At 38.2% G+C, this 121,596-nt stretch overlaps 2 protein-coding genes across 2 annotated transcripts; both read right to left on the bottom strand.

The window, feature by feature from the left end:
- Positions 1 to 964: 964 nt before the first annotated feature.
- plppr3a (phospholipid phosphatase related 3a) lies at positions 965 to 16,963 on the bottom strand. Its single transcript, XM_065276353.1, has 8 exons — positions 16,463 to 16,963; positions 14,317 to 14,420; positions 10,764 to 10,949; positions 10,397 to 10,526; positions 7,270 to 7,465; positions 6,214 to 6,271; positions 5,561 to 5,734; positions 965 to 4,018 (listed from the first exon to the last, which is right to left on the bottom strand). The coding sequence occupies exons 1-8, from the start codon at positions 16,488 to 16,490 to the stop codon at positions 2,708 to 2,710; spliced, it is 2,187 nt and encodes a 728-aa protein (XP_065132425.1). The 5' UTR covers positions 16,491 to 16,963; the 3' UTR covers positions 965 to 2,707.
- Positions 16,964 to 25,744: 8,781 nt separating this feature from the next.
- grin3ba (glutamate receptor, ionotropic, N-methyl-D-aspartate 3Ba) lies at positions 25,745 to 96,469 on the bottom strand. Its single transcript, XM_065276351.2, has 9 exons — positions 94,930 to 96,469; positions 71,634 to 72,295; positions 54,843 to 55,935; positions 54,572 to 54,717; positions 44,475 to 44,590; positions 34,656 to 34,807; positions 31,372 to 31,536; positions 30,237 to 30,307; positions 25,745 to 26,862 (listed from the first exon to the last, which is right to left on the bottom strand). The coding sequence occupies exons 1-9, from the start codon at positions 95,380 to 95,382 to the stop codon at positions 26,301 to 26,303; spliced, it is 3,420 nt and encodes a 1,139-aa protein (XP_065132423.1). The 5' UTR covers positions 95,383 to 96,469; the 3' UTR covers positions 25,745 to 26,300.
- Positions 96,470 to 121,596: the final 25,127 nt, after the last annotated feature.

Here is a 121,596-nt window from a genome sequence, read left to right as displayed (position 1 = left end):
ACTTTAAACTTCCCTTGTAAGTACTTGGACCAACAGTAGCAGTCACATGGCGGAGTTTTTACCAAAAAGCTTGCATGTACTTTAGAGGGTTTTGCTGTGAAAGACAGTCAACTTTGTTAAATACCAATTGTGAAAATAAGGCATTTCAGTTACTGAGTAATAACCATTACATTGCCATTAAAGTGACATGACAGAACCTAAACCTAAGAGCCTGATAAAAAAAATGCTAATTTACAAGAAAACATGTCAGATGCACTTAAAGGGTTTTGCCCTTTAATATGCTCTTCATACAGTATGTTTGAAAAATGTTTAATGTATATACTGCACTTCCCATTGTTAGTTGAAGACATGAGTGCACACAATGATTCTGTTTACAAACTTTGTAATGATTACAAAATTGCAAACCTAAATTATTGAATACTGTGTATGATAGTCCATTTATCAAAATTTACAGAAAATATATTATATAAGGCGAGGAGGAAAACAAGCACATACAATGCATAAATGTCGCATGGTTTTTAAGCAATCATAGGGGAATTATGAAAGCAGTATTTGTTACTTACTGTCTGGGTTATTTTAGCACCTAGTTCTCTAAAGGAATTATGCAAATCAAGGAAAGACACGGATGCACCCACAAAATCTGGACTTAAAGCAATTTTCATGCTGTAGTTCTGATCTTTTGCTTGGATATGAAGGATGCAACGTGATAAACGTCCATGATCTGGGATACTTTGCAGGGAATGCACAGCATTTGCCTCTGCAATATAGGTACGGGAACTGAACTGGCTATGTCAAAATTGTCACTAAATATCTAGATTTGTGCCTTGTTGGAATGCTTTTCTTTTTAATCCTTAATAATTGTATTAATATAACTGCTGTATAATGTGGCAGAGTAAACATAAATGGAGGCCTTCCAACTTAAATCAATTACTACAATATACTAGAATCACTGACTAACAATGGATAGTATTATTACAATTTTATTTTTCAAAGTTTGTTACAAAAACCTCAACACTGGGCAGCAAAATAAAAGAGGCCGCCCCTTCTGGCATGTAACAGTCCATTCAAGGTTTAAAAGACACATAAATAAACACACATGCAATACACACAAACAAGCAAAGAGTACTTCATATTTTAGTATAAAAAGGAGAAAGTGACTAGGCCTACATAAAACCAATAGCATTCATTAAGAACGCACATAAAAGTGGTGTGCTTACCTGTCCATATTTCCAGACCACAATAATAAAGCTCTGTTCTGTTCTTTATCCGCTTGAGACATTTGAAAACATCATAACATCATTTCCTCTTGTACAATACAATGTAATTCCAAGCGTATAGTAAACCCCAAAATAAAAAAAATCTGAAATATGGTTCACCATTAGTTGAATTTTAGTCTGTAGAATCAAAGACTAAGTTTACATGCACCCTCGTAATGCGATTGGAAATATTGTGCACTTACGAAAATAAACAATGGTTTTACTACAGTTAAAAAAACATGGTTATTGTAATCCATGGTTACCACAAAATAACCAAGATTTTGACAACCATGGTTACTACACTTTTACCTCAAATAATAGTCTTCATAATGGCACTGAATAGGGCAATACATCCATATGAACACGTTTGTCATTTAACATAAATAATATAAAACAGTGGACAGTAACACACCTATATGTAAGTTCATCGTTTGTGGTGTGCTTTGTGCATAATAACCACAATTAAAGGGAAAAATCAGAAAATAAAAACTGCATGTAAACAGGAATGAAGAGGATGTAAACAACTTACAGCAATTAAAGGAAAACACCACCGTTTTTTAATATTTTACTATGTTCTTACCTCAACTTAGACAAATTAATACATACCTATCTTTTTTTAATGCGTACAATTAATCTTTGTACAGTGTGTCGTGAATGTGTTAGCATTAAGCCTAGCCCCATTCATTCCTTAGGATCCAAACAGGGATGAATTTAGAAGCCACCAAACACTTCCATGTTTTCCATATTTAAAGACTTTTACATGAGTAGTTACAAGAGTAAGTATGGTGGCACAAAACAAATTATTATTTTATTATTATTATAGCGATTTTTTTTGTTGAGAAAAATGAGAACTATATTGCATTGCGTAAGAGCACTTAGTTTGCCTCACTTGGACCTCGGCGCTAAGTAAGTGCTCTTCTGCCATATAGTTCTAATTTTTTATCCGCTTAAAAAAACTTTTATTTTGTGCCACCATACTTACAGTCCTTAAATAGGTAAAGATGTAAGTGTTTGATGGCTTCTAAATTCATACCTGTTTGGATCCTAAGAAATGAATGGGGCTAGGCTAAATGCTAACACAGTGCACACACTGAAAAAATATAGGTATGTTTTATCTAAATTGTGGTAAGAACATAATAAAATATTGAAAAAAGGTGATGTTTTCCTTTAAATCCTTACTCTGATTGTTGGATAAAAATACATTATTGGTGTACATGTAAACCCAGTCTGTGACAATTTATGATGTAGTCTTATCAGATTTGTGGGTCTGCTTTTATTCACACATACTCACAATTCCCCCCTCAAGTCTGTGTGAGCCTTCTGGTGCTTCACGGCACTAATCCACCCCAGATGCTCAATGTGAGATAACCAAAAAGTCTGCCTTCTCACACCAGCCATCAAAAAATATTCACATTGGATTTCTCCTAAAAGAAGTCTGAAGAGTCCCTGCATTATTCCTTAAATGGTCTGTTTGCTTGCAAGTTCTTAAAGAAGTGGTCAGGTTCTGGGTGAGGCTGTCCCGGGTCCCAGTCTTTAGCTGAGATGGAGGAGTTGCGATGGAGGGACGAATCTAGGCTGAGGCTGCTGTCCAAGAGCAAGTCGGGGTGTGGTGGGGGAGGCAGGAACCCTGTATCATGCTCGGTGGAGGAAGAGCACAAGGACTCTGTTTTGATTGGACGATACTCCTGCCTGGGCAGTGTTCGGCTGGTCTCCTGAACCTCAGTTTTGGCACCAGTGGTGCTCCTCCAATCCCAGGTATTCCCGTTGCCTGAAGAAAGACGCACTACTGGGTGGTGAGGGGCGTGAGCGTCTACTGTAACAATGCTGGCGCTGTCTCGGTCAGAGGGGATACGGTAGTAGGGAGACTCTGATCCTGTGCTGGAAGTGCCACAAGATGAGGCGGTCTCAGAAGACTTGGGTGTGGTAACAGTAACCGGACCGTGTTGCTTAGACATGGCAATGACCTGCATAACCCGCGGCTGGTTGGGCAGACGTGGCAGTTCCGGAGTGGCGGCTGGTACCGGACCACCTTTCTCTGTCATAGAGAGCCACTTTGCACGCGTTATGGCACTTTTAGGTGACACTGGTGGAGGTCGAGTGGCTTCTTCAGGGATGTGAACTAACTGTGGTGCACCAGGCCTCTGAGGGATTATCACCCTGGTGCTCCCTCCTGCCGTCGTCGCTGTTGCTCCCCTATTGGCTTGCACCGTAGGATAAAGAGAGGTCTGCATGCCCAGCTCATCGTTACCTTCCACCTCAATTCCGTCAACTCCCTCCGCAGCGGCCCCCTCCTCCTCATCGTCCCTCAGGCTAAGACTGCGCATCTCCATAGACTTCTGTTTCCATTCAGACACCAGCTGTTTAGAGCGCTGAGAGTCCATTGGCACATGGAAGGTCATGTGACGTTGAGCAGGTTCCTCCATAGCATTGGTATTGGCACGGGGCAGAGTGTTACTGAAAGTCACCATGGTCTCCTTTCCCATCGGACTGCGAGGAGCCAGGAGCTCAACGTCTGCACTGGCTCTCTTTAGGCTGCCCATAGAGGCCTTCTCTCGACGCACCTTACGGTTCAGGCCGGCAACATGCGGCGGGGCAGACAGTTCGTCATTGCTCTCAGAAGCATGACCCTTCTGGTACACCGAGTCATGGCCACGTTGTGTCAGTTCTCTCAGAGGATCTTTTTGTGTTGGTTGATGGGTCTGCTTTAGTGGTTTGGGGGAGGTCTCTTCATTTGATGCAAAGTTCCCCACTGCGTATAATGCCTGAAGTGTGAAAGAAATGGGGTTAATATTAGGTTAGTGAGATAATTAATCTGCCATTTGTACCATTTAAAGAAAACTGAATTACGTTGTACATACACTACATGAAAGTACATTGACATTCATGTCTATATTTGCTTGTTTAACATTACATTTTAGCTGATCTAAAAGCTTGAACTCTTCTGGGAAAGCTTTCCATTAGCTGTTCGACTACACAAGAACATAAGTGAGGTCTGAAACTGAAGTTGGGAGCCTGTCTCATAGACCTCAAAGATGTTCAATAGGGTCCATGTCTGGAATTTAAAGGTCAAATTTACTCAGGGTTCCCACACCTTAGTTAACTTTAAATTCAATGACCTTTCAAGGACTTTCCAGGTCCAATACCTCTTAAATTCAAGGACTAAATGTGGGGACACATTTCAAGTGAGAGCAAAGTTACATTGTGTAAGCTTTTAAGATACATTGTTACAGTTCCCTTACAAGGGAACTTGCGCTGCGTCACTGTGGTGACACCTCCAGGGGTAAGTGTGTCTGAATGTGTATATCAAATTCAACCAATGGTGAGGCTTAACGACAAAGACAGGGTGACGCGGGAGCCAGGAAGTATATCGCTTTCTGAAATATTGCCAAAGACGGCATTACAGGGACGCAGGAAGTATTGGAAGGGAGACGCAGCGTCTTGTTCCTTTCTCAGGGAACAACAGTTACATACGTAACCGGAGACGTTTTTATGGGTCAAACACAATTACGCAAAAAAGCATTTTGGTATGAATCAACATTCGCATACAGAAGATATAAGCATTTAAAGCGAAAAGTTTAGCACGTGTGCTTAAAAAGTCTAGAATTTTTATGATATTATCCTACACTACACAGGGAATAATATGGATTTTTTTCCCCAGAAAACTTCTTGCATAAAATAGATTCAAGCACTTTCATTGACCTGTCTCTATGTATGTAGATTTTCAAAAACTTCCCAGGGCGTTGATTTCCCCCCCAGACTCACAAACTTTCAAGGATTTCAAGGACCCGTGGGAACCCTGTTTACTCAATAAGCCATAATTTCTTTATTACCTGCACTTTGCACAAGCCCATTGTTTTGCTGGAACAGAAAATGTATGGCCCACTTTAATAAACTGTTTGTCTAAGAAGACTCCATGATGGTATGAATTTTATTGACCTAATTTTAATAGAAGTACTCCATAAACTTTATCCTCACACTGTCCATCAATGCTACTGAGCTTTTTTCTATTATTTCATTTTTCTTTCACTTATTTTCTCTTTGAAATGACGTTTTCTGAAATGATCCTCAAATGGTTAGAGAGATTAGCGCAGAAGCATATCAGAGAGAAGAGACGTGGCTAAAAATGACAGAAAGAGTGAAAAAAAAAGAAAAATCCTAGAGGATTTCTTCTTAAATTAAAATAAAGTCCTAAATATAGAGCGTGCCAGGACAGATTAGAAAATGGTGAGAGTCTGGGACCTTCTGCAAAATCCTTATTAAAGCAGTCACAGCAAACATTTATCAGAGAGGAAAACTTGACTCACTAGATAAACAGCAATGCCAGCTCCAATCACCAAACCCACGTAGACGTCGATGGGATGGCTTCGATACTGGGTGATCTGGGTCAAGCTGGCCAGGGCTGCTGCTATGGCAAATGCAAACACCAGCACAGGCTTCAACAGCTTGGTGCTGTCTGAGATTGTGGCATTGAAGTACATCTAATAGCACAGAAGACAGACACATGTAGAAATCACATCTGCCTGGGTAAAACCCCACAAAATGACCTTTGAGACCTAATATTAATTTCTAATTAGAATCAACTGTATTTGCTGTAAATGCAGTTACAGCAGCTCGCCTGTCTCTTTTTTCACAGTCCAAAGAGAAAGACGTCATTAAGCGTGGGAACCCCACATTGAAGTCAACGAGGCATAGCTAACATAATACAACTAATGGGTATCTGGAGCTATACAGCTGGGAGACACCAAGCTGGTTGTGGTCTATGTACTCCATTCTGCACTTATTAGGTACTCAGCAGTGGTTACTTAGCAGTTGATATTGTTTTACGACGATGGATCCCTCTAACAGCAGTGCTTGCTCTAGGATCACAGCGAGAGCTTTTTAAATTACTAATATTTGTGTCAGAACATATTCAGATCACAAGTTCCCTGTGGTTAAAGAAGTAAAGGAAGATGCTTACGGATATGTAGACGGCTGCAAAGCCAGACAAAGTGGCATGCTGTGAAGGGAAAGTTTTCCTGATAACATACAGAGAGGAAAAGAGACAAGTGTGAGGGACTTCAGTAACACATCACATGAATAATCAAAAAGCAAAGCCAAGAGTTGCAGCATGTGAGAAAGAAATGTAAATCAGCCGAGACGCAGAAAGAACAGATCACGCTTCAGCGAGCGAAACACAATTATATCTGTGTAATAGCATGGGTGTTTCGTGTCGACTGACAGGGATTTGGGATCAAGGTGAGGTCAAATCTATTCGTAATCCTTGTTAGGAAACATTGTTATGGTATTAGCAACTAAAACCACTGAATGTCTGAAATATAAGTTTAAAAGCATGGTTTAAAGGGCACGTATTATGCAAAATCCACTTTTACAGTGTGTAAACCCAAAAATCCTACAAGGAAAAAAAATCCACCCACATTCCTTCTTTTTAATCCCCATAACATGCTGTTTTGATTCTCTTGTTATTGTGATGACACACTAACAAAGCCCCGCCCACAGCCACTTACTGCTTTTCTAAATGTGTTTGTTAGCATGCTGTGACATAGTCTGACCAATTTCCGTAGCTTCCTAAAAAACATATAAATCATGTTTTATTCCTGGATCATGGCAATTCATCAAATGATGATGGAGAATAGCAATATGTGACTCTGTCTGTGAAATCGAGGCTAAAGTCTCAATCTAAATATGAGATTATGAGCATCAAAGTTTGATTTTACTCACTGATTTCAATCTTTGACATGGCTTTACTCAGTTGATATTAAAGATAGGCACTTTTAGGTATTTTAATAGTCAATAAGATGCCTAGACCATGCCAGATCATGGTGATGTGTAGCATCAGAAACAGACTGTAAGATGGGGAATGTATTTGCACTGTTACGTGAATTACACAATCCTGCAGGTGCTAACACAATGTAGACAATATGCAAAAAACAACACTATCAGTGTGAACAAAAACATTGAATAATTTTGGGAAGACACTATAACGCTTTGTGTAACAGAGAGCTGTAATATTCACCTGGCTGACAAAATAGCATACTGGTCTCGGCCAGAGCAGATGTCCTGGGTTATGTATGGGTTTTTATCACAGGCCACACCGGGCAGAGTGTAGTTGGGTTTGCAGACGGTCAGGAAGAAGGGTGCATGATAGCCAGTGGCCAGCTGGATAACATCAGTCACCAGTGCGGTGGCACATAGCCCGAACACATGAACACCTGTGAGAAAAGAAGAAACTGTCAGTAAAACTGTGCTAACAGTGCCAGACTGTTTTGTGTGTGTGTGTGTGTGTGCGCGTGTGTGTTACGTGGCCAACACTCGACCATATGCTCCGTCAAAAATAGAAAAACCTTTAAAAGTGCCCGAATGCTCTTGAGCGTCTGAATAATGAATGTCATTCAGTTCCCAAGTATTAAAACTAAGGATCCTGAACATTGGACAAGTGGAGCATCCAAATTTCCTTTAAGCAGCTCAGTAACTACTCAAAGCCATGTTTTTGCCATTTTAATAACCAGTAAGAAAGTCAGCAAAAATAAGATGGAAAAAGTACAATGGTCATGTCTGTTTGATCAACCTGATCTCACGAATTTACGTGTTATAGTCACAAATTATTTTGCTCATTTATCCGTGTAATTGTCACGGATCTTTGCATTTTTTTTTGTCTGTACCACAGACTTTCTTTTCTGTGTCAGATTGGTTACTCAATTGCTTTTCCTATTTTCTTACCATTTTCGTGTGGGTTTGGGGTTAGAATGACTTTCTTTAACATAAAATGACATCCTAACCCAAACCCAACTCTAACCCTAACACCAGGCGAAAATTGTTTAAAAGCCCGGAAAAAAATAATATACACCAATAGTTAAAGTGGCATCCTAACCCAAACCAGAGGCGTCATGCCCATTCAAACTGAGGGGGCACCTGCCCCCTTGGTTTTTTTGAGCCAATGGATTTTGCATCCAACCTCAAAATCAAATAAGCGTCCATTAATCTGTTATTTGACTTTTAATCTGTTAATATGCACAATATTATACATTCTGTGCTGCATCCTTGTCACTTTTCAGAGATTTTAGCCGTTTTGATCGTGTTTTGATCATGTTACATTACTTTTATTCTGGCGGCAGCTGGCGCTGCAGTCAGAGCGCAGTCGCAGACGTCATCAGTGTCTGGGCGCGCTCACGAGCTCTCTGCTGTTGCTGGCTTGCTGCTGCATTTGGCTATCTGAGGAATTAAAACGTGTTAGAAACGCTCACAACATTTCCAAACCCCAGTACGGTAATGTGCAGTTAACCTTCTCTGTGTAGAAAATGTATGGTTTGAAATGTGACCGTCTCAACGTTATATTAGCAGAGATTCATCTTCTTGGCACAACGCCAAAGTTCGCCAAAGTTCACGCGGGCGCGGAATCTCACATGCTCACATAAGGTAAAATTTAATGCAAAAATCCGTTCCTCTAATAATTTTATCTAAACATATTTTTTAAAATCATTATTGAACATTAAAATCAATCACGTGGCTATAGCTTATGTCATTTTCGTTGTTTATATACTTTATGGATTTAAAATTACATTAATTTTATATGATAATGTAGTTGTTGTGCAAAATGCATTAATGACACAATTAAACAAGCCATTAAGACTTAAATAAAACATGCCGTTTCAGATGTGAATATGATGCAAATGTGTCATTATTCCGATTGAATAGTATTTGATATGAAAGTTAGTCATCACTTTTATTTTGGAGGTTTTTGCATGAAAGCAGGGGTTTTCAGATTGTTAGAAATGTAAGTGCCATGGAAAAGACTGAAAGCTCTATAATATTTCGTTTGATGTCTGTGTATGCACAAATTTCTGTGAGCTGTTGACACTGTGCCCCCTTAAAAAAAATTGGTGCATGACGCCCCTGTCCCAAACCCCAAATCTTACCCCAAACCCACGTGAAAATGTTTTAAAAATAGGAAAAACAAAAAAGAGTAACCAATACGTGAAACTGACACGGAAAAGAAAGTCTATGGTACAAAATGTGGAGATCCGTGACAATGACACAGATAAATGAGCAAAATATTTCGTGACTAAACCATGGAACTTTGTGAGAACATGTTGATTTGAGCTCAGATGCAAAAGCCTTAAAGCACCCCTTCTGTCAAAAATGAGATAATTATATTAGCCGAATGCTATCGTATGTAGTGTTCTTTCATTAAATACCTCAAATTTGCTTAATCTTAGCCTCAGGTTATTCAAAAAAGAATTGGAATTTTTTTTAGAAGTGGAGGTTTTTGCCAAAAATCTAATTTTTTAGATACTAATGAAATGACCAACATGCTTTCACAAAGTTCCGTAGGATAGTCACAGAATTTTTTTCAAATTTTTCCGTGGCATTCTCACGGATCTCCGCATTTTTCCGTGGCCCTACCAGGAACTTTCTTTTCTGTGGCATTCTCACAAATTGGTTACTCAACTGCTTTTTCCTATTTTTAAACCATTGTCGCTTTGGTTTAGGGTTAGATTTGGTGTTTGCGTTAGTATGTCACTTTAAGTATTGGTTTATAAAAAAAATTCTGATTTCTTCTTTTATATTTGCTAAACTTTAAACAATTGTCGCCTGACATTGGGGTTAGAGTTGGGTTTGGGTAAGGATGTCATTTTATGTAAATCTAACCCTAAACCGAAGTGACAATTGTAAGAAAATAGGACAAAACAGTTGAGTAACCAATCCGTGAGAATGCCACGGAAAAGAAAGTCTGTGGTAGGGCCACGGAAAAATGTGGAGATCCGTGAGAATGCCATGGTAAAATGAGCAAAAAAAGTCAGTGACTATCCCATGGAAATTTGTGAGATCAGGTTGAAAATGACAAAAGTGACATTTGTGAAAATAATAAGTTTCATTACTGACTAATAACCTTTTTTAATGCCATTAAAGTGAAATTACTGAACCAAAACACAATAGCCGGATTAAAAAATGCTACTTTACAAGAAAACATGCACTTAGAGGGTTTTGCATCTTCTGAACTCCTCATTAAGTCAAAGTCAACACAAATTGCTTAAATCATGATATTGTATAAGAAACAATGTTGGCTGGGATTTCGAAAATAGGATCCATTTTATATGTTTGTGGATATAGCAATGCACTGTATCTCTGTGAAATAAACATACCCACAAATCGGACTGTCCTGCGTAAGAAAGAGTTGAAATTACAACCTCCTGCGTTTATACTCCCTTCAGAACCAGAGGGAATCTTCAATTTGGACTGCATGCAGTACATTAAGGCCTCCCCGAGCATGATCTAAGCCAAAAACACACAGAAGACCAAAAGTGCCTAAAGCAACATTTGAGAAATCCAATTTGCTTAGTAATTACTTATGCTTTATACAAAATGCTCATTCTTTTAATGCACTGACCATGCAGCATCATATGCAATATCAACTGGGTGAATAAGGTAATGGGATACTGTGTATTTTTCATAGTAGATACACTGAGATAAATGAGTTAGGGCGTTTATGAATAGACTATGTATACTCACAGACGCTGCAGGGCCAGCAAAGGCCAGGCTGAGCAGCATGAGCAGAGGAATGAGCTCGTCTCCTGTTTCCACATAGGGCATGCTCAGTGTGCGATCATGGCAACGGAAACCTACTTTGGCTGGCTGCAAAACGTCTGTCAGCTCCAAGAAATAAAGGGAGATCATGGAGGATGCAACTATTGGCAGCTGAGAGAAAAGAGGAAAGTGGCTGGGTTATGTGAAAGGTGGCACAAGAGGATTACGGTGGGAGGAATTTATGGCTTTGATACATTCATGAATTATTCACACACACATTAGGCTTGAGTGCCCCCAAAAAGTATACTGGGGACACATGAAAATATATATATGTCACTGCACTAGCTAATAAAAATATCAAAGCAACTGGCATTTATTTTATAGAAAGATTTGCATAAGATTTCACGACAAATAAGTGGCATCATCAAACGTATTTAAAACTGTGCTTCATGTTGTAAAAACGTGCTTTGTCTAGGAGAAATAAAATTGTGAGAAGTTCTTCTATTATGGAAGATCCAGGGCTGGAAATTCACTGGGGGCCTCTAGTTTGGGAAGGCGGGAATTTAGAGGACTTCTTAGATAGGTTTAAAATAATATAATATTTTATGTTTCCTCCTAAGTATGTTTTCTTGAGCTCACACCAACCTTTAACAATTTACCAATATATTTGTCCTCACTCAGGATAAATACAACTTTTCTAGAGTGTGATAATTTGGATATTCAGTTAATGGACATTTTAAGTAATAGGAAATATCTTAAATAAGAACCGATACATCAGTCATACAGTGTCATTGATGTGGCTTTGAAGTGTCATGATGATGCATTATAAAATAAGAGTTAATGGGGAAAACACTCTTAATGTGAAAAAAACTCATAATGGGAGTCATTTTTAAAAGCTATTAAGTTCAATATAATTCCTTTTCTATTTCACCATTTCAAAAATTCTAGTTTGAGGACTCAATCCACTCTCCGTACTCCGTCCGGCCGCATTCCCCCCCATTTCCAGCCCTGGGAAGATCCGATTTATATTTACAGACCTGTACGAACTGAAACCAACTGAAATGAACTTTTAAACAACCAATTCATTTGTACCAGACATAACGGAATGACAGGATAATCAGCCAATCACAGTCAAGTAAAGGCTTTGTCTGTAATTTGTAGCTCTCCCTTATTCAGCAGTGCAGTTGGTTTTAAGTGATGCAAGAGATAAGCATTAGTGGTCGACCGATATGGGTTTTTTAGGGACAATATTAAGAAAGCTGTGCGGCCGATTGGCTAATATGAGGCCGAAATAACACAAATGCAATTACAGTTAATAAGAGACAAATAGAAAATTGGTGAAAGTGAAAATACATTTGTAACATTTATAAATATAGACCGTTTCATCGGACACACGTGCGCTGAAGCGATACACGTCTGGATCCAAACTTTACTTCCGGTTTATTTATTTTTTTAATGGTCTGACTAGTCACTAAACTGATCTCTTGAACAAATGTTTTGTTTTCCTAGGTAATCTATGTGTTGTTTTTTTGCTTGTTATATAAATTTTTTTTATATAGTTTTCCGGAAGTTACGTGCGGACCACTTGTTTATGTTGTTACTGCTGAAACTGTCTATACCAACATATCCTCCAACTTATACGATTGCTTTGGTCGTTTGTCCATTTCACCAAATATGACCAATAGATGCATTTACTAAATAAGCGCCTCTACCGGCAGCAGGTGAAACTTAATATATTAGTGTATAAAATTATATTTTTGGGTATAATTTTGCTATGATAACATGTACAGGGATAACATTTTCAATTTAAACCGCCAGGATTAATTGTATTTTATTACACATTACACTATTCAGGCATTTAGGACAAATAATGTACCCATTTATTTATTATATGATATAAACACAGAATACAAAATATTCACAACCGAGGTCAAACGATCGATTTATTTGAAGAAAAGATGCAAAAGTGATGACAATTGGCTGTAAATATCAGATCCGGAGGTAAACTGATTAAAAACTGCCACCTGAAGAAGCGATGATGCGTCATTTATGATTGAAAAAAGGCATTGGCTCTCATGTGTCTCGTGACCGATCGTATAATTACATCAGCTAAGAATGTGAAGCGCTATTGGCTCTTGTGACCGACTACGTCATGCTGGTTTATGTTTGAATGAGATCTGACTGTGTGTTTTGATCACAGAGTTCTTCATATAAAGTAATCGTATGGCTTCAGTTCGCAAGGTTTGCAACGCCAATGGTTTAATACTTTTATACAGTTTAAAGCAATAAATACCTGACTGTCGTTTTACTTGCGTGTTGTGTTTTATATGGTTGAGAAGTGGTTGGGTTTAGGGTAAGGTTGAGGGTGGGGTTAGATGCTCCAAAATATCTTTAAAACCATAAATGTTTATGAAACCGTTTCTACATTTACAAATTCATAAAAGTAAATGTCTAATCTGATGTATAAGGCAAAAAACTTAAAACGTAAGGTTGTATTTATAAGTTACTGCCGCTAGAGGACACTAATGCCTTAATACGTCACTTTACGTCATAATAAGGTGCCTGCACAAATGGCCAATTTAAAAAATGTATTGACTGATAATAAAAAAGGCCAAATATCAGCCAATATATCGACATCTGCAATATATTGTCCTATCACTAATATGCATACACTGTAGTGTTGTTGTTTAGGCAGTGTTATGAGTACTTTATACAGTTTAATTTGACATTTAATTTGATATGACCTCACAATGCTATACTGATATTCTCACTTTCAGTTGATAGTTTAAGTTAATATAAAAATATTATTTCATATAAATATTGTTGGGCAATTTGACCAACCCCAGAGCAAATCCAATGTATCTGAAAAGGAAAGTAACTGAATTTAGATATTGAAATGTCCAAATTACTTTATGACCTGTTGGTATAAATAATAGGAAAGAAATCTGTTTAAGTTTGAGGTCTATAATAGATCTAGCACTTTTGCTTTGCATTTTTTAGTGATTTTTTTTGTTATAATTTTCTTTCATATATCACAATAGGGTTTAATTTCTAGAAAGATGTTTTGTTCAACATTATCTTATTAAATAACGATGCAGCAATTTAAGCCTACATAATCCTAGCTACAATCCTGTTGAAACCTCTTAACCGTGTCTAAAACATATACAGTACTTGACATCAATTTAACAGGTTAAGCAATCCTTCAGCTTAGGTTAAATAAACTGGTCTAAAGTACTACTAATGTCATTTCTATGACAACTTTACACTTGTAATGCATAGCCTGTCATTTATTCTTGCTAAGAGGCACATTTCATTATACAGGCTCGCTTTCACAACACCATAATAATGTAACTTGAAATGCTCTTAAATAGCGTACACTGCAGATGACTCTCCTTGATAAGTCACAGGTTTATAGCATGCGGATAGATTGCACAATGATAGTAAGGCAGTTTAAGTGCAAGATGAAGGAGGTTCAAACAGAGGATGTCAAAGCTTAATCACTACAGCAGTTTGAATACAGTGATATATCTGAACATACCTCCACAAAGTAGAAGCAGGGCAGCAATGTTATGCTGTCTTTAGGAGGTTTTTTCTTAGGCTTGTCTTTTGGAGACATCATTTTGGGGTTTGGTCGAGTATAATCTGAAAGTAAAAACATTCAAGATTAATAGAAAACACATCAGTTAACCGCTGCTGATAAGATAAGTAGGATACACAGATAATTAATTCAAATAAAGGACACTAGATTCTCACTCTGATAAATGGATCACTGGGCTTGTTTGTAGGTTGCTTAGCTAAGCATGTGGCTAGTCAGTGCATACATCGTGTAATACATAAAATTCAAGGTCCTTTTTCTTGTTTATCAGTATGAAAGCAATCAAACCATGATCGAAAGCTCATTAAAATGTTTACATGCTTGTAATTAAAGAGTCGTTATTCCTTTGGGCTGAAGATGAAGACGAGAATTCTAAAGGATGTGGCTTTATGCTCCATGACACAGCAAACTAAGGTTTGTGATACTTAAAAGTACAGGTTTCATACGTTTCAAAACACATAACTCATCCTGGACACAGTAATGCAATGCAACCTAAAAATATTCTGTATCATTCTGAACGTATTTGCAGAGTGCCTTGTCAGACGACAGAGGATTCAATGCCACTTCTGAGTATCAGATTAAAAAGAGTGCAGCAACTATAAATGAATAACCTTGCAAATCCCCTCACAAAACATCAGTGACTTTGGCCCTCAGATTTAGGCAGACCTTTTTGTAGTTACTTTTTGGACTTTCGTATTGACACACAGCATGCAAACGCCTTGTCTCTCTCCAAGCATACAGCTAATGAAGGTTGGATGACACACGATGACCGTATCGGTTTCTACGCCTCACACTGCACAAACAAAGCAAGCTCTTTTGAGGGGAGAGGCGACTATTTATCCTGCACAACTTTGTTTGTCTCTCTGGAGAGAGAGGGGGGTACGGAGAGAGCTGGGAATGAACAGACTCAAGTCTGTGCTGTCAAGGAGTCTATTGGCTGGCAAATAAAAGAGCTTAGCAGTAAAGCAGCAATAAACTCTGTCTGTGAACCTCTTCAGCAATATGTCAGAACGGGTGGGAAGTTGGTGCTGAATAAATTTACACGAAGTGAGAAGTGAATGGGAAAGAGCATTTAAACCTTGCCTGTGTTCTGCTACGAATAATTGAAGTACTTCAAATAGAGTTTGGAAATCTTAGGCCAAGATCTAAGACAATGATTTTTAATCGGTTGTGAGATAAGGCATTTTAAAGTTTACAGCAGTTGTGCATGTAAAAAAAATCACACTTTGAGATATATGCATTGGAAAATGCTTAATCCAAAGCCATTTACAGTGCATTACAAGGTACATTATATGCGCTCCCTGAGATCAAACCCATGACCTTTTTGTTCCTAACCCAATGCGTTACCAAGTGGGCAGCCAGAAGTGAATGTAAAGCTAATCTTATGCTATTTTGATAAGAATACACTGTAAAAAATATACATTACTCAAAACAACATGTTCCTACATTAATTTATCAAAAAACAAATGTTAACCAATTTCTACTTTAATTTTTGAGTTACAGGAACTTATCACTGGTCAAGATTTAAAATAGTAACATAAACCTTAAAAATGTAAGGCATGTCTGATGTGCTTTTACTTTCACTAGAAGCTGATCTGAGGTCGGACTCTGATTTACAGTACCAGCTGCGCTGTCCACTATATGGTACTGAAACAGCTTTGAGTGCGGGACCGAGCAGCCCTCTCTCTCTCACACGCACGCACGCACGCACAGACACACAGCTGTTTCTTGTGATGATAAAGATGGTCATTAATGTTACATACGCTACACCACGGGACAGTTTTATTATTGATCCTTATCCTCACACAACACACACCATTAAAGTAGCTGTTACATTACCGACACATTTCGAGAATTTCAAGATGTCCTCGTGGTCAGTTACCTCACACTACACACCTCTTTCTCCTCTCTTGAAATGGTGTCATGCATTATTTTGTATGTCGTACAGGACACCCGGCGCCAAAGCTAGACATTTACTTTAAATTTTATATGCATTCAGAAAAAGAAAAAGAAGCAAATCAGTCTCGAGATCTCGATTCAACATGCTCCCCAGAAGAGGCTCGTGCACCATACAAGACTGATGTCTCACCTCTTTCTCGTTGATGTTGGAAATTCATGGACTCCCTCCGAGCCCTTCTCCGTCGCTTGGTTCGTCTGTGGTGCTCCAGCTTTCCTCGATGGGATTTAATCCATTTCACGCGTTTACAATTTATCTTTGAGTCCACTTCCCTCCTTTATCCTTAGAGGTAAGTGAACGTGTGAAAGTATGAACGGTATTTCCTCAACCCGAAGTCTCAGAAGTAGATGCGAGTGATTTCCACACAATTGTGATACTTTCTTTCAATACAGACCTCTTGAATGAGTCAATACTGAGGGAAACAGGAATGCAGTCGATGTGTAGGGCACCGTGAACACAAAAGGAGAGTGGAAAAGGGGGGTTTCTTGAGGGAGGGGACTGTGGAAATGAGGGAAGAGGCGGGTCACTTTTTAACACCAACACACTCACGCGCACAAACCCGTCTCCATTAACCATCGCTTATTTTCACTGATCAACCAGTAATGTGTAACAAAAGAGATGTGGGCACTCCAGTGATCCGTTCGTGACCGCAAGGGTTAAAACGGTCCTGCCTTTGTCCCATCCTGCCGACACGGACGTCGCATATCCAAATGCTGAGGGTAAATGAGGAGGACCAGTGTGAAGCTTGTGGTCATTGCTTATTTGGGGTGGGGCTGTTTTTTTACCATGATGCGCCCGCTTTGTGTCTAGGTATGTTTCTTGAATACAGCAGCACATGGCGAGGCGCGGCGCGCGCCTCCTGTGAGAAAAATGTCAGCGCGTCATCTTGCGCGTGCTCCTCGCATGAGTGAACAGCATCCTTCTTCCGAAATCCAATCCATGCCTGTTTCAAGATTACCTTGTATTTTCTGCAATCATTGATTTTAATATGTTAAACATTCCACAACCCACAGTTTTTTAAACTATTGTACAAAATCAGAAGCCACGAGGTTTAATAAAACGAATGTAAAATATAACTTAAAATACTAAAGCAATATTTACATTTATGTATTTAGTTTGTTTTTCCTACATTAAATAATGCTATAGTATATACTATAGTAGCCTAGTAAACTGTTGTTAAAATTCCTAGATAAAAATGTAAAACCTTATAGTAAATACTAAAGTAATTTTAGTAAACTGTAGTATAAATATTATAATATACTACTACATTTTACTATAACAAATACTATGGTATCTATTTTTTACTGTGGGCTGGGAATTGAACCCTTGACTAACTAGCTAACACAATGTTCCACCAGCTCCAGAAACATAAGCAAATATATGACAAAAACAAATAGATTTTAAAAACAAATAGAGTCCCTATACCCCCATTTCACATTTTAATGAGCTAGAATATAAACATATAGTGCAAAATTCCTATGTAAAGTATCCTGCTGCAAATGCAGCATATAGCAGAGAACTAAAATGAAGTGGAAAATATAAAAAGCCCCTCCTCCTATCCCCCCTCTCCCACACTAAAAGAACAGGGGGGTCTTTTCTAAGCAGTGGGCTTACCACATGGTTTCCCAGGAGACAGTAAAAGGCCTCTTGGGCAGTTCTCCTATACCTCAGGATTGGATCCAGCTGCAGAGAGTTAATAAAATCATCACTCAGCCATTCAGCCTCAATTCTCATGTCCTCTCTGGCCAATTAGTCGCACACTCCATGAGGATCAGTTGCTTTCAAAACACGTTTCACGCTCCCATCAATTTCATATACACTCATTACAGACTCAAAATGGAGGATCAGGTGTTGCTAGACCTTGCAGTTTCCTCTACCTTCACCTTGTCACGGTTATTGTGTCCTGTTTTGCAGCTCTGGGTCCTCCCAAGTCTGTTTTTTAAGGAACTAACTGACTGATTGCATCATGATTGATTTTTGCCCAGCTCGCATGTCAAAACAATATCTCATACAACCCTGTAGTTTAATAAATAAGAAATATGTGTGAATGTGTGGTGTGCAGCACTAAGGGACCAAGTCATATATTGGGGTACATAAGCAGTGGCATTTCCATTTCCTGGTATGAGTGTGTTTTATGTATTGTTTTCTCATTGTTTTTCCTGGTTTTTACCATTGTCGCTTGGGGTTGGGGTTAGAATGACTTTTTGTTACATTTCAGACATCCTAACCCAAATTCCAACCCCAAGCGAAAATAGTTTTAAAATTGGAAGAAAAACATGTAGAAACCAATACATAAAATTACATCCTAACCCAAATCTAACCCCAAGCGACAATGATTTAAAAATAGGAAAAACAATGAGGAAAACAATACATAAAATGACGAAAAAGAAAGTCGTGCCATGAACACGAAAAACTATTTATGGAAATTCGTGTTGAATGACACAAAAAATCGTGTCCATGAACTTGAATAAATTGATCAAATATTTTGTGACTATAACACGACTTGCCGGGAGATTGTGTTGCATATTAAGAATTAACATGTGTGTATACAGTATTTTTTGATGGGTAAATTCAGTAAATTCTACAAAAGGTGTCACTGGAATGATTCCCCTTTAAAAAATTGCACCTTTGTACTTAAAGTGTTCATATTAGTACCTTATAGGAACGTTTTGGTACATCAAAAGTTTACAAAAAAAATTCTGGGTTATTTTCAACTCAGTGTTGGATCAAAAAGGAATGAGCCCAGCCGGTTGGTTTGTAATTTAACCTACAGTATGCTGGGTTGTTTCAACCCAAAATGCTGAGTTGTTTTAACCCATTGTTGGGTCAAATATAAAATTTTCCTAGGTTAATTTAACCCAACAGCTGGGCTCGTCCCTTTTTGTACACTTAAAAATGTCCTAATATGTACCATTTGTATACAGATTTGTATACATTTGGTACTAATATAGACCTTTAAGGTACCCTACTATGCACCCTTTAGGTAGAAAGGTGTATTTTTGGACCGCAGTGAGTGCTTTTGCATTTTTTCTGAGGGTGTGTATACCAAAGGGAGAAATCATACAATTTGCAGAAAATGGCATTTCATTTACAAGCTCTTATTCATTTAGATAAACCTACACTGCTATTGTGATAAGAGTAGCTCAGGAGACCTCTTGTGGCGGAAGCCTGCCATCACAGCAGTCTTGGGCAGAATTATGTTTGGTACATTTAGATTTTTTGTTTTTGCCAAATGCATTAGAGATCGATTTAGATGTAAATAGAGGCAACGGTTCTGTCAATGTGATTGAGAATCCAACAAAAATTCCATTAAGTTTTCAGATGGTTCTAAGAGCACCAAGGAGAGGTCATATTTATACAGTTCCAACTTTTTCAAAGCTTATTCAAGAAAAAGAATAATGAGAACTTCAAAATATGACTATCAGGACAATAATTAGCAAAGATTACATATGTTTATGTGCCATATCAACTGAAAAGTGACTAGCAATTCAGAAACAAAGCTTAAACTTATCTAAAACTTTATGGGCTGGTTTTCCAGACAGGGCTTAAATCTAGCCCAAAACTAAAATGCTTGTGTGAGTGGACCTAACTGAAATCAGCTTGCACTGACATATCTTAAAGTATATCAGTGCCATTGTGTTGTCCCAAGATGCACACCAGTAATTTTATTTGTTAAAAATGTACTTACATTTCTTTATATAACTAGGTATACTACTAGATAGAATAATCTAAACCAATGGTCTCCAACATGGTCAGTCGGGGAGTGGTCTGCCAAAGCACATTCTATTAATAGCCTCAATTTTGATATTTATTTATTACAAATTTGTATGTACATTAACATTTTAAACAATGATAGAACATATCAACAAGTAAAAAATTAAATCAAATCAACAAATAAAACAAACAAGTAGACTTTATCAAAAAAGTAGCCCTCCAGATTTTATCCATTGTGGTAGCCCTTGCTCACAAAAAGCCTGAAGACCCCTATCTAAACCCTGTCTGGGAAACCACCCCTAATTCTGTAAATCTAGGATGTGCACCATTAACTACCTATAAGAGTTCTAATTACCAGAGCTTGAATTACCCATTGAGACATCTACTTGAGTTCTCACAGCCATCTCCTTTCCTTTAACTGCTTTTGAGATACTTGCTTGAGCTTAATTATCTATTGTGGCTTATGTGAGGAAGAGTCATTAGACATCTATTACCAGGTTCTGCGTTTTTTTAATATTCTTTTTGTCTCTGTGAGAAGGACTGAAGAAGAACAAGCTGTAGATTCTAAATATGGCTGTACATTCTTAATGGTACAAAAGCTGTCACTGGGGAGGTACCCTTTATAAAAAGTACACTTTTGTACCTGCAGGGTGCATATTAGTACCTTAAAGATATTGGTAATAGAAACTGCACAACAGCGACTGACAAGTAGTGCAGTTTGATGGAAATCCTAAAAATAGACACTGCTGTAAAGATGATCAAAACTCATTGGTCAGTCATCCCTCGCCTCTTGCATATTTGCAAATGCATGCACCTAAAAAGCAGAGTGTATGGGGCACTGTACCATTACTGTATGAGAAAATATACAAAAAATGTTTTAAACGTCCATTTTGGATTGGAAAGAAGATCATTACAAAACACATTTAGATGTTTTAAAGGTTAGCTTTAAATAACAATTTCGTTGTGAAGAGTGGTATATTAAAGGGGACATATCATAAAAATTTGACTTTTTCCATGTTGAAGTGCTATAATTGGGTCCCCAGTGCTTCTATCAAACTTAGAAAATGTTAAAATTAACAACCCATTAACTATGCTTTGGTAAACCATTCTCTGCAAACATGTGAAAAAAATAGTTCATTGAAATTTGGCTCCCCTTGTGATGTCAGAATGGGATAATACCACCCCTTAATCTGCACTATCCAAGCACACCACTGCCATTTAGTGCAGATATCAGCTCATTTGCATTTTAAAGGATACACCCAAAAACTGCACATTTTTGCTCACACCTACAAAGTGTCAATTTTAACATGCTATTATAAATTATCTATATGATATTTTGAGCTAAAACTTAACATGTGTACTTTGAGGACACCAAAGATTTATTTTTCATCTTAAAAAGTGTTGTGAAATGTCCCCTTTATGGTTTAAATTATAGCAATATGTTAATTGCTTATAACGGACACAGATTTTTCCTGAAAGGATTCAGCAGTATATGGCCATGTGTGGTATGTATCATGAATCACAATGACATATGGCAGCTCTGACTCAGGTCGTGTTGTGTAAACTGCCACAGCAGGGTTGCGCTCCAGTTAGGGGCTATGATCTGACAGCAAGCATGATGCTCATGAAAATGATGAGAAATGACTATGAGATAACAATGATTTGTAATTCAACGCCCTGCGTTGACAGACCATAACATGCTTTAGAATAAGCCACAGATGCATCTCAATGACAGCCTGAACAGTAAATTTAATTTAATTGTATTGCTCAGTACAATTTTCGCATTTGAGGGACAATAAAGTATTATTATTATTTAATGATTTAGTCTCATATGGGTTTGCAATTAGCAGTTATCACTCACTTAGCTTAATATAAGCTTTTCAATAACATGAAGCCATTAAGAACAATCTAACTAGTCTGAAAGCAATTTAGGCTCTGCAACCCTGTCGTAGTTTTGTCTCCAAATGGGCTCTAAACAGAAAACTCATCCCTGTTTCATGTAAAAACGGCGAGTCTTTAAAATACACAAAGGAAAAAGTACTGTCATTTTGCTGTCTATTATACATTTTTGTAGGCCTAATAATGTATCAAGAAACAAACACAAAACAGCCTTGCCAGTAAACCTACATTAGAAGAGACAATAGCTTCACAATCACTGACTATTTTGTCAAACACTTAATGGGCAGCCAAGCATACTCTCTCTCTCTAAAAGAAAAACAACTCAACTTAATGAGGCCATTGTTCATCAGTCTCCTAGTGGAAGATGGAGCTTGTCTATCAGTCTGCCATTCTCCTCCTGAGCCCCCTGACAGCCTCCCTCCTAGTTTCCTATTAAAAACTTTCTTTGAAGTCTGAAAAAAATACTATCTTGTAACAGTTTGACAGCTAGAGCCAGCATTTCAGAAGATGTTAACCTATTTTAACCTACAGTGTTCAATGGCCATTGATTTGAAACATTTCTTAGATCAAGCAGGTCAATTACGTATTTGGAAAAAATAACCTTAATTAGCACCAGTGGCAGCCAGCAGTGATGCGCGGGTTGATCCGAAATGGTCACCCGCGGTTACGAGTCATCCAAAGATATTTTTAATAATATTCGGGTCGCGGTCGGTCAGGTCGTTTGAAATAAAGATGCCAATTAACTATTTTAAACAATTACTACTTTAAAGTACAATATTTATTTTTTATTTTTTTGCGGTCCGAGTTGCGGGCGGGTTAGTTGAAAACGTTGTTCGGGTGCGAGTTGTTCATACACTGACCCGCGCCTCACTGGCAGCCAGTGACTTCTTTTTTCGAGGCCGCAAGATGCGATGCTTGTCAAAACATGTGTGTGACTCGTCATATCAAAATATGTGTTTGGTGCATCATTTGAAGCAATGTGCATCACGCGTCATGTCAAAATACATGCCTGCTGCAGACGCTCTGAAGGGGTTTATGATAAAAGAGAAGCTCACATTTGCCAGATACCCGCAACTCTTTTATTATAAACCCTTTGTGTTCAGAAGGCACGTATTTTGACATGATGCATGCTGCAAATAGGTTTACATGACACCTATTTTGACATGACGAGCCACTTACGACACTCTGAACACATATTTTGAATTGGCGCCCCTCAATAAAAAGTCACCATTCGCCACTGACTAGCACAAATCAACCCATTTACTAGCATTAGCAAAATATTATTTAAAAGTTTTACAGCAGTACAAATTCAATTTAAACTTCAAAAAAACGTATACTTCATTAATAATGTTTATTAAAAATGTATGTATTATAATTGTAATAAATGCATTAATTGACCATTATGGTGCGTTTTCCCAGACAGGGTTTGGATTAATCCAAGACTAGGCATTACATACCTTACAAAAAACAATCCAGGTGTGCATCTTGAGTCAAAACAATAGCACTGATATCAGTGCAAGCCGTTTTCAGTTAAGACACCTCAAACATGCATTTTAGTCCGGGACTAGACTTAAAGGGATAGTTCGGGCAAAAATGATATTAAACCCATGATTTACTCACCCCCAAGCCATCCGAGATGCATATGTCCATCATTTTTCAGACTAACACATTTTCAGTTATTTTAGAAAATGTTTTAGATCTTTCAGTTAATCAAATGTTAAGTAATGGGGTCTACTCCTTCAAGTCCAAAAAATTTGCATCCATCCTTCACAAAATAAATCCAAACGGCTCGACGATGATAAACAAAGGTCTTCTAAAGGTAATCCGGGTGGTGTTGTTGTAGAAATATCCATATTTAAAACTTTATAAACGAAAATAACTAGCTTCCGGTAATGCCACCATCTTAGCAGGGTCTGCATTAAAGATAAAAGCGTACGCAGTTTACGTAGATTACTCTGCTGCTGCGCTGTGCCCCCGCCCTCCGAATTTGTCATATGTCACTAAGAGAAGTGCGTACACTACGCTGATGCTCTCTCTAAGATGGCGGCGTTACCGGAAGCTAGTTATTTTCGTTTATAAAGTTTTAAATATGGATATTTCTACAACAACACCGTGCAGATTACCCACAGAAGACCTTTGTTTATCCCAGTGGAGCCATTTGGATTTATTTTGTGAAGGATGGATGCACATTTTTTGGACTTGAAGGAGTGGACCATGTAACTTTACATTTGATTAACTGAAAGATCTAAGACATTTTCTAAAATAACTGAAAATGTGTTTGTCTGTAAAACGATGGACATATGCACAGTGTTGGGAGTAACGCATTACAAAATATAATATATTACAGTAATATATTAGTTTTTGCTGTAACGCAGTAATATAACGCATTACTAATACAATTTTGGTAATATTTTACTCGTTACAGTCTTAGTAACGAGCGCGTTACAACAATGCATTTCAAAAATAGACGTGTTGTTTAATTTTTTTTATTTTTGACCAATGCGCGCGACCAGCATCCACACAGGAAAAAGCTGCGGGTAAAATAGTAATGGCTGCGTTCCAAACAGCATACTTCCATACTATATAGTAGGCGAAAAGCACTACTTCTCGTACTCTTTGCCTACTATATAGTATGGAAGTAGGCGGTTTGGGACGCAGCGTATGTCTGTTTCCAGGTGCTGTATGCAGCATGTTCATTCTTACTTTAATTTTGTATTTGACGCGTTTCTTAAAGAGCCGAATCTGGGAAGTCCGCGGCTGTATAAGCATTGACTAAAGTGGTCGCAATCAGGTCCGGTAGCGCCGCACACTCAAAATTCCGCGAATGAGAGCACTAAGTAAAAGCAACAGAAAGTTTCTATCGGTCTCCCATGCTGCTTGAACCTCAGAAGTAAAGAGACTTTTACAGTAAAATCCATTTCACCACACCAGCAATGACAAGGTAAGCTAACGTTGCTATGGTTACAGTCCATATACATAATAGATTGCTAGGCTATTTCTATGCTATCTACAGTTTTATTGCAAACAGAAACCTAAACTACAACATAACATTAATGTAGACTTAAACATGGTTATTTAAATAGTACATTTAAACATCACTGTTTAAAGTTTTTACCAGCCTTTGTATGGGAGCCTATATTCATTGTTTGGCAAAAAGCAGTGTTCCTCTGTTTGTCTGTGCTTTATATATTAACCTTCATGTAATGCTTATATTGTACTGAAATGAGCTGTATTCCTTGAGGCCTGATCCTCCAATAGCACTTTTTGATATGTTGTGTCAAGCCAGTGCATGCCAGTTTTGTGCTGTGAATCTGAAGTAAAAGTGAATTAAAGAATAGAAATGAAAAGAGGTTGCGTGTCTTGCCATGTTATTAGTCTATAGGTTGCATTATAGTGGGCTCTAGCTTTATTGTGTTTGGTATGTCTACCATCATTAACCAGACTTTTACCAGATCATTTGTTTATGTTTATGACTCTGACAGTCACTGTTACTGTATTTTGCCATAAGTCTTCACTGTGCCTATTCAAAGCTTGAGGGCCAACACATAACTTCTAGATTTATAAGCATCAATAAACTAAATTTTAACATTTTATAATGCCTAGTCATACTTCTGTTATTTTGATGAAAGTAACTCAAAAGTAACGCAAAAGTAGTGTAACTCATTACAGTTCAGAGTCAGTAATATTGTAATGTAACTAATTACTTTCAAATGACAGTAATTTGTAATATATAATGTATTACACTTTGGAAGTAACTTGCCCAACACTGCATATGCATCTCGGACGACTTGGGGGTGAGTAAATCATGGGTTTAATATCATTTTTGGCCGAACTATCCCTTTAAGCCCTTGTCTGGAAAACCGCCCCTATAACATTTAGGTTATACAGGGTAAAGAGTATGTCCATACCATTTGAGTCATACATTTCTTACACTTCATACTTAATCACTATTAAAACACAAAAGCAACATCATGTCTATTGTACAGTACTGTGTGGAAAAAGTACAGCAAGACAGAGTAGTGGCCTAAAAAATGTTACGTTTGGTCCATTGTTGCTTATCCTACTAAGTAATCCCATTGAATTATTTACAAAACAGACTGTAGCTGCAAATATTCACCTTGGCCAGCAATGAACAGTGTATTATGAGATTGCTCTCCAGCTTAAAACACACACGCACCCACAGACACACAATACACACATAAATGTTTCCTCTCTCGAACTGGAATTCAGCCAGTCTGCAGCATTACAAGCTAGATCTCATCAAAAAAATGTTTCATCCATCTCTAACACCCCAATGAGAAAGCAGAATGTAGGGCTGCATGAATTCTCAGATGAGAAAATGTCCCAGTCACATACATCACCTTCCTCTATTGATGTCTTTGATCTGGGTGCTGGAACTGTTGGAAGGGGCCGATGGTTCGGCCGGATTTGAGGCAGAGATTGTTTGCGACTGGCTGAGCCTTTGTCTGACCAGGCTGCGCTGGAGCTCAGCTCTCCTGGCCAGGGCAGACCTCAGCTGGCCACGAAACTCCTCGATCCTCCCTTGCAGTTCACTCAGTTCTTCTTCCCATGGCGAGGAGCCACCTGGGCAGGTTGGAGGTGAGAGCACCAGGCTGAGGCTGAGATTGGGTCCACCGTTGGAACACAACTGGGTGGGCGGACTTCCCACCAGCCCTCTCCTGCCCCTCTCGGGCCCAGGGGGCGGAGCTTGCAGCTGGTAGCTGTTGAGTGTCTCCAGGTTGAAGTGGACACGTTTGTTATGATCTTTGGCCTCTCGGCCAGCCTTCGCACTCTGATTGTTCCACTTGGTTGTGGAAGAGGGGGAAGTGGAGGAGGTGGAAGGTTGAGGAGATGAGGAGGTGGGGCCAGCTGGTGGCAGGCGGTGTAGGTTACAGTTCTCCGACAGGCACAAGGTGGAACTGATCGGAAAACAAAGCACCAATCAGTCTTACAAGAAACAGTATTGATTTTCCTTTGTTTATTTTATCCGGTGATTTTTTTAAATGACACTTGCTCCACACATTTTGAAACAGAAGCACAAATACAAAACTAAGTTCTATTAGGATACGCATCAAAATATGCATATATAAATGTGACCCTGTCTCTGAAATCTCGGATCCAGGATCATATCATCAAATTTTGATTTCAATTGTAATGGCCATAATAAATATTAAGATATTTTTATGAAGGTATATTTGGTGCAAAACAACTGCACACCTGTGACAGTGGAATTTGTATTTGTAGAGATTATCCACACATGTGTATCAGTAAATTTGAAGTCACAGATGAAGAGTTGCAAACTTGTAGATTTTTTTCTTTCCCTCATATACAACACAACAGTTACACATTCACAAATCCTTCAGTGCAGCTGCACAAATCCCATTTTACAAATCACAGATTAAGAAACTCACAAGCTCACGTTTTTTGCTACAATTGCTGCAGTAAATATGGTGCAAAACCTACTTGAACACCTGCATCAAAGTATGTGAAGTCACACACAAATTTTGTACATTCGCAAATCAGTTTGTGCATCTGTGCGATGAGAGTTGCATGTGTGTAAAAATTTTTTTTCACAAATATTTTTTTATTTTTGAAATATTTTCTAGCACAAACACAAGTACATAAATACAACTGCTTGAATCTGCTGCTTCAAGTTTCAAACACTCTTTTTTGTGTGCTCTCTGTTTTGCACCAAATATCTCGAGATAAGTGGTGAGAAAGTGATTTGTATACCTGTAGGCTATGTTCAGCACTTCCCACCAGGTGGCGCCTGACACTCACTGAAGCAGAGTTTATGAATTACCAGCAATGTTTTAGCAAGGTAAATCGCCTTTATCAAGGTATTATTTTCACCAAGTGGAGAACAATATAAATGGGAGTGCTAATTATACACAGATGAAGGTAATTACATACAATATTCCAATGATTCATTAGTAAACAAAATATAAGTTCCATAAATCTCAAACCATCAATATAAGTAGATTAAAAAATACAAGCAGCAAATACACACATAGGCCTACATATACCTAATAGGCTTTAATATACCTAAAAGGCCTCCTGTCTAAGTAAAAATTGGTCCAACTCACCTCACCTTCTAGATGAAAATACCCTCTCAATTCCTATATACAATAATGAAGTTATAGGATGATTAAGTTCAACAAAATGCAGTTGTAGCACTTATGTCACTGCAATCGTAATAACTATGCTATTGGACCAGTTCTAGGTTCGTTGAGTGGTGTATGTTATATTAGAAAAGACACATGAGACATGAAAACTTATATAAATTAATTAGCAGTTTACTGAACAGGAATACAAATGGAATAGGTAAGTTAGTAAGATAAATAGAATAATTAGATAAATATATCAATATAGATGATTCAATAAATATATCAATAAATGTTTACCGTACAAAATTTAGATAAATAAATAATCAATAAATATTTACAGTAAAAGATGTGTCAATAAATAATCAATGTAGATCAATAAATAATCAATAAATGTTTATAGTAAAAGATGTATGTCAATAAATAATCAATAAATATTTACAGTACGATATGTATAATAAATAATTTTAAATCCTTTATATTTAATCTTTTCTTATTTAAATAAGTTTAAATGGATTTAACTGGTTTAAGTATGGGTTTATTCTGGTTAGTTTTGTTCTTAGACCGGTCTATTAAATTTTAATCAGCTCTTTTAGAACAGTTGCTTTAACTATTTTTAAGCTATTTGTTTCTAGTTTTCTTTTGAGTTAACTCTTCTTTCTTTAAGGGAACAGGTAATTATTTTAGCGTGCTTATGTTAGTGTGATTGTTTCACTTTACAGGGTCTAACTCTTTTTTGCAGGTAAAATGTAAGGATTTTAAATGTTTCTTTTGTTTGTGCAATTGCTATTAGAAAAATACATATGGACCTTGGTATTTATAAAATCCTCTGTACGGCCCTGCTCATGACAATAAGAATCCACTCTCAATAGTGTATGACGAGCTGTAGGTTTTTTAATCGGATCCCTATGTAAAAAACTACAAGCTACCCACAAGTCTAAAAAGCTGATTTGATTTGGGTTAGCATCCAGGGTAAATGTTAAGAAATCAGAACAACTGTTTAGATAATAATAAAAACAATTTAGTTGTTCAGTTACCCGATTCAAAAAGACAGAAATAATCATCCAAATTAGTATATTAGAAGAAAAAGCATGTATCTTAGTTAAATGTAGGCCTATGTGTGTATTTGCTGCTTGTATTTTTTAATCTACTTATATTGATGGTTTGAGATTTATGGAACTTATATTTTGTTTACTAATGAATCATTGGAATATTGTATGTAATTACCTTCATCTGTGTATAATTAGCACTCCCATTTATATTGTTCTCCACTTGGTGAAAATAATACCTTGATAAAGGCGATTTACCTTGCTGAAACATTGCTGGTAATTAATAAACTCTGCTTCAGTGAGTGTCGGGCGCCACCTGGTGGGCAGTGCTGAACAGTGCTCCCCATAGCCTACAGGTATACAAATCACTTTCGCACTATTTATCTCGAGATATTTGGTGCAAAACAGAGAGCACACGAAAAAGAGTGTTTGAAACTCGTAGCAGCAGATTCAAGCAGTTGTATTTATGTACTTGTGTTTGTGCTAGAAAATATTTCAAAAATAAAAAAATATTTGTGAAAAAAATTTTTTACACACATGCAACTCTCATCGCACAGATGCACAAACTGATTTTGCGAATGTACAAAATTTGTGTGTGACTTCACATACTTTGATGCAGGTGTTCAAGTAGGTTTTGCACCATATTTACTGCAGCAATTGTAGCAAAAAATGTGAACTTGTGAGTTTCTTAATCTGTGATTTGTAAAATGGGATTTGTGCAGCTGCACTGAAGGATTTGTGAATGTGTAACTGTTGTGTTGTATTTGAGGGAAAGATAAAAAATCTACAAGTTTGCAACTCTTCATCTGTGACTTCAAATTTACTGATACACATGTGTGGATAATCTCTACAAATACAAATTCCACTGTCACAGGTGTGCAGTTGTTTTGCACCAAATATACCTTCATATATTTTACAGTACATTTTCTTGTATCACAAAAAAACAACTTTTCACAGACAGGGTCACAAATAAAAATTTGCATTCAGCTCAAAAGTTATAAACAAATTAACCCTGATAGGTTGCAGTCTTGTATCATCTTAAGGGATTTATTTTACAATAATGATCGGCTGACTGAAAATTATGCTGCTTATAATATCTTGTTTATCCAGTTTGCTAAGTGATAATTGTAACAAACTTACCATCTATTTGTGCTCTCAGACTCGGATTTCCTCTCATCTTCGCAATCCATATTTAATGCACGATGAATTTTCTGAAGTAAAAAAAAAACATACATAAAACAAAACAACTTTAGTCCTGGGAACCCGTAGCACTGCACATTTCATGTATTAATTATTTAACACAACTAATTCAAATTATCAGCCACAAACCTGCCCACATACAGTATAACATACATTATTGTGCTTTCAGCTTTAAACCACTAGAGGCCGCACATGCCCATGTTTTTAAAGGAACAAGCTTTTATTTATAATCAGCAAAATATTATTGATAAATAATAACCATGATTATATTCTAACTATTAATATTTTTTTTATAAGGACAAAAGTGGATAACGTGTTGTTTAGCCTAAAAAGGACCACAAAATCAGTCATAAGTAGTACGGGTATATATCTGCAGCAATAGCCAACAATAAGCTACATTGTATGGGTCAAAATTATAAATATTTTATGCCAAAAATCATAAGGATATTATGTAAATATCATGTTCCATGAAGATATTTTGTAAATTCCCTACTGTAAATAGATCAAAACTTTATTTTTGTGAGTTTTTTGAAAACCTTAAAGGCGATTTTCCCAATATTTGGATTTTTGCACCCTCAAATTCCAGATTTTCAAAAGAGTTGTATCTTGTCCTATCCTAACAAAGCATACATTAATTCAAAGCTTATTTATTTCAGCTTTCAGATATATCTAAAAAAAAAAAAAAGTATCATTATGTCTGGCTTTGTGGTCCAGGGTAACGTATTGCATGTAACTATTTTCCTTAAAGGGATAGTTCACCCAAAAATGAAAATTCTGTCATTATTTACTCACCCTCATGTTGTTACAAACCTGTATGAATTTCATAGTTCTGATAAACACAAAGAAAGATATTTTGAGAAATGTTTGTAACCAAACCGTTCGTGGACCCCATTTACTTCCATAGTATAAAATGGGGTCCATAAACATTTCTCAAAATATCTTTCTTCGTGTTCATCAGAACAAATACATTTATGCGGGTTTGTAACAACATGAGAGTGAGTAAATGATAACAGAATTTTCATTTCTGGGTGAACTATCCCTTTAAGTTTATTAGTAGTAGCAAGCAGCGGCTCACCTGACTGGTGTGAAGCCAGTATTTGAATCTCTGCTGGTGTCGGAGGTGAGGCAGGATGAATCTGAAGAAAGCATGTTCCCCTAACAGAGTGAGCAAAGCCCCCGCTACCCCCACGCACAACAGCACAAACAGTCCAGAGAAATGCTGGATACCCATCTGCAGTGTCTTTGAACACACAATAACAAACAAACACAGGATGATATCTGTCAATAAATGACAAATGTTATGCCGAGTGCACCACAGTACGTTTTGACAGTCGGTTTATTACATTTCAGCATCAGTAAAGACTGCTGACAATCTTTCATTTTTCTTACATCACTTTGGATGAGGTCAGTACAGCCGGTCTGAACCAACTCTAGGGGGCAGAGTACTTAGGGAGACCATCCTGGGCCACAGGGTCAAGGTTTTGTCAGTTTGAATGACCCCAGTAAGACCTCTATGGACAGATGTCATAACTACAACCTTTACAAAACAAAAAGGATCTTTCCCTATGAAAACTAATCTGTTTTTTTGCAACCAACTTATAAATCGACAGTGCTGTGAAATGGACTCTTGTGTTGTCATCCGTCGTTAATAAGTGACTGGACATTTATTGGCTAAAGATATTGTGCCCAAAGATCAAAAATGTCCCAAGCTGTCATTAGGGCAGTACCCTTTAAAGGGGACATTTCACAAGACTTTTTAAAGATGTAAAATAAGTCTTTGATGTCCCCAGAGTACATATGTGAAGTTTTATCTCAAAATACCATATAGGTGTGAGCAAAAATGTGCTGTTTTTGGGTGTATCCTTTAAAATGCAAATGAGCTGATCTCTGCACTAAATGTGACGTAATTTGATTAGTGCATATTAAGGGGCGGTATTATCCCCTTTTGACATCACAAGGGGAGCTAAATTTCAATCACCTATTTTTTTCACATGCTTGCAAAGAATGGTTTACCAAAACTAAGTTACTGGGTTGACCTTTTTCACATTTTCTATGTCGATAGAAGCACTGGGGACCCAATTATAGCACTTAAACATGAAAATTTTCGTTATATGCCCCCTTTAAAATGTCCTAATATATACCATTTATATATGTATACATGTGGTACCAATATGTACCTCTGAGATAATAATATGATTTGTGCGCTTTTTAAAGGGTACTGCCCCAGTGACAGCTTGAGATCATTTTATGACCATTTTTCTGACGGTGTGCATACTGATCATGCACTTTTGCAACTCAGCATCTACCATTCCGGATGAAAAGCAATGATAATAACTGGTATCTCTTTCCATGTATTCCTCTTAGTGCCTGACCTATCGTTATTTCCCCCTCGGGCATCGGCATTCACAAAAGAATCCATAATTTCTCTCCAGAGCCTTTGATCTGTAAGGAAAAGGATTCCTGCTGGCCAAAACTAATCACAATTTTATAAAGTATCCACGTTCTAAATGAAATTAAAGTCATGCTGACTTGGTGCGCTCGAAATCGAAAAAACATTTCACTTCTTGGCAGAAAATAACACACTAATGGAGCTCATCCAAACAGACTATAGAGCTTTGCAATACTGTCTGAACTCTGGTTATCCAACGTATCACATAACAAGACTTTGGGAACGTATCAAATGTCACTGCATCACTCACAGTCCTGCTAGTTTCACTGTATTTATTTTCAACACGTAACAGGATTTGCTACAGCCCTTTATCATGATGTCAGTTTCTTGGAGAGAGTTAAAGCGGCAAAATGCAGATGCGCACAGGCGTATATCATCAGACTCTAAGCTTTGGCTGACCTCAGAAGCCAGATGAGGTTGCAGTGCAGTGTGTGATAGTTAATCTGAACGCCACTACTGAGAAGATCACTTTGAAGATGAGCTAACCATGCATGCACAAGTGTTTATGCACACTAAATGTGATTCATCAATTTAGCAGCCAGATAAATCACTCGTGGTGTAACAAAAAGGACTATTGCTTGATCTGGGAAACTCAGTCGAGAAGTCTTTATACTCTTTCAGAATGTAGCAGCAGCAGCAGCAGCAGCGAGTGATGGATGGCTGTAGATGAGGTCATTCACTTATATGAAAATGGAAGAGGCGTGTATTATGCTAATTACTAACCTCAAACGCACACTTTAATAATCCAGATTTATTAAAACAAGGCTCAAATTTATGAAGACTTTGCATGAAAACCTTTTCTGTGCACATTAGCAAGAACACTTGTACGCAATTATTACTGAGGGACCCATCGTGTCTGTGTGCTGATTAAAATCATGCTAATGTTACAAAACAGCAATACCTCACTAACATTTTAAGGCACTCAAATGGAAAAAAAACCACTTGATTTGACTTTGTACGCTTTGTACTCACAATAACATAAAAAGTGCTGTAGCCTTAAACAACAAAGTATTGTTCTGACACAAGTGCAGGCATTTTGTTTTTACATAATTTATTTTTTCATTTATTTTAAGAGTAGGGCAAATGCACTGCTTAATGTTGCTTTAAATTTCCCATCCCTCTCTTCCCGATATCGATGTTTCTGGCTACGAATCAAGAAAAAAAACGGACTAATTTTAATTAAGACAGAATAACGCTGAGAAGATAAACTGCCGCTATTTGCATCCGAAGCCGCTTCTATAAACAGCTCGGGAATAAACAGGAATAAACATTCATTTAGAGAGGACAGCCGACTGGGGGACTTCACAGTCGATCCTGCCTGCTAGTTTGCAAAATTTATTGCAGAGCAAAGTAGTGGTTTTACAGCATGGTGTCTGTGGTGACAGGACAGCTTGGCGAGAGAGAGAGAGAGAGAGAGAGAGAGAGAGCGAGAGAGAAGAGAGAAAAGAGTTAAGACTATAAGACGAGATCCAGCTGGCACAGAGGCCGAAAAACAAATGTCATTGCTTCTTCTCATGAAGTCTCCCATTCATAACGACAGCTAGGTAATGAAGCCAGACTGTCCAAGACAATGTCTTACAAGAATGCTACAGCTCCTGTGAGGTTATTGACTGAATCTCCATTGATGGAGCACGCCGGCGACTGCTACTCAGAACCTCAGGTGTGTGGGGCGGTGCAGCTGACACAGAGCCCTCTGCAATGAAAATGGATTGTGGAGGCACTGCTTCCCTTTGACAGAATGGCTATTAAACTGCAGGAGACAGCTATTCCTAACAAAAGAATTTCTTGGATGGAAAAGAGCCTGTCTGACAATAAGGAAGACTCGGTCAAGGACAGAAAGCTTTGGCTGGATGCACGCATGAACAGGGACAAACACGCTCACGGCAACACAGTGTGCTTTGATGGCTCACCTCTGTCACAGCAAAAACCCTCTTTCCACAGGGAACCACTTTGTACCACTTGTCATGCAGGATGTCCATGTAGCCGTCAGACTTGTAGCGGCTGACGTATTCGGACAAGTTCCGCGTCAGGGGTGAGTTCTGGGGCAGCCCGATCCCATAACCTGAAAGCACAAGGTGATCCTGAGTTCACATGGCTCTGAATCTCTAAAGCACTTGAGTGGCATACAAAGTGAAGAAGTTGTGACCGCGTGGAGAACATGACATCCTGTGAAATAACATATTTTATGCTTTTAAGTACAATTGCGAACCACAAAAAACAGCAATAAAGTCAAATGTTTGAAATTGAGATTTATACATCATCTGAAAGCTGAATAAATAAACTTTTCATTGATGTATGGTTGGATAGGACAATGGCCAAGATACAACGATTTGAAATTCGTTCTAAGAAAAATCAGAAGTATTGAAATAAATAAATAAAATCAAAATATTTGAAAAAAAAAGAGATACAATGATTTGAAAACCGTAAAAAATTGAAATCAGACGTAAAACGAAATATTGAGAAAACCATCTTCAAAGTTGTCCAAATGAAGAGAAAATTGTTCTAAGAAAAATCTGAAATATTGAAAAGAAATAAAAAAAGAAATAAAATCAAATTATTGAGAAAATTGTTTTCAAAGTTGTTCAAATTAAGTCTTTAGCAAAAAAAAAGAGATTCAACAATTTGAAAAAAGTTCTACAAAGAAAATCTGAAATCTGATGGTAAAAAAGCAAAACATTGAGAAAATCATCTTCATCAGAGAAAATCGTCTTTAAAGTTGTCCAGATGAAGTCCTTAGCAAAAAAAAAAAAAAAAACTGAGATACAATGATTTGAAAATCGTTTTAAAGATCTGATGGAAAAAAACGAAATATTGAGAAAATCATCTTCAAAGTTGTCCAAATGGAGTTCTTAGAAAAAAAGAGATGCAACGATTTGAAAACTGTTCTACAAAAAAACCCTATAATCTGATTGTAAAAAAAGAAAAAAGAAATATTGAGAAAATTGTCTTCAAAGTTGTCTAAAAGAAGTCCTTAGCATACAATGATTTGAAAATCATTTAAAAAAATCTGATGGAAAAAAATGAAATAATGAGAAAATCATCTTCAAAGTTGGCCAAATTAAGTCCTTAGAAAAAAAAGAGATAAAACAATTTGAAAACTGTTCTACAAAAACCCCTGAAATCTGATGGTAAAACAAAAAGAAAAAAAGATATATTGAGAAAATTGTCTTCAAAGTTGTCTAAATGAAGTCCTTAGCAAAAAAAAGAGAGATACAACGATTTGAAAACCGTTTTACAAAAAATCTGATGGTAAAAAATTAAATATAGAGAAAATCGTCTTCAAAGCTGTCAAAATGAAGTCCATAGCAAAAAAAACCCTAAGATACAACGATATGAAAATCGTTCTAAAAAATCTAAAGGTAAAAATAAATAAATAAAAAAAATCCAAATATTGAGAAAATAATCTTCAAAGTTGTACAAATGAAGTTCTTATTTAAAAAATTATAATAATACAAAACAAGATGATTTAAAAACTATTACAAAAAAATCTGAAATCTGATGGTAAAAAAAACGAAATATTGAGAAAATCTTCTTCAAAGTTGGCAAAATTAAGTCCTTAGAAAAAAAAGAGATAAAACAATTTGAAAACTGTTCTACAAAAACCCCTGAAATCTGATGGTAAAACAAAAAGAAAAAAGATATATTGAGAAAATTGTCTTCAAAGTTGTCTAAATGAAGACCTTAGCAAAAAAAAGAGAGATACAACGATTTGAAAACCGTTTTATAAAAAAATCTGATGGTAAAAAATGAAATATAGAGAATATCGTCTTCAAAGCTGTCAAAATGAAGTCCTTAGCAAAAAAAAAAAAAAACCTGAGATACAACGATTTGAAATTCGTTCTAAAAAATCTAAAGGTAAAAAATAAATAAATAAAAAAATCCAAATATTGAGAAAATAATCTTCAAAGTTGTACAAATGAAGTTCTTATTTAAAAAATTATAATAATACAAAACAAGATGATTTAAAAACTATATTACAAAAAAAAATCTGAAATCTGATGGTAAAAAAAACAGAAATATTGAGAAAATCTTCTTCAAAGTTGGCAAAATTAAGTCCTTAGAAAAAAAGAGATAAAACAATTTGAAAACTGTTCTACAAAAACCCCTGAAATCTGATGGTAAAACAAAAAGAAAAAAGATATATTGAGAAAATTGTCTTCAAAGTTGTCTAAATGAAGTCCTTAGCAAAAAAAGAGAGATACAACGATTTGAAAACCATTTTATAAAAAAATCTGATGGTAAAAAATGAAATATAGAGAAAATCGTCTTCAAAGCTGTCAAAATGAAGTCCTTAGCAAAAAAAAAAAAAACCCTGAGATACAACGATTTGAAATTCGTTCTAAAAAATCTAAAGGTAAAAAATAAATAAATAAAAAAATCCAAATATTGAGAAAATAATCTTCAAAGTTGTACAAATGAAGTTCTTATTTAAAAAATAATAATAATACAAAACAAGATGATTTAAAAACTGTATTACAAAAAAATCTGAAATCTGATGGTAAAATAACCCAGAAATATTGAGAAAATCTTCTTCAAAGTTGTCAAAATGAAGTCCTTAGCAAAAAAAAAAAAAAACCCTGAGATACAACGATTTGAAATTCGTTCTAAAAAATCTAAAGGTAAAAAATAAATAAATAAAAAAATCCAAATATTGAGAAAATAATCTTCAAAGTTGTACAAATGAAGTTCTTATTTAAAAAATAATAATAATACAAAACAAGATGATTTAAAAACTGTATTACAAAAAAATCTGAAATCTGATGGTAAAATAACCCAGAAATATTGAGAAAATCTTCTTCAAAGTTGTCAAAATGAAGTCCTTAGCAAAAAAGCTGAGATACAACGATTTGAAAATCGTTCTAAAAAATCTGAAGGTAAAGAATAAATAAATAAAATATCCAAATATTGAAAAAAACATCTTTAAAGTTGTCCAAATGAAGTTGACTGGTGGTAAAAAACACCGAAATATTGAGAAAATCGTCTTCAAAGTTGTCCAAATATCCTTAGCAAGACAAATGAATAATATTTACTAAATATCTTAATGGAACATGAACATCTTTACTTAATTTCCTAATGATGTTTCGCATAAAAAAAACATGTATAATTTTGAACCATACAATATTATTGGCCATTGCTACAAATATACCCATGCTACTTATGACTGGTTTTGTGGTCCAAGGTCACAAATAATTTACTGTATGTTACATACCGTTCTTGCAGCATTAAATATTTTAGGGAAAAAACTGTAAAATATTACACATACCCTGTAGGTCTATTAGGGTGGTTGTTTAATGAATGTGTTGAGCTTGAATCTGCATGAATATGTATGAAGGATTGCACAGACAAACAGCCTAAATTGTAGACACTAAAGCAAGTCAGTCCATGGCAGATACTGTTACCATTGATTTTAATGAAGCAAAGATCGATGTTCATTGGACTACAGACTCTTCTGACGTAATTCTGAGTTCTGCCCGGACCCCTGGATACGCATATATTACAGGGATGGGACCTTGCAACCAACAGTCAATAACTTCAACAGTAAAATACATGAATGACTTTATTTGAAATTAAAACTCCACCAGATCCATTTATATTCTGCCATAACGCTGTCTATTGCTATTTATAAGACTGTAAAATACACTCATAAGCATGGTCTTTTTATTTTTATGAAGTAATTTTATACATTATGTTAAAACTGTACATTAAAATTAATGCATTTGGCAGACTGTTTTATCCAAAGCAACATGTGCATTCAATCTATAACATTTTATCATTACATGCATCCATGACCTTGGCAGCACCATGTACCAGCTGAGCTACAGAAAAGCAAATTTTCCTACTGATGAGTGACATATCTTGCTTCCTCACTGGACCAGCTGATGTAAAGCTTGGCAAGTCAGATGAACACCGTAAGGGTTTAAGATTGCTTCAACATTCTGCTGTGTGTATTGATAGCAGTAATACCTCTATTATTGATATGTCAGAGCGCCTTGGAAAGAACAAGCATGAATCTTTGGTGCTCTGTACCGATGCACTGTAGACAGCACAGCACGTCTGTCATAGCGCCGGTTCTGGAATCGGGCAACCGGAGAGATACGAGCACAACTCTGACATCCACAAATTTCATCAAAGCCCTCGGCTCACAGCAATCCCATCACTTCTGGCAAGCAATCCCTCCCCTCCTTTCAGCACATAACACAACACCACTTGCATCTTGATCAACTTCGGTACTGTCCTACAAAGCTGCGCAGCTGCATTTTGCTTAGCCAACTACAACAAACCAAAATGTTTGCTTTTGAACTGATTTGAGAGGGAGGACTGGCGCGCTGCTGGAATATGCAGCTGTGAAGTACCTTGTGCAATAAGTTATTTCTCAGCAGCGTTAAGGAGTGTTCACACTCATAGCGAAGAACAAAGCTACCTGAAGTTATTTACTGTATTGTCAGTGAGAGTTGGTGACAATAACAGTGATATTGTTGGTAGTGAAAAATGGGCATGTTCAGAGACACTACAGTGATGCAATGTGCCCATACAATCCAAGCTACTAGAACAATATATGAAGACTTCAGATGCAAAACCCTCTAAGTGCATCCAACATGTTTATGGTAAATGAGCATTTATCAGGCTCTTATGTTTAGGTTCAGCAATTTTACTTAAATGGCAACAAAAAGATTATTAGTCAGTAACTGAAAAGGCTTATTTTCACAAATGCCACAATGTAAAATAAAAACCCTCTAATTACATATGAAAAGTTTGGTTCCAAAACATTATAAATGCCAATTTAAAAAAATAGTTACTGCCAAAATCAGTATTGTATCTGGTCAGTATTAACCTTTCACCACCAGCGTTTTAAAAAAAAGTTGCCAGCGCCAGCGTTTTTCATGATTTTCACAAAGTTTAATGCCTTCCAGAAAATGTCCTTCTTTAAATATATAAACATACAATATACCAAATGAAAGAACAGACCCTCTGCTTTCAAAAAAAAAAAAAAAACATTTCATCCTACCTTCAGTGGTTCTATTGCAATCAGCTTTTGAATATGGGTAGGTTTCTGCAAAAACACCACATTCTGAGCAAAAAGCTGAGATAATTCAATTTTTGTGAAGGTCTTTTCATAGAGATCCCATTCAGAGCGATCTTTAAAACAGACACGGACATGCAGCCGCTTGCCATAGGGCAATACTTCCGGGTTTAAAAAGTTGCGGAACCTGGTGGATAATAGGGGTATTGCGGAAAGACGGAAAATGGCAGGGAAGCAGTTTCTCTTGATTGACGAGATATCTCGTCAATGGCGGCGAAAGAGTTAAAAAGTCAATTCTTTATTTTACGCAAAATTCGTTATCTGCCGTGTTATTCTGTCATCTTTTCTCCCATTTGCTTACCCAATCACAGAGCACCATTCCGCGCACTGTAAACAATAATGGTGGCGCTTTGAATACACTGAATCCTGGTTTTCCTCATTTAATTTGTACTTCATGGTCAACAAACAAACAAAAACAAAATAATAATTTTGATGGCATTGATGTGGTGATTTTCTGTGGTGGATAAGAAACGTAACCCATTAAAATCAAATAATTTATGTGAGAGGCACTCAGGCAAAGAAAAAATGTAATCTGTTGCTTGTTCTCCTGACAGCATCAAGCTTCTGTCATGCTAACACACTGACCCCAGGGGATCTTATGAAAATCCTTCTATTATTTTACTCAAAGTCAACAAAAATCAACCAGGACCAGGGGTGTCACTAGGCCCTTTTTAGGGGGACTCCTGCTCACTATAACTCATTTAAAACGGGGGCATGCTGCGTCAAGTTTCGACTCCTCCTCTGATCTGAGTCACCATGGATTCAGCGCGTTTTTCAATCCGAAGAGGCGCTGACCAGGGCGATCATCAGTACAAGGTGTGTGCAGGGGCGGACTGACTATCTGGACCACCGGACATTTCCCCGGTGGCCTGGGGGTTGTTCTGGCCTGCCGTGCAGTCAGCTCAGGTTGACATTTGATATGGTATGAATGAATGACGGACCTCCAAACATCTACGAATCAGCCGATCGCCGTGCAAAATTGCCACCACATGACCTAACGACGGCAACACACTGCCTTTTTGGCTTTATCTAACAAATATGCAGTGCAAAGGAGAAGCAAAGAGAGTCACAGACACAGCGAGATGCTGCAGAATCACAGAAATATTCGCCAAGAAGAAGGCAGGTCAGTCAAGTTACCAGTAAAAGCATGCATCTATATATATTGCTGATTACATGTTTTAAAGTCAGGTGCTGGTGCGATGCATTGCTTTATACAGTCGTTGCTCTGAACGCATCAGGAAGATCATTCATTTGCATTTTCAAAAAGTCCTGCTGTTTTCATGCAACCACAGCGAAACACCAAGGGTGATATGTGAAGTTACTCATTTTACAAAACTTTGTTTTTGTAAAAAAAACTGGATCAAAAGTGCAAATCATGCTTTTTATGATCATAGACCGCATCTTGACAACTCTATTTTAAGGTATTAAGGTAGATCACTTGTTGGTCAGTCCCCTTTTCTATATTTTACATCTGTATAAATTTGTTCCCAGTCAGATGAACACAGTGGCTATATAAACTAATAATATTAAGATTAGCAAATCCGGTGGATTACATGAACATGGTGACGGCAGCAGCAAGGTGGCCTGGGATGGAGTCAAATTCCAGACCAGAATTATTGTCCCAGTTTGCCCCTGGGTCAGCCCCCCTATTTTTTAATCACACCCTTATTGGGGGCTGAGCCCCCCTAAAATGAAAATCCTAGAATCGCCCCGGACCAGGACCAAAACATTTTACAGCTGATTGCTGTCAGAAAAGTTTAGTGAAGACGTCCCAAGGATGACAGCAGCAATGACAGTGTTCTTAATATGACAAAAGCAATATTTGGACGGGATTAGTTTTCCAAACGACATTTGAGTTTCAACGTGTCCCCCACGACATCTGTGATTTTATGTGCCGATTCGGACGGGATTAAAATTTTCAGGCTATTCCAGAGATGGGAGTGTCTGTTTCATGCATTTGGCCGTTGCAGAAGAGCACGTGCTCTGGATATGCGTGTTTGTAATGTTTGATATTTTGCTTTAAATGTAAAATTATTACAGAACATTTAATTTATTAATTTAATTAATTAACTTATACAAATCATACTAAAGTAGCCTATACGTATTTTAAATAACTGGCTACTTATACTGTAATAAACCCAAAGAAATGAAGAAATAATGAAAAATGTATTTATTAATTTATTTTAACATTAATTAACATTACCATTCCAGAGTTAACGTTAAACTAAATAAGGTTGAGTTTACCTTATACTGATATTACAGTGGCCAGTTTAAACAGTGTTTAATATTCAGCTTGTCTTGATTTAATAATTTTATTTCGCAGAATGGAAAAAAAAAACATCCATATCTGAATGAACGGGACTCAGGAAGTACAATATTAGCGCATTAGTAAGACCTTACGGCAAATCAAGTTGGCCAAAACACGACACGAACCGCGTTTTCAAAAGATATTACGGGCAAACACAGACTTTTGCATCCGGACGGGATTACATTTCTCAGAGGACCTCTGAGTTCGGTGAAAAACAGTAGGTAAATTGCTCTGGAATTCTTACGGAGGTCGTCAGAGAAAAACACAGACATGACCGATTCGGACGGGATTAAAAACACAGAGGACCTCTGAGAAGCACGATTTCCAGTCCGAATAGGGCTAAAGTAAGTGTTTTGATTAATGCCATTAATGTTTTTTTTTATCAGCGTATACCACTAGTCAACTAAATTAATATAACATGGCAAATATGAATGCACATTTATATATTGATTCAATAGATTTATAACATAACAAAAAAAATGGTTATGGATTTATTGCATTCTGCAGAAAAAAGAATCAGTTTTATAATAAATATTTGAAAATCAAATGATGCATTATTACCTTAAGATGCTATGTGAAAGTTTGTAACAGAAAATATGTGATTTTCAACTTTCTTGGTATAGAAAACACGTTTTTACCGAAATTAGTCTAAATGGATTTATTCTGTTTTGGAACCAAACTCTTCATATATCCAGTTTCACTGTTCTTTTTTAATAAAAGTTAAAGGCTCAAAAATTCAGTCTATATCCTAATATAATGTAAACTGCATTTAACCAGGTAAAAAAATCATGCACCAGGACGAATTCTTTTTCCATGCACTTAAAGGAATTTGCTGAAAAAACGTAGCGTTTAACAAATTTTAACAACAAAGTGGTATTTTTGAACAGCTTTCTGAATTGGGTTAAGCAGATTTAAAGTGAAAGTATATAAAAATATATTCCAAAAGCATTCAGTCATATCATTATCTAATTTTTGATGGAGGTGGCGTTTAGTGGCTTTTGTATCTGAACGCTTCAAATGAAGTTTATTTAACTAAATTCGGGTGGTGCATGGTAATGTAATCCAACCAATTAGCTTGAAGAGGTCTCTCTACAGCGGGGTGACCAACCCTGTTCCTGGAGATACCCTCCTGCATATTTTAGTTCCAATCCAGCTTCAACACACCTGACTCAAATTTTTAGGTAGTCCTGAAATTGGAACAGGGTTGGTCACCGCTGCTCTACAGTATATAGCCGTCCCTCACCTCCGGTAACATCCCCTCATTTTTAGCTGGTATAGCTATCCCTGTTAAGGACGGGGGAGTACTCTAAGTTCAGGCTAATATTCCAAGCTCGGAGCCCTCCCCTCGGACAGCATGCCAAATATGCTTTATTAACATATTTGATTGCAAGCTAAATCGAACTCGTGAAATCCATATAAAAATTCATGGAAGACCTGGTCTGAAATTTTAGGTATTCCAAGAGAGTCATGCATTTATTCAAGATGTGATGTATAATGTTAATTTTTGCCAGCAAGATAATTGATTTCTTGTCAGATCAGAATGACATATTGTTTCCATTTGCCATACCTCCCATTCGTGATCAGATTTTGAAAGGTTATGGCGTGTTGTACAGGCCACCAGTAATGTAAGGGCATGCAACAAGCGGGAACACTTACAGTACTTGCTACCAGGTGACCTCCATAAAATCACAGTAAATCTGAACAGGACTTTAAAGGACACAACCCATTCTGAAATGAAAGCTTCTCCCAGTTCTCTCTATCTGAGAGTGCATTAACATAACGTTTACGATGACAGGCCGTGTGTATTGAACAGATGCCCGACTCCAGCTTTATACCTGCATGGTCTGATTATGCAGCGTACTGTTTACAAGCTTTGCAGACCCTGACGCAGCTGTCTATTTAGGACCAGCAGATATGATTGTAATGGTTCAGCTTTGATCAAGCATCTAATAAAAACTCACAGTCATAATGAAAGGTCTGGAAGACAGCAACAACAAAAAAACCTATACGCACACAGCAGAAGATTACATCTAGACGAGATGTACATCACGGGTGGGTGACTGCCACGAAATGCATCTACACCCCTTAATAGCTTTGCTTTGTGAAATAATATGTGTCAAACTTGGCTTTCTTTGACTTGGAGAGTAATCATCACATTAGCCTTTAGGCGAATTAATGGATAGGTCTAAATGGGAGGTGTAATTTCGATTTTGTATAAAATCTTGAAAAACAGCACAAGGTTTTTATTAAGCTAATGTAATGCAGTGTATCATGGTCAGAGGCGCTAGCCTTGTTAACAAGGTTGGAGAACATCATACTGAGTGCCACATGAGGCCTTACCTTCAATAGCAAATGGTTTTCCCACAGTCAGGAGTTGGCAGTCTGCATCTATGGAAACCTCATAATCAAGCAGAGCTTTGTCCATAATGAAGGCATCTAGCTGAGGAGGATCTGTCCTTCAACACACAGAACAGAATAGTCAGAGAAAAACAAAGCAGAGCATCTCCATGCAAACTTATGCTAATTAAAATGGTCTTTAATGGAACGAGTAGGTTGACTGAAAACAACACAATAGAGCGTTATAACAGTGCTGGACAAAATGAATTGAAATGCACAGCCTGGTTTTCTTCGCACTGAAAGGAAAACATAATTGCCAAATCAGTTTCATAAGCTGTCACTTTATCTCTTAATGTGGTGGTTCATCAATTTCTCAACCTCATGCTGTTTTATACTTCATTTGATCTTCTGTCTTCTGTCAGCAACAAATGAAGAAATCTTAAAAAATGTATTGGTCACATATTTTTGTGCAGTTACAATGAATGGAGAGGCTTTCATGCTTTAAAATGCGCTGTACATTATGATGAATGATTTAATGATGTCATTATTCCAGTCTGTTTATAACACAAATCATATGTGTTCAGTCACCATTCACTCTAAATGACTGAAAAAGAGTGGCCATCACTTACATGAACCATTACCCTTCAAATTTTGCAAATGGAAAATATGTCAATTTTGCAAATGCTCACATATTGCAAAAAAGTTTTTACCCTCATACGAGGTTCTTTCCAGGCAATTCTGAAGAGGTGTATTTCGCAAAAAGGCAATGCAAACAGTTTACTGGCATTACAGGTCACCTGATGTACGTAAGTCACATAATTATTAGTCTCAGCCTCAGACGTCATGCCCACAGATTGTTGGCTAAACCTCTGATGTAGGTATGTGACAGGACTGTGTTCCCAGCAGGTATTCAGCGCCAGAGGCGTTGGTGACTTAAGAAATCTGTCATATCTTTGCTTTTTGAATACCTCTAAAGCCCATATACTAGCGACATAAATTACTTCTCACGTTCGAATATCCAAGATCGCTGTCGTAAGAAGAAAGTTATAAGCGAAGCAAAATTTCTCTCGTGTTTAGCATCAAAATCCTCTATGAAGGCGATTATTTTTTGTTTCAAACCAAATGCTTTTGATAGATTATACAGTGTTTCCCATACATAGGCTCTACTTGGGCGCTGCGCCCAGGTAAATTGCGACCCGCCCAGGTAAAAAAAATTCACTTTACGAATTTCCGTATTTTCTGAACTCGACTGGATGACCCGTGTTTTGGAGAGAGAGAGCGAAAGAGCGAAAGAGAGAGCGCAAGAGAGAGGTGGGGGTCGGGTGACCGTGAAGATGATGCACGCGTCATAAACTCATCATCCAGCGCGGCAAACTGGATCAACTGCAGCAGCACATACGGAGCAGCCAGGGAACACACTGGGACCAAAATGGTCGCATATGCTTATGTGCATATGTGTTTATAGCATCTAAGTTGGCTTCATTTTGCGTGCAAGCCCGTTGTGTCTCTCCGGTTGAGTGTCCGTTCACGTGCTCTCTGTTTCTCAATGAATTGGGCGCGACGCGAAGCAACCTCAGTGTCACATTGTATCCTTTCATGTTTCTGAACTTGAGCAGAGTTTTACCATTAGAGGTCTTTCTTCACTGAGGACGCGGGACCCGTACGGTTCCGGGTTTATATTTTAAATGGTCAGATGGGTCCGGGTCGGTCCTAGTTCATTACTTCGGGTCCCAAGTCTGATTAATATTGTATGTAAAACCTGAATCCATCGGAGAACGGCCGCGAGTGCTACCGCGCTAAAGCTCGAGTGCTGTTTCAGACCACGCGCCGCTTCATTTTCTTTATCCCATTTTTTAATAATCTTACTATTAATAGCAATATCTTTACCAAAATCTAAACAGTTTGCACAGAGATTGTAGCAAAAAGCAGTGCTTATACTGAACGAGCAAAGCTCTAGCTGACTCAGGATATAAAAAACGCAAAGCTGTAATGTAAAGTCTGTCATCGGGACAGCAAGTAGACTTTTAAATCTGAAATAATTAGTGGATTAAGCTTTTTTAATCGGCAAAAGAGAAATAGAAAGCAGAAGCAGTAAAAGTGCCTATCTTATAGAAGTTATTAACATTATAACATCAGTCACATTTATAATCTATAGACCTGCACTGTCTATATAGGCTATAGTATACATAGTATTGTATATAATTGAGTTTGATAAAAGGGGTCATCAAATTGCTTCATATATCAGTGCAAAAACATAAAGTGTTTTCGTGGTGCTTTGACAAACAGTGTCAGCTTTGTTTATGGCAAAAAAGTTTGGGGTGGTTAGATTAATGAACTATAATGTGAAATTAATATGAATGTTTTATAAATCAAAGTATTGTGTTGTGTCACACATTATTAGTTCTTTGTTACATGTATAGTAGACCATTTTTTGTCGGTGGATAATAATGATTGCCCTTTTCACCAGCTACCACCACAAGTAAATTTCAGATCTGTGGGAAACACTGTTATACATTTAACTTGAATTAGGTGAAGTTTGGGATTGATTGTAACATTCGCATGTTTGTTGTTAAAAGCAGAATCGCCCATTCAATCATATTGGCTTCCAAAACTTCTCAGTTTCCATCAACCCGTGCAGTATTTTTCAATGTAATCATACAGAACGAAGGATTAGAATCTCTAGATTACATTATTGGCATGATTTTGTCAAACATATAAATAAATACATGCATGCAACATGCATGCATTTATTGATTTATTAATGATAAATAACATAATCATCAATTAATGTATTAATAATATCTGACAATTTAAATTGCTCGCCAGCATTATTAGTCAATTAAGAAATATTAAAGAAACAATGAAATGTTTCTTTAATATATAAAAATATAGCTTTTATTGGAGAGGGCTTTGATTTCATGTGGAAAGATATGCGTGGATTGATGCTCTCGGTTTCATTAATTAGTGGTTAATCAAAAATAATAAAATGTTAATATATATCTTTTAAAAATATGTCATCTTAATCTTGTTGGGCTTTTAATTACCTACAATGTGGTGTTTGAATTATGCAAATAGACACAGTTTTTCATAGTTTTATCGTTTTAATTGGGTACAAAAATGCCCCCTAATTTTCGAGTTAAAAAAATCCATAACTTTCTTAATAATTATCCGATTTTAATCATTTAAAAACCATGTTAAAGTTATTTTTATTATCTATCATATGGTTATGATTATATATGAATTTTCTAGTATTTATATTTTTTTGTCACATACCTATCTGATGTTTTTCGTACACTTTTCTGGAAACCCTGTGGGAATGTCAAAGTCGTATTTGATTGGTTGAAATAAACCGGATTATCAGGAGACGCAAGTGTCACGATTAGTTTCGGTGTCTGGAAAACAAAGCCATGACGTTCCATTGAGGAAGAGAATCAGTCGTGTTCACGTGGATAATAATGACCAGTTATCATGATCAGCTAAACACTGGATTCATGAGACGTCCAAGAGTTGCTTGAGGCAGTTAGTGGAGTCAAAATGTTCGGTTCTCCTGAATTGCTTGTTGGTGTTAAAAATGGAAGAGATATGCTTCAAACAGATGTTTACTGGGAGCGTCTCATTGGTGTGGCTGTTGATGAAGTGCACAACGTTGTTCTATGGTGAGTAATGTTGTTTATTTAGATGCTATTCGGTTGGCTGGTTATTTTAATAACTGACTTGTTGCCAGCCGGCTCGTTATTGTGGGTTGTCAGAAACGTGATGCTAGACGAAACAAACTGTGATTAGTTCTTTGACATGTTCAGGGGCGGGCTTTGTCGAGATAAAGCAGCGAAAAACACCAGACCTTCAGTTTTGAAGGACTGGCTACACGAGACTACATAATTATTATTTGAAGATGATGTGGTATGTAATAAAAAAACTACCAGTAACACCTCAATACATGTCTGCTCCTAATGGTGCATTCACACCAGACGTGGAAGAGAAAGCAAGACCGAGTGATTTACATGTTATTTTAATGCAAAGACGCGAATAGGCACCCTGCGGAGCGGTAAGGGCAGATGGCATGGTAAGCCTGAATGGCACGTTCCGTGCAAATTGAGCATTGTAGTGTGATCTGCGCGAGTTGAAAAATCTCAACTTTGGTGGGTTTTCAAACCGTGTTGACCGATCAGGGGCTTGCTCTACCAGTGACATGATTACAGGAAGCTAGCTGAGGACGAAAAACAAAACAACAATTGAGAACAATTATCACTGCTATACGGACATCTTCGTACTTTTACAGGAATTAAAAGCATAGACTGTAAAAAAAGATGTCGCCTCCCTCCATTGTATTGAATTGAAGCCAAAAATGTACGTAAAAACGTAAAAAGGCATGCGCAGAAGGAATCGTCCGTGGAGCCAGAGGCGGAGCCACGGTAATTAGCTAACATAAAACGTATCACAAAAAAGAACACTTGAACATATATCAGCTTGATATCAACTACCTGAAAGGACAAAAAACATCTTTCGGAAACTTTTATTGGAAGTCTAAATATTTTTTTTTTAGAGCAAAGTCCCATTTGTTTAAATATAGAAGGTGTGATTTATGACTTGTACTACAGCCAGCCACCAGGGGGCGATCAATGAGTCAGGAGCTTCACTTTTCAAGACTTATGAGGCACACCCGATTAAAAGGATCTTGTTTGAAAGAAAGTGAGTGAGGAGGTCAAACAATCTGGTAAGTTTACTCAATTTGAGCTAGCCCCTCCCTTGATGCAAATTTAAGTGTGAATGTTTTGAATTTCATGCGCGACTTTCACACATAAATGAAGCGAGTAAATTAAAAAATTAAAGCGTCCAACTAGTGCGTTTTTTGTGAACTAATAATGTCTGGATAACACTACATCTCTTTTGATTTAAAATAATGTACTATTACCTCCAAGAAACACTTATATGTTGCCTCTCCTAAGTATAAGGGGTTTTCCTTGGCATTGATGTTTAGATAATACTCTTACGTCTCCTTTGGTTAAAAACTAATGCCTATTGCGGTGAATGTGATATTAGTAAACCTACCAACATTAGTCAACATGATGTTTGGAATGACTTATCACAAGAGGAAAAACTATGTTTCAAATGCATATCATCGGTAAATGGAAACGGCGTCATTTTACAATATTTTTTTGTCGACATTTAGAAAATAACGCTAAAGTTTTGCCCAAATCTGTAATGGAAACACAGCTTATTCAAACGATACAGTTTATTATGTAAGGTCTTTAAACATCACTAATAAAATAGTTATGTAAATTATATTGCATTTCTGTAAAGAGATCCTTCTAAAAGTTACACAATGCAGCTTTAAATTGCAATGCTTGCTGATCAGCTGACCTCACTTTACTTCAAAGGTGACAGGAAAAGTTTGGGAAGACAGGATCACAGTATTAAACTCTAAAGTCTCTTACACAAGATATTTTTGAGAGTAAGCTTTGTCCGGATGCTCATCTAAAAAAGCCTGCCCCAAGGATTCTGAACTATCGCTGCGATCTCAACTCTAAAAATGCTGACTGTGTAAAGGTGTTTCGTGTGAAACGAGCAGGGAATTTTGACATGTAAGGAAAACCAGCATCAGTTCTTAAAGAAAGAGGGTACAAAGACAAATCCTGTGCAGTGCAGGAGCTTGAATCTAAAGATACATCTTTGTGTGCGTATGTGGGCATGTGAGTGTTTGCTTGCCTGGAGAAATCTGTCAACTTTGAAGCGAACCTTTGGCATCATTCAGCAAGTTTAGAGACTTTGACTTGAGAGAGACTGACTTGCTTACTTCTCAGCGTAGAGTGTGCCACGCTTTTTCTTTCAGGGATGAATGGAAGCTGAGACAACAGAGCTAAAGCCTGAAAAGCAGACACCTGTTGCTGTCGACACTCCTCACACACACTGTTTAAAAAAGGCGAGCTGGCTGGTGCTGGCAATTCCTCTTAAAAGGGAAATGACTGTAACTGCATGCCGTACAGAGATCCACATTCATTTCACAGGAGTGTCAAGAGGTTGTGAGAACTGACACGGTGCCCTTATATTTTTACAGTTTTTGGGCCATATTAATTTGGATCAATATTGTGAGCTTACAGCTTTTGGGATGCTTGTTGTCTGTGCAAGAACTGAGCATTGTTCCCTTTCTGCTGTTTTTGAAATGTCCATGTCCTATCATGATGGTTTCAACATCTGTGCTATCATGTGAAAGAGTCCAGGTTGTCTGCAAATTGATCTAGATTAAATAGATCATGATCTAGCTTTTTGTATTGTGAATTTGTGAATCCACTTGTTGGTTAATAAAAAGCTGTAATAGTGCTTTTGTTGTCCTTCTGGAGACCCGCACAAGGGCTGTGTGTATGGGTGTGTGGGGTTGCGATCATCTGCAGATGCAACATTTTTGGATCCCATATGAACTTTGGTCTTAAGTGACTACTGAACATAATCAACTAAACCACATGTGACCTGCTGATCAGAAGTGATGTATTTCAATGTATTCCTAACAAAACTCTTTTTTTTGTATCGCTTAAATCCGTTAAAAATGTTTGATTATTGTTGATAAATTGTTTATTTAATATTTATATGTAATTATTTTTAATTATGTTGCCATATGTTCTCTCTCAAAATATTGGTGGCATTTTGTCATATGCCTAGCTGTTTGTTGTTTTATTTATTTGCATTTGTTTGACGTTACGCCCAAACCACACCTATAAATAATGAACCTACTTCAAACCAACCCCTTATTGATTTGCGCCTGGCGCAAGAGTTATTTCTCCCGCCGGGAAAATAGCAACAGCGCCCAAGATCCGCCCACAAAGTCACTTGCGCATTGCACTTCACACTTGCGTTTCAGATCGTTAAAATAGGGCCCTATAAGCGACTTTGTTGCTGTGTGTCGCTTGTCTCTTTCAAAAGAGGCGTTTCTAAATCTGGTTGTCATAAACAAATGAAATGAGTAACATCCACTCCAGTAACTGACGAGAGACGGATGACGTGAACTCCACTGCTTCGTTCTCATTAGTAGTCGCTCCCGAAAGTCCCTTATAATTTGCATAAAGTTAAACATTTCTCAACTTTGTCACGCAACTGGACCCGCCCCCTCCAGTCGCCGGAAGTCGGCAAGCTTCCAATGAGAATGTGTTACTCTGGCTGCGTTTACATTTTGCATTAACATGCGATCTCGGTGATCCGTTCACGCAGATCCGATCATCCTTATATCAGGACACGGCGTGTTTACGTTTGTCCACATCAAAGTGGCTTTTGTATTCGGATGTGTGATCGGATACCGTGCGGGGAGGCGCGCTGGATGAATAGCTGTCAATCAAAATGGGTACAGCTGTCTTTAGCCACATGATTTAGGGTTTTCGCGCTAACCGCAATCCCGCATTGTACAGTGCTACTGAGAAGCCAACAACAGAGAATATTTTGCAACCCCAACAACCGTGATGTTCACATTTTAAGCGTTATATTTTTTAGCTTTAAAAGCCTTCTTTAAAAGCCTTATAGCGTCCGCACCGCGGATGAATGTTCTGTTTAACTTTACCTGAACTTGACTTTCACCCGCATGCTTTAAATCAACAACAAAATCCGTGTGAAACATGACCGACTCCACTGTTTTATTCTGCCTTAATAACGGGCTTTTGGCTCTGCCTGAACTTATATGTATATTTCTATTTTAACCATAAACTGTTGTTAGTTATGTTTCCTTGTAATAATATAATTTAATTAAAAGAGCTAACAATTTCCTGTTCATAGTGCGTAAGAAGTAATGTAATTTACAAACACATATAAGTAACCTTGCATAAAACCAACACTGACTAAATGTATTTGGTTAATGTTATTATGGCTTGTAAGTGTTTTAAAGTAACTTAAAATGTGTTAAATGAGACAGAAACAGCCGATTGACCAGAAAGAAGCGCAACTTTCACGTTGATTTGTCGCCATGGAAACTCAAACATTATAACGACGATCCTGAATTCTGCCATTAAATATTAAATCTCACTATGAATAGTTGTAACACATAACATATGCCTGAATAACTTAAATACAGTTAGCAGTGTTAAAATGATTTTGTATATCGATTTATTAAGATACTTTTAAGCGTAGCATTGCTCCACAAATATGAATTTATGCGTTTCTAGGGGTGGTGATAGCGCAGTGGATAAGACACACGCCTTTGGTGTGAAAGACCTGGGTTCGAATCCACTGTGACACACCATTGTGTCCCTGAGTAAGACACTTAACCCCTAGTTGCTCCAGAGGCGTGCGACCTCTGACATATATAGCAATTGTAAGTCGCTTTGGATAAAAGCGTCAGCTAAGTAAAAAAGTAAGTAAGTAAGTTTCTCACCTGCGCTCCATGACCCAACGTCCTTTATTTTTGACAGCTAAAAGTGAGAGGAGATAAGTGGGCGGGGTTTTGTGTGACGTTGACCTGTAAATGCAGATATGATGGCTGGATTGCATTTACATTACAATGAGATCCGATCACAAAGCGTCCTCGACTACCTCTGCATCAGGACACACAGATCGGATAACATTCCGATCACAGACGCGTTTACACTTGTCTTTTCAATGTGTATGTGGACAACATCCGGATACAGGTTGCATGTTAATGCCAAGTGTGAACGCAGCCTCTGCTATTGCTAGTCGCTTCTAGTCTGAATGCAGCTTTAGTTGTTAACTGGAATAACGTTAGCGCAATTTTACCACCAGGGACAACTGTTTAATATATGTATTTGCATTTGAATAAAGCTGTGTAACCGCTTTCGGACAGTTTTAATAAAACAACGCCTCTCCTTCTACGGGATAGTAAAGGAGGGGTCCATTGAATGAAAACTTCAGGATCTTGCCAAAAGTAGTAGGTCATTTCGAAAGGCTGCGACCTTCTAAGGACGTATTCTAATACTGATTGCATCACAGGAGCACGACATAAGGCTAGTAAGGCTGTCCCAATTCGAAGGATGCATAAAATGAAGCCTCAAACTGCTTCCTTATTTCTCTGCGCTTTTAAGGATAGAACAAATGGATCCTTAACAGCCGAGGCTATCCCAAGATTCTTTGTGCACCGTTATGGCTGATTATAACGGCTGGATAATGAAATAAAATAAACAAATAAAACATTTATTAAATAAAAGTGCGTATTTGCAGAACAAGTTTCTTGGACACTGTTTTAGTATTATAAGTTATGTTTTATATTAATATTATTCATTCTGTTTATGTTACGTATATTTCTAATGTTGATTTATTTGATATACTATACTGCAGGTTTAATCAACGTCAACGTGTCATATTTTCTAAAAATAAATTAATATTTTCTGATTCAGAAGTCAGAAACGTCTCTGCTGTGTCCTGCTGATAGGTGCGGTGGGTGCGTGCAGCAGGTGACGCAAATTATAGATCCTCCAAAGGTTAGACCATCTCATTTCAGTTCTCTTTGCAGACTTTAGAGGCTGCCACCTTCAAAGACCAGGTGCTCACCTTTTAAGATACTACTCGCCTACTATATAGTATGGATGTAGGCGGTTTTGGACGCAGTGAGTGTTTGGATCTTACAGAAACATATACAGTACCCTAACCCCAACCATAACCACAGGGAACTTTTAAAGTTTGAGGGCTTGACATAAACAACGCTATTGTCACGTAAACAGACTCGAAACACCAAGTATTTATTGAAAGCCACATTGGATAGCAAACAATTTCCTGGCAAAACATCTACAGTAGTTCCTTTAGATTTAATAGCTACTAGATTTCATCTACTGTATAAGCAGAATATGAACAAAAACAGCAGCATCACTTATGTTTGATTTTTGAAGCAGTCTGGCACCAATGTTTAAGAACCACAGTATATTTTATTCTCTGTCTGCTGGCATCCCTGCTATTCGAGACTATTTGATTTTATCTTGTTTAAAAAATATAAATGAGTGTGTGAAAGTGCGGCTTTTTACATGATAGATTCCATATAGCCTCAATGTACTGCAAATAAAATTACTGCAAGTGATTCATTTTAATCATTTTATTAGATCTACCATCCTACAATGGGCTTTCCACCTGCAGTATCTGTTATCGCTTTGGTTTCCCTCCTGGGTTTAAACACTTACTTGAGTGTAGAAACTCCATCAGGAGTGGTGGGTTTGTTGAAGCGCCTCATGTATTCATACATCTCGGGGAAGCTCTTCTTCATATAATCTTCAGCACTGCTCTCTCGAACTGTGCCAAAGCGAAACCCTAGAGACGGGTGATGGAGCTTAAAAAGAAGAATGAAAGGAGATTGAATCTATGAGAAAATATCGACATAATCATACAATGACCATATAACACAACATAAATGAACATTTGAGCATTTATCTCTATAAAAATACAATGTCTCACCTTGACATCATGAATTCCTGTCACCTCCTCAAAGGTCTTCTCCCCAACCATGACAGCTGCTAGGTTGGCTGTGTAACTGGACAAAACCAGCAGGCAAAATATGGCCCAAAGATTCATGAGGAACCGGCCTGTCCAGCACTTTGGTTTTTTACTGGCAACAGTCCGGCCAAACAAGATTGCGTAGCAGAGGTTCAAAGCGGATGAGTACGAGAAGACCCTGATGCGGTTACGTCCGTGCGGAGTCATGCCAAACGGACTGTTCCACTCGTACAGGGTGATGAAAAGCGCTGTAATATGCAATGACACAAAAATGCCCACCCACATGGACCAATGAAGGGGCCACATGAAGGCACCAATGGGTGCGGCCGTGTCCTTGCTGCGCACCAGGATTCCCAGACTGGTGGAGAAGAAAGGACTTGTGAAGTCTACCACTCTGCTTCGAGCAGAGTTGATGCTAAAACTGGTGACGGCCATATCAGCCACACCACTAAGCAGGTCGCCAACCAGCCCGGTCCATTTACCTCCTTTCCACGCCCCATACTTCCCATCGCCAACAATGTACAGGTCAAACTCGAAGTTCATGTCCTCAGCTAGCTTTTCCAGCAAGTCGATACAGTAGCCATAGCAGCATTTACGGATCTCAGTTGGCAGTGAACTGCTATTCGTCTGTTCCAGATCCCTAAACAGCTGATTGAGGACTGCAGAGTTGTTGGTTTGAGGGTCAAGGCACAGCTGCCCCGCCGGACATTGGCCCTCGTCGTCCACCTCCCGTGTGAATACAAACGGGTGCTCAACCAAGGTCACCACACGCAATCTGCTCCCTGCCACTGGGAGCCCTGCTTGCCAGCGGCCGCCTAATCTGATCCCCGGGCCCTCTTCCCGATGGCGTTGGTTCATGCCTGGCCACAGGCTCTGTTCCTCTACTTCCAGATGGCCCGACTGCCAGCTTGCCACGGTCACCCAACTGGGCTGACCTAAAGGATCCCGCTGTAGACTCCAGATGTGGTAATTCTGGGACGTAAGCACCCTGGAAGTGGAGCGCTGTACTTGCACCTGGCCTGTCAGGCCTGTGAAGGAAGTGTTTGACAGAAACCTGTGCACAGCAGAGACATATGCATTATAAGGGGAATAAATATACCTCCTGGTTAAAGCACAGACAGTGATAAGATGGCATAAGAAAAATATGTAAATGAGTCTTACACTATAAAAATTATACTAAGCAATTACCTTTAGAATTTATTACTAGTGCTGGGCAAAGATTAATCGTGATTAATCGCATACAAAATAAAATGATTTTTGGCATAATATATGAGTGTGTGCTGTGTGTAATTGTATTTAAGAAACATTTACATTCGTGTATGTATTTATATTTGTATATATTCTATATTATATATAAAAATATATATAAATAATATATTTATACAGTATATGTATATGTGTGGGGTTAAATATACATAATAATTACACACAGTACTCACACACATGTATTATGCAAAAAAAATCACTTTTATTTTGTATATGATAAATCGCGATTAATCTAAAACCTAAAAATATGTTCTATTCTGTTACCTGATGTAGTAAAGTTGGATTAGTCATATGCCATAATATGTCTTTGTTTCATACTGTTCAACTAATGATGATTTGGGTGTTTGTCACTTTCCTCAAAATCACTATGAGCAATAGGAGTGTTCCTAAAATTAGCATTCCTATCAGCAAGAGGCAATGCCACAGAAACTTTCACCAAAATGCACTGTGGGATTTTGTCTGTGGGATGATACCAGTAGGTAGTCAATAAACCTAAGCATTATAATTCTGTTGCACATTTGTGACCCTGTCTGTGAAATCCAGAAAAGTCTCATAAACTAACTATTATCATCAAAGTTTGACTTAAATCTTAACTTTACCCTGTTAATGTTAAAAATATGGAAGTAAGATTTTATCAGAATGTTCTTTACATTATGTAGGATGGGTTTACAGTATGTAGAAAACAATAAATCACAAAAAAATGTAATTCGACTATGGAGCGGTTTCCCGGACAGGGTTTAGATTAATCCAGGACTAGGCCTTAGTTATATTAGGACATTTAAGTAGTTTTAAAAAACAAACCATATAAAAACAATATAGGTGTGCATCTTGAGACAAAACAATGGCACTGATATATGTTAAGAAGTGTCAGTACAAGGTGTTTTAAAATTAGGACAGCTCAAACATGCATTTTTGTTTGAGACTAGGATAAGCCCTGTCCGGGATACCGCCCGTATAGGTCGCAATGCTGCTTGTACCAATATTTTTGTAATTTACATCAGTGGTTCTCAAACTTTTTCAGCATGCGGACCCCTTTGTGTACGGTGCATTGACTGCATTCCTTCGCGGCCCCCCCAAAGAAAATTTATGACAAAAAACAGTTCTAAAACTTCACATTTTAATTAAACAAAACATTACATTATACAAAGTAGTGCTGCCTTATTTTTTTTTAGGTTTAATTTCACAGAATTCATGATAAATTAATGTGTTTTATAAAATGTGATAAAACTGGGGCCCCCCTGGCACCATCTCGCGGCCCCCCTGGGGGCCCCGGACCCCAGTTTGAGAACCACTGATTTACATGTTACAGCATTAAGCAAATTTGCCTTAGGCTAACATTTTTTAATTATATAAAAAAATTCTTATAAAATGAATGTGTCACTTTATAAGAAATATACAGTAATATTTTGTTTGGTAAAATCGGAGATTTCCATATTTATTCCTCACTTATTCCTCGACTGACAAAGTACTTAAATTTTAGTATACAGCAAGAGAGCAGAATCAGAGCAAAATGGATATGGATGAGATATGAATCAATCTTGAATCATGAGTTCAGATCAGCTTTCAAAGGCAAAAGGACATAAGTGCAGGATTACGACCCGGGCAGCCATCCAGAGGCCGAATCACAGTAAATCTTTTGAACCAATATCCCGCATTTGACAGTCCGCGTCCTTAACATCAATAGGACAGCAAGTATAACCTTCTATTGAAGTGTAACAAATAAATAAATAAATAAAGCGGGATTTACAGATGAATAACACCCAATGTTACACTTAAATATATATCTGGACATAAAGTAGGTGATGCCGTTCCAAACACACTCGCACCGTTTTTATGGCTCTGCCTTGAATTAGTTTAAAAATCGATTTCTATCGATAAATCAGCTAGAGGTGTAAGTAGTCAAAGGGCTAGTGGGTGGTGTCTGGGTCACAGAGGAAAAATATAAAGAGGCTTATGATGTGTGGCTAAATGAGACTAAGCACTCTGTGTGACCTTAACAGCACACTTCCATTAAAATAGAACAGAGAGAAAAAAAAAGAAGAAAAATTGATTGGCCAAGTCGTTAATTTCTTTCCATAGCCTACGTTTGACCCATTGAAAATGCTTTCCATGTTTCATGTGAGAGCAGTTAAAGTCAGCGGATATTGTATAAGCAAAAGCGGGTTGTGTTTTTATATATGAAAACTACAGAATACAACTGTTGTGATTATTATTCAACCTCAGAAGACATTAGCATCTCTATGAAGCAATAATCACAATGTGTCATGTTTTTTCTGATTTTGTCAAAGAATGCGTTCAGACCTATTGCGTGCGTTCCTTCGCTGAACTCTCATTTCTCACAGCAAATATTACTTGAAATGGGGGATGGAGGATTTTTACACTGTGAGGTGAATATTAAAAATTGCAATACTGTATTCCACCCAGTCTCACATTTTATCATTTCTTGGAAAGTTTACTTATCTGAGCTAAGACTCATATAACAACGCAAGTTTAATCTTATATCTGGATGCGATTTTACTTCTTTCTAACTGTTAAAAAATCTCATTTGTGCAAGTGAGCAGATAGACAAGGCTTTTTCCAGTATACAGTGATAAGAGAGCTCTCACTTTTGGGGATTGATCGCACCCTGGGTCAATGCAGGCAGCCACAGCATCAGGTTTTTGATTTGTTTAGCAGTTATTATCTGTTAATTCCTCAAAGATAATTGCCTAACATTGGATGCACACCACAAGTACGCTATAAAATTGGCTGGGTTATTATTAACTCATGCTGGGACAAAACACTGGGTTAAAGGAACACGCTGACTTTCTTGGACATTAGCTTATTCACCGTATCCCCCATAGTTAGATAAGTCCATACATACCCTTTTCATCTCTGTGCGTGCCGTAGCTTTGTCTGACCCACCCACCGCTAGCCTAGCTTCAGCTAGCACACTGCTCCCAATAAGAAGCCGCCCAAATAGCAGTGCTTTGCCTTCTGAGAATATAGTTCCCAGTATGTATAGTGTTAAAAGATGGCCGTGTCTCATATGACCTTGTTATTTGTACACGGTGTGACTATAGACCGTTTCAGCAGTAACAACATAAACAAGCGGCTGTCGCGGTCCGCACGTAACTTCCGGTAAACTCCGGTAAGAATAAATAACAACAACGTTCTTTAAACGTAGTTTATTTATATAACAAGCAAAAAAACAACACATAGATTACCTAGGAAAACAAAACATTTGTTATTTTCGATGAGGCATTTGTTCAAGAGATCAGTTTAGTAACTAGTCAGACCATTAAAAAAACGAAACCGGAAGTAAGGTTCGGATCCAGACGTGTATCAGGTGCGTCCGATGAAACCGTCTATACAAATCACAGCATATAAATAGGAACATGTTGCCGTTATTTTGTCACTTTTTGGGAGCAGTATGCTAGCTGAAGCCATTTACTTCCAGTCTTTGTGCTAAGCTAAGCTAGCGGTGGGTGCGTCAGACAGAGTTACAGCACTCACGGAGATGAAAAAGGTATGTATGGATCTAACTCTTGCGGATACGGTGAATAAGCTAAAATCCCAAAAATTACCCAATGCTGGGTTGTTGTTACAGTATGCAACCATGGGTTAAAATATTCCAGCAGTTGGGTTAAAACAACCCAGCATTGAGTCAATATTAACACAGCACTGTGTTCGGTCTAATATTTACCCAGCATGTGTTAAAAATAACCCAGCCATTTTTTAGAGTTAAATATGTTTCGTTACACTCAATAAATGCTAGGTTATTTTTAACCCAGTGCTGGGTCAAAAGGACAAACCCAACATTTTGGGTTGTATTTGAATCAATGCTGGGTTGTTTTAAGCCATTTCTGGGTTAAATATAAACATGTTCTGGGTTAATTCAACACACGCCTGGCTGGGTTTGTCTCTTTATGACCCAACCAAGCATTTTTAGAGTGCATAATAAAGACACAATGAAAGTCATTAATTAAGTGTTTAACAAGCATGTCCCACATGTAATTTACTGGTGCATCTTCACATAAATGTGTCCTTTCGTTTTACATACAGTCTCTCTGACTAAACATGATCGACTGCCTTTTCATGGTACATGGCTACATAAATCATTTTGTTATTATGAAAGTGCTAAGACATATTGACAATAAGACTCTGGCAGACCCTCTGCTCTGAAAAGATGCTCAACATCAATACAGCACATCAATAAATAATGGCCCTTTGGCACAGAAAACAATATAAGATGGACTTTTAAAAACATTTCTTAATATATACAGCTTCCTTAACTTTCTGGTTGGGCTAGATTCTGTATAATTTTACAGATTGGTTTGCCTCTACAAGTAGTATTCATCTTATGTCTAATTGGACCAGCATTATGTAAATGTGTCCGAGGAGAACCGACTCTCCCTTGAGCCTGGTTTCTCCCAAGGTTTTTCTTCACTTTGACACTTGCTACTGTCACCTTTGGCTTGCTCACTGGGGGACCGCTGACATATAAGACTCATAGATTATACAGTATATAGTGACATTAAGCATATATATAATCATTAGCTTTGAAAATATACATAGGACTTATCCTGAAACATGTGCATACACACTGTCAGTGAATGTCACAACCCTCCCAGACACATCCAATGGCATAATAACAACAATGCATCAGGGTGAGAGGAAGTGGACAGGAGGTTTGTGAGCTCTTGACAATGGACCGGACACTGGCATTTATGACAGAAAAAAGCAGGCAGTCTTAATGCACAAATGTCCTATGCTGTTTTCTGCAGGTCAGTGAGAGAGCTATGAGGATAAAATGTGCGGTGCATAAAGGTGACACGAATGACATATACCCTGCTGAGAATATACATCATTGTGCAACTGCTTACCTGACTGTTTATGTAAATGCGCACAGAGGTATTATTTTGATTTAGGAGGTACAGATGTATTGAAAACGCCCCTGAGTCATTTAATTGCATTTTAACGTCCCCAGTGGCTCCATCAGAAAAAATAACTTTTAGATATGAAAGCATGCTGCGGCCAAGAAAGAATGTTCTTGTAACATAACGCTGGTGTCTGGAATACTAATATAGATATTTTTTCTTATAACAATCTGAATGTAAAATGTATTTGGTAACACTTTACAATAAGGTTGTATTAGTTCATGCATTACCTATCATGAAATAACAATGAACCACACTTCTACAGATCACGAAGTGACCATAATGCATCATGAAGTAACCTGACAATTTTACTGACATAAATTAACATTCATAAAAAGTATTAGATGCTAAAAACTACAGTATATTGCTAAATGTTAGCTAATGCATGTACTAATGTTAACAAATACAACCTTATCCTCCTAAGACCTGGATGTCCACAAACGTGGACATAATTTTTTTGTTATTTGCACCATAATACTTAATTCTGTGTAACTGGAACCTGTTGTACACAAACATGGACAAATACACTGCTTCATATTTAAAGAAAAATATTTGGTTATTATATTTATTGGTTCCCTTTCAGTCGGTCACTACGACGTCACGTCGTGACCGACGAATTGGGAACCGCTCCGCGGGTGACCTATCTACTTCGAGAAACTATAAAAACGCCAATGAACTTGGCATGCAGGTATTTGCATAATGCCGGCGCCGCCCCGCCAGGTGCGTATATAAGCCGCAGGTGCACAATACCAAATTAGCTTTTTGCTTCGAAGCCGGCAGACATCTGCTCTCGAGAAGCGTATACTGATCTTCGTAGATCCCTGTTCTTGGAGGAAAAAGATCTCAGCTTGCTGAAGTTGGTTGGGCAAAGACACCTCAGCGGAGGCTCGCAGTGTTTTCTCCACCCTTTTCTCTCTCTCTCTCTCTCTGTCTCTTTTAGGACTTGAGTTGAGTGAGTGCGTTTGCCTCTCCCTGTGTGTTTCACCAGCTCGCACAAAAAGAGTGATTTCCCTAAAAGAGCAGCACGTTTGAGCTTTGTGTCTTTTTAAAGACAGTCACTCATTCGTGTCACGGTCGGGTGCGTCTTTTTAAAGATGGCATTCCGCCCGTGTTCCGTTTCTGGATGCGGTGTGTTCATCGCTCCCCGGGATGGCCACGAGCGCTGTGTTTCGTGTCTGGGGCTCCAGCACGCAGAGGCAGCGTTGCGTGATAGTTCATGCTCCACTTGTGAGGGCATGACTATGGCGGATTTGCGGAGACGGGTGTCGTTTCTCCGGGAACGGCGCCCGCCTTCCAAGTCTGGTGCTGCTAAGGGCGCAGCTACCAAACTTGCGAAGGATGACCTCCGTATAACGGTGCTGGGTCGGTCTGCTGGTTCGTCCAGCAGCTCCCAGCGCCCTGATCCGTTGCCAGCGGAGGTCCCGATGGAGACGAGCGGCCCGTGTTCTACGGTGTCCTCGCGCTCTGTCGAGCCTCCACCGGACGCGATGTCCACCGTAACGTCGGAGGGGGGGTTGTCAGCCTCGGACGTCGATCCAGATCCGCTCCCGCCTTCGGGTCGGGTTGCGGGTCCTGCGTTCGACCCCGAGATGGCAGCCATGCTCGCTCGGGCGGCGGCGGCGGTCGGCTTGGAGTGGACTGAACCTCCCCCACCTGAACCGTCCCGCCTCGATGATTGGTACTTCGGGGGTGCCAGGGCTTCTCAGTCCTCGCCCCCGGTGCCCTTCTTCCCCGAGGTACATGAAGAGCTGACGCGGTCGTGGAAAACCCCGTTTTCCGCCCGGAACCGGCCGTTTCAGCCTTCACCCCTCACCTCTCTCGAGGGTGGAGATGCCAGGGGGTATACTGGTATCCCGTCAGTGGAGCGGCCGGTCGCGATGCAGTTGTGTCCGGCCGGTGTCGCTTCCTCCTGGCGGGACCAGCCTACTCTCCCCTCACGGGCTTGTAAGCAGTCTTCGGCGCTGACCGGTGCTGCTTACAAAGCTTGTGGGGAGGCAGCCTCTGCCCTGCATGCCATGGCATTGCTGCAGGTTCATCAGGCTAAGGCTCTGAGGGACCTGCACGCGGGAGGTCACGACTCGGCGGAGTTCTCTGAACTGCGTGCGGCCACTGATCTGGCGCTTCGTGCGACCAAGGTCACCGCACGCGCCGTCGGGCGTGCGATGTCTACCCTGGTAGTCCAGGAACGCCATCTCTGGCTGTGTCTGGCGGACATGAAGGATGCTGATAAAACCCGGCTCCTGAATGCTCCGGTTTCCCAGACCGGCCTGTTCGGCGAGACGGTCGAGGAGTTTGCGCAGCAATTCTCCGCGGCCAAGAAGCAGACTGAGGCCATAGCTCAAATCATGCCACGTCGGAAGCGTCCTGCGCCTGCCCCATCCACGTCGGCGCCTCAGCCTGCTCCTCGCCGAGGGCGTCCTGCGGCGGCCGCCTCCGTTCCTCCCCGGGGCTCTTCTAAGAAGCGAGGAACCGGTCGTCAGCAGCCCGCCCCGCCCGCTCAGCCCGCTCCGAAGGGTGGAAAGAGGAGATCGAAGCGGCCCTGAGACGGGCGACCTAGAGATGGAGGGGATCGCTCTTCGGGAGATGGTGAAGGCACCACTCCCCCCACCGGAGGAGGGCCGGTTGGGGAATCTTTTGTTTCATTTTTCTGTTCCGCCGACTTTTTAGTCGGCACCCACAAATTCACAAAAAGAGCGAATTCCACTTCCATCTCTAGGTCTTCAGATGAGCGCCGGAGATACGAGCGGGCTCATAACCCCCCCTCGTTCTCCGACTCATCAGAGGAGAACGAGAGCGGCGCTCGGGCTCATAACCCCTCCGCGCTCTCCAACTTCTCAGGCGGTAGGAGACAGCTACGGGCTCATAACCCATCGTCTCCCTCCTCCTTCGCCAGAGGGTGCATCGAGTGGCGAGAGGTGTCTTCAGCAGAGCCTCCCTTACTCAACCACCCAGCAACGGACTCAGGTGAGTGTTATCACACACAACACTGCTGTCGGTGCGGCCGTTACGCACACACCGGCGATCACCTCCGTTGCGCCCGCCGCGGGTACACCGATCGTGCCTTTAGTCCCCCTCGCACGGTGTCTGGGGGCGTGGAAACAGCTTCCCAGCCCGTCGCGTTGGCTTTTACGCACGATTCGTCTCGGCTATGCGATCCAATTTGCCCGGCGTCCCCCCAAATTCTCCGGCGTTCGTTTCACTACGGTGAGAGCTGCCGATGCGCACGTCCTCCGTGCGGAGATCGCTGTCTTATTGGCGAAAGACGCGATCCAGCCGGTCCCTCCAGCCGAGATGAGGTCGGGGTTTTACAGCCCTTACTTTATTGTACCCAAGAAAAGCGGCGGCTTGCGACCGATCCTGGACCTGCGTTCGCTGAACCGTGCACTTCACAGAATGCCGTTCAAGATGCTGACGCCCAAACGCATATTTCCATGCATTCGTCCAAACGATTGGTTCGCATCTATCGACCTGAAGGACGCGTACTTCCACGTATCGATTCTCCCCCGGCACAGGCCGTTTCTCCGCTTTGCGTTCGAGGGGCGAGCATACCAGTACAAAGTCCTCCCATTCGGGCTCTCTCTGTCTCCCCGTGTATTCACCAAAGTAGTGGAGGGGGCTTTAAAACCCCTGAGAGAGAGAGGTGTGCGCATTCTCGCGTATCTGGACGATTGGCTAATAATAGCTCAAACACGTCAGACGCTGTGCGATCACAGAGATTTAACTTTGAAACACCTCGCTCGTTTGGGTCTTCGGGTCAACTGGGAAAAGAGCAAGCTTTGCCCCGTGCAGAGAATCTCTTTTCTCGGTATGGAACTGGACTCGATCGATTTGACAGCTCGTCTAACAGAAGCGCGTGTACAGTCGATTCTGACTTGCCTGAATACATTCAAGAGCAAGAGCGCGGTCCCGCTGAAACAATTTCAGAAGCTTTTGGGGCATATGGCAGCAGCCGCAGCTGTAACTCCGCTCGGACTGCTCCATATGCGACCGCTTCAGCATTGGCTTCACGATCGAGTCCCGAGGAGAGCGTGGCTGCGCGGCACTCACCGTGTTGTCATTACACCTGCGTGTCGTCGCACTTTCACTCCGTGGTCAGACCGTGCGTTTCTCCGAGCCGGTGTGCCTCTGAGACAGGTCTCCAGGCATGCAATAGTATGCACAGATGCTTCGGACACGGGGTGGGGGGCCACGTACGATGGGCTTGCGGCTTCGGGGGTCTGGACGGCACCCCAGCTGCATTGGCACATAAATTGCCGAGAAATGTGGGCTGTATATCTTGCGCTCGTCCGTTTCAGCAACGAGTTACAGGGCAAAGATGTATTAGTTCGCACAGACAACACTGCGACCGTGGCGTACATCAATCGTCAAGGCGGTTTACGCTCGCGTCACCTGTCGCATCTCGCCCGTCATCTCCTCACTTGGAGTCAGAAGAATTTGAGGTCTCTTCGTGCCATTTACATCCCGGGCACGCTCAATGTAGAGGCGGATGCGCTCTCTCGGGCTGCGCGTCCCGGCGAATGGCGACTCCACCCCATTGCGGTTCAGCAGATTTGGAGACGTTTCGGCAAAGCGCAGATAGATCTGTTTGCTTCCCCAGAGACGACCCATTGTCGCCTGTTCTATTCACTAGCCGACGACTCGCTCGGCGTGGATGCATTGGCACACAGCTGGCCGCGAAACATGCGCAAATACGCGTTCCCTCCGGTGAGCCTCATTGCGCAAACCCTATGCAAAATCCGGGAGGACGAGGAGAGCGTGCTGTTGGTGGCACCGTATTGGACAACCAGGAGTTGGTTTCCAGAACTCTCTCTCCTCGCGACAGCCCCTCCTTGGAAGATTCCCCTGAGGAAGGACCTTCTTTCTCAACAAGAGGGCACATTATGGCACCCGCGCCCCGACCTGTGGAACCTCCATGTGTGGTCTCTGGACGGGGCACGGAGGATTTGAGTGATTTACCGCAAGAGGTATCTAACACTATTGCTGCAGCGCGAGCGCCGTCTACGAGACAGGCTTACGCGCTTAAATGGAACCTGTTTGTCGACTGGTGTTCTTCCCAAAGTGAAAACCCCCGAGAATGCCCGATTAGTGTTGTGCTTTTATATCTCCAGCGCCGTTTGGAGAATAGGCTGTCACCATCCACTATTAAAGTCGATATCGCTGCGATATCAGCTCACCATTCACCCGTAAACGGTAGAACAGTGGGTCAGCACGACCTGGTCATTAGATTTCTCAGAGGCGCTCGAAGACTGAATCCTTCGCGTCCTCCCTCTATTCCTCCTTGGGACCTGTCCTTGGTGCTGAAATCACTCCAGGAAGCCCCATTTGAGCCTCTGCATAGTGTGAGTGTTAAATTTCTTACTATGAAAACATTAACTCTCCTTGCTTTGGCTTCTGTTAAGAGGATAGGGGATATTCATGCATTTTCGGTCGACGAATCGTGCCTTCAGTTCGGGCCGGCTGCATCCAGCGTAACACTGAGACCCCGGCCCGGCTTTGTGCCCAAAGTTCCCACCACTCCTTTCAGAGATCAAGTGGTGAACCTCCAAGCGCTGCCTTTGGAGGAGGCAGACCCAGCCATGGCTTTGTTATGCCCTGTTCGTGCACTACGTGTGTATATAGACAGGACGCAAAGTTTTAGGACCTCAGATCAGCTCTTTGTTTGTTACGGTGGTCAGCAGAAAGGAAAAGCTGTCACCAAGCAGAGGATGTCCCATTGGATTGTGGATACTATAGCCCTTGCATATCAAAAGCAGAATGTGCCTTGTCCATTTAATTTACGTGCTCACTCTACACGCAGTGTGGCATCATCTTGGGCACTGGCTCGCGGTTCCTCGCTAACAGATATTTGTAGAGCTGCAGGCTGGGCGACACCTAATACGTTCACAAGATTCTATAGTGTTCGTGTCGAACCGGTTTCCACTCGGGTTCTTTCTACTAACTAGTTAAGAATGCCGGGGGTCGGCTCGTGTGTCGGCTTGGAGCCTCTATTTTGGTGCTGCACATCTGCACCAATATGGAAGGCCATCGGGGCAAAAACGTCTAAAAAACTGTTTTTGCCTCTCCTCCACCGCCCTGATAGCTGGTGTTGCGGAGCATCCGCTGTCAACCTATCACTGCTGTATTTTCTGTAAACCTGTGTAGGCTAGGCGTCCACATTTGTCCCCTACGTGGGGTTCATTTGTGTGTATACTCCGTGGGGTACTAATCCTCCACGTTTTCCTTAGCAGAGCCTGCTTTGCATCTCTCTGCATACTATGTTTTGTTCAGAGACTTTATGAGCAACCTATCGGTTGTTTCATATTTTTATGTCATCCATTCAACCTTCTTAGGGGATGGCTTCCGCAGTGTTCTAGCTCCGCTCAGTTTAGACGCTTCCCCAGTTCGCTGCTTCACTATCGTGGGTTAAGGAACAGGTAGTGACCGGCCTTCTGCATTTCGCCTTAGGTTCCGCCCCCTATGTGGAGGGCGGAGGGCTTTTACAGACACTGGAAGGGTTCAGCTGCAGTGGCGTTTTGGTAGGGATTCCCAATTCGTCGGTCACGACGTGACGTCGTAGTGACCGACTGAAAGGGAACGTCTCGGTTACGTATGTAACCCTCGTTCCCTGAAGGAAGGGAACGGAGACGTCACGTCCCGTCGCCACAGTTTGCTGTTCCATTGCTGTTTTCAGGCCGGGCACTGCTGCTCGGCTTCTCAGCAATAATATAGCTAATTTGGTATTGTGCACCTGCGGCTTATATACGCACCTGGCGGGGCGGCGCCGGCATTATGCAAATACCTGCATGCCAAGTTCATTGGCGTTTTTATAGTTTCTCGAAGTAGATAGGTCACCCGCGGAGCGGTTCCCAATTCGTCGGTCACGACGTGACGTCTCCGTTCCCTTCCTTCAGGGAACGAGGGTTACATACGTAACCGAGACGTTCTTCCTAACCCCAAAATAGCTGGTAAAAAAAGACAAACCAAAGTTCTTAGGAGGTTAATGTAAAGTATTACCATGTATTTACTGTGTCTACCCACACCAACAACTGCTGATTTGGCTTGAAACGACTGCACCGTGTGCACAACTGACAAAAAATCTGTGCTTATGAAATATGAAATTTTAAAACTGACAGCCTGTAGACCATGTGAGGAAGTTACTAACAATAACTACCAAGAAAGCATACAGTAGATGCTGTAGTTACTTTAAGGTGAATATGTTTTACTGTATGAAATGATTAGGAGAAATATTCATATGAAAAAGCATAAAAAGATTTATAATGGATATCTAATGATAGTCCCTTAATAGCTAATTTAATCATTTATTGAGTCATTTAATAGGTAAGCCATTAGTGGTGACATTATACATCTGCTCACTGCATCCCTAAATTGATTCTTGATGTCTCGGAGAGAGACGTTGCTTTAAATATTTGTTTTGCATTTAAGCTGCACACAATCATGTACCAACAACACTCTAAAATAAAAGGTACAAAAGTTGTCATTGGGATGGTATCTGTAAGAATGATCCGGTAACACTTTACTTGAAGGGGTGTTCTTAAGACTGACATGACACCTTATATAATCATGACATGACACGTGTCGTGAACATGTAGGAGATTTTATGCATGTTTATGACAACTGTCATTAAGTGTCATTTGTTCAATTATGTCATTTTTAATGCAAAGATGACATTGTTTGAGATTTTTTGAGAACTTGACATTAACCATTTTGAATATCATAACTCGTCATGACAACTTGACATTACCAAGACAACATAACTGACCATTTTTATCAGTGATACAAATTTAATTGGTCATTATAATGTCATTGAGTGTTAATACTCTGTTATATAGTTTTATAACAGCATTATGAATATTTTTCTTGACCTCAACTACAGTGGTACAAATATAATTTGTCATTAAAATGTCATTAAGTGTTAATACCCTGTCAAATAATTTTATAACAGTGCCATAAATATTCTTGTTTTTTTTAAGTTTACTCCATGTGTTTAACAAATAAAATCAATCAACCAATAATAATAATAATAATAATACAGTGTTTCCCATGGAATTTGGGGAGACTGTGGTGGTGATGACGTCACCCGCTTATTAGCATATATATGACGTCATCATGTTGTGTTTGAGTTTGATCTAGTGTTGGCACCTGAAATAGGTTTCACTTCTACTCTTTGATCTGTATCTGTATTTGATCTGTATTATATATCAAATTATATTTTAAGCCGAATTAAGCTGTTTTAAATGGTGAAATAAAAATGTAAATGGGAATCATGAAAATTCTATTTGTGGGGGCCAGTGTTGATTCTGTGGTGGGCCACCACAAATAAATCAATGTATGGGAAACACTGTAATAATAATAATAAAAATAATAATAATAATAATAATAATAATAGTTACAATTTATAAAATTAATTTTTTATTGTATTTGGAGACTGATTCACCTAAAATTAAATGAAAACAGTACAATAATTAATTATTAATAATTAATTAAATGTTCTGTTATTTTTTTATGTCAGAAAACTTTAGTATCCTCTGTGTGGGAAAGAACAAGTTCTGTTAGTTTGATTAGTTTGATTCTGTTATTGTTAGATTGTGCACTTACATGAAGTTAAGAATAATCTTTTGCATTTTGTTATGGTATTTAAAATAATTTGACACAGTATTAACACTTAATGACATTTAAATGACAGTTTAATGTATGTTAACCCATAAAGCTAGGTAGTTTCTTAAATTTGATAATTATTCTGCTGTGTCATGTTTATGACAGATTTATGACAAGCTATAATGTATTGGTTTATGTCAAGTAGTCATAACAAAGACATAGCAAAGACATTTCAAACAATGTCATCTTTACATTAAAAATGACATAATTGAACAAATGATGACACTTAATGACAGCTGTCATAAATGTGCATAAAATCTCCTTCTTGTTCATGACATGTGCCACGTCAGTCTTATGAATAGGGCTGGGTATTGGCAAGGGCCTCACGATAGGATACGTATCACAATACATGGGCACGATACAATACGTTGCATGTTACAATACATTGCAATGCTTTTTTTCTTTTTTTAATCAAAAATGTAAAAAAAGAGCTGATTTTTTAAAAACTTTTTTTAAAGCCAAAGTGCATCTACACGAAAGCTGCATGTGTTTTTCCATTTTTTCCACTCCCGCTAACTTCTGAGATATTGGGCGTATATGACAGACAACTGGACAGCGACAACTACAGCAGCAGCGGAGGAGGTTGTTTGATGCACACAGAGGAATTATAAAATTTAAAAAATACCCATAGTAGAGAATGAAATATCGATAACATGATCGTGGAAAAAAGTATCACGATAGTCAGCTGTATTGATATTTTGGCACAGCCCTACTTGTGAACACCCCTTCAAGTAAAGTGTTACCAAAGATCCTAATATGTACCATTTTAGTACAGATGTGTACCTTTGATGTACCAGTATGCACCTCTAAGGTACCAATGTGTAGCTTTCAGGTACCAATATGAACATTTTAGGTACAAAAGTGTACTTTTTGAAAATGTACCACCCCAGTGACAACTTTGCAACATGATCTCACAAAGTTCCGTGGGATAGTCACGGAATTTTTTGCTCATTTTTCCGTGGCATTCTCACGGATCTCCGCATATTTCCGTGGCCCTGCCACGGACTTTCTTTTCCGTGGCATTCTCACGGATTGGTTACTCAACTGCTTTTTCCTATTTTCAAACCATTGTCGCTTCGGTTTAGGGTTAGATTTGGTGTTTGCGTTAGTATGTCACTTTAAGTATGGGTTTATACTATTTTTTCTGATGTATTCTTTTATATTTTCTAAACTTTAATCAATTGTCGCCTGGTGTTGGGGTTAGAGTTGGGTTTGGGTAGGGATGTCATTTTATGTAAATCTAACCCTAAACCGAAGCGACAATGGTAAGAAAATAGGACAAAACAGTTGAGTAACCAATCCGTGAGAATGCCACGGAAAAGAAAGTCCGTGGCAGGGCCACGGAAATATGAGGAGATCCGTGAGAATGCCACGGAAAAATTAGCAAAAAATTCCGTGACTGTGCCACGGAAATTCGTGAGATCAGGTTGCAACTTTTGTACCTTCTTGTATACCTTTTTCTGAACGTGAAGAAACAACTGAAAACACACCTTGTACTAACCTCTAACTGTCAACTTTCCCAGTCTTACTCTGTTTACTTAAAAAACTTTTTATCTTTTACTCTATATTCTTTATGTTGTTCATCTTTCCTAGCTTCAACTCCTGTTTATAAACATGGTATTGGAGATTACACTTATTCGTAGCTCTCTGACAAAATGTTAAATGCTCCCTTTATAATTCGCTTTAGGTAAAAGCTTCTGCTAAATGAATTCATGTAAATAAGAACATTTGTTAATGTCCAATTCTGCAATTTTCAGCCTCATTGCCAATAACTGGGCTCATTCATATACAGTAGGCCAATAATTCATATTAGTGGCACTACACTTTTTCCGTATGCTACTGTACTGTTATACTTTTAGAAACACTACTACACAGCACTATATAACAATACACAACAACATGCTTAGCTTACCTGGCTAGGTACTGTCCAGAGGAGGGCAACTCATGTTTGTTAGGTTTGTCAAAGCAGTTGACCATGTTCTGGATAAGTGCCAGATCCGGTCTCACCATTGTGGCAGCATAGACAGCCCTGCCAATCAGCTGTAGGGTATCCCTTATGTAGAAGTTTAGTGGTTTGCGATTCACCTCCCCATAAGCCAGAAGACCAAGGGGAGAGCCAATGGAGTGTAGAGACTCCAGACTAAGTGGGTATCCCATGATCCACTGCACTGGTGGCAACGCAAAGCTAAGCTGGTGTGCGCTCCGCAGCACGGTGGCCGTACATTGCGGGTCAGCGCTAAAGAGAACCATGGAGGACGCTGGAGCAGAAGGAGTCCTGCTAAGGAGCTGAGAGAGAAGCTCCATCACCTTTTCTTCTTTTAATCGTGTCTTTCCTTCCTCTGTAGTTGTTGTTTCTAATTTGGAGAGGTTGAGGGTCTCCCAAAGATGCCAGTGGGCTCCATCCAATCCCAGATGACCCAGTCGTTCCAACTCTTTCGGCATGCCCGCGTCGCCACCTTCCGGACAAAGAGTGGCAGCCCCGCCCTGCCAGCCCCCCTTCAGCAGCACCGCTAACAGCAGCTCCGCAAGTCCAGAGGGGGGCGTGCGTGTCATCATCTGCAGGTGAAACCGGTTCTGAACCCAGAGAAGACAAACACAGTTAGGTCTCATTCCTGACTCATCAAAACAAAAATAAACCCAACCACAGAATAATGACATCCTCAGGCTGCAAATGCTTATTGGATTCCTTAATGACTATAATTTTGAATAAGTAAGAGGAAAATCCGGGCAGGGTGTTACATCTCCTGTGACTTGCATCTCCCCAAGCTGCCTCATGGGCAAATAGAAAAATATTTCACATGCTGAACTCATTTTGACTTCATACTCAAGAATACTGAAAACAATACTTCTTTTATGCAAGCACTGCAATAATGGAGATTAATGGAACATTGAAATCATTTGAATGAAAAATACACCAGAAAACAGGCTGACAGCTCTCGCGGAAACAACCGGCTTCAAAACCGGTCACGATTTACTAGTACGAGAAACAAAATGAGATGCCTCTGGAATAGCTCCTGGTCATCACTTGGTTGTTTTTGATGGGTACTGACAGGGGGGCGTGCATGAATGTGCCGTAAGAAAAAAGATGGGACGTTCGCCTGTTCTGAGGGAACGAGGAAGTGTTTGAACCTGGTGGGAGACTGTGAGCAAACAGCAGGGGCCACAGACCTGCAGAGTCCCTACGCAAAGTTAAAACCTGTGTGACTGGAATAACATTACTGCCAGGGTAGCAGCTCCGACACGTGTCCCTGTGACTTTCCCCATCACTCACCGGCGCACAACCTTCTTCAAATGCATGCGGCGAACGATAAAAATACAGTGTGGTTTTGTTTCAATTTGCCATTAAAGTTCTGCTCGACTGAAACAAAAGAATTGGAAAATGGTTTAAAAAATAGAAACAGACAAAGGGTTGTGTTGTGCTCGTATGGGAGCTCTGATAAGAATTTTGAGTACAGGATTGGACTTATCTTTCATTTCCAAGGTATATCCACACATTGCCATATGAAAGACAAGCAGACAAACAAACAAACACCTTATACGTGAATGCTCAATCGATCCAAAAACACCTGCTCATCCAAACAATACATGCACCCAGTAGGAACATTTCACGTCCAAATGGATCCACTAGCTGACACGGTCAGAGCAGCATGAATGGTTTGATTTGCTGTCTGCTAGCGAAGCCCTGCGGGTTCTGCTAAACACATCCATTTCCACTTTCCTCAGTTTGCAGGTAATTTCCAGAACCTGTGTTGGTGTCCGGAGCAATAAATGCATTATTTTTAATTGACAGCTCATAAATGCTTGGACTACTCCAGGGTAACATTTCATCAATACTGTGCAAACTTGCCCATACAGTAGGTTTCCCATCAAATTATTGTGCGCGTGTAAAAACAGAGCGAGCTGGGTCCATCTGTCACTCTTCCATTGCACCAGGTGCATAAGCAAACCATAATAGAGCTGCGAAATTGGAAATTACTTAGTCTATCTTTCTAAACCAGACTGCTAAGCCCTTGTAGAAACCCAATGTGATATCTGCTCCGATGGCTGATGAGCTTGTAAGGCAACTTATTCATAACTAATCTTAGAATAATGGTTCAGTTCATTTCCTTTGCATTTAATTATTCACGTAATGAAAACAGAGCGCTGATTCAGCTTTGTTATTACTACGCCGTAATCAACTTTGATATAATCTTTACACCTCCATAATGCTGTGCCAAAGTGCTTTAATGCTGTGACGAAAACTGCTTATCTAGTAGATGACATAAAATTCTGACTCGGAATATTTCGAGCAGAAAAATGCGGTGGTTGAGAGAAATGTGAGGGAAAGGTACATCAATACAGTTTCCTCTCCATTAAGAATGACAGTAACCCAATTAAGACAAACCCCCTGTGGGAATCAGGCAAGATTTACGAACACATCTGAATAATTTCGAAGCGTTTATGCGGTCTTGCAAAAACCAAACGTCTAATTACAGAATGAAACCGAGGCTCTCTTTGGGGGACTGAGGGAAATCTGAAAAGGACGGTGTGGGGATAAAGAAGTGATTTGTGCAGTTTAGCATTATACATATGGATGATTTGGGGTATTGTGATTTGAAGAGCGATTCATGTGTGTAGGCTATTATGTAAATTAGGCTAGAAAAAAACCGAGCGGTTTGTATGAGAGATGAACGGTATAGTTGGCTTGAAAGTGATGCCTTAATACATGCCTGGTCTGCCACGTATATTGAGTGGTGTCTCTTTTGTATTCAGTTAACCACGTCATTATATATAAGCTTGTCTGACAAACGTGTAACATTCAGTGTCTAAAGCTGTACCAGAGGCTGGCTTTAGCATCTGATAAGTGAAGAGATGGCAGCTCTTTAATCTCTATATTACCATCAACGTCTGTGGACTGCTTATGATAACTGATGTACTAGAATAATTAAAAACAAGGGAAAAGTGCTTGTTGTAATGCACTGTAAGACACTTTGGATAAAGCCTGGGCCAAATTTATAAAATGTTAATGTAAAAACATACTAGTAATGTACACCTACTACAGTGGACAGATCTTTAAAAACCATAGCATAAGGGTGTAATGTTAACTTATACCATCACCCATCCTCTTAAAGGGGACATATCATGAAAATCTGACTTTTTCCATGTTTAAGTGCTAGAATTGGGTCCCCCGTGCATATATCAACCTAGAAAATATGAAAAAGATCAACCCAGTAACTTAGTTTTGGTAAACCATTCTCTGCAAGCATGTAAAAATATCTCACCACGGCATTGCCATTAAAGGCAAAGATCAGCTCATTTGCATTTTAAAGGACACACCCAAAGCTGGCACATTTTTGCTCACACCTACAAAGTTGCAATTTTAACATGCTATAATAAATTATCTATATGGTATTTTGAGCTAAAACTTCACATATGTACTCTGGGGACACCAAAGATTTATTTTACATTTTAAAGAAGTCCTTTAAAAATTAAGATTTACGATGCTATTGAAGAACCATTTAAGGCTATTTGGTTCTACAAAGACCCTCTTACATCCGGATGACCTTTCTTTTTACAAAAGATCCTTTGTAATGGAAAAATGTAAGAAAAAAATGGTCTTTAGAAGAACCTTTGTCTGAAAGATTCTTTAGGGAACTAAAATGGTTTTCATTAGATGATTTAAGTCGGAGTTTTCAAACTGTGGGTTGGGAGTCAAGACCCACTTGTGTGTCCAACCCGTTCTCACCAAGATGCTTACAAATGACACGCAGTGTGATTATCGTGCAATAGATACGCCAAATTCCGATTTTGCGTGCATATGATACACCAGTCCTTCCCATTCACTTATATGGCGAATCGTTTCGTGACGTTTTATTTATTGTTTTCTCATTTGTTTTCTGTTTTTTAAACCATTTTCGCTTGGGTTTAGGGTTAGATTTCACATTTGTTTAAGCAGGTTATTTAATATACAGGTTTCTCTAAGTTTTTGTCTATATTTAAGCCATGGTCGCTTGGAGTTGGGGTTAGAGTTGGGGTTTGGGTTAGGATGTCATTTTTATATAACAAAAAGTTGTTCTAACCCTAAACCCAAGCGAAAATGGTAAAAAAACAGAAAACAAATGAGAAAACAATAAATAAAACGTCACGAAACGATTCGCCATATAAGTGAATGGGAAGGACTGGCGTATCATATGCACGCAAAATCGGAATTTGGCGTATCTATTGACCGATAATCACACTGCGTGTCATTTGTACACTTTTTGGTGAGAATGGGTTGGTGTGTCGCATACACTGTTAAAAAAATGCAGCATGAAGTTAAAACAACTTGCTTTTGCAAGTCAATTCAATGTACTTTTTTAAGTTTTGACCTGTGAATAGTTGATATAACTTATAAAAACTTAGTTGAAGCTGTTTAACTTATTTTTTTAAGTTAAGGTAGCATAAAATATATGTTGATTTGACAAAAAGAGTGAATTTTTTACAGTGTAGTGGGATAAGATGGGTCACATAAAGTCGCTTGGCTGTCGCATTAAAAAGCATAAATGATAATGTATAGGTAGCAGGTTATTACCACAGAAATAAGGACACGATTAAGGCTGTGCAAAAATATCGATACAGCTAACTATCGTGATACTTTCCCCCACGATAGTGTATCGATATTTCAATCCCTACTATCGATATTTTAAACAATGTATAACTCCCTCTGTGTGCATCAAACGACCTCCTCCGCCGCTGCTGTAGTTGTCGCTGTCCAGTTGTCTGTTGTATACGGCCAATGTCTCTATTTTTTTTTTACATTTTTGATAAAAAAAGAAAAAGCATTGCAATGTATAGCAACGTGCAACGTATTGTATCGTATCATGATACATTGTATCTTGACACACGTATCGTATCGTGAGGCCCTTGCCAATACCCAGCTCTAGACACGATACGAAGCAGAGGGTCTTATTGAATGGGATTATTTCATGATACCTTTGCTGCCTGTACATTATCCTGCTTATTACATGGATATTTACCTCATAATTAGGTAAAAAACATTAAATATTGATTTACCAATATTTTATTTGTTTATTTTTAACGAGTGCAGACCTTCCGTAAGGAAAACCTGGTTGCTTTCTGTGTTTAAATAAGATGTTCAGATGTCACAAACACACTATTTGGTTCATTAATTTGTAAATATAATGTCATATATGTTATTGTAAGACATTTTGGGTAATATCAAACAGTACCTGTCAAAATATTTGCAGCATCCGGGTTACGGTGTGTCATTAGTTTCAGGTTATCTCGGAATAACAAACCTTGAAATGTCGCGACTGGCCAATCAGAATCAAGCATTTTAGAGTGCCGTGTAATAAGATAATATATACCATAAGGTATTTTGATATCGCAATTAAACCTATTAATCAAAACACACCAAATGCTTGTGTATTTGGCGATAGTAAGGCTGTGTTTGAACATGACATGTAACTTTAATATTTCAAGCATCTCAAAAAATGAAATAATCTGAGAGGTTTTCTACTCAGCTCATAATTTATTAAAGAATGTTGTTTTATGCATTCCTAAAAATATTGTAAGTTATTATTTAAAAATGGCACATTTGTTGCTTCCCTATAAATTGCTTTACAGCCCTTTATTACTACTTTGGACAGATGTGTCATTTCAAAATATATCATTTTGTAAAAAAACCCGAAACAAGATAAGAACTGATTATAATCTTACTTGGATGGAAAATGAAACACTTTAAACATTTTTCCTACCACGATTTAATAATTCATGCATCAGAGGGTTAATAATTTCTTTTGCGCCGAGATCAGAAAAGTGAAAATGATTTTTGACAAAAGCTACGACTACACTGAAATTTCCTTATCTTAACTTTGCATATGTTGCACAGGAATCAGATCTTTGGTGTAATGATGAAACAGGAAATTGAAGCTATGAAACTTAAAGCTCAGCACTTTTAGAAACTCCAGTTTGATTACTTTGCACCAAACTGCGATTGTTTTTCCTTTCCAAGGACGAAAAGTCAGGGTATTTCTTGTTACTGTGCTTGTTACCTTTTTGCGTATGTCACTATATCACTGTCATTTGTGTACTGCTGTGCCCAGTTTGTGTCCACAGTATAATAACATTCCTGCGTTATTAAATGGTAGCTGTCTATACTCTGACTTGTTATTACTCTTGATAACATTTCCAAATCTTGTTTGCTTTACAGTGACCCTAATGCAACGGCACAAAAAATGTCCCATTCTGTGAGTGAAAGGAGTGCTCATAAATTCATAACACCGTGGGACAGAAAACAGCACCGTAATGAGGTGTCTGGGGCTTTGAAACAAAAATAATTTTTTTACACTTCACATAGGAATTGGAATGATCTCCTACATTAGGCCTTGTGAGTCATGCAGCACGATACAATCCCACCGGGCGATAAAGTAATATTGAAAATGAAACCCATTTGGGATATGTGAGTTTATGGATAAGGTGATTTACCATGGCCCTGTCCAAATTTACCATCACTGCATCTTAAACATATTCTGTCCTGGTGATGCTGTAAACAAACTGTTAAACAAGCAAACATGGAGCTTAATCAGATCTTTGGACATTTGTTTGCTTTATTATTAAGAATATTGCTAAAGTTTCATCTATTACGTTTTCATGAAATAGAACCTGCTTACAAAAGCAGGAAACAAAAGGCTGCACTTCTGGACATTATACAGTAAAAACACTATTTCAAATATTCATAACAAGTGAACTTTACAACGTCTTATGAATATTCATGTGCAGTGGCTTTTTAAAAGAAGTTACAGTACACAAATTCAGGAATAATCCTTGTGGACCTGTGAAGTTTAATGCTGTACTCAAGGTAACTGCTATGCATCTGTCTTATGTTTTGTCTTAGGAACATAGTAGATCATCCCTTTTTCGTTAGGATAAAAAATGGTACATATTAGGATTTATTTAAAAGGTACTTTGCCAGTGTTAACTCCATTGCATTGAGTCAAATAAAAATTGGGTTAATTTAACCCAATGGCTGGGCTTGTCCTTGGGTTGAAAATCACCCAGCATTTTTAGATTATAATGAAAAAAGTTTAGAAAATGATTATATTGTAATTTTTTGTTCTTATCTTGAAAATGTTGAAGATAAAAGTTACCTAACAGAAAGTAGGTCATCGATAACAATTTACAACCTATTATCCTTATGAATAACGAAACGCCTTCAGAAGAGTTATCAAAATAATTATCTAAAGACAAAATAGATGTGTAATTAAAATCTAATTATACGTTCCTGCTGCACACCCAAACATTGGCAACTTAATTGACTTTTGTTATGTCAGTCGATAAGGGAAGGTTAATATGAACTTTTCTACAAGTTTGAATGCTATTAGTGGCTTGACTGCCAGATGAGACCTCAGTTGGAAATGAAGACAGATTAAATGCTTTTCCACTGGCCTGTGACGTCAAACAGTGAGCTAAAAAGGAACATTAAAACAGCTAATGGCTGTTTCTCAATTTCAAGACGCAAAGAACGGACTTGCGTTCTCGCAGAGATTGGTCTTGCCAAGCGACCTTGGAAGAACGAACTCAGAAGGTCGCGAGAACACAGAACGCACTGGTGAGAATTGAGACCTGACCTCGCCAGATTTCAGCACGCAAGTGTGTACTTGATGCATCATCGATATTAAGAACGCATCCGGGTATTTGTATGCGTCCTCTGTACTTGTGTTCTTGAGAATTGAATGGTTAATGATGACGTAGTAGAGCGAGAACACAAGGACGCAAGATCGCTGAAGAACGCGCTCAAACTGATTTTGGCAAGTGACAGATGTCCTCAGGGCAACATATTGTGTTGACCCAAGGACAAAATTTTTGTAAATAAAACCTAAACCCACCCCAAACCCCAACCCTAACCATAACCAAACCCTAAAATCAGAAGGACATGATAAGTGAACAACAATGGTCTAGAAACAGCTAATCCTGGTTGTAAGCTTAAACTTAAAAAAAAACTTATTTCTGAAATCTTATTGGTTGATTAAAATGTTGTCCCAGGGTCAACAAAATGTTGCCCTGAGGACATCAACCACTTGGCAAAATCAGGAGAGCCGAAGAACGCATATTGAGAAACAGCCAATATGTTGGATAATTTCCCAAAAATCTAAATTCTGTTACCAGTCCGTCATACTCAAGTGGTTGCAAACCTGTATATTTTTATTTGTTCTGCTAAACACAAAGGATGATATTTTAAGTAATGTTTTTAACCAAACTGTTTGGAGCACCATTAACTTCTATAGTATTTTTCCTACCATGGAAGTCAATGATGCTCCAAAACTGCTTGATTATAAACATTACTCAAAATATCTTTGTGTTCAATAGAAATGCATAAAGGTTTGGAACAACTTAAGGGTAAATTATGAAAAAAATTACTTTTTGGGTACTACCCATGTATGTCTCCCCAAAGGAATATCATCTATAAGGATCAATCTGTTCAAACTTACATTTTCCCCTGAATCCAGTTCTTGTACATGTAGAAGTAGGGTTAAAAATATCCTTTTTTAATGTAAATAAATGTTAAGAGCCGCGTTCTTCTTAATCACAAAGTTTCACTGCATTTTCCTCAACGAGCAGCTGCCATCGGCACTCATGCTAAAATTGAAATCCTCTCAATGTGTGGCGTGGCATGTGCCGCCTGCTCTGCTCGGCCTCATCTACACACTTCATATGCAAATCTGCTTTAGAATGTTGACTGATAGCATTTAAAATGTGCAAAGGACATCACGAGCAGAGTAATCTTCTCAAATGTTATGCAAAAATGACTTCACTGAAATATGTTATCAGATTCAAAGACAGGCCGGAAAAACGTTCAGAGGTCGGCCCGCTTCATGGTGGTTTAGAGAAAGGAGAGTAATATATGATGCATGACACATCATTTCTTCCAGAATTAATGACAGGCAGATGATTAATTATATATTAATATTTAAAAAATGTTTAATTAACTTGAGGGTAAATTTATCATTTCAGTAACCCTATGCAGCCTAACCAGAGACATAATGCTACATGTTAGTTGCTGATGTGATTATTAAATCAGACTGAAGGTATTCTTGCAGCTCAGTTGGTAGTTCAGTGCGTTAGCAGGTTATGGGTTCGATTCTCAAGAAAAACACATACTGACTGATTAAAAATGTATAGCTTGAATGCACTCTTTGGACAAAATACATATATTTACATCAATTACTTCATTATTTTATTTTCTGTACACTCTAAAAAAACAAACGGTGCTATATAGCACCAAAACAATTGCTTTGGATCGTAACGATAGAAGAACCATTTTAGTGCCATATAGCACCGGTGAAGAACCAGTGAAGCACCAGTGAAGCACCAGTGAAGCACCAGTGAAGCACCAGTGTAGAACCATATAGGGGCCATATAGCACCACATATGGTTCTACATAGCACTATATGGTTCTACACAGGTGCTTCACTGGTGCTTCACTGGTTCTTCACCGGTGCTATATGGCACTAAAAATGGTTCTTCTATCGTTACGATCCAAAGCAACTGTTTTGGTGCTATATAGCACCGTTTGTTTTTTAGAGTGTACATTTCAAATAGATATGCATCAGTTTAAAGGAATAGTTCTTCCAGAAATACAAACATTCTGTATTTTTTTTCATGTTTATGTTGACTTTCTACCACATAAGAAAAAACAAAATGTTAAAGACTGGCAACCCCATTTACTTTAATTGCATCTTGTTCAATACAATGAAAGTGAATAGCAATCGAGGCTGTCACTGATCCAGCTCTAGCTGACTACTGTATGGTAGGGTTGGTGGGCAGATGTCCTGGGTAGCTATTTGATGGGCGGAGGGCTGTTGCACAGAGGATTCAGAATACACACACTCAGCCCCGCCGCTCCCATAACGCGCATCACGCGCTGTGCGTAGGGCATCACGTGCTGAGGGGGCACCAAAAATACTGAAAAAAATTATAATGCTGAAATTATTTCATTAGCCTATAGAAATATTATTAGGCACTTTTATCCATGTATATGTTACAAAAAGGGGGGACGAGATAATTTAATTGCTCTAGTCTAGAAAGTATGCCCCCCAGCCTTTGATTGTCCGTGCCGGTTGATCGCGCGGGCGCCTGACGAAGTTTGACAGAGGCCGTTTCTCAATCCGAAGGCTGCAGCCTGCAGAGGTCGCATTTACAGGCTGCATACGTCATCAAAACTTTCTTATTTCGTTATATTGACAATTTTAAAGTTAACTATTATTCTTAGTTAATCGTAAATTGTTGTAATATGCTTATGACTTGCTAATGTAATGTTCAGTTAACTGAAATAAACCAGGCTTGATGACGTATGCAGCCTGCATATGCGACCTCGCGCAGGCTGCATCCTTCGGATTGAGAAACGGCCAGTCAGAAGGCAACTTTTGGAAATGTCCCCGAAAAGACAGCATCACTTGCAGGTAAGTCCATCATGTTTAATCATTCCCTCCTAAATAAGGGAAATCCGCATTGACTGCAGCTGCTGCTAATCGTAATGCGCCTCGAACTTGCTGTGCTGATATTAATGTTTAGCAAACATGTTGTTATAATTTATAATATAACTTCAGTGCAAGCTAAATTGAGAAACATTACTGTAAAACATTACATACGGTATGCACATGCATTTTACAAATAACTGACGCAGCTTAGTAGACTTTCTTACTATTGAGCAGTGTTTTATTTTGTGGTTTATTTTGACCTGACGGTGGTTAATACTTTCTCAGTAAAAGTTAACATTAGCAGTCAGTGCACATGTTAGGCTAACAATTCATGACTCTTAAATATATATAAATATAAAACGTCATGATATGAAGCAAACATTACTTTGACACTTAGTTATCTGAATCTTTGTTTTATTTAAGAATATTGAGTATTCTTGTTTACTTGATGTTTATTTAATGTAATTTATTTAAAGTGACATTGTACTTGGAAAAAACATGTCTGGATGATTTTGATAATTTAAGTTTGGTAATTTTTTCTGTTTTGCTATTCTATAAAAGTTTGCACTTTCTAGTGTGTGTTGACTAAAGCTGTGAAGATTTCACTTTCTGCTATTAGGTTATATGTTTGGCAATAAAAAATTGAACTGGCAAAACAAACGTTTTTTTCTCAGGGTCGGGGTGGGGGGCATTATAAAAGAATTATGCTTAGGGCACCAAAATGGCTAGCAGCGGCACTGCACACACTTACTATGCCAGCCCATCCCTGTTAGTCTTTTACATTTTGCATAATACATCATTTTGTGTTCCATATTAAAAGTAAAGTAATTTATGTTTGGAAATAAAGCTAATGATGACAGAACAATTTCTGGGTGAACTATCCTTTAAAATTTGGAGAATTGGGAGAATTCAGCACTGTATCATTTATTGTTTCTTCATGTCTGTATTGAATAAGCATCGTACAATAGCCACATATTAGAGAAACTGAGCTTTGTAGGTTTACAACAGCTACTTTTAAGCTCCTTTTCCAGTTCCTCAGTTCGAAAAGATCAACAGCACCTCACTGTTGTCCTCATTGAAATTCCCCAAATCCAGAGACTACTGGTCTGTGCTTTGCAGATAATGATGATTTCATGCTTGGATCAATCTTCCTTTTTCAAGTTTTGCTTGACATTTACATGGTCCCTGCTCAAAAAGAATAACATTTTGGAATCGATGTGTGAACGCAGCAGGCCCTAGTCCTCCCAGGAGGATGGGATGCCAGAAACACAGACTGCTGGTGGGCTGAAATATATCAGACCGAGTCAAGATGAAGGCCTGTGGTTGGTGGCTGTAGGCAAAGTACACACACAGTCCCAGAACAGGGCATGCGAGATGTGAATGTGGAGTTGGTCTGTAATCCAACAAGATAACAGCTTTTTGGGATGCTGTCACCAGGCCAAGGAAATATCATATGAATGTAAGAAAGAAGGGAGATGGTTTTTAGGATGATATTATTCATTTTTTATTTAAGTAAATTACAGTGCATTTAAGCTTTATACATATACAGTATTTTAGGAGTTTGTGGGTTCCCTACACTGTCAGGAAAAATTGTCAAAAAAATGCTATCATTGGGGCGGTACCCTTTCAAAAAGTACTTTTTTGCACCTTAAAAGGTACACACAGTATTGGTACAAACGAATACAATATCTGTACATAAATGGTACATATTAAGACTTTTATAAATAGTACTGCCCCACTGACAGCTTGGGACCATATTTGGACCATTTTTTCTGACAGGAAAGAATAAAACCCACAACCTTTGCACTGCTAACACAATGCTTTACTGACTGAGCTACAAGAGTTACAGTACAGGAACACATCAGTCATCATTTAGTTATTCATCTCAATCCAGAATATAAACTTAAAGGGGACATATCATGAAAATCTGACTTTTTCCATGATTAAGTGCTATAATTGGGTTTTTATCAACCTAGAAATTGTGAAAAAGATCAACCCAGTAACTTAGTTTTGGTAAACCATTCTTTGCAAGCATGTAAAAAATAGGTCATTGAAATTTGGCTCCCCTTGTGATGTCAGAAGGGGTTAATACCGCCCATTAATCTGCACTATCCAATCACGGCACTGCCATTCATTTGCATTTTAACCTGATCCGAATCCGCTGTACCGCCGGCGGCACACTGCATGTGTTTTGGTTGATAACATTGGGAAATACAACAACTTAAAAAAGACAAACCTAAACATATCATATATCATTAAAAAGCTGAGATTCTTGTGATTCGAACGATGTAAACCATATTAAGATCCAGTCAACACAGTCAGTGCAATCAGAGTGTTTGTCAAACAACCAACAACCAAAAAACCAGCTACAAAATGTGTATGAAAATGAAAAAACTGACCTATGACGCCTTCTTGTAGTCCAAAGATCCATAAAATTCCAACAAAAACGGTGTAGTTACACTCTGAAGGGTCCAGTAAATCCAATTCAGTGAAATATTTAGTCCACAGCACATGTATAAGTCAATAAACATCCAAGGAACATAGTAGTATCATTTATAAATAGCCAACAAAGCCACCAAATCTCCGACGCATTCCGTCGTGTAGCGTCTCTTCACTTGTAAACATTGCAGATGTGTTGATGTCAAAATGGCCGCTGAACTCTGCCCTTTTGATTGACACCTCACTTGAGCGAATAGGTGCTTCTCATAGGTGACAACAGGGAGAAATACACAAGGAACGCCCTTGAGCGAGGATGGGACCGTCCTCTATTTGATTGACAATAGATCGATCCTGTCGCGTCAGAGTTTGCAAATGACAGGCGTATCTGATAGCCAATAAGATTCTGAAAAGAATGACATGCCGCTTGACTAGAAAGATTCAACCTGTAACCCGATTGGCCGTGCACAAACAATCATTCGTTGGGTTGCGCGCTGTGCGTAAATCCCAGTGGTGACTCGGGGCCGTGCGCTAATGCTGCTAATGCTGTGCTAGGAAAGCATTGAGCGTCTAAAAAGTTTTACAATGTCGAAAAGAGCAAGTAAAAGAAACTTTTCACTTGAAGAAGTTGTCGAGCAGTGTACCAGGCGTGAAAGTGATTTGTTGGAGGAAGACGTTTCAGACGAAGAGAGCGTTTCCGCCGTCGACTCGGTAGCAGGAAGAGATATTTTGGATGGGGGAGACTTCACTCTCGACAAGTAAGTGTTTTATTGTATTATAAAACATATTTTACTGTTGGTACTGAGGTTTGTGTTTGGGTGCGTGTTTGGGGATCTCATGCACGAGTGTGTTTGTTTGCGCTCATGCACAGGTATTTGTGCCCGTATTTGCGTGTGTGTCTGTGTGTGCTTTTGCGTTACTTTATGCAAGTAAAATAGAGCTTTGTTTGGGTGCGTGTTTTGTGATCTCATGCACGAGTGTGTTTGTATGCGCCCATGCACAGGTATTTGTGCCCGTATTTGCGTGTGTGTCTGTGTGTGCTTTTGCGTTACTTTATGCAAGTAAAATAGAGCTATGTTTTGCTGCGTGTTGTGATATATTGTGCGTGTTTTGTGATCTCATGCACGAGTGTGTTTGTATGCGCCCATGCACAGGTATTTGTGCCCGTATTTGCGTGTGTGTCTGTGTGTGCTTTTGCGTTACTTTATGCAAGTAAAATAGAGCTATGTTTTGCTGCGTGTTGTGATATATTGTGCGTGTTTTGTGATCTCATGCACGAGTGTGTTTGTATGCGCCCATGCACAGGTATTTGTGCCCGTATTTGCGTGTGTGTCTGTGTGTGATTCTGCGTTACTTTATGCAAGTAAAATAGTAGCATATGCAAGTAAAATAGTAGAATATAGATTATAAATGAAAAAAATATGTGCCTCAATGTTGTCTTATCTGTCCATACAGGTGCATGGGTGGTGTGGACCTTTCCAATGCCCTAATCAGCTATTATAAAGTGATCCACAAAACCCAGAAGTGGTAAAGGCCTTTTTTATCATTTCTTAGACATTGCCATTGTGAATGCCTTCCTGATTTACAAGCATATACCTAAAGGTAAAGGGGAGGTGCCAATGCACCAGAAGGCATTTAGTGAGACACTAGTGAGTTGCTGGTAGCGGCTGCTGACATGCCCGCTCCATCGCCCACTTCACACAGAGCACATCACAAGCCTTGGCATATTAGTGGAGACAGCACCACAGGTCGTCTAAGGTGCAGGCACTGCCATGCAAAGACAACTGTAAAATGTTCTTCATGTGATGTGCCTTTGTGCTTTTTGAAAAGCCGTGAGTGTAATAACGAGTGGCATGTTGCCAATAACCTGTAATATTATTGTAAAATTTCTAAATAGTTTTTTTTATACATTGATATATTTAGATTGTGTTTTTTCTAATATTAAAAGTATTTTATTACTATAGAACTTGTTTTGTATCTTTATTTTTACAAGTATAGTTTCAAGAATTTAGTTTTTTCAACACTATAAAGTGTTTATGCTTCATTTACTATGTGTCAGCAATTATTGACAGTAAATTTGGACATGAAATAGAGTAGCTCTAAGTGTAACCTTTCATTAGAGCCCAAAAATATGATTGTACATTGAAGCATTCAAGAAAAACAGCATTTTATGTCAATGGTTACAAAGGGCCATTTGGTGTCTCCAAGTGCCCTTTATAAAAGGCCGCCTAGACATAAACTTGGATAAACATGTGAAAAAGACACATTTTCTAAGATATTGTAATCAAATTTGCTTGGTAAAGCTTTGTAAGGCTTCATGCTATGATCTGAATGTGTTTTCCAGCTAAAAGCTCCCCATTATTAGTCATCTGCAGGCAACTGTTTACAAAAAAAAAGTAGGCGGAATATTTTTTTCCCCTCTTTCAGTGTGTTTAAAATTCTATTACTTTATAACAGTAAGACTTAAAGTGAATCTGACTGTATAGGAACAAACTTCAGAGTCTTACCTTTCAAAAGACATCAAAATCATGCATATACTCCCAATACTTCAAGAACAGTATGCAATTTACTTTGGGTATGTTTTTTTTAGGCGTTTTTGCAAAATATAGCAGGATTGCAATGGGGTTAAAGGACACCCAAAACGGCACATTTTTGCTCACACCTACAAAGTGGCAATTTTAACATGCTATAATAAATTATTTATATGATATTTTGAGCTTAAACTTCACATGCGTACTCTGGAGACACCAAAGATTTATTTTATATCTTAAAAAATCTTGTGAAATGTCCCCTTTAAAGAATCTTCATGCAGATCTTTTAAATACAATGTTTATAATTAGGGATGAAATTATTTGGCTTAAAATAGCAATTTTAAAATGTTTCCAATAAATAAAACGACACAAAACGATTCGCCATATAAGTGAATGGGAAGGACACTGGGACAATGGGAATGAACACTGAAAATGCTTTCTTTTACCCTATTTTTGGATGTTGGTTCAGTTTCCGTTGCCAAACATTGGTGCATCCCTATGTACATGTTCCCTATGTTTATAGCAACCGCATGCGTAATCCAAGTTTTTTATGTTATATATATGTTTATACTGTTTTTGAAACCATCACCAACACTGTGTTCATTACATGAAACATTTAGTCATTTAGCAGACGCTCTGAAAGGTAAGGAAGATAATGTAACCTCTTATCATTTCAAGACAAATACAAAATCAATACCTAACTGTAAAGTGAATTCCTAACTGTGACTAATGTTTACTTAAAGCAAAGACATTAACTGCGCATACCGATGAGCTTTCAAGGCCAAGATGGATATATAAAGGGACTCCAAGTCCATACCAAAAGATCATTTCTTCAGCAATAGTTTATCTGTCATATTCTAATGCAGGGCATCTAAACCCCATTGCTTTCTTATGAGTGACTGATTCATTATAAAACGCTGTAAAATCTCTCATCATTATTAATGACTATGTGCAGCTGCAGCTGATGTCTCTTCACATCGTTTCGTCCATACAGGGGACAAAAACAACATTGTTGGAGATGTCAAGGCAATCCAGGTCATGTTTGTGTAGTCTTTTGAAACAGCGATCGGGAAACAGGAAGAAAAGATGAAAGTTAACAAGAATTCTGATAGCCAAGCAATGCGTGTTAAAGGGGCTGGGCAACCTCGCTAAAGGTGCAGGGGGGGGGGGGGGGGGGCGCAAAAGGTAATTCAGCACAATGTCTGCAATCATCAGCAACACGGAGGCAACAGTAAGTGAGTCTGACAGAGCTGAATAAACACTTCCACATGGCTGTCTCTGCATATCTACACGTACCGTTGAGCGGATATTCAGCGACAGGCTCCATATTGCAATTGTAACTGCAATAACATTCAAAGTTTGACCCACCTTGAGATGCATTACAAGACTGGGGAATTAATTTTCATCTAAGGGAATGAAGGCGGATATAAATGAATCTGTAGGTGAAAGTCGGCGAGAAAGACGAGTTTTACTGCTGCGTCGAAGCAGATGGGTTTTCGCTTTATTGAAATCTGCGACTGTTTATTTCTTATTTTACTAGTTTACAACTGCCATTCAAAACAATAAAGGCTTTGACGAGTTTAATGAATGCTAAAATTGCAGCTGTTACTCCAAGCACTGCAAAAATTAAAAATGGGTTGAACTTGAAATTGAAAATGGGTGTTAAAAGTGATGACCGTGTTTTATAAATCAACATTCGGGGTAATTAAGGCAGAATCGCTCCTTCAGAAAGTGAAAAATCCCTCGCTTGCAGCTTAACTGAAGCGGAGGCATTTTTTGTGCAGATGGGTATGAAACTGCTCTGATCAGAAAGTGCTTAAAATGCATCAGTCATAAATAAGCATCAAAGCTGCGTTTACTGTACGTGCCTCACACACCCTGCATGATGGGAACGCTCAACCCATCTTCTCCCTTGTTATCCAAAGGCTTTTTCTATCCAATCGGAGAAGTCGGGAAGATAATTGAAACATACTCGCCGGAGTAAAAGAGATAAGACAAAAGTAATGCAAATAAAAAAATTGATTGAAGGGAAGATGAAAAACGAGTCACATAGAGACACTGATACACAGAGGGAACTTGCATCAAAAGTAGCATATCCATAGTGCTAAACTGTAATACCCGCTTATGCAAATCTCTTTCCCATTCTTAGATGCTGTTTGTGGGTCCCATGCCAAGATGAACAGACGTTCCTCTCTTTCTCTCTCTCTCTCTTTTGTTTTCTCCACCAGCTTTATCATAAAAGCAGCCGAGAAGCAGCTAGATTGCAGATTTAGATATAGGCTTCACCCAGTGCCAAGCTACTGAGTGGATTCTTCATAAGAAAATTGATTTAAAAAACATAAAGAGTCTTGCGATCTAACCAACAAAAAGATAAACATGCTTTTTATTGTTTTGCTATGAGAAAAACAATTAAAAATCTGAAGTGAAGTATCAGGACAATAAAGATGGCAACAGCAGTCATTCCAAAACAAAATTAGGAACTCCGGAGAGATATTATTGGAATGAAATGCATGCCGGTCTCCGCTTGGCCACCATAATGCTGCCAAGTGCCAAAATCAAAACAATGAATCATCTCTGTGGTGAGATTTGAAAGGCAGCGTGAATCATTTTGTGAGACGCGCTGTACAGTATTTAGTGAGAACTGAGATCGGAGCAGAGGGAAAATTCGATTGTGTTTTATTGAGAGATCAGGCGGGATTAAAGTTCACCTAAGATTAAAAAGGGTTGGAGTGCAAATAGCACATAGCCTATAAAGTGGAAATGGTTCAGAAAGAGTCATAAATTACGCCAGGCCACAGCATGTTGATCGCTATCAGTAAGTGGAAATGTACATCCAAAATTCAATTAAGCTGTAATATTTTTGCAGGTGCATCAAAACACAAAAAAATACGTTTGGAAATGTACAGTGCAGAGTATCCAAACATGTCCCTTACCTGTCCAGTTAGTTTTGATGGGTCAGAGCATTCTCGGCTTAAAGTATGTGGGCATTAACCCAAATCCAGATGGCATTAAACCGCATACACAGATGTTTAATAAACCATATGAATGTGCTTGGGTGCCGTAAGGCTAGCTGCCTGGCAACATTGATCCATTCTGACCCCATGAGCACAGCTCGGAGCACAATCCTTCTCACCTGCCTAATACACCCCTGCTTATTCCCACACTTACTCTCAGAGACTTTAGTGGCCCATCTGGGCTTATCTCAGCCCTGCACATGTGGGAGATTACAGACCATCTCCTCCAGGTATTTCACACTTTATTTACACCCCAGCCTTTGTAATGAAGCGATCCAGGCCTTGGACAATTGAGCAATGCACTGATGATCCCCATTGTTCCGGCTGGGAATAGGTGGAGTTGTGTATGCATGCGTGCATAGCAATGTAGTGAGTGAGAGAAGGAGATCTATTGCAGACCACCTCTGTGACTATTACTGTAAAGGCTGCACACCAGGTGCTTTAAAAAAATGAGCAGGTTGCTTGAAGAAAGGGGTGATATTCAGGGCTTGACATTCACACCTGCCAACCCGTCAAATGCGGGTACATTTTCGCTGTGGCGAGTAAGACAGCCAATCCCAATACTGGCACTTTGGCAGGTTGAATATAATTTTTTTGTAGTTTTCTAAAATGTTATGCGAAATAATAAACAATGCGTAATGCGACACTGGGAAACAACAACTCCCATGAGCACTCCCTGCACCCAGCGCAATGTACAGCAGGGGTTATTTAGGCTACCATAGAGAGCTCGAGCGCTGATGGATTTATGAATGCACGGGACGCAGTCTGAGCGCATACACGCACACTTCTGGAGAGATAAAACAATTGGAAGTGATTGAAGAGATTGAAGTGTGTGCACACTCTCTGAGCAAAAGCAGAAAGAGGATTCATAGCGCATACCGGAATACACACTTCACAGTTTTGTCCGAACTCAAAGGAAACTCGCGAGCGGAGAGGTTCGCACATCATATTAATGTAGGCTAGTTTGGGCAACAGTAATGCCCTCTTGACATTACACCTTGAATTCTTAAATCACTTTTAACAGAAACCATGATCAAGCTTATAAAATATAATATGCATATACTGTACAAGTTGACAGTAAAATCCATGTAGGCTACATGTCTTCAAAGTATTTACTGCTGTGTTTATCTTTTCAGTTAATCTTCTACACCCCTGCACCACTTTTAAAGGAGCCATGGCATGAAAATCTGACTTTTTCCATGTTTAAGTGCTATGAATGGGTCCCCAGTGCTTCTATCAACCTAGAAAATGTGAAAAAGATCAACCCACTAACTTGGTGTTGGTAAACCATTCTCTACAAGCACATGAAAAAATAGGTTGTTGAAATTTGGCTCTCCTTATGATGTCATAAGGAGCTCTTATTATAATAATACCGCCCCTTAATCTGCACTATCCAATCACAGCACTGCCATTTAGTGCAGAGAGAAAGAGAGAGAGAGAAAATAATTCACAGCCCAATTGAGTTTCAATTGCAACAAACCACCATCATTGTGATCAGTGTTTGCACTTCATCCGCTCATTTGCATTTTAAAGGACACTCCCAAAACAGCACATTTTTGCACACACCTACAAAGTGGCATTCTTAAGATGCTGTAATAAATTATTTTTATGGTATTTTGTGCTAAAACTTCACATATATGCTTCACATAAGATTTATTTGACATCTTAAAAAAGTCTTGTGACATGGCCCCTTTAATATATTTATTAGAAGTTAATCTATTTATGACTTACATGTTTTTCATGCACCTAAATGTATGACATGATCTATACTGATATGCTATATACTGTACCAACTAATAAATGTAGTCTTAATTTAATCTTAAAAATCTCAATCTACATTTGAAAGTCAATCTCTAATCTATAGCTAAATTAAGTAAAATTACTCAAATTAAAGTCATTTTAGGATGCCAAAGTCACGTTTAATCTTATTAAAAATGTATTTTACCACCACCAAAATTGTGGCTAGTGAAAAGGCTAAGTGACTAGTAACTTTGGAAAACAACTAGCCAATTTGGCTGATGTGCAAAAAAGTTAATGTCAAGGTCTGGTGATATTGTATCATTTAGGTCAAGTCACTTTTATGTGCAAATGGCTTTACAGAATAATCATAGTGTCAGATGCCAAAAGGACTATTTACTAGAGGTTGACCGATAGTGATAACCGATTAATTACAAAATAAGTAATACCACACATTTGTCTGTTAGTATGAAATATGCACCATATATGTACAAGGTAACTACATGTACTGTAAAATGTTGCAGTCATGATAAAAAAGAACTGAAATCAGATTTTGATTTGTTGGATATGTTAAAGTAGCCAACAGCTGCATATGTGTGCAGCAGGCACTTATTTGGGCATGACACGTGATGCACAAAGGTTCACTTGACGCGCCAAACACATATTTTGAAATGATGAACCACACACATGACCAGCTACATACATGATGTGACGAGCTTCGCATCATGCACCCTCAAAAAAAGAAGTCACCGGCCGTCACCGACTACTAATATAATAGTCATGTCAGCCTTGTCATATCAGAACTTAGGTTCCTGTTGTTGTTTCTCTGTTAATGCAGCATCTATTCAGCAAATGAATTACAGTACTTCTTAATGATATGAAGCAAAGGATGCACTCAGAAAAATGATCTGCATGTTTAATCGGTCTACCTCTACTATTTACACAGACCTGGATATAGACAGATTTATACAGAGCTGTAATATGCCATTGCACTGCAATTACAAATGCATGAATAGTGCAATGAAGTTAATGTTTCTGAGTATAAATATATGAATTACAACTGATGTGGTTTCCTCTAAATTAAATTTTAGCAGCCAAAATGGTGTCATTTAGTATTATGACCCATTATAAAAATGTCACTTTGTAGACAAATGACTATAATAATTATGTAAACTAAAAGATAGGGGTAAGTTCAGATCACAGTCATCACAGTCCCCTTAACTATAGGGGAGATGTACTGCAAGGGATACGTTTCAAAAATGCATTACTCTTCCAAAGGTTACATCTCCAGTACAAGTCAAGAATGCGATGGCAAAAGGCCAAGCTATGTTATAATAAGGGCATGCACAAGATAATAATAGCTTCTGCACAAATCAATGTCTTGATTTAGGTGTACATAATAAGGTCACTTTCGCATTCCACTCTAGATGTTAAGGCATAAGGGTTTAACTGAAAAATCAACATTTGGACAGTGTCTAAACAGTCCTCTTAAGTTAAACATTCATTAAGCTTAATAACTCTCCCAGTGGTTATGAGCTAAACTAACAATGAGGCATAATTGAGAAAGGCCTCGGATTAGAATGTAATTTCATTCAAAGGGACAAATTGAGTTTTTCATGTGCTAATCTTCCTTTTGTGTTCAGGAATACTTTCTATAGAAGGGAAACAAGTTAAGAAGCAATGGAGCATAGCTTAGCAAAGGAATTTTACGGACTAAACAGGCCAAGCCAGCATATTTGTTCTGCAAACAAACTAAATTAAGAGATACTATAAAAACCATAGAAACAACATTTTCAATAGAATTTCTCAGACACTAACTGCAAATTCAACCTATGCGCTCAGCGAAAGACGCTAGCGCGTGGATATGTTTTTCTTTGAAGGGCCGAACGGGGAGTTATTCACTATAAAGAATATTACTTTGGAAGACTGTATAAAGTCTTATGCAATATCCCGGGGGTTGCTGCCTAAAATAAATGAAAATCCGTCTGATGAATGTCCTCCACACTGGCCAGGAAAATTTATAACGTTAGATCTGTCTTTTAATTTGTTAAAGTAACTTGGAAATGTAATGACTCCACAGCGATGCCACGAGCCAGGCTCGACTTTGTCTCGAAAAAGATAGGCACTAATGATTGTACACTTCCTGAGGGCCGTGTCAAAATGAAGCAATCACAAACATTTTGTGAATTATTTTCATTAATCACACAAATGGACCTGGTTATGTTTCCGCTCCGACTCACATTAATAACACGATACATGAGCAGCACTTTCAAGCAGCCTGGCAGTAAATGCAGAAGAGTGCCTTACACTTTATAAGATGTCCAATAAATCAAGCTGTTATGAATGAATGTTTTAAAGGACGAGTCTCTTCGCTGACCCGCTGTTCTGGACTCTTTATCCTTAACCAAAGTCTTTATTCCATTGTGCCCATATGCTGTCAGAGAGGGAAATCTTTTGAGCTTCTCCTGCTAAGAGAAACCACTGTAACTGGCTGCACTGCTGGATTCAAACAGAAACAACTGGTGTGACTGGCATCCGCTCTGTTTGCTGCTTTGAATACTAATGAGGGTCCACACATCTTAACCCTGAGCCCTAAACAGTATTCAGATTGTTCCAGTGGAACACACTCTGCCTTTCACCTCATTCAAAGGATAAAACTGACAAAAATAAACCTGACAGTTTTAACTTTTAGAGAGCCGAAACTCTTTTTTGCCTGCCTCTCTCTTTTACAGTAACATCTGTTGTTCAGGGGTTGGTACAACTGTCAGCTTTCTGCCTATTTTCTGTACCATTACGCGCTTACTTAGTTCACGGAATGTTGACACGATAACATGAATGACAATTGTAGAAGTTAATGCAGGTAATAAAATAAGCAAATATGTATATATATACAAAAGGCACATTGCGAAAAAGAAAACAGACTTAAAAGACGCGTATAGTTTGAGCGCGTGTTCCTCAAATTGCAAAGCTCGCTCTGTTACAAAAGTAAAGATTTCTGCACTTCTATACGAGACGAAAAATGAGTAGCTTACCTGAGTCTTAAGAGGTTCCCCCTGCTCAATGATACTGATGAAAGGTATTTCCAAAAACGAGGACATAAACTCCACTTGCACGAGCTCGTCGTGGCTCTGTGGGAACGCGAGCACAGCGGAGACTCCTTGCACAACGATATCCTGACACACGCACCTGAACATGGACTCCGGGTCTCCATTGAGCGGTTCTCGGGACAATACCTCCAAACTCAGATTGTAGGGTAAGAAGTTGTTTCCACTTTGCCGAAGGTGGACCAGGGCGCGGTTTAGGGCGCCCTGTATCCGGGATTGCTGGCGGGTCGGCAGGAGCGCACCCAAACGCACCGTGTGCCCAATGCGTGCCAAGATGTGACAGGGCTGGGGATGCAGATGACACGGGTAAATACACAAGTGGAGAGCGACTTGGAGCCCGACGTGAAGGTATGCCAAAAATCTGGAGAGCACTAAATTCATCCTGCTCCTTTCGCAACTGGATTGAGGTCTCGTCACAAGATGGCATCGCTCTATTCTTGTCCAATTTTTCCTGTCCTTAAGGGTTCTGCGTGCGCGCTGATGTAGCCTCGGTGTTGCATAGATGACATCTACTCCAAGTGTGGATGGAGAGTTGGTGTGCGCGCCGTGAAGGGAGGTGTTGTGCCACTTAAGATTGTCTCAGCATCATTGAGCTGGTCGGAGAACAGCTGCGTTGTATCGGACTGGGAAAGACTTTAACTCTTGGCTGCGCTTTTAAAATGACTAAAAAAGGTTCCTTGGTGAGCTGTATGTATGTTTAAACAACCTTTAACACCCACAGAACCTTTAACTGTTACACAAAGGTTCCCTTTTGGTGGAGGAAGGTTCTACAGACTATGAAAAAGGTAGGAAAGAATATGTTTCCAAAAAGGTTTTGGGGGAACCAAAAATGGTTCTTCTGTGGTAAAGAACCCTTTTTAGGAGTGTGTGATATTATGCTAAAAATATATTCCCAAAGGTCACTTACAGTACAGTATGAAACATAAGTATAATATCTTCAAATCAAAAATATATTCTTAGCTTACAGTATAAAACATTATAATAATATATTTAAATCTTAGTTGGTTAGTTAATCATAGAGTCATGACAGGTGCACTATTCCCTACGGACTAGTGGCCGCCAAGGTAAATATTTTACAGTTTATAATTTCAGGGAAGCCTTAGGAAGAGATAAAGAGGTGACTGAGGACGTAATTGCCTCGTGAATTCAGGGGCTCTGGAATAGTTCAAGAACAATGCCCATTCATAAAGCGTTTAATTAAAAAATAATTGCATGGAAACAGGAATTCACTGTTTAGGGGAAATTAATTTACGGTGGCCTTTGTTTGTGTTTGAACAGCATTATTAACTTGTCACTCTTTTGGAGAGCAAAAATTAAATGCAAGGTGTAACAACAGCTCAATAAAAAAATCCTTCTGATTAAGCGATATCATTAGTGTGTATATCAAGCTATTAATAATAACATCCCAAGGCCTCCCCAATATTGCATTCAGATTCCATATACACACCTGCCTATCTGTTTTAAATCTAAATGCCATTATTTTTAAGAAATTGTTTCTTATAAATACACGTTGCAATAAATTTTCTCCGTGAGTAAATAAACATATAAAGTATGTGTGAGTGTTCATTACACAATCTTAGCTTGCCCAATTATTATTGGGAACTAAGGCCTGATTACATTCAGAAAATGATGCCTGCTGCACATTTGCAATAACAAGTCAGCACACCCTAGGGTATTTTATGAGGTGAGAAATAAAAATACATCTAAAATGAGTTTTCCCTCCTCTCAAAATGCATACACAGACACATACACGTAACTACAGGTGTTGTGTTTATTCACAATGGTATTTACTTTAAAATAGTCATATTTATCTGATCTAACATCAATACAGTGTTATGTTTTTCTTTCATTCAACTGATTATTTTCCTGTCTGACAAGAAACAACATATTAGCACTGCTTGACTTGAATTTCTTTTTAAGCAATTACGTGTGCGTTTTGAAAACATTGCACTTTGCACCCACAAATCCATTTGCTGGTAATAGTAGTAATGCCAAAGAGTGTTAGAGAACACTAAGCATATGAACCATGTCAAAACTTGGGTAACAAAGTGCTTACAGGTTTTAAGTCCTATAAAGGTAAGACATTTTAGTCTATAGCTCAAAACATGTAATCCATTATGGGAACAAATCAAGTATTACATTTCTCTGTTCTTGTGCGAAACTACAACCTAACCTTTGGCCTGAATGATGTCACCAAAGCCATTTGCTCAGTTTGCTTCCAATTCCACTTAATGGTATTGAACTATGCTGTCTGTCTGAAACTAGAGACTAACATGGAACAAGTGATGCATGCTTGATTGTTGTTTCAGCTTCGGTGCATACAGACCCACAAGTCTCAATATTTTGGATGATTTAGGGATGAATCAAAATTTCACGAGGCGCCTACGCAACTGTCCTATCGTGACACATAGATCATCATGGTCGACTTTCATACGGATGTCGCCGTCTCTTATTCACTCATGCAGCGTGAATTCATTTTCATATACGTCCCTTTCAGTTTAATTTAGTTGGCTCCCGGGACTGGAAACTCCTCATAGTCCATTACATTCAACTAGATTCAATGTATAAAAATGGATTACACTTTAATCAGAAAGCCAATTAAAAAACACATTTATATTTGAGGGATTACACCCACCTTATTTACCAGATGTGAGAATCCATATAGTTAATCCCCCCCTTCAGCATCCCTGCTGTGACTTCAGTTTAGTTATTGTGAAATGCACATACATTAGACAGTCCAGCATTTACTCTGTTTGAAATGCAACAGTTGAGTCGAGGAATTTTTTAAAATTGAATCTTCAGGGGTAAAAGCTATCGAAGAGAAGACGTGCAATTACCCCACGGATAAATGCGGCATCTCTGATGCCTTTAAGTGCAGGTTGCAGCTCTTCACAATCTACCATAGTTCTCTATTGAAAACCTTGTGCAGAAGAGCTCTGCTTTTGAGTATCATTCTGCGACATCAAGATTCTCCGCACATCTTACTTGACTAATTTCAGCACAATCTTTTGTGCACTCTAGACAAGCAGCACACTAGATGTGATGAACAATCGGAAGGCGCCGAGCAAGAGGAAGGAAGTTAAAATGGATAATTCTATTAAAATCTGAAGTGCTATGTACTCATATATTACAAGATACTTTGCTGGAGGCAGTAGCCTTTTCTTATACTGTGCCAAAAAGAAGCTATTTTTCCTGCTTTTGGAAAGCCTTGCAAAACGTTGCAAACGATGGACTCTGTGAAAATGGGAACATTGTGAACTTTTTCCCTCCTCTAACTTGTGTCTGAGATGAAGAGAACATGAAAACTGTGAGTTAATTTCGACTTCAAATTAAAAAGGGTCAGAATGCAGTTCACCGCAGGAGGGTATCTATATGAAACCTCATTTAATTCAGTCAAACTAGGTCCATAACCCCACTCTGCTCTATCACAATGAGCAAACGTGATTCTGATAAAAACTTAATGAGTTTCATGTGTTCAATTAACTTTACCACATATTAAGGTATATTGTCGCAGCGTAACGGTTATTCTCCAAAATGAGAAGACAGCTTGCGAACAATGCACCTACCAACAGACACAACACTTTTAGTTGATTTGTTGTACGCATATTCTCAGAAAAAGGTTAAAAATGGTCCCTAGCTAGGGTTTATATTAGTGCCTCAGAGATACATATTGGTTCCTAAATGTACCTACTAGGACAGTTTTACTGCCCCAGTGACAGATTGGGACCATTTTATCTGACAGAGTAGGACTGCAATATACAGTGAAAGATCTGAAAACTAAAAAACAATAATTTGACCAATTTAAAATGGACATTTCAAAAGACGTTTTTAAGATGTAAAATAAATCTTTGGTTTCCCCAGAGTACATGTAGTACCAAGGAGGATAAGGGCCAAGGTAAAATAAAAAATAAAACCTCTCGAGAGATTAAAGTCATTATACTGTAATGCAAGATTTTTCAGGAAGAAAAGTCAAAATAAATACAATTTTGAGAATAAAGTCGTAATATAACGAGGATAAAGTCGTAATATAACGTGAATAAAGTCGTAATATAACGAGGATAAAGTCATAAAATTTTGAGAATAAAGTCAATATACCTGTATAACGAGAATAAAGTCACAATATAATGAGAATAAAGTTGTAATATAACGTGAATGAAGTCGTAATATAACCAGAATTAAGTTGTAATATAACAAGGATTAAGTTGTTATATAATGTAAATAAAGTCGTAATATAACGAGTATAAAGTCGTAAAATTTTGAGAATAAAGTCAATATACCTGTATAATGAGAATAAAGTCATTATATAACGAGAATAAAGTCGAAATGTAATGTGAATAAAGATTTAATATAAAGTGAATAAAGTTGCAATGTAACAAGAATAAAGTCGTAATATAACAAGTATAAAGTTGTAATAAAACAAGGATAAAGTCGTAATATAACGTGAATAAAGTCGTAATATAACGCGAATAAAGTCATAAAATTTTGAGAATAAAGTCAATATACCTATTATTCTATGTATAACGAGAATAAAGTCACAATATAATGAGAATAAAGTTGTAGTATAACGTGAATGAAGTCGTAATATAATGAGGATAAAGTCATAATATAACGAGAATTAAGTTGTAATATAACGAGGATAAAGTCGTTATATAACGTGAATAATGTCGTAATATAACGAGAATTAAGTTGTAATATAACAAGGATAAAGTTGCAATATAACGTGAATAAAGTTGTAATATAATGAGGATAAAGTCGTTATATAACGTGAATAAAGTCGTAATATAACCAGAATTAAGTTGTAATATAACAAGGATAAAGTTGCAATATAACGTGAATAAAGTTCTAATATAATGAGGATAAAGTTGTTATATAACGTGAATAAAGTCGTAATATTACCAGAATTAAGTTGTAATATAACAAGAATAAAGTTGTTATATAATGTGAATAAATTCGTAATATAACGAGGATAAAGTCGTAAAATTTTGAGAATAAAGTCAATATACCTGTATAATGAGAATAAAGTCATTATATAACGAGAATAAAGTCGAAATGTAATGTGAATAAAGATTTAATATAAAGTGAATAAAGTTGCAATGTAACGAGAATAAAGTCGTAATATAACGAGAATAAAGTTGTAATAAAACAAGGATAAAGTCGTAATATAACGTGAATAAAGTCGTAATTTAACAAGGATAAAGTCGTAATATAACGTGAATAAAGTCGTAATATAATGAGGATAAAGTCGTAATATAACTTGAAGAAAGTCGTAATATAACCAGAATTAAGTTGTAATATAACAAGGATAAAGTTTTTATATATAATGTGAATAAAGTCGTAATATAACGAGGATAAAGTCGTAAAATTTTGAGAATAAAGTCAATATACCTGTATAATGAGAATAAAGTCATTATATAATGAGAATGAATTCGAAATGTAATGTGAATAAAGTTGTAATATAAAGTGAATAAAGTTGTAATATAACGAGGATAAAGTCGTAATATAATGTGAATAAAGTCGTAATATAAAGTGAATAAAGTCACACAAGAAAAAGTCGTATTATTTTGAGAATAAAGTCAATATACCTGTATAACGATAATAAAGTCATTATATAACTAGAATAAAGTCGTAATATAACGTGAATAAAGTTGTAATATAACGTGAATAAAGTCATAATGTAACGTGAATAAATTTGTAATATAACGAGAATAAAGTCGTAATATAAAGTGAATAAAGTCACACGAGAAAAAGTTGTATAATTTTTGCGAATAAAGTCAATATACCTGTATAACGATAATAAAGTCATTATATAACGATAATAAAGTCGTAAAATGTCGAAAAAATAAAAATAATATATAACGAGAATAAAGTCATAATATTTTGATAGCGTCATTAACGTGTTTGGAGTGATGTGAACAAGCATATCTGCAAAGCAGATACCAGATTACATCCCTGCCTTATTAATTCAACAATATGAGGGAGATCTAATTATATATCATCATAAGATCCCCTTCTGACATCACAAGGGGAGCCAGCCAAATGTCAATGACCTGTTTTTTCACGTGCTTTGCAGAGAATGGTTTACCAAAACTAAGTTACTTCTTTTTCACATTTTCTAGGTTGGTAGAAGCACTGAGGACCCAATTATAGCACTTAAACATTAAATTATTTGAATTATTATATTGCAATATGCATTATTTCTATAAAGTCCCTGTAATCTTAAAAATAATTTCTAAACACATTATTGTCGAAACACACCAAAAAGATTGTAAATTATGTATTACTGAATTGCAGAGATAGATAGTTAAACAGTTTTTCACAATTTCTGAGTTCAGGATTTTTTAGGCGGGCCTAAAACAGTGGCTCGATGATGTACTTGGCCCACATTGTATGGCCCCGCACCCAACGCAATTGTGAGTATCCATGCAGGTTTTAGCGGTATTTGAAAGTTGACAGAGATGCAGCACTGACAGCGGACATGCACCCATTGCTTGTAGAGAATGCAGCTTATTTTTCCAAGACTTTGAACTTATTTTATTTACTTGCCGTTCTTTTCCATCATTTATTTTTGGTTGGGTGGTTAATAACACATTTTTCTGTAGAGTGACAAACTCAGAACACATTTAATATCTGACTAGAGACTTTAATTAATCAAATGTAAGCAAATGTTAACTTTTTCAAAAGATCAGATTTTCTTGCTTTCATTGAAGCACACAAGATGCTCTTTGGAACGTTATCGAATCATGATGGGTTAACATGGATCATCAGTTTTTGGGTTAGCTTGAGGGCATGCTGTTATTAAGCAGAAAGTCCACATGCAGTACCAAAAAAAATTCAGTCAAATTGTTTGGCTGAAAAAATATTTTGTAATGAAACATATACTGTGAGACACACTGTATAAGTACAAAAAACAGAACAGCATCGAAGGTCTGTACTTAAAATCGTGTCTGATCCGACCTTGATTTTTATGGAAAATCTCGTTCTCAGCTTGACGTTTTCCTGAAACATAAGTTGTGTTCCGTGCATTAAATTTTGATGAGGACTAAGGTTCTGTATTTCAAGGAATACTGTATTCTAGCACATGCACACAGATGTAAATCCATAAATCTCACACTGCCGCTGGGCAAAACAGTATTGCTGAGCTGCATTTATTTTTTACCATAGTTTAGATGGGATATGCCCTCACAACTTGTCGTATATTTGGAAAAATGTGTGTCTGTATGTGTATCTAAGGGTGAAAACTCATTTGCAGGGGGTTATGCTTCAAAAGCTTTAGGGGTCCCTCTTGATTATTTCACTTCATAGGGACATGCAGAGCACCTCCATACAAGGACCATTTTTTTCCCATTTTGCTCCCCAGTGGGCATAGACCATTTTTCCAGCCACTATCATTTGAAATCCTGCTGATTTTTTCTTTGTCCTTGTTTTCTCTGTAAGGGCCTCTGTATGAGTCCTGTAAGCTGAAAAAAGCCTACATTGAGTTTCTTACAATTACTCTACCACATGGACAATGTTAAAGCAGAAGACCTGGTTTCCCAATCAATGATAATTATTACAGAGATATAATTTAGTCATCTGTACCGTCACTGCACATAACCACCATGTTAGCTGACTGTTACTAGTTGTTATTTTAGTGATTATCCATTTTATTATTATCCACAATGTAAAAAAGTTTGTTTTATCCTGTGTGCACTACATGTGCATATTTCTTGGTAGTATAATTTGTTGTTGTTACCCAAAGTAAAAACTAATTAAACATTATTGAACATGTTCCCCTAACTCTAAAAACTTCTGGGTTGTTTTTAACTCAGGGCTGGATCAATATTGGACAGAAGCACTGCTGGGTTAAAAATTACCTGCAATTCTGGGTTGTTTTAACCTAATCGCTAACCAATGATTGAGTAACAACAATTTAGCAATTGGGTTCAAATAACCCAGAATTGGGTCATTTTTAACCCAGCAGTGATTCTGTCCAATATCAATAACCAGCATTTATATTAAAATGTAGATTCAATTGCAAAATAAAAATTTGGTACCACTTTACTTGGAGGGGTGTTCGTAAGACTTTATGCATGTTTATGGCAACTGTTATTAAGTGTTACTTGTTCAATTATGTAATTTTAATGCAAAAATGACATTGCGAGAGATGTCTTTGTTATGACAACTTGACTTTAACAATACCTGTACATTATAACTTTTCATGACAACTTGACATTACCAAGACAACATAACTGACCACTTTTTACCAGTGATACAAATTAAAGTTGAATCATTTAAATGTCATTAAGTGCTAATACTGTGTCAAATAGTTTTATAAAAGCGTCATGAATATTTTTCTTGACTTCAAATACAGTGATACAAATATAATTTGACGTACAAATTATTTGACATACCTGTATTAACACTTATTGACATTTTAATGACAAGTTCAATTTGTACCACTATAGTTGAGGTCAAGAAAAATATTCATGATGCTGTTATAAAACTATTTGACAGAGTATTAACACTTCACTAAATGACAGTTTAATTTAATGTTAACCCATAAAGTCAGGTTGTTTTTTAAGTTAGATAATTATTCTGTTATGTCATGTTTATGACAGATTTATGACAAGTTATGATGTATTGGTTTATGTCAAGATGTCATAACAAAGAGATCTCAAACAATGTCATTTTTTGCATTAAAAATGACATTATTTAACAAATTACACAAAATCTCCTTCATTTTTATGAAATGGGTCATGTCATGATTATGGAGGTGTCATGTCAGTCTTATTAACACCCGTTAATGTTCTTAGTGACTTTAAAATGTAAAAAAGTCACTAAGAAACAGAAGTGGTGATTATATTCTTTTCCATATTGTGACATATCCAAATGAAACGGCCTCAGTTCTAAATATAAAATAATGTAAATATTTGATTTTATCCATTCAGAACTGATTGGATCTTTTGAAGTTAGGCATTGGGAGGCTTACCAGGGCTGCGTTCAGCCCAGACCAAACGTTACACAACGTTTATTTTTAAAATAAAAATGGTGGTGCGTTAAACACTCTGTTCTGATGATGCAAGAGTTGCAACTACGGCAGTTGAGAAGGCCATTCTTTGTGTTGTTATTGAAATTAAATCATTATAAGTCCGTGTTTAATACTGTAAAATACACTCTAAAAAAAAAAAACGGTGCTATATAGCACCAAAAGTGGTTCTTTGCTCGTAATCATAGAAGAACCGTTTTTAGTGCCATATAGCACCGGTGAAGTACCTGTAAAGCACCTGTGTAGAACCAAATAGGGGCCATATAGCACCACATATGGTTCTACATAGCATATGGTTCTACACAGGTGCTTCACTGGTGCTTCACCGGTGCTATATGGCACTAAAAACGGTTCTTCTATGATTACGAGCAAATAACCACTTTTGGTGCTATATATCACCGTTTCTTTTTTTTGGAGTGTATGCTTGATGTTACACTGCCCTTGCTGTCCATAATAAAAGATAACACATTTGTAAACGGTTTTACTTGGACCAGGGGCGTTGCTAGACATAAAGCTCTACTGGGGCACAGGCCCCCCATTTTTTTTTTTTACTTTTTCTTGAAAGCCTGCGGTGTGCAAGATACAATTTCCTTTGCTTAACCCACTATTCCAACATTGCAACAAGTACTGGGAAAGACAAACATTTATTTAAAAATATTTAAGTATCATCTTCATATATACATATATACAACATAATTAACATGTTTAAAGGCATAAAATGTTTGGAAATGGCTGGAGAGAAAAAAATGTTATGCACATTTGCATTTTACATAACAATGACTAATAACTTCTTTTTTTATTTTTAAGAATATTTTCATTTTATGACTACTAAAAAATCTATCTTAGTTACTGCTAACTGATTATGTAATGACCTAGAGCTAGTGAACTAAATATTAATTTCATAACTGAAAATACAGAACAGTATAACACAGTTTTTGTATGTGAACAATGCAATTTTATAGACTATTGACAGAGGTTATCCTGAAATTTTCCCTCTAATGTTTAAGCCCTGACAGGCAGAGGTGGGTAGAGTACCCAAAATCTGTACTCAAGTAAAAGTACAAGTACTTATACAAAAATGTACTCAAGTAAAAGTAAAAGTATCAATCTAATTATTTACTTGAGTAAGAGTAAAAAAGTATTAGATGAAAAAACTACTCAAGTAGTTAGTTACTCGTTACTTCCGATCTAATAGAGAAGTAGCGCAAAAGCACTGAATTTCAGACTACTTGGAGGTTTTTCACAAACCTCTCCTTAAAAGTCTCATTGTTCTGCTTATATACAAGTAAAGCAGCCTATCTCAGTCCTGCAATGGGTACTTTAACATCACATAATGTGTCATTTGAGAAAAAATCTCAAACACACACACAGATGTTTTTCTGACGGTTAACTCTGTATTTATTTCATGTTCACAACACAAACTTGTCAGCATCTGCCTTTAAACATGCAAACAGTAAACAAAAAAGAACGTGTGTGTCTGTTTGTTATCATGTTTTTATATGAATAGGTTATTTTCATTGCCATTAAAGTGCAATTACTGAACATTAACAGGAGCTTAATAAAAATGATCATTTTAGAATTTCATATGGAACTTATCTGTTTGTGCAAATCAACTCTACATCTATTATAATATATAATACATGTTTCTTTAAAATCAAACGTTATTCTTTTATTTTTATTAATTCATTCTTTAGGAAGGATTTAAATAAAATACAATCCCGTTTTTATTTGAATGTATTTTCTATACATTGGTGAGGTGTCCGGATTTGTGTATAAATGCAAGACGTCCTTACATTTTGCTGTTCAGTTTGTTTAGTTGTGGGGAAATTATATGGAAATGTGCAGATGTGAAAGTGCTGCTTGTATGGTTTAACTTACACTAGGTTTTGTCATCGCTTGCACAAGAGTGCATATGGCAAAAACACATTAATAGTGTTCAAATAGACAATACTGACACTTACTTCAGGTTGGATCTTGAATTCCTGTACGTTGAGATGTCAGCTCGTTTATTGAACAAAGCATGCATCGCATCATGAAACTATTCTTTTTGACCTCTTGGAGTGAAAACATAGACCGAACTTGAAGCCGCCATGCATGATCTGCCTCCGATATCTCGCACAACGCACACGCGCCCTCACTGCTTCTCTTATCAAATACGCGCGGTTGCGCGCGCTAAAGGGTGACCGCGCGGTCACGCGCGCTAAAGGGTGACGCAGCCTGTCTCGCGAAACTTTCGAACACGCCCTATAAACTTTAAAAAATATATATATTCATGAATTATTACCATTTGAAAGTAGCGCAGTAACGCCACCGAATGTAGCGAAGTAAAAGTACAGTTTTTTCACTAGAAATGTACTTGAGTAAGAGTAAAAAGTACATATCCTTAAATTTACTCTAAAAGTACTAGTTACACAAAAAATTTACTCAAGTACATGTAACGAAGTAAATGTAATTCGTTACTACCCACCTCTGCTGACAGGGTAAGATGTTATGTGTCTTTACTCCCTTTCATCATCTCTCATTTTTCCTTCCCTTTTCCTGCTTTGCACAAAACATTTCTGATGTCCATCACATGCGTCAATGAGATTTTCATTATTATTTAGAAACTTACTTTAGTCTCGTCATGTTTTCATAAACCAACTCAATCGCGTGTACTTTGTATGCGGCTGCGCACGGCAAAGCAGTCGCGTGCACGCCTCAATTCATGTCCGCGTCCGCGCACCCATTCATGTCCGTGCGCGGACGCGGACATGAATTGAGGCGTGCACGCGTCAGTGCGACTGTTGCGTCGCTTTTTCAAACGTGAATTGGGTAACTACATTGCATATAGATCCGTTTTGCCGCGATTGTCTTTGTAAAGGAATAAACTAGTTAACTGCTATATAAACTTGAAATTTTCACAGGGGCACAAAAAATTTACACTGGGGCACGTGCCCCAGTAAAAGGGGTCTAGCGACGCCCCTGACTTGGACCCATTGGGCGAGTTGTCTCTTTAAAACCTTGTGGTTTACATCATGTTGCTGCTTATTGGGCTGGCATTTTTGACACATCCACAAAACAAGAGAAAACGTATCTCAAACCTGTTGCACACCGGTAAACACCACTTTCCGAAAACATGTTGTTCAACCTGGAAACCAAAGCTAAACGTTTCGTACTGGTTTGAGCTTGAATGTGCCCCTGAAAGACAGTTTAGGTCATAGAGGATTACAAAGACAAGTCTATGATAGCCTTGCTCTAGCACCATTCCTTGTGACAGGAAATGAAGAGAGGTCGTTTTGAGAAGGGGAGGAGGTTGACATTTTGGATTAAGACCAAAGTCATTTAAAAAATAAATAAAAACACAATATTTTATTAAAAGTTTTCATTTCAATTTCATTGTGACTTTAAAGAAGTATACATAAATATTAAATCAAATTGAAGCATAAATCAAAATCACATTGTCAAATTGGTCTCAACAACCAAGCATATATGACTAGATGGTCCACAATTATATTTATAAACTGTTTTTATGATTTACAGTTTTAGAATTAAGTAAGCTACCCATACACAACGTTTATACAAAGGTTATTTTATACACAAACAACACAGTCTCACACCCATGGCGTCAATATTTGACGACACTTGACCATGCGTCAATATGTTGACGCGGAGGGTATACCTTTCGCGTCACTTTTTGACGAACTGGGGACTTCAATACTATTAGGTACGCGAAATTAAACAGTTGTCAACTGACATTGGGGTTAGGGATAGGTTTGGGTAGGGATGTCATTATGTAAATCTAACCCTAAACCGACGCGAAAATGGTAGAAAATGGTAAGAAAATAGGAAAGAGAATTTCGCGTACCTGATAGTATTGAAGTCCCCAGTTCGTCAAAAAGTGACGCGAAAGGTATACCCTCCGCGTCAACATATTGACGCATGGTCAAGTGTCGTCAAATATTGACGCCATTATTTTACATGTTTGGGGGAGATTAAAACCCTCTAAAAGTATTTTAACTCATAAAAAATGCCATAACCAATTACACCACACAAGGTTTGTAGTTGTTGTTTTTAATTACAATATTCAAAAACTTTTTATGACAACCTTTAAAATTAGGCGTGTATAGGCCATAACATTGACAAGAGTATAAAGAAACCATTACCACCATAGTCTTTATTTCCCACTTTGCCTTTCTTAAAACAAACAATATTTTAGATATAATTTTCCACAAGACTTTATTTAAAAGCAACTTTACAGAGAATGCATATTTTTACATTACAAGAGTAGTCTGTTATAAAAGCTAAATTTTGAAATGATTCATGCAGCTCTGATTCATATCGGATAGTCTGTGCTTTAGATTCAGAGGTAATTGAGCTCTCTATGCATGAAAACATATCTCTATAGTACACGAATCTTACATTTCCACTGATCCTTCTACTTAACCTCATCTCTCTTCATTCCCCCTAATAGGGCATTCCTCAGTGGTCTCATCAAGATCCAGAGCATATGTAGCTTTTGAGACGATTAGCCCATTAAGCATTTCATTACCCAACCTGAATGATTAAAAGGGGCAGATCCATTGATCCTTTACGCGGCTCATGCATTACAACTTGAAGGCCGTCTTCACGCAACAACTCTGATTCCCCTGCCCTTCATATGACGATTTGCAGTCACTGACCTTTTGCAGATTTGAAGGTGTTGAGAACGGGCCGAGCATTCATGCAGAACACTAGCACGGGAGATGCAGTCAAGTCATGCCCGCTGATCCGCTCACCCGACCTTGCATAACCCCATCTCCTATCCTTGGCTCTTGTGAAAGAGGTCAGATGCTTTTTTCTAGTAAATCACACTGAGTCGCTCCGTGCTGCATTATGCATCTGTATGAAACAGAAACCAAATGCTGAACAGTAATATGCTTTGACAGACCTTGACACAAGCCTTTTTCACAGAGTATTGAGAGGCTAATGAGAGACCAGAAAAGAGCTCATAACAAAGAATGCTGTCTGCTTTAATGCTTTTCAGGTGTGTTGCTTCTGTGTTTAAGAGATACTGCTGGAGTATTCAAGCTGTAGTGGAGCAGCATAAAGAAAATTGGAGAGCTATAGATTTTCTGACAAGCATCGCTCAGCCGGTCCTGTATAATACTGAAAATGGAAAGCGTCCATGTGCAAGACAATCTTTCCACCTTTCCACATTTTCAAATGTTTACCTTATGTATGCTTTTTCATTGATGCTGGGGATGAAAGGGATGTGGAACTGACTTACTGGTCTGAATCCCAGGAGTGTGTTGTTTGTTTCCTTCCATACATAGCTCTTAGCTTTTCCATACTGGTTTATAGTGAGCTGTAAAGGAAGAGACTCAATCAATATTATCTAAGTTTAAGCATAATATGATTTGAAAAAATATATATAATCTAAGTCAAAAGATCATTTGGCTGCATGCCTTGGATTGGCACATAAAAAACACAAATTATTGTTTTTATTTACTTTAACTTTCAGTGAAGCTTCTAAATCCAAATTTTTTGTTGGATCGTTCAATTTTCATTTGTTAACATTATTGTCATGATCCTGCCAGTCTGTCACAGTAAGTTAGATTTCTTGTGGGGGATTGTGTTGGTACCCATGTTTTGTGTGGTAGCACATGGCCTTTTGTTTGGGCTGTGTGCTTCTGTGTCTTGTCTCTGCCCCCACCCCCCTTGTTTTCTCGTTAATCATTATTGGTTAACTCCCCTCACCTGACCTTCCCTCGTTAGCTTGTTTAGTCTTCCTATTTAAGGCCCCAGTGTGTTCTGTCCTTTGCTGTATCGTTTTGATCGGTTTATCTGTCATGTTAAGTTAAATAGTTTAGTAGTCTCATCATAGTGTGTTGTCTCATTATAGTCTCGTCAGTTATTGTTATCAATTAATATTTTGTCATTTTCCCCCATGTGGGCTTTTGTTTTGAATAATCCCTTTTTGACTTCATCATCATCATCATTACCTGCACTTGAGTCCCATTCCTTGCACGTCATTTTTTTAAATCCACTCTATTTTGTTCAATGCCATATTTTTTTATGCCATTTGTGTTAATTTGTGCTTAACTATGCCACTTCCTGTCCAGTTAAGCAAGATAAGGCTTGTTTGGCATCAAAATTATGTGAAAGCGATTCCAGAAATCATATGGGGTCTGCTGTCGAATTGCTCTTGCGGTACTGTGATGTCATCCACTTGTCGGTTCTTGCAACGCCACCAGAACAAGCCACCAGACATTAATTACACATTAAGCACAAATGATTTACATGTTAAATCAATACAAAGACGAGATAGACATGATGGGAAAATCTGAACTTTGGCGGATATTCGCAACGTCTGAAGCTTGCTCTAGTAGTGACGTGATTACGACGTAGGGAGCGAAGGCAGAAATACTTCAAAATCATTGTAGCTGTATGTGGACACCCGGAGCTGTACGACACATCTTCATACTTTAAATAGAAACAGGAATAAAAATGATCTTGCTTGAAAGAAAATGAGTGAGGAGGTCGGACAATCTGTTAAGCTGTAAAAAAATGCTCTTTACTCATTTTGAGCTATTAATAGTTAGCTAAAGTTGGTAAATTGAGGGTATTCGCGTCTGAATTTCATGCACAGATGACGCAAATTTCACGTGCAAATGATTGGAATGATGCGAATTTCACGCACGAGAGTAGCGAGTTAACTTAAAATCAGTGTTGCCAGGTTTGCGGTTTTCCGGCACAATTGGGCTATTTTGAAAATACAGTTGCGGGAAAAAATTCAGATCTGCGGGTTGTGTTTTTTTGGGCTAGTTTTATAATGTGCCGCGGCCGCGAAATTTTTTTTCTGCAGACTTATAAAATGAATTATTTTCCTAATGTGCATTAATCCCATAAGCAATACCTGTCAACAATGGCCACTGCAGCGTCAGGAAGTCAGTGGAAAATTGAGTGGAGGGGCAAGTTTTGCTCTTAATATCACGTCATAAACAAGAAATTACCTTATGTAAGAAGTTACGTCTATACTGAGAGGAAATTTACAAACCATGTGAACCCATCTTTGTATGATCTTTTCAAGTTAAATAAAAAAAATGTAATACAGAGATAGTATGTTAAAAGGGCAGAGTTCATATTCTGTCTCAAAATGGCACGGTTGGGTACACTTAGATGTTCTTAAGATAATCTTAAGAAGTACTAAAGTAGATTTTTTTATATTTAGAACAGAGTGTGTGAAAATAGAGCACTTTAAGAGCATTAAGAAAATTTTAATCTGGAAAGTACATTAAAGCAATAGTAAAGAGTTGTAATCCCGCAGTTTTCAACTGTGATTGGACAAATGTAAAAATTGGGCTAGTTTCATTCCTTTTGGGCGGGTTTTAAGTTGTCATTGGGCTGGAAATTTTTTTGGACCTGGCAACCCTGCTTAAAATGTTCAAGGTCCAACTCGGGTGTGCCTCTTACATCTTGAGAAGTGAAGCCGCTGGCTTTTTGAGCGCCCCCTGGTGGCTGGCTGCAGTACAAATACAACCCTGCCCTCTCCATGCAAACGAACGGGACTCGTCTCTAAATAAAAAAATTATTTACACTTCCAATAAAATTTTCCAAAAGATGGTTTTGGTCCTTTAATGTAGTTGTTATCATGCTGATATATGTTCAATTGTTTATTTTTGTGATAAGTTTCATTTCAGCTAGTAATTTGATGCTATAGAAACACGGCGTGTTGTTATGATTGACATTTGTGACTGATAGCTTCTCTGAGCGTATTGTCGGAGCTTTGAGGGAAGATTGAAGATAAAACTAACTATTCACTTTCGATTTCTGTGTTATTTCACATACTGACAAAATGAGTTGTATTTAACTTACCTTATTTTAGCAAGCCAGTCAAACGAGACGTTCAAGGGTTATGGTTGAATTGGGCATGCGAAAGATTGGGCGGAAATTTGATCCGCCTCTGGCTCCGGGGAAGATTCTTTCTGCCCATACCCTGGCTCCAAACTGACGTTTTTACGTAACATGGCAGCGCCCATGATCGAACATTTTTTGCTTGAATTCATTACAATGGAAGAAAGTGACGTCGCGCTGCCCATCTATTTTTACAGTCTATGGTCCAACTATGCAACTTATTCAGTTCATTTGCGTCTGGCTGAGCGCCGAGAGTTAAAAAATGTTCAACTTTAGGTGAAACACTCAGCTTGTCAATGTCACTTCTAACTCGGCCATCCAATCACAGTGGAGGAGGGGCGGGACAAATATCGCAACAACCACCCGGGGTATTGTTCAACGACTGATAAACAAAGCAGAAGTTTCTTAGCAACCAAAGCGCTCAGCTGAAAAAAGATTGCAAGCCCCACAGTCGGCGTCCTTCTGGTGTTTTGGTGTGCACACCCCCTAATATCATATACATGCCTGACTGTATGAAGTCAGTCCATTTAATTTACACTTAATTCACAGCATCATATAATTTTACACACTCTGTTTTGTGACTTTTTAATACACAGACAAAATGTGTGTGAAGAATGCATAACTCTGGCACTGCTAGTCAACTCGCTCATCGGGGTAAGGAGTGTCGTTCTTCTCTACTTTCATGTTTATCACACCACTCTCTCTCATTCAAATGCAGGTAGTAAAATGGCCTCCGAGAACTTAAGTAGTAATTTTATGGGAAGCATAAAACTTTTGATAGATGACTTGAAGCTCAGGACTCTATTAAAGCAAGGGGAAAGAAACGACTGTATCACTCGAGAGAACATGAAACTGGTAAGAGACACAAATAAGGCAAGTATATACACTAGACGGCACACATATTAATAGTAATATGCAGTCTTTATAATTAACAATGCTTTAGTCTCTGAAATCACCACCAACCCAACAATGTCAGTATAATAAATGAATGGTACCATAAGATGCCATCTAAAGGCAATGATCCTTCATTTTGGCAGATGTACACATGTTCCTGTTATTTATTCTTACTTTTGTGTTTAATACAATTCAATTTAGATTTCTGTTTTGGGTACATTATAAAGATTTCTTCTCTATGTTTTGGGTACATTATAAAGATTTCTTCTCTATGTTTTGGGTACATTATAAAGATTTCTTCTCTATGTTTTGGGTATATTATAAAGTTTCTCCAAACTTGAAGCTTCATGAGACAGTTGAAAGATACTGAGAGCTAATTGGCTGTAAAGGTCATTGCTGATAATGGTTGGCTATTTTCATGGATAGGTTATTTATATCTCTTATGCTCTTTAGGGGGCGTTTTGGACATATGCAAATGATGCTGCCTCATTTGAATATGCATTCTGATTGGTTAATTTACTAACAAGCAGCGGCTCTATGTGGCTTCCATTACATGCCTGTGCTACAGCATATGAAAGGTAAATAAATTTGGTAAGTTAAATTTTAATTAATTTTAATATTTTGCATACATGTTTGGGCTTGGCATCCTATTTGCATGCATATGATATGCCACTTTTTGTGTTGTTTTATGTTTTGGTTTCTAATTTTTTTTTCTATTTAAAAAAAAAAATTCCATTGGGTTTGGGGTTAGATAAAAAATTTGCTTAAGGGTGTTATTAAATATATAGGTTTCTCCATGTTTTTGTCTATTTTGTAAGCCATGGTCGCTTGGAGTGGGGGTTAGAATTGGAGTTTGGGTTAGGATGTCATTTTATGTAAAAAAAGATTGTTTTAACTGCAAACCCTAAGCGAAAATGGTAAAAAAAAATAATTGCGAAAACCATTACATGAAATGACACAAAATGATGTGCCGTATTAAGTGAACAGGAAGGACTGGCAGACTAAAACACTAAAACAATGCTTTTTGAAAGGATGTGCTATTTTAGGAAACTATTTGAACTACTTCATTTTAATGTAAATATATATTTCTGTGCTTAATTTGATCTCATCCATTTATGTCAGCAAATGTAATGAGGTTACTACAGTTGATTACATTTCTCATTAATGAAGATCCAGAGTCATAAGACCAGTATATCTGCCTTCATAATGCTCCAGCTTGATTTTTTTTCCTCTAATGTTTTCGGAAATCAAATTAGAAACAACCTGATTCATTTCAACCATGACATTATTTTATACTTTCATTGGCTTGAAAGCCATGCTGCTTTGTTAATGAAAATTCAAAAATATTAAGCAAGCATTTAGTGATATTTTTAGTCAAAAATGTCTGGAACAGGAGAGACCGTGAATTAAAATATACTATGTGTACCACCTGAGCCAGTTTCAATAACTCAGTATTTTTCTAGTTGAAACTGACAGAAATATCCAAAATTAAAAAATTCACCAAATTACCCGATAAGTTTAATGGCCGCTTTTGTTCTAAAAAAAATGCGTTACAGCATCAACATTTATAGCCCGTCTGTTTGGACTGAACGTAGGGCTCATAACCACCACATTAGATCTTAAGTTGTTGAAAGGAACACTGCTGACACAATTTAACTATTCTGTTTTACCACTCCACTCCCCACAGACCTAGATTAAGTAGTACATTAAACAAGTCCTTGAAATGACAACATGTCCAATGTTTCTTCTACGTACTTCACTGCTCCAGTTTATTTCATTTGTCTATTACACCCCTAAATGCCTTCAGTCCCTGCACCGGATCACGAAATCATTTGAACTACTCAATCAGTAAGAAGTAGAGATTTGAATCAGGCTGGTGAAATGCTTTTCCACAGAGACCAACCACCGCCAACTCTAACCGCATAGCCATTTGTAACTGATGGCATAAAAACACAAATCAATCTGGCAACATATTATCTGGCCTCTGTGTCCTTGTGCAGATTTAAAGACGTTACAACCTTTTAGAAAAGAAATCAGCAGATGCATCTCGTATTAAAGGAAGTTTGTCCAGAATTGAACATTCTGTCAATATTTACTCACTCTAATGTAGTTGCAAACCACATGACTCTCTTCTAGTAAAGGAGAAATGTTGAATGGAGCTTTTAAGCTTTGAAAAAAAGTGCCAAAACATGATAAAAGTAACACAAAAAGAGCCCCAAGGACATCTAAACGTTGGCTTTGAGTGAGAAACACAGAAAAAGATTCAACAGAAATCAACAGATCCTTTCAATGTGTTCATGATTTGAAAACACAAAGTTATTTAGATTCTATGATGCTGTTTATCTACTTAAAAGCAATGATCTGATTGTTTTGTTTTTTCACAAAGTGTCACAAAGTAGATGTCAATATTTTCTATCCACATTTTAAATCCCAAGTTATTATGTGAGTTAGGATGTGGTTATTTAATTCAACTGCATTTTATCCTTCTGATGCATGATATCTGCAGACATCATATACACTCACCTAAAGGATTATTAGGAACACCTGTTCAATTTCTCATTAATGCATTTATCTAATCAACCAATCACATGGCAGTTGCTTCAATGCATTTAGGGGTGTGGTCCTGGTCAAGACAATCTCCTGAACTCAAAACTGAATGTCAGAATGGGAAAGAAAGTGATTTAAGCAATTTTAAGCGTGGCATGGTTGTTGGTGCCAGACGGGCCGGTCTGAGTATTTCACAATCTGCTCAGTGTCTGGGATTTTCACGCACAAACATTTCTAAGGTTTACAAAGAATGTTGTGAAAAAGGAAAAACATCCAGTATGTAGCAGTCCTGTGGGCGAAAATTCCTTGTCGATGCTAGAGGTCAGAGGAGAATGGAACAACTGATTCAAGCTTAGAAAAGAGCAACTTTGACTGAAATAAGCACTCGTTACAACCGAGGTATGCAGCAAAGCATTTGTGAAGCCACAACATGCACAACCTTGAGGCTGATGGGCTACAACAGCAAAAGACCCTGCCGGGTACCACTCATCTCCACTACAAATAGGAAAAAGAGGCTACAATTTGCACGAGAGTCAGAATTTGGCGTAAACAGAATGAGAACATGGATCCATCATGCCTTGTTACCACTGTGCAGGCTGGTGGTGGTTGTGTAATGGTGTGGGGGATGTTTTCTTGGCACACTTTAGGCCCCTTAGTGCCAATTGGCCATCGTTAAATGCCACGGCCTACCTGAGCATTGTTTCTGAACATGTCCATCCCTCAGACCACCATGTACCCATCTTCTGATGGCTACGTCCAGCAGGATAATGCACCATGTCACAAAGCTCGAATCATTTCAAATTGGTTTCTTGAACATGACAATGAGTTCACTGTACTAAAATGGCCCCCACAGTCACCAGATCTCAACCCAATAGAGCATCTTTGGGATGTGGTGGAACGGGAGCTTCCTGACTGGATGTGCATCCCACAAATCTCCATCAACTGCAAGATGCTATCCTATCAATATGGGCAAACATTTCTAAAGAATACTTTCAGCACCTTGTTGAATCAATGCCACGTAGAATTAAGGCAGTTCTGAAGGCGAAAGGGGGTCAAACACAGTATTAGTATGGTGTTCCTAATAATCCTTTAGCTGAGTGTCACCCCATGGCGTCAATATTTGACGACACTTGACCATGCGTCAATTTGTTGACGCGGAGGGTATACCTTTCGCGTCACTTTTTGACGAACTGGGGACTTCAATACTATCAGGTACGCGAAATTCTCTTTCCTATTTTCTTACCATTTTCTACCATTTTCGCGTCGGTTTAGGGTTAGATTTACATAATGACATCCCTACCCAAACCTATCCCTAACCCCAATGTCAGTTGACAACTGTTTAATTTCGCGTACCTAATAGTATTGAAGTCCCCAGTTCGTCAAAAAGTGACGCGAAAGGTATACCCTCCGCGTCAACATATTGACGCATGGTCAAGTGTCGTCAAATATTGACGCCATGGGTGTGAGACTGTGTTGATATTTTGTAATTATACACTCAGAAAAATGGTACAAAAGCTGTCACTGGAGCGATACCCTTTCCAAGGTACACCTTTGTACCTAAAGGGTGCATATTAGTTGGATACTGGTACCTCAAAGGTACATATTGGTACCAAATGTATAACTGTAAATGATCGGCTTAACTATTACTTTAATGAAACACAAGATAGCGTTAGAAATACGTGCAGTGAAACTGTTATGACACTGTATTATGCAAGCTTTATATTTTTAATGCTCAGCATGCGCACACTGGAACGAATTGCAGGCAAATATGTACATAGGTTACAGGCATGCAAACAGTTCCTGTGATAAGCACCTTAAAGTACATGAATAAATTTCGGTATTCTCTTTGATGTCACCCTTCTGTGTCTTTGAGCTAAACATTGTTTGCATACCTCAGCAGGCTTGTTTCGGTATGAAAGCATGCATATGCCTTATTCAAGTGCCACGTTTATTATGCTTGCCATTGCCTAAACCAAAGCACATTCTCACAATCTTTGATGATTAGGCCGTTGATAGTGGCAGCTTAATGACTTCCTGCGTTTGTGTGGATGGTGTAGATTTAAACCTGCGACAGTGGTGAGGGATGGATGAAGAGATGGAGAGAAGCAATTTCTCAACAGGGTGCTGTATCAGGGGATTGCTTTGTCAAGGACGGTCAAATGTTCACTAACAATACCAAGGGATGTTGATTTATAACGTCAAACTCGCAATGTATAGTCTACGCCTACAGTAACTCTTTTAATGAGTTTGGGTCATTTTATGATGAAAAATGTATTTTATTGAAAAAGGAGGTATTTGACTAATATTATCATACATCATTCCCAGATGAGAAATTCTGTAACTTTTCAGGAACATAGTTCGAAGCTTTACCACTCTTACACACATACTATATACAGTATGCAAAGGGAATACAGTTTGTTGCATATTTTCCATGTACACTTCTAGCTCAGACTCTCACTACTAGATATATTATGTAGCTGTCACTAGGGCAGTACCCTTTAAAAAGATCCTAATATGTACCTTTATATATGCATACATTTAACAATATATACCTTTAAAGGGACACTTCACCCATTTGCATTAATCTTTGTATAGAACCCCAGTCATGTTTTTGAATGGTCATGCCTCATTTCCTTAGTTGCCACTGAGACAGGAGAAATACAGATTTCAGTGTTGCACTTCCTTCTTTCAATGATGTAAAAATCATAATTTTGCATCATTGAAAGAAGGAAGTCCAATATCTTTGTTGAGGGAGTCAGACTACAAACACCCCTTTTCTCGGTCAAATAGGCACCAAATTCAAAATGTATGTTACATTTCGACTACAAATATGACACACTTTCAATAAAGATTAATGTTTCTACGGGTGAAATGCTCCTTTAAGATACTAATATGTATCTTTCTGGCACTTTTTGGTATCAATATGTACTGAGGCACTATGAACTCTTTATGTGCAAAGCTGTAATTTTTTCGAACGAGTACAGCTTCAGTGACAAACTGGGTACAGATTGACCATTTTATTTTGACAGTGTACAAAGCACTTTGTACTTTATTCTCTGAAGCAGCAGCTTGATGTTATGGCTGCAGTCAGTAACTTGACCAAATCAGTGATTTGTCGCGCAATCGTAAGTGACAGTTTATAAAACTAAACTAAAAAAAATAACTTCAATAGGCTTTGCTTTACATCAAAATAAACCCCTTTATTGCCATCTCTGTTTAGAATTGAAAAATGTAGTCTATAATTTAATATTTATTTATTCATTTCTTTTCTCATGTAAAGCTGCTTTGAAACAATGTAACAAATGTAATACATTATGATTTGATTTTATACATTTTGATTTATACTCTCTTGACCATGTCATTTTGATATTTAATCTTATCTGGACACATGGAAGGGATATGTGTTATTGTATGTTGTCTTTAATTTTAAGAAAATATGCTAACACTTGATCAGGTCTTTCACATTAGTTAATGCTTAAAGGGACACTCCATTTTTTTTTTAAATATGCTCATTTTCCAGCTCCCCTAGAGTTAAACATTTAATATTTACAGTTTTGGAATCCATTCAGCCGAACTCCGGGTCTGGTGGTACCACTTTTAGCATAGCTTAGCATAATCCATTGAATCTGATTAGACCATTAGCATCGCGCTCAAAAATAACCAAAGAGTTTCTATATTTTTTCTATTTAAAACTTGACTCTTCTGTAGTTACATCGTGTACTAAGACCGACAGAAAATTAAAAGTTGTGATTTTCTAGGCCGATACGGCTAGAATCTATACTCTCATTCTGGCGTAATAATCAAGGACTTTGCTGCTGTAACATGGGTGCAGGAAGCGCAATGATATTACGCAGTGCCCGAAAATAGTCCCCTGCTATTGAAAGTTACTATGGGGACTATTTTCTGCTTCTGCGTAATATCAATGCACCTCCTGAAAATTCTTATTTTCAAAAATAGTGGAGTGTCCCTTTAAGGAACTACGAAGAGTGATAGTTTTACAGCATTCAAACATAAGTAATGTTAACTTCATTTATTCTATTGTTAATTGCTAGTTTATACTGGTTCATAATGGAATTAACATTAGCTGTCATCAATATGTAATAAATATTGTAAAAGGTTAACTGATGTTAAAAGAGATACCGAGAATAATTTTGTTATTCTGCTTTTGTTGTTTTACAGTATACACTTTCATATTATTAGTACAGAGCAATATACACATGTTGGTTGTGTTTTCAGGCAAGAAAGTCATTAATAAACAGAAGCAGAATGAGGCGGGCAGTTCAATTTGCATTTAATTTTTCATATGAGGAAATGATACTTAGGGTTCTTAGACTACCTTTAGTGTTTTCATCTGCAAAGAACAGAAGGCTCACGACCTACTAACAAGTCTTTTGTTTTTCAGCAAGCAATGAAGTTATACAGTATTGGGCAGAATTGATGGATCATAATGAAATACAGTAAAAATATTGTTAAAATACTACTATATTTACACCATATGGTGTCAGAGCAGTGTAAAAGATTGTCTAGACAGTTTGATATGCTTGAGGGAAGATGTAACGTTTTTCTTTGATCCGAGAATAACTTTACTGTTGACAAGCGGATAATGGTTTTAGGTTTGACTATGACAAAATGAAGCTTTCACAGTGTGCCAGAGGTTCTGGTTTCCCCCCTAAGTGTAGTAAACATTATCAAAATATGGCTTACTGTCTCAGTTGTTGACAGTAAAATATTTCATCCAGACTTACTGTATTGTTGGTTATGAATACAACAGCTGATAGTGGAAAGCTATTGTGGCACACCTGATACTATTGTTTGGTGAAAAGAGAATCCATCTTGTGTTGAGAAGTCTTTGTAGGATCTTTTAAGATTTCTGGAAGCAGAATAAGAAATGAAAAACCTTGTATCCCATGATGTACAAATACAATTTTCTTTTCTAAACAGCTCCAAGCTTCTCTCCGGGGCAGCAGGTTGATCAAACTTTTAGATGTTAAGCAGAAGAGGATAACGGACTCGAAATACACAAGAAATAACCGTTTAGTTATCCACGGTAGGTAGATCCACAACGGTTTGTTGTTTCATGTGCTGAGTGAGACAGATCACAGCATAATATTCACTGGATGCACAGTAGTAAATCTGAGGCTTTGAGAGAATGATGGGGGGTGGCTCTTTCTACTGCTATGCCATCCATTAGCAATGAATTGTAGTTAGTGTTCATTAGGACACAGATGTGGTAGGAGGCACTAGATGTTGTAGGAGGCACTCTTATTCATTGATCATGATATGTTTGGAAGCTGTTGTAAAAGTCCAGTCCCCTGCCCAATACTGCTGGTTGTGAATGAGAAAATCAATCACCCCTCAGCAAGTTCAGAGTGAAGGGGTTTTAAAAGATACAATAAAAAGAGCTAAAAGCAACAAGAGATTTGGTGTCTGCTGTTTTATGTACAGTAAGACCAGATTGAAGCAAAGCAAAAAACTTAAGAGAGACCTGAATTATTGTTGTAAGAATACACAAAATATCTGCCCACAACCACACTCTCAGAAAAAAAGGTACGTTTAAAAAGGCCTACCATGTGCCATTTTGGTACATATACTGTATGTACCTTTGAGGAACCAGTATGCACCTTTTAGGTACAAAAGTGTACTTTTTGAAAATATCCACCCCAGTGACAACTTTTGTACCTTCTTGTACATTTTTTCTAAGAGTGCAGTTAATGATCCATGATTAGATTACGTTTACAGGGTTAAAACTGTGTTTTACAGGTGTGTGCAAAGTATTGAGAAATTATTTAAGTATGTACTGTAAGTTAAAGTATTGGTACTGTATACATGTATTATTGTTATAAAATTAGTCAAGTTGCATAAAACATTAAGTAACACTTTATTTTACGGTGTCTTTGTTACACGTTACATGTAATTATTATAGTAATAACAGTTAATTATGCATAGTTACTGTACATGCAACTAACCCTAAACCAAACCATAATCCTAACCCCAAACCTATAGTATGTACATGTTGTTAATGATTATTACTTAGTACTTTAATGTTTAATTACACTGTAACTGTGATACCGTAAAATAAAGTGTGACCAAACATTATTTAAAAAAAATCATATTTAATATACTTTTAGCAATTTTTATAAAAAGTTAAATGCCATGTTTGTTGGCTTTGTAAGTTTCAGAATTAAACTTTCCAAAACCTTTTACTCAGTGTTATGAATTGGTAAGAATTAACCCATTTGCGCCTGATGCTGCATGAA

The sequence above is a fragment of the Paramisgurnus dabryanus genome, chromosome 6 (assembly GCF_030506205.2).
Source record: "Paramisgurnus dabryanus chromosome 6, PD_genome_1.1, whole genome shotgun sequence".
NCBI classification, from domain to species: domain Eukaryota; kingdom Metazoa; phylum Chordata; class Actinopteri; order Cypriniformes; family Cobitidae; genus Paramisgurnus; species Paramisgurnus dabryanus.
This window is presented reverse-complemented; position numbering and strand designations above follow the sequence as displayed.

Coding starts and splice junctions, on each gene's coding strand:
- plppr3a (XM_065276353.1), bottom strand. CDS start 16,490: ATGAATTTCCAACATCAACGAGAAAGAG. Junction 14,421..16,462: donor CCAACATCAACGAGAAAGAG/GTGAGACATCAG, acceptor TTTTACTTTCAG/ATTATACTCGACCAAACCCC. Junction 4,019..5,560: donor CTGGCATTGCTGTTTATCTA/GTGAGTCAAGTT, acceptor TTCACACTTCAG/GCATTATACGCAGTGGGGAA.
- grin3ba (XM_065276351.2), bottom strand. CDS start 95,382: ATGAATTTAGTGCTCTCCAGATTTTTGGCATACCTTCACGTCGGGCTC. Junction 54,718..54,842: donor CAGGAATTCATGATGTCAAG/GTGAGACATTGT, acceptor CTTCTTTTTAAG/CTCCATCACCCGTCTCTAGG. Junction 26,863..30,236: donor TCTGAGAGCACAAATAGATG/GTAAGTTTGTTA, acceptor TTTTCCGATCAG/TTCCACCTTGTGCCTGTCGG.